The sequence below is a fragment of the Schistocerca cancellata genome, chromosome 11 (assembly GCF_023864275.1).
Source record: "Schistocerca cancellata isolate TAMUIC-IGC-003103 chromosome 11, iqSchCanc2.1, whole genome shotgun sequence".
NCBI lineage: Eukaryota > Metazoa > Arthropoda > Insecta > Orthoptera > Acrididae > Schistocerca > Schistocerca cancellata.
Genome location: NC_064636.1, coordinates 107,795,809 through 107,917,704, shown reverse-complemented (window position 1 = coordinate 107,917,704; position 121,896 = coordinate 107,795,809). Strand labels below are relative to the sequence as shown.

Here is a 121,896-nt window from a genome sequence, read left to right as displayed (position 1 = left end):
AAACAGTTATACTTACTTCTGTAACCGAATTATCACAGATACTTTCCAAAATGTAATATGAATCTGACTTTAAAGGCATCACTTTCAACACTTTAATTTACGTGATACTCTATTTCAAGTGTAAAAAACATATAAAAGTCACTTCAGCAGATTTCAATAAACGCATCTCCACTATCATAGAAATACTTACAAGTGAAATGTAATGCCATTTCCCCGGACAAAAGGCTGAGTACAGCCATAAGAGCAACACGAAACAACCATGTTTTGCCAACATTCACGTGACTTTAGCCCAGAGATGTTGGAGCCACGAAAATGACGTCAGGTCCAGTCTATTATATTTATGGTCGAAGGAACACTCCAATACAAGCTAATGCATGTCCGGCGGTGATCGCAGCGAACACAGTATCGGTGTCCGTCACATGTGGCGAGGGTGAGTCACTGCTGGGTCACCGTGACTCGGTGACTCAGTGCAGTGTCCCGGTGTGAATGCTCCAATTCAAACGAAGGTATCTCTATCAGTGACCGTCACCGGTGACCGTCACAAGTGTCCCAGTGTGAAACGAGCCTACGTAGCACGTAACCTCAAACACGTTACACGTGACATTATTGTGTGAGACTGCAGCCAGTACGGGATTCTCATTTGTGGTGTGTGTCTCTCTGTAATCGTGCAGCTTGTGGAAGCCAGTGCAGTAACACCCAAGATTGAAACGAATGTTTACACATTGAAGCAGTGTGCGATTTGTGCTTTTACCAGTGGGAGGGGGGGGGGGGATGTCTTAGGGGGTTAGTGTAATTATATATGTTACTAGCTTGGACCGTGGCGTTACCCATGCTTAAACAGTTATTTATAAATAGACGTTAATGCCGAAACTCACTATTCACGCGTATGCACTATCAGAAAAGCCACTTTGTGAGATGTTTTAGTAAACCTTCAAATTTAGATCTCTCCTGAGTTGATCAGGAACCATCATGTCTCAGCTTTTCAAAGAGATGGACAAGAGAACTGTGACTTTCAAGAAAAGCTCCAAAAGCATTAAATGAGGAAGCAACCCAACGTACGCGAAAAATATAGCTGCGAGGATAATTCTTGTGAAACACTTTGTAGTAGTCTGATTTTTGGGACTTCGAGAAAAGACAGAATATAAGGAATCTAAAAACACCTTTATATGGTATACATCTGCTACATCATTCGTAACATCGTGGACAGCTAATTTCATTTTGTGGCTCATACAATGAACGACAGTTAAATCCTTATGTAAATGACTACGCAGTAGAGCGGCTCGCCTTCGTAAGGTGCAAGCATTGTTGAGCCACCATCTGTTGCGACACCTACAAGGTGGTTTTTTAGTTCATCATTTGTAATGCCATACTTTTCAAGAGCTGCTAACAGTGTGCTGAAAATGCATTCTCCTGTACCACTTTCTCATTCAACAATGTCAAAAAAATAATCGCAAGCAACTCCCTCAAAGGACAAACGTATATATATATATTGTTAAACAAGTTTTATTGGAAACCGTTGTACTTTCGTCCATCATGATACAAGCTCGCAAGTAAACGGACGACGCACCTTAGACGAAAGCAACAATGACAACATGTTAAAGATGATTTAGTTCTAAACGTTTGAAATGCTTAACTACTACATGCATGGAGAGCTGCATCAAATCAGTCTCTGGACTGAAGACAACAACAATAACTACTAGATAACACTTTTTCAAAATTAATAACCAAACATATTAATAGTATTAATAGTAAGACTGTATTAAAAACTTTCAGTGTTCGGCTCCACAAATTTAAATTATATGTAAAATTTCACTCCAGTGCGTGGGAAACAAACATCCCAGGTTGGTATGCATAAACTAAAACCAGAGGAGGGGATGGTCTGATGCAGATGCAGTGAGCAAATCGCACACTGCATTGAAGGAAAGGGATGGTCTAAAAAGCCAAGTATGGAGTACATTTCTGTTGGTTGTAGACGAAAACAGTGCGTCTACTGGGTACGTATCGTGCATAAACTGCTCCACATTATTGATTTTCCAGTCGGGAACCACTCATTTAAAGAAACACAGTTGCAGGAAACTTCACAAAGATACAGCTCCTTCGGGGATACCGGCAATAATAGAAAATAATATTACAGCAAAGTGTGTTGCAACGTGTGCTAAAGATGTGAGACTTGTTAATGCTGTTTCCGGTAAAGGAACTAGGTCAAGAATTAATACATCTAGGTGCGCATTATGGAAAAGTTAACGTGGCAGATGTCATGCCACATCCCTCTACTATAAGCAGACATGTCAAAGAACAAGGTGATGCAATGCGAAGCAGCATAAAGCCTTCTGTTATTGCAGAAGTTATTAATAAAATAAGTGCTGCGACAGTTGATATTTGGACTGAGGTGCACTATTTGACGCTTACAACACATTACATTAACACTGAGTGGTCTCTTGTGAACAATGTTTTATTTACAACAAAATTCCCTGACGTTAAGAAGACGGGAGTAAATATTATGAAAGAAATTGAAGAGAGGATCGCTGATTGGGACATTTCGCCGCACATGTTGCACAGTTTTGTTTTTGTCTCCGACCAGGTTGCTAATGTAATGAAGGCTTTGGAAAATCACGAAAGGATTCCTTGTGCTGCTCATTGTATAAACACAGCACTTAGCCATACTTTAGATGAAGATAACTTCTTGTTAAATCATGCCACGAACATCGCATCGACAATAAATACTGCAAAATGCATTGTAAGGTACATTAAGAAAAGAGGGCTATGCTCGTCTTTGAAATTATCGTTGAAACAAGAGGTGTGCACACGCTGGAACAGCTTGTACACTATGCTGCAGTCCTTACACACTCAGTATAACGAAGTTGCTGCTTTGCTGACGGAAGACTCCGCTTACAGATTGCGAGCATATGATAATGAGCTTGCAGGAAAATTTGCGCATATTCTGAGACCATTTAAAGAGGCCACAGATGAATTAGAAGGGGAAAAAGAAACGGCAATCCAGTTAGTTCTTCTTTGGTTTCACAAACTGCAACAAATGTGCAGTGTCAGTGACACTGACTGTCAGGTGAGTAATTACTGCAGATAAAGGCACTGTTTCATAATGATACGCTTTAGATTTATAATTAAGTAGCGTAATTGATGTGTACTAACGGATATGTATTTTTTAACAGGAGGTACAAACGATTAAAGATCATGACTTGACTTTCGTTTGTGAGAAGATACAAAATTGCTACGTCTCCTATCTGCGATTGTATTGAAATATCATTTTACTTTCCAAGTGCTTTATGAATTTATCTGTGTCACGTACTCGTTCTTGGAAACGTTACTTTTGTATTAAAAGAGAGAGAGACACAGATAAATACAGTGTGTGTGTGTGTGAGAGAGAGAGAGAGAGAGAGAGATAGACAGAGAGGCGTTGGATTCGTACAGTACAGAGCAGCGAGCCGTGGCGAGCGAGGTGAGGCGTCAGCGGTCATGCTCGGTCATGCTCGGTTATCCGCGTGTCCGGAATCCGGATAACAGACATGGGGCGAGTACGTGGCCGAGCCGAGTCGAATGGGGCCGGACACGAGCGGCTCGGTCCCCACGTCAACAGGCGAGCCGCGACCTGTCAAACATTGCGTGTTGCAGCACTCTAATCCTGACCCAGGTGGTGTATACGAGGTGCATTCAAGTTCTAAGGCCTCCGACTTTTTTTCTAATTAACTACTCACAAGAAATTGATGAAACTGGCGTTACTTCTCGACGTAATCGCCCTGCAGACGTACACATTTTTCACAACGCTGACGCCATGATTCCATGGCAGCGGCGAGGGATTCTTTAGGAGTCTGTTTTGACCACTGGAAAATCGCTGAGGCAATAGCAGCACGGCTGGTGAATGTGCGGCAACGGAGAGTGTCTTTCGTTGTTGGAAAAAGCCAAAAGTCACTAGGAGCCAGGTCAGGTGAGTAGGGAGCACGAGGAATCGCTTCAAAGTTGTTATCACGAAGAAACTGTTGCGTAACGTTAGCTCGATGTGCGGTGCGATGTCTCGGTGAAACAGTACACGCGCAGCCCTTCCCGGACGTTTTTGTTGCAGTGCAGGAAGGAATTTGTTCTTCGAAACATTTTCGTAGGATTCACCTGTTACCGTAGTGCCCTTTGGAACGCAATGGGTAAGGATTACGCCCTCGCTGTCCCAGAACATGGACACCATCATTTTTTTGGTGGCAGTGAATCTGTGTGCTTCCATTGAGCTGACTGGCGCTTTGTTTCTGGATTGAAAAATGGCATCCACGTCTCATCCATTGTCACAACCGACGAAAAGAAAGTCCCATTCGTGCTGTCGTTGCGTGTCAACATTGCTCGGCAACACGCCACACGGGCAGCCGTGTGGTCATCTGTCAGCGTTCGTGGCACCCACCTGGATGACACTTTTCGCATTTTCAGTCGTCGTGCAGGATTGTGTGCACAGAACCCACAGAAATGCCAACTCTGGAGGCGATCTGTTCGACAGTCATTCGGCGATCCCCCAAAACAATTCTCTCCACTTCCTCGATCGTGTCGTCTGACCGGCTTGAGCGAGCCCGAGGTTGTTTCGGTTTGTTGTTACACGATGTTCTGCCTTCATTAAACTGTCGCACCCACGAACGCACTTTCGACACATCCGTAACTCCATCACCACATGTCTCCTTCAACTGTCGATGAATTTCAATTGGTTTCACACCACGCAAATTCAGAAAACGAATGACTGCACGCTGTTCAAGTAAGGAAAACGTCGCCGTTTTAAGTATTTAAAAAAGTTCTCATTCTCGCCGCTGGCGGTAAAATTCCATCTGCCATACAGTGCTGCCATCTCTGGGACGTATTGACAATGAAAACAATGCGCATGTTTCTATCTATTTCCAGTCCGGAGAAAAAAAATCGGAGGCCTAAGAGCTTGAATGCACCTCGTAAAAGCATACGATCATCATTTTTTGACCGTTCTTTGATACTCATTTCAGCCAGATTGATTCACACTCGGAATTCCTCAGGAATATGGATTTGGCGCCCCCCTGAAATTGCCACCAGAGGCAGATACCGTGCCGGGCAGATTTGTGCCGGAGACCAGGTGCTCCTTCCCGCCCGGGAAGCCATGCATTAGATCGCACGGCTAACTGGGTGGGCAAATGTTATGGTACTTTGAGCTGTAGGGTCTACTTTCGAAGTGAATAATAAACCAAGAACTGCTTCCTTGTTTGCATTCCTTATCTGGGCAGAAATGATAAAACAGCTGCTCCAGTTACAACTCCCTAGGTCCTCTCAACAACATGCTGCAGGGCTGCATATGGTCACGTGATGCCCGGCCACGCACGAAATTCCACACAAAAATGCGACGGAAAGCGTGAAGCCTAGTTTACACGTCGACATTGGGTTGCGCCACTCGTTGCGTGCAATGAGTTGCACGCAAATGGTTTTATATTTGACTGTAGACACGGAGAAACCAGTATGCACTTCAGTTTCGTCGGTTTGTCGGTCCCTGAGTCGTGTCTGAAATAAAAGTTTTTGCAGCTGCACGTCACACGAGTTGTGATGGAGTTAAAGCTTGTTGCGTGGAATCGCTGCGTAAGATAAAGATAAGAAATGTGTTTGGATTCGTGAGAGGATGAAGAAAATACGTGAGCTCGGTTGCTCAGCATCCTTGCTGAAATAATTTGTAATGGAAGACCCAAGAAGTTCTTTTAATTATCTTAGAATGTCACCAGAACTGTTAAAGTTTCTTCTAAATAGAGTTAATTACGTGATGAGGAATAAAGATATTGTAATGCATGAATCACTGTCGCCAGAACTGATATTAGATATCATATTGCGTGCATTACAGTCGGGAACACTCGACATGTTATAAGATGCGGCTTCAGTTTGTGATGACGCTTTTTCATTAACAGTAACAATTATTAACATTAACAGCTGTAATTATTCGAACAAGCCTTATTAAGAAGAGAATGGTTCACAAACTACTCTCTTGAAGATCTGCCCAGTCGCAATAATTCAAAATTCAAACTCATGTGAGTGGTGAGCACTGAAGCGACGTCTTGAGTAGATGAATATTGAATAAACGATGCAGCTTCTTCAGTTTGTATAGCCTTCCCTCCTGTCAACAATATTCCTTAAGAAAAAAAAAAAGAGTGGGCCAACTCGAACGATGGGATTTTAGTCTAGTACACGAGAGCATTACCACAGCTAGAATTACACTTGTTTGTATTTTTCTTAATTCAGCTGTATATGTGCCCCTAACTCAATAAATTTTGCCCTGCAGCTCAGATATCGTCAAAACGTCTATGTTCTGATCGCACATGACGGTCCCAGCGGCAGCAATATGTTGCTTATTTCTGTAATCGGCATCACTGAAATCACACAAACAGCTATGCAAAGCATAGAACTCCAAAAAGCGAACATTATTCTTCGTTCCCCACTTCATATTTCAGTTTGTCTACATTCTACAAATACACATAACCTCAAAACTCATGCAAATAGTGTCACCAAATTTGGAACACGCCGAAACTGTTTACTTTCACAGACGAGTTTGCCTGCTGTAGGCTGAAGAGCAGACCAAGCACCAAGCACGGACTGCCTATGTCGTCTTAAGCTGGGTTTACACTAGCAAGTCGCTTGCAGAAGTTACTGCTGCAAGTTATTGCTATCAGCTTGCAGCTGTGTTTACACAGCAGCGCAAGAATTAAGCAAGACTCTTCTGCAAGTTCTTTGGCCAGAAACTTGCGTCAACAACTTGCTGATACTGTTTACATATGCTTTCAGTATGCTTCAGCCGAAGTGTAAAATGACAAGTAGGCAGGTGAGATATGCTGCAGCTCTTGTAATTGTAATGCAAGACGTGAAAAAGGAAAAGAGAAGTATAGGGGTTAGAGAGTAAATAATGAGAAGATCGCAAAATGGTGCCTGTAATAGCCTTTTGCAAGAACTTAGTATCGAGAGCATGGATACTTTTGAAAACCTTTGCAGAATGTCCTCAAATTATTCTGAGTGTTTGTTGATGTTAATAGCGCCCATCATATCAAAACGAGACACAAACTTTGGTACTGCCATTTTAGCAAAGGAACGTGTGCTAGTCACTCTATGATTTATAGCTACCGGTGAGCTACGAATAAAATAGGCATTTCATTTATTTATGTGAAACATACAACCAAAAAAGTTTGAATTTTGAAATCTGTTCTTTGTAGGAGGACTCATACAAGTCCCTAATGTACTTGTTTCATACTCCCGTCAGCACGAATTCTCTGATCGTACCCGATGTATGTAGAGCGTTTTTTAATGTCTTGAAAAGGGAAAATTATTTGAAGGTATGTGAAAACACAACAATGAAATTAAATTTTTATTGAAATAAACAGAATTTTACAGAATGATATGCTTATAAATTTTTTTTTCTAATGCTCATAAAATGGAAAGTGACAAGCTAAGTAAATAGAACATGTAATAATTATACATCCTCTTTTTCTAGACTCCTAAAACAACAAGCGAGTGGATGCAGGTGGCAAAGGGGTTGTGTCTTCAAGTTATGCTACTTTCTATGTACTTCTTTTATAGATGAGTCGAATATCGACGAGATTTCATTTAATGCGCTCATCTTCTTCACTCTATCCTTAAAGTATCGGTTATGCAAGTTCCGTATTTCGGGGTAGCTCTCCACGGCTTCTGAAATTTGTTTGCATATAATACGTAAGATGGTTGCATAAAATTAAGTCACCAAATTAAGTAAAATGTTAAATATGAGAGTTATACAGACGACATACTTACTATAACTTGCGCTTCCTACTTGCAGGAAATAGAAATAAATACTAAAAGCTCCAAGTTACTTGCAAATACTTCTCGCGTGGTGTTCACACTGGAAGCGGAAAACGTGCAGCAAGTCACTTCCGCAATGAATTGCTACGGTCGCAAGTCGACTTGGCGATATCTTTACACTGGCAAATCGCGCGGCAAGTTCCTCCGCGCAAGTAAATTGCTGCAATAACTCGCTAGTGTAAACCGAGCATTAGCTGCGCATGTGCAGTACGGCGTGTTGTCTGGCGCTCTCTGACAACTGCTCAAACAAACCTCGGTAGTGGGTGGGGGAGAGGGCGATGCAGCGAGAGCTGACAACGTAGCGCAGCGGCATGTGACGTCACGCAACACACGTTGGCCTCGTGCGGCCGCTAGCGCAGTTACGGCCCAGCCGTGGACTCTCACTGCAGTTGCTAGCGAGAGGTACAGCTGTGCAGCGGAAGCATGTGCGCGGAGCCAGCTGAGCGGAAGGCGGAAGGTGAGTGCTCACAGCGGCAGCCTTTTAACAACACCTGTCCGGAAAACTCCCGGAGCATCAGGGGCGTAACTTTCATATAACTATAGGACCTTACACGTGCGCCAAGCGATTGACGGACCAATTTCGTGTGCCGCCTACACGTGTCCCGAAGCGAATGCACTCTGCGATTACAGCACCACACTCACAAAAGACGTACTTTTATCGGGAATCTGCATGCAGGTAAAAAATAAATAAATAAATAAATAAGGGAGGCGCCCTATAGACTTCTCAGACCCGCGTAAACGATCAAACGTTTTGACAAAACAGCTCTTGTCTAGTATCAACGAAAGAAAAACGAGGATAATGGAATGTAGTCAAATGAAATCAGCTGATTCTGAGGGAATTAGATTAGGATATGAGGCACTTAAAGTAGTAGATGAGTTTATAGAACGAAATTTTCACTCGACAGCGGAGTGTGCGCTGATATGAAACTTCCTGGCAGATCAAAACTGTGTGCCGGACCGAGACTCGAACTCGGGACCTTTGCCTTTCGCGAGCAAGTGCTCTACCAACTGAGCTACCCAAGCACGACTCACGCCCCGTCCTCACAGCTTTACTTCTGCCAGTACCTCGTCTCCTACCTTTCAAACTTTACAGAAGCTCTCCTGTGATAGAACACTCGCCGCGAAAGGCAAAGGTCCCGAGTTCGAGTCTCGGTCCGGCACACAGTTTTCATCTGCCAGCAAGTTTCATATCAGCGCACACTCCGCTGTAGAATTAAAATTTCATTCTATAAACATCCCCCCAGGCTGTTGCTAAACCATGTCTCCGCAATATCCTTTCTTTCAGGAGTGCTAGTTCTGCAGGGTTCGCAGGAGAGCTTCTGTAAAGTTTGGAAGGTAGGAGACGAGGTACTGGCAGAACTGAAGCTGTGAGGACGGGGCGTGAGTCGTGCTTGGGTAGCTCAGTTGGTAGTGCACTTGCCCGCGAAAGGCAAAGGTTCCGAGTTCGAGTCTCGGTCCGGCACACAGTTTTGATCTGCCAGGAAGTTTCATAGTAGATGAGTTTTCCTATTTGGGGAGCAAAATAACTGATGGTCAAGGTAGGGAGGATATAAAATGTAGATGGCAAATGGCGAGGAAAGCGTTTCTCCAGAAGAGAAATTTGTTAATATCGAGTATAGATATAAGTGTCAGGAAGTCTTTTTCTCAAAGTAATTGTATGGAGTGTAACCACGTATGGATGTGAAACGTGGACGATAAAGAGTTTGGACAAGAAGAGAATAGAAGCTATCGAAATGTGCTACAGAAGAAAGCTGAAGATTACATGGGTAGATCACGTAACTGAGCTACTGAATAGAATTGCAGAGAAGAGGAATTTGTGGCACAACTTGTCTACATGAAGGGATCAGTTAGTTGGACATGTCCTGAGGCATCAAGGGATCACCATTTTAGTATTGGAGGGCAGCGCGGAGGGTAAAAATCGCAGAGGGAGACCAAGAGATGAATACACTAAGCAGATTCACAAGCATGTAGGCTGCAGTACGTACTGGGAGATGGACTGAGTAGCATGGAGAGCTGCATCAAACCAGTCTCTGGACTGAAGACCACAACAACTAGCCACGGATTTTTCGAGCAGTGTTTGTCAGTTTAAGCTCTCTTTCAAGCAGACGCTATTCGTGTTCGTGTGTGTTTAGTGTAGTGAGCCGCGGCCACAAATGTAAACAAAGCAGTTCGCCATCGACTATGCCACTGTGTCTAAGAAGGAGAAAAAAACTAAGTTCTTATATAGGGAATAGCTTAAAATGAGAGACGTACTCATGAAAATGTGCTAAAGGAAATATTATTCTCAGATCCCGATGATTACAAGTTTCTTCGAATGGACAATCAAACTTTTTAAAACTTATCAAGTCCCTCCTAAGAGAGCAAACTTGTCTGTTAAGTTCGTTATTGTCTCGGCGCGAATTTGTTAAACAAGACCGTACACGTACTAAGAAAGCTTGTCGGTTTAACCTTGCTTTTGAAGCAGACACTTTTCGTGTATGTTGTATTTTGGCACCAGTAGGAATGGCTACAAATGCAGATAAAGAATTTCTAACGTTTGAATGGTGGGCTCCGTGTGGTTCCCAAGTCGTACAGCGAACGTACACCATAAAATTACCAAATATGCAGCAACCAGTCGCAAAATTGTTTTATTTATTCACTTTTGCAAATCGATTTCAAGTGATTAACAGCCATCATCGGTGCTTTCAACCAATAAGTGCCCTGAGTAGTAATACTGTCTTAAGCAGAGGTCAAACAAAGTGATGGCTGTTTATCACTTGAAATCGATTTGCGAAAGTGAATAAATAAAACATAAATTTGCGACTGATTGCTGCATATTTGGTAATTTTATTTCTGACGTTGTCTCTGGGACTGTGTTTAAAGAAAATAAGACGCTGGTCTAGGGTATGGTTCTAAATGAGAAATATGCAACTCGAAAAATGTTAATACAAATGTTTAACCCAGAACCTGATGATTACATCAACTTTGTGCAGATACACACTGAAACGTTTTATAACTTTTTAGCATTACTGTAGCGTGACACTGAAAAAGACACAAGTATGCGAAAATTTATTCTACTTGGTCCTCTAATGACAGGTCATTACAATACCGCAAAGTGGGAACAAATAGCCCACATCTTCCGCAGAATAACCGAAGAATTTAGATTCATTTCATTCCGCTCCACTTGTATGTCGCTCTATGCGTAAAATATTGATATCGTTCGTAACCTCTTCATGCCTAATATTTGGCTGGGAAAGACGTGGTACCTCTACCATTTCGGCAATTGTCAGTGGTATTTTGTTTTCATCCTTGATCGTTATTTCCATAGTAGTGGAAACTCACGATACAGTAAGATAAATAGTAATAAAACAGTTTTTCACCAAACATGTGCGGCGAAAAGTAGACACACACAACGTTCGCCATGTTGTCAAACTTTGTCAATCAAAATTTCTCTCAAACTCGCCAGACACGATCTATGCTTGACAAACACGTCAAACTGCACCGTACACGGGCAAATATTTGGCAAGTATAGTCAAGTTGGAGAAAACGTTTGGTCGTGAACGGGGCGCTTTATGCCGTACATCGTTTTCAAGCCAGATTGGCGGGGCCTCATACCGTCTTAAATAGCCCAAAACATAAGCAAATTACTGTTTACGATTCCTTGCTATTCATTCTATCTGTCGTGCGCGCGCTACAGGTGTTTCAAATACTAAAAATTACTGAGCTCACGTGAATAACATAGTGCGAGGAAGAAAATTGCGAACGTTTTTCAGTTCTTAAATACCTATTTCCTCTAGTAAAGGCCTCCGCGAACGGTCACATTTTGTCAAATTCAACTATGCTTGCCGAACATTTGACGGTGTACGCTGCTGTTTGGCTGCTTTCCAAGCATAGAACGTGTTTGACGGGAAGGTTCACAGGTTTGCAGACGTTGTTTGTGTTGATGATTCGCCGCATACGTTTAGTGAAAAACTAATAAGTTTATTTCACTGTTTCGTCTACGCAAATTACCATCAAGGATAAAAACAAAACATTACTGACAATTACCAAACTGATAGAGGTGTCATGTCTTTCCCAGACCTATATTACGCAAGAAGGGATTTAGAAGAAAAATAATTATTTTACGCCTAACATACAAACGGGTTGTTGTTGTTGTTGTTGTTGTGGTCTTCAGTCCTGAGACTGGTTTGATGCAGCTCTCCACGCTACTCTATCCTGTGCAAGCTTCTTCATCTCCCAGTACCTACTGCAACCTACATCCTTCTGAATCTGCTTAGTGTATTCATCTCTTGGTCTCCCTCTACGATTTTTACCCTCCACGTTGCCCTCCAATACTAAATTGGTGATCCCTTGATGATGCCTCAGTACATGTCCTACCAACCGGTTCCTTCTTCTTGTCAAGTTGTGCAACAAACTCCTCTTCTCCCCAATCCTATTCAGTACCTCCTCATTAATTATGTGATCTACCCATCTAATCTTCAGCATTCTTCTGTATCACCACATTTCGAAAGCTTCTATTCTCTTCTTGTCCAAACTATTTATCGTCCATGTCTCACTTCCATAAATGGCTACACTCCATACAAATACTTTCCTTTACTGCTTGCTCAGTATACCGATTGAATAACCTCTGGGATAGGCTACAACCCTGTCTTACTCCCTTGCCAACCACTGCTTCCCTTTCATGCCCCTCAACTCTTTATAACTACCATCTGGTTTCTGTACAAATTGTAACTAGCCTTTCACTCCCTGTATTTTGCAACTGCCACCTTCAGAAGTTGAAAGAGAGTATTCCAGTCGACATTGTGATAAGCTTTCTCTAAGTCTACAAATGCTAGAAACGTAGGTTTGCCTTTCCTGAATATTTCTTCTAAGATAACTCATAATGTCAGTATCGAATCACTTGTTCAAACATTTCTACGGAATCCAAATTGATCTTTCCCTAGCTCGGCTTCTACCAGTTTTTCAATTTGTCTGTAAAGAATTCGCGTTAGTATTTTGCAGCTGTGACTTATTAAACTGATAGTTCCGTAATTTGCAAAAATTGTTCAAATGGCTCTGAGCACTATGGGACTTAACTTCTCAGGTCATCAGTCCCCTAGAACTTAGAACTACTTAAACCTAACTAGCCTAAGGATATCACACACATCCATGCCCGAGGCAGGATTCGAACCTGCGACCGTAGCAGTCGCTCGGTTCCGGACTGTAACGCCTAGAACCGCTCGGCCACTCCGGCCGGCGGTAATTATCACATCTGTCAACACCTGCTTTCTTTGGGAACGGAATTATTATATTCTTCTTGAAGTCTGAGGGTATTTCGCCTGTCTCATACATCTTGCTCACCAGATGGTAAGAGTTTTGACAGGACTGGCTCTCCCAAGCCTGTCAGTAGTTCTAATGGAATGTTGTCTACTCCCGTAGCCTTGTTTCGACTTTGGTCTTTCAGTGCTCTATCAAACTCTTCACACAGTATCATATCTCCCATTTCATCTTCATCTTCATCTACATCTTCTTTCCCTTCTATGACGGTGCCCTCAAGTACATCGCCTTTGTATAGTCCCTCTATATCCTCCTTCCACCTTTCTGCTTTCCCTTCTTTGCTAAGAACTGGTTTTCCATCTGAGCTCTTGATATTCATACAAGTGGTTCTCTTTTCTCCAAAAGTCTCTTTAATTTACCTGTAGGCACTATCTTACCCCTAGTGAGATAAGCCTCTACATCCTTACATTTGTCCTCTAGCCATCCCTGATTAGCCATTTTGCACTTCCTGTCGATCTCATTTTTGAGACATTTGTATTCCTTTTTGCCTGCTTCATTTACTGCGTTTTCATATTTTCTCCTTTCATCAATTAAATTCAATATTTCTTCTGTTACCCAAGGATTTCTATTAGCCCGCGTCTTTTTACCTACTTGCTCGTCTGCTGCCTTCACCACTTCATCCCTCAGAGCTACCCATTCTTCTTCTACTGTATTTCTTTCCCCCATTCCTGTCAATTGTTCCCTTATGCTCTCCATGAAACTCTGTACAACCTCTGGTTTAGACAGTTTATCCAGGTCCCATCTCCTTAAATCCCCACCTTTTTGCAGTTTCTTCAGTTTTAATCTACAGTTCATAACCAATAGATTGTGCTCAGAGTCCACATCTGCCCCTGGAAATGTCTTACAATTTAAAACTTGGTTCCTAAATCTCTGTCTTACCATTGTATAATCTGTCTGATACCTTCTAGTATCTCCAGGAGTGCAATGAAATAAAAGAAATTGAAATACTCCGGTTCTTCCGTGGACGATATGGGCTAAATGTTTCTACGTTGTGGTATTTTAAGAAAATGTCGTCAAAGGAGCGAATAGAAGAGAATACATTTTCGCGTTCATGAGTCATGTTTTTCAATGTGAGGACGAAGTAATGCTAAACAAGTTATTGAACGTTTCCCTGCCCCAACCGCAGAGAGTTACGTAATCATCAGGTTCTGAGTGTAACATTTCCGTTATGTTTTCATGTGTGCATTTTTCTCTCATGTTAAAACAGTTCCTTGGCCCAGCGATTTGTATTTTTTCTTTTTTGTTTAGAAATGCTGAATCTCCATTTGTAGCCATTCTCACTGGTGCCAAAATACATTATGGGCGTAAACAAAAAGCGTCTGCTTAAAGTGTGTTCAAGTTGACAATCTTTCTTCTACGAGCTTGTTCGCCACATCTGTGGCGATATAGTAAGCGAATTTGACACAGAAGTTTCCTCTTTTACATGGGCTCCAAAAAGTTTTAAAGTTTAATTGCCCATTCGAAGAAAGATGATGCAATCACCGGGTTTTCTGAGTAAAATTTCCTTTGGCAGATTTTCGTGGGTAAATCTCTCATTTTAAGCCATGCCGTAGACCAGCGTCTTGAAACAGTACTAAAGTCAGTATCAGGCCTGCTTTGTCCGTATTCGTGGCCGTTCCCACTGCTGTCAGAATAACAAACACAAACAGCGCCTGTTTCAACGTGAGGTTCAAATGACAAACTTTATTTGTATGTGTACGGATTTTTCATAGATTCGCGCTTAGACAAGAACGCATTTGACAAAAAAATTCGTTCCTTTACAAAAGCAAAACGAGGGTAATGGAAAGTAGTCGAATGAAGTCGGGTGATGCTGCGGGAATTAGATTAGGAAATGAGACACTTAAAGTAGTAAAGGAGTTTTGCTACTTGGGGAGCAAAATAACTGATGATGGTCGAAGTAGAGAGGATATAAAATGTAGACTGGCAATGGCAAGGAAAGCGTTTCTGAAGAAGAGAAATTTGTTAACATCGAGTATAGATTTAAGTGTCAGGAAGTCTGTTCTGAAAGTATTTGTATGGAGTGTAGCCATGTATGGGAGTGAAACATGGACGATAACTAGATCGGACAAGAAGAGAATAGAAGCTTTCGAAATGTGGTGTTACAGAAGAATGCTGAAGATCAGATGGATAGATCACATAACTAATGAGGAGGTATCGAATAGAATTGGGGAGGAGTTTGTGGCACAACTTGACAAGAAGGGAACGGTTGGTAGGACATGTTCTGAGGCATCAAGGGATCACAAGTTTAGCATTGGAGGGCATCCTGGAGGTTAAAAATCGTAGAGGGAGACCAAGAGATGAATACACTAAACAGATTCAGAAGGATGTAGGTTGCAGTAGGTACTGGGAGATGAAGAGGCTTGCACAGGATAGAGTAGCATGGAGAGCTGCATCAAACCAGTCTCAGGACTGAAGACCACAACAACAACAACGTTGCCCTCAATACGACGCACGTGGGCTCCTTAATGTAACCTGCTTTTTGTTGACAACTCGAATAAGCGGGAGGAGAGGGAAGATGTGAAAAACGTGGTTTCTATATCCTCTTAATTCCAATTTTACTGTGTTTGTGTCGATAGCAAATGGAGCTGGAACTTTAAAACCAGTGCTTGTTTGCTTATAGGTTTTGGTACTGCTTCTTGTTCGTCACAGCTTTCAACTCGTACGCACAGAATTTGTATCTTGCGGATATCAATAAAGTGAATGATTATTGAAATGTCAAACAGAACGGCATAGAGCTATACCACCACAGCCGGCCGGGGTGTCCGAGCATTCTAGGCGCTACAGTCTGGAACCGCGCGACCGCTACGGTCGCAGGTTCGAATCCTGCCTCGGGCATGGATGTGTGTGATGTCCTTAGGTTAGTTAGGTTTAAGGGGGGGGGGGGTAGGACGTCAAACGGGCTGACTTGGAGCAGGAGAGGCACCACAGGACATTTTAATTTTCACTGTCTATACTTTTACAAATAAATTCATAAAACTTTGTCAGCATGACCAGGAAGGATTCAGGATTCACACTCATTGCAGTGGAAGTTCGAAAACATAACAATTTTTTTTTACGTGTGAAATTTCATCATTTTTCCACTTACTAATGGCTGCATTTGTTGCTATAGGTACACATTTCTTCATAAGTTAGAGAGATTCTTCGATGAATTTTGCACAGCATACATACCATACTTACAGGTGTATGAAACTCTAGAATTTATTTAATTTATGAAAAAACGAATGATCTGTTGTATTTTAAACTTAAAGATTTGGAAAATTCTAGAGTTTCATACACCTTTAAGTATGGTTTGTACACTGTGCAAAATTCATCGAACCATCTCTCTTACGAAGAAAAGTGTACCTATAGCAACAAATGCTGTCATTAGTAAGTGAAAAAAATGATGAAATTTCACATGTAACAAATAGTTACTTCGTTATGTTTTCGAACTTCCACTGCTATGAGTGTGAATTCTGAATCCTTCCTGGTGATGCTCACAGTTTTATGAATTTATTTGTAAAAGTATAGACAGTGGAAATTAAGATGTCCTGTGGTGCCTCTCCTGCTCCAAGTCGGCCCGTTTGACGTCCTACCCACCTTAAACCTAACTAACGTAAGAACATTACACACATCCATGCCCGAGGCAGGATTCGAATCTGCGACTGTAGCGGTCGCGCGGTTCCAGACTGTAGCGGCTAGAACCGCTCGGCCACCACGGCCGGCAGGGATATTGTTCCGTAATTTTGTGGGTCCGTTCTTTTACCCTTCTTACTTACTGGAGTCACCTGCGCTTTTTTCCAGTCGCTTAGGACTTCGTGCTGGGCGAGAGGTTCACGATAAATGCAGGCTAGGTAAGGGGCCAGTGCCGTAAAATAAGGTTTGTAAAATCGAATTAGGATTCCACGCGGACCTAGTGATCTATTTGCTTTCACATCTGTTTTTTCTACGATGCATCCTACTGTGTCGTCCATACGGGAGTCTGTGCGATAGTCAAATGACGGTACGTTTGTACGTTTCCGATGCGAGAAAGTGAAACATCTCTGTGAAGTCGTTTCATAAGACGCTTGTCCGTACAACTTACTCACTTCACTATCTGAGTTTAGCTCAATTCATGAACTCTTCCAGAAAGACTGAGCACTCAAATAAGGCCTGTTGAATATTATATGTGTGTTTTAATGTGGGGTTTCGGTTTTGTTTTGTGGTAAACGCTGAGTTGGTCATCGTCTGCTGGGAGCAGACGATGTTGCTTCTCGTTCGAAGGAGAGCACAGGATGGCCAACTTAGGTTCCCAGTACCCGAACAGAGAGGTTTACCCATCTAAGTCGAAGGCTGTTTTTGTGTGTGAGGTTGGTGACGGAGGGCTGCCCCCCTGGTAGCTTCCGCTGCACGGGGAGCTAGGTAATCTCGAAAGAGAACGCGGCACTCTTCGGTGAACGCCTGGTGAGTACAGGGGTTTCAGGTGATAGGAAGCGGGTGGAGTTAGGGCTTCGTTATACATTCCTGGAAATGGAAAAAAGAACACATTGACACCGGTGTGTCAGACCCACCATACTTGCTCCGGACACTGCGAGAGGGCTGTACAAGCAATGATCACACGCACGGCACAGCGGACACACCAGGAACCGCGGTGTTGGCCGTCGAATGGCGCTAGCTGCGCAGCATTTGTGCACCGCCGCCGTCAGTGTCAGCCAGTTTGCCGTGGCATACGGAGCTCCATCGCAGTCTTTAACACTGGTAGCATGCCGCGACAGCGTGGACGTGAACCGTATGTGCAGTTGACGGACTTTGAGCGAGGGCGTATAGTGGGCATGCGGGAGGCCGGGTGGACGTACCGCCGAATTGCTCAACACGTGGGGCGTGAGGTCTCCACAGTACATCGATGTTGTCGCCAGTGGTCGGCGGAAGGTGCACGTGCCCGTCGACCTGGGACCGGACCGCAGCGACGCACGGATGCACGCCAAGACCGTAGGATCCTACGCAGTGCCGTAGGGGACCGCACCGCCACTTCCCAGCAAATTAGGGACACTGTTGCTCCTGGGGTATCGGCGAGGACCATTCGCAACCGTCTCCATGAAGCTGGGCTACGGTCCCGCACACCGTTAGGCCGTCTTCCGCTCACGCCCCAACATCGTGCAGCCCGCCTCCAGTGGTGTCGCGACAGGCGTGAATGGAGGGACGAATGGAGACGTGTCGTCTTCAGCGATGAGAGTCGCTTCTGCCTTGGTGCCAATGATGGTCGTATGCGTGTTTGGCGCCGTGCAGGTGAGCGCCACAATCAGGATTGCATACGACCGAGGCACACAGGGCCAACACCCGGCATCATGGCGTGGGGAGCGATCTCCTACACTGGCCGCACACCACTGGTGATCGTCGAGAGGACACTGAATAGTGCACGGTACATCCAAACCGTCATCGAACCCATCGTTCTACCATTCCTAGACCGGCAAGGGAACTTGCTGTTCCAACAGGACAATGCACGTCCGCATGTATCCCGTGCCACCCAACGTGCTCTAGAAGGTGTAAGTCAACTACCCTGGCCAGCAAGATCTCCGGATCTGTCCCCCATTGAGGATGTTTGGGACTGGATGAAGCGTCGTCTCACGCGGTCTGCACGAACGCTGGTCCAACTGAGGCGCCAGGTGGAAATGGCATGGCAAGCCGTTCCACAGGACCATCCAGCATCTCTACGATCGTCTCCATGGGAGAATAGCAGCCTGCATTGCTGCGAAAGGTGGATATACGCTGTACTAGTGCCGACATTGTGGATGCTCTGTTGCCTGTGTCTATGTGCCTGTGATTCTGTCAGTGTGATCATGTGATGTATGTGACCCCAGGAATGTGTCAATAAAGTTTCCCCTTCCTGGGACAATGAATTCACGGTGTTCTTATTTCAATTTCCAGGAGTGTATTTTACACCTTGTTTTTAACGCACTTCCACCTCACTACGTTAATTTAAATTACTGCTGTCACTGAGTTGGCGCTTTGCCTGACCGTGACCGGCGTTAGCAGCGCGTATCGATATATCCGCTCTCGTAGTATCTTTGTTCGACTACTATTACTTACCGGTTATTGTCTGTTGTGGGCAGTTCGGTTTGAGAGTTGGGGGTTCCGACTTCGGGTCCGTGTTGGTGTCGCTCGGTGAGGCCTGGCAGCAATACGTTCCAAAACATCCCAAAGTTGTTCTATAGGATTCAGGTCAGGACTCTGTGCAGGCCGGTCCATTACAGGGACGTTGTTGTCGTGTAACCACCCAGCCACAGGCCGTGCATTATGAACAGTTGCTTGATCGTGTCAAAAGATGCAATCGCCTTCCCCAAATTGGTCTTCGACAGTGGGACACAAGAAGGTGGCTTGGCTCTGAGCACTATGGGACTTAACAGCTGTGGTCATCAGTCCCCTAGAACTTAGAACTACTTAAACCTAACTAACCTAAGGACATCACACACATCCATGCCCGAGGCAGGATTCGAACCTGCGGCCGTAGCAGCCGCGCTGTTTCGGACTGCGCGCCTAGAACCGCTAGACCACCGCGGCCGGCAAACAAGAAGGTGCTTAAAGCATCAGTGTAGGCCTGTGCTGTGATAGTATCACGCAAATCAACAAGGGATGCAAGCCCCCGCCATGAAAAACACGACCACACCACACCACAACACCACCGCCTCCGGATTTTGCCGTCGGCACTACACACGGTGGCAGATGACGTTCACCGAGCATTCGCCACACCCACATCCTGTCATCATATCGCCACATTGTGTACCGTGATTCGTCACGCCACATGTTTTTCTAGTGTTCACTCATCCAATGTTTACGCTCCTTACACCGAGCGAGGGGTCGTTTGGCATTTACCGGCGTGATGTGTGGCTTATGAGCAGCCGCTAGGCCATGAAATCCAAGTTTTCTCACCTCCCGCCTAACTGTCGCAGTACTTGCAGGGGACGCAGTTTGCAATTCCTGTGTGTTGGTCTAGATAGGTTTCTGCCTATTAAACATAAAACCCCCGTCAACTGTTGGCGGTCTCTGTCAGTGAACAGACAGGGTCGGTCTGTACGCTTTCATGCCTAAAGCTGTCGGCACACGGACCGTGCTGTCGAACGTTAACGTTTAGCGTGCCCAGTTCATCGTGCTGCTGAACACTCAGGAACGATGCGACTTGTGCATACGGTACGTGCTCCCCAACATGTTATACGCAATCGCAACGCACTTCAGCGGCAGTTGAGGGATGTTTCTAGTTCGTAAATCACACTGTTTACCCAAGGGGCGCCCGTAAAATTCCCACGTTAGCTCTGTTAAAACGCACATTTCTTCCATCGTCCACGAAAAGGGAAGTACCATGTCCATTCACTAAGGACACGGGCCTATAAAAGTTCCATAAAAAACAGTGCGTTACAAATTTGGAACACTTCTCCGCATAAGATAAACATTATTTCATCATTACCACATTTTAGTAAAACCCCAAGGTCAGTCTTACTTGATCACTGTTCATACCCAGTAGCAAAATATCTATATACAAGTAGCGCAAGCTGTCCTTTAGATTAAGCCAATCGAACAGCCACTCCTCAAAAAAAGGTGAAATTGTATTTACATAACATCAAATACACTCCTGGAAATTGAAATAAGAACACCGTGAATTCATTGTCCCAGGAAGGGGAAACTTTATTGACACATTCCTGGGGTCAGATACATCACATGATCACACTGACAGAACCACAGGCACATAGACACAGGCAACAGAGCATGCACAATGTCGGCACTAGTACAGTGTATATCCACCTTTCGCAGCAATGCAGGCTGCTATTCTCCCATGGAGACGATCGTAGAGATGCTGGATGTAGTCCTGAGGAACGGCTTGCCATGCCATTTCCACCTGGCGCCTCAGTTGGACCAGCGTTCGTGCTGGACGTGCAGACCTCGTGAGACGACGCTTCATCCAGTCCCAAACATGCTCAATGGGGGACAGATCTGGAGATCTTGCTGGCCAGGGTAGTTGACTTACACCTTCTAGAGCACGTTGGGTGGCACGGGATACATGCGGACGTGCATTGTCCTGTTGGAACAGCAAGTTCCCTTGCCGGTCTAGGAATGGTAGAACGATGGGTTCGATGACGGTTTGGATGTACCGTGCACTATTCAGTGTCCCCTCGACGATCACCAGTGGTGTACGGCCAGTGTAGGAGATCGCTCCCCACACCATGATGCCGGGTGTTTGCCCTGTGTGCCTCGGTCGTATGCAGTCCTGATTGTGGAGCTCACCTGCACGGCGCCAAACACGCATACGACCATCATTGGTACCAAGGCAGAAGCGACTCTCATCGCTGAAGACGACACGTCTCCATTCGTCCCTCCATTCACGCCTGTCGCGACACCACTGGAGGCGGGCTGCACGATGTTGGGGCGTGAGCGGAAGACGGCCTAACGGTGTGCGGGACCGTAGCCCAGCTTCATGCAGACGGTTGCGAATGGTCCTCGCCGATACCCCAGGAGCAACAGTGTCCCTAATTTGCTGGGAAGTGGCGGTGCGGTCCCTTACGGTACTGCGTAGGATCCTACGGTCTTGGCGTGCATCCGTGCGTCGCTGCGGTCCGGTCCCACGTCGACGGGTACGTGCACCTTCCGCCGACCACTGGCGACAACATCGATGTACTGCGGAGACCTCACGCCCCACGTGTTGAGCAATTCGGCGGTACGTCCACCCGGCGTCCCGCATGCCCACTATACGCCCTCGCTCAAAGTCCGTCAACTGCACATACGGTTCACGTCCACGCTGTCGCGGCATGCTACCAGTGTTAAAGACTGCGATGGAGCTCCGTATGCCACGGCAAACTGGCTGACACTGACGGCGGCGGTGCACAAATGCTGCGCAGCTAGCGCCATTCGACGGCCAACACCGCGGTTCCTGGTGTGTCCGCTGTGCCGTGCGTGTGATCATTGCTTGTACAGCCCTCTCGCAGTGTTCGGAGCAAGTATGGTGCGTCTGACACACCGGTGTCAATGTGTTCTTTTTTCCATTTCCAGGAGTGTATATCTGGTACATAAGCAGGACGCACTTGCAAGAGCGCAACACCAGTGTACGTGTGCTACGGCTTCTGACCAATCATCGCGCCTGTGTTTGTTTACATCAGGTTTATTCTTATTATGAACGGAGTAGAGATGGGCAAACTGAAACACGTAACTGTTTCGAAACAAATGAAACAGTACAATGTAATGATTCGAGACGCTGTTTCGAAACAGATAAACAGTTTGTTTTGTAATTTAATAAACCTACACGTTTTATCTTGAATGTCTGCTCAGTAGAATCTACTGTATAAGTATGTCCATATAAACAGAAATGAAGTGCGAGAGCGCAGAAACTATGAAACTATCACTTAGGCGTCTCGGCAGTTTCGTATTTCCTGCAGCAAATGCGCTGCTTTCGTGTCGTGTGACTTTCATACTTTTCAATTGGCCGAGGACAGCCATAGCTGAAGACAGAAGAACCACCACGAACGGAACTGGAGGTGGGAGCAAATTGCAGAAACAACGGATATGCTACTGGGATTCTCGTATTCTGATAGTATGGGTAATATACCCATCCTGCTAATTTCCATGCACACAAAGGGAATCATTGTGGATAATAGGCACAGTGACTATAGACTCACAAATAATTCGAATAAATAACAAAATATAACAGAAAAAAAATTTTTGTCTTTCAAGGCATTTCGAACCGTTACTATAAATTCACCATGCTTCCCAGCCCTTCCCGTTCACCATTACACTATCAGTAATATGTGAAACAGATTGCTTCCAATTATACCTACATCAAATTTGTATATATATCTAATTGTCACTCTACGCCTTTTTTTTATTCAAAATGTTGTAGCCTTACTTGCGTTTCTTAATATGATTACTGTACATGAACAGAGAAGCGTATGTTATAAAAAAGTGTAATTTCACTGAATGATTTTCACATATTTATTATTTTGAATGTGAATAGTATGCGTTGTTTTGTTGTTTGGTTAGTGTTTATGAAGCAGATGTTACGCCATTTCGGAATAGGACAGTCAGCTAGAAACGAAGCTTTATTTTCGGATATCTTAAACTTCATGCTATTGCTTGTAAAAAAGACTTCACACTCTTGAAAGTGTTTCATGAAATGGTATGTTGTGTGAGCCCGAATCTCGTCCGACACAGAGAGGAATGAAACATCACTGTTTCGATACAATTAGTCCGTTCCAAGCACAGGTGGACTGAAACAGCCTTATTTTGAAACAACTATACAGTTTCTGTGTCTGGCGTGAGATCGAATCTCGAGACAGGGGCGGAATGAAACACCACTGTTTAGAAACAGTAAAACACAGCCGTTCCGAAACACTGAAACAGTTCCACGTATCGATACACTGTATCGAAACATAGGAACAGTGGCCAAGTCTAGAACGGAGTATAGCGGTTATTCCTCTCCAGGTGACGATGCTATCGCCTGGATGAGTTTATATCAGTAGTAGGTCAATGGCTGATGAGTGTAAAAAGAATTCCGTTTTTACAGATAGAGGGTCGGAACCCTAAAAATAAGAGATACATTAGAAGACTTAACAGACTCTTTTTACAGTAAACTACATTCCCATAATAGCTTTGTTTATAAATAACTCATCTGCTACTACTCACGATTTTATTTTTCGCACGACGTGTTTCCGGAAATTATTCCCATTTGCAAGTGCGTTTTTTGTGTCTGTTATGCCATTTCTATGTGATGTTGTCGATGTGTGCGAGTCTGCTTCATTTCGTTGACTAAGATTCCTCATGGTCCACTTGCGCAGAGTCTGTCTCTCTCTCTCTCTCTCTCTCTCTCTCTCTCTCTCTCTCTCTCTCTCTCACTCTCTCTCTCACACACACACACACACACACACACACACAACTTGCTGTACACTGTTAAACATCAAAAACATTTTAAACATTTTGTAGTTACAACTGTTTTGTTTACGTAAAATGTTTTCCGTGATTAAAAGTGTACAAGAAGTTGTGTGTGATGTTTAGTGCGTGTGAGACTGCACAAATGGACCATAAGCAAACGTAAAGTCAACGAAATGAAGCAGACTCTCACACATCGACAACGTCACATAGAAATGGCATGACAGACCCAAAAAATCGCAATAAAGTCATGAGATGTTCAATTGACTCCTTTATTAGACATGTTACGAGTTTCGGGATTACACCCATCTTCAGACATCACAAACTTCAACTCCTTCCCAACCAACCAGGCGTACAGCCTTGACAACTCAGTGTCGAATAACATATAACTGCGACAAGCAGTCTTGAAGCAGAGCGTTTGTCGCAGTTAGTCATATGTTATTCGACACAAAAAACACACTTGAAAATGGAAATCATTTCCCGAAACGCGTCGTGATAAAAATAAAGAAAATCGTGACTGGTAGCAGATGAGTTATTTATAAACAAACGTATTATTTTCACAGTCGCAGGCTTTCAGAACCGTTTATAATGGATCAAATCAGATACTCCTGTAAGATTCAGATGTACACTACTGACCATTAAAATTGCTACACCACGAAGATTAGATGCTCGGACGCGAAATTTAACCGACAGGAAGAAGATGCTGTGATATGCAAATGATTAGCTTTTCTGAGCATTCAGACAAGGTTGGCGCTGGTGGCGACACCTACAACTTCCTGACATGAGGAAAGTTTCCAATCGATTTCTCATACGCAAACAGCATTTGACCGGTGTTGCCTGGTGAAACGTTGTGATGCCTCGTGTAAGGAGGAGAAATGCGTACCATCACCTTTCCGACATTCATAAAGGTCGGATCGTAGCCTTTTGCGATTGCAGTTTATCGTATCGCGACATTGCTGCTCGCGTCGGTCGAGATCCAATGACTGTTAGGAGAATATGGAATCGATGGGTTCAGGAGGGTAATACGGAACGCCGTGCTGGGTCCCAACGGCCTCGTATCACTAGCAGTCGAGGTGACAGGCATCTTATCCACACGGCTGTAATGGCTCGTGCAGCCACGTCTCGATCCCTGAGTCAACAGATGGGGACGTTTGCAACAGAACAACCATCTCCACGAACAGTTCGACGACGTTTGCAGCAGCAAGGAGTACGAGCTCGGAGACCGTGGCTGCGGTTACCCTTGACGCTGCATCACAGACACGAGCGCCTGCGATGGTGTACTCGATGAGGAACCTGGGTGCACGAATGGCAAAACGTCATTTTTTCGGATGAATCCAAGTTCGGTTTACAGCATCACGATGGTGCCATCCGTGTTTGGCGATATCGCGGTGAACGCACATTGGAAGCGTGTATTCGTCATCCCCATACTGGCATATCAGCCGGCGTGATGGTATAGGGTGCCATTGGTTACACGTACTCGGTCACCTCTTGTTCGCACTGACGGCACTTTGAACAGTGGACGTTACATTTGAGATGTGTTACGACCCGTGGCTCTACCCTTCATTCGACCCTGCGAGACGCTACAGTTCAGCAGGATAATGCACGACCGCATGTTGCAGGTCCTGTACTGGCCTTTCTGGATACAGAAAATGTTCGACTGCTGCCGTGGCCAGCACATTCTCCAGACCTCTCACCAACTGAAAACGTCTGGTCAATGGTGGCAGAGCAACTGGCTCGTCACAGTACGCCAGTCACTACTCTCGATCAACTTGGTATCGTGTTGAAGCTGCACGGGCAGCTGTGCCTGTACACGCCATCCAAGCTCTGTTTGACTCAATGCCCAGGAGTATCGAGGCCGTTATTACAGCCAGAGGTGGTTGTTCTGGGTACTGATTTCTCAGGGTGTATGCACCCAAATTGCGTGGAAATGTAATCACATGTGAGTTCTAGTATAATATATTTGTCCAATGAATACCCGTTTATCATCTGCAATTTCTTCTTAGAGTAGCAATTTTAATGGCCGGTAGTGTAGTAACGCTCTGGTAACGTTTCAGAGTCAGCCAACACGCCACCTGCTACCGTACACCAGAAGACGCTGGCAGCGGACCTGGGCGCGCTTCTTCAGTCTGGACATTCCGCTGACGTCACCATAACGGTGGGGGACAGCACGCTGAGGGCGCACAGGGCTATCCTGGTGGCCAGGAGTCCCGTGTTCGCGGCCATGATGGCCCTCGACTGCCTGGAATCCAGCAGTGGCCACATTTCCATCACCGACATCGAGCCGGAGGTGCTGAGCCAGCTGCTGGTGTTCTTGTACACGAACGAGGCTCAGTTGGACCCCCGACTGGTCCTGAAACTCCTAGTAGCCGCCGACAAGTACCAGGTGCACACTTTGAAGGAACAGTGCGAGTACGTAGTCTCCCGGAGCCTGCGCGTGGAGAATGCGGTGGCGTGTGCGGTGCTCGCCATACAGCACTCCTGCTCGTGTCTCACGGAATCCTCTGCGCGCTTCATTGCGGCCCACCTCAAGCAGGTGATGGCCACCGAGGGGTGGGCCACGGCTGTGCGGAGGCACCCGGAGCGCATGGTGGAGGTCAGTCGCCTGGTTGCCGCAGTTTCCTCAGATACCAGGTGTGTACTCCTCTCTTCTTCACCTTCGTATTGTGCCTTTCCTAAGAGATGTTAGACATACACTACTGGCCATTAAAATTGCTACCCCAAGAAGAAATGCAGATGATAAACGGGAATTCATTGGGCAAATAAATTACATTTTCACGCAATCTGGGTGCGTAGATCCTGAAAATCAGTACCCAGAACAACCACCTCTGGCCGTAACAACGGCCTTGATACGCCTGGGCGTTGAGTCAGACTCGGATGGCGTGTACAGGTACAGCTGCCCGTGCAGCTTCAACACGATATCACAGTTGATCGAGAGTAGTGACTGGCGTATTGTGACGAGCCAGTTGCTCGGCCACCATTGACCAGACGTTTTCAATTGGTGACAGATCTGGAGGATGTGCTGGCCAGGGCAGCACTCGAACATTTCCTGTATCCTGAAAGGCCCGTACAGCACCTGCAACATGCGGGCGTCCATTATCCAGCTGAAATGTAGGGTTCCGCAGGGATCGAATGAAGGGTAGAGCCACGGCTTGTAACATAACTGATATGTAACGTCCACTGTTCAAAGTGCCGTCAATGTGAACGAGAGGTGACCGAGACGTGTAACCAATGGCACCCCATACCATCACGCCGGGTGATACGCCACTATGGCGATGACGAATACACGCTTCCAATGTGCGTTCAACTCCGATGTCGCCAAACACGGATGCGACCGTCATGATGCTGTAAACAGAACCTGGATTCATCCGAAAAACTGACGTTTTGCCATTCGTGCACCCAGGTTCGTCGTCGAGTACACCATCGCAGGCGCTCCTGTCTGTGATGCAGCGTCAAGGGTAACCGCAGCCACAGTCTCCGAGCTGATAGTCCGTGCTGCTGCAAACGTCGTCGAATTGTTCGTGCATATGGTTGTTGTCTTGCAAACCTCCCCATCTGTTGACTCAGGGATCGAGACGTGGCTGCACGATCCGTTACAGCAGTGCGGATAAGATGCCTGTCATCTCGAATGCTAGTGATACGAGGTCGTTGGTTTCCAGCACGGCGTTCCGTATTTCCCTCATGAACCCACCGATTCCATATTCTGCTAACAGTCCTTGGATCTCGACCGAGGCGAGCAGAAATGTCGCGATACGATAAACCGCAATCGCGGACGTTATGGTACGCATTTCTCCTCCTTACACGAGACATCACAACAACGTTTCACCACGCAACGCCGGTCAACTGCTGTTTGTGTATGAGAAATCGGTTGGAAACTTTCCTCATTTTAGCACGTTGTAGGTGTCGCCAACCTTGTGTGAATGCTCTGAAAAGCTAATCATTTGCATATCAGAGCATCTTCTTCCTGTCGATTAAATTTCGCGTCTGTAGCACGTCATCTTCGTGGTGTAGCAATTTTAATGGCCTGTTGTGTACATACGCAGGCATTTTCTAAAACTACTAGCTTGCTTACTCACAATCCGTCATAATTTCAAAATCATTTATAAGTGGGCGAAGCAGTGGCTAACAGCCAGTAACTTTAAAAGCTGAATTTTACATTCCCATTTATAATGGAATGTAGTCGAATTAAGTCGGGTGATGCTGAGGGAATTAGATTAGGAAATGAGACACTTAAAGTAGTAAAGGAGTTTTGCTATTTGGGGAGCAAAATAACTGATGATGGTCGAAGTAGAGAGTATATAAAATGTAGACTGGCAATGACAAGGAAAGCGTTTCTGAAGAAGAGAAATTTGTTAACATCGAGTATAGATGTGTCAGGAAGTCATTTCTAAAACTATTTGTATGGAGTGTAGCCATGCATGGAAGTGAAACATGGACGGTAAATAGTTTGGACAAGAAGAGAATAGAAGCTTTCGAAATGTGGTGCTACAGAAGAATGCTGAAGATTAGATGGGTAGGTCACATAACTAATGAGGAAGTATTGAATAGGATTGGGGAGAAGAGAAGTTTGTGGCACAACTTGACCAGAAGAAGGGATCGGTTAGTAGGACATGTTCTGAGGCATGAAGGGATCACCAATTTAGTATTGGAGGGTAGCGTGGAGGGTAAAAATCGTAGGGGGAGACCAAGAGATGAATACGCTAAGCAGATTCAGAAGGATGTAGGTTGCAGTAGGTACTGGGAGATGAAGAAGCTTGCACAGGATAGAGTAGCATGGAGAGCTGCATCAAACCAGTCTCAGGACTGAAGACCACAACAATTATGTAGAAGGAGAAGCAGGTCTCCGCCGGTCGCCAGTAAATTGCTGGTCATATTCAGGACTTTGTGTAGAATTTTGGCAAAGTGATGCAGTGCAGTTCAGTTACCATACGGTTCAACGATGCGCAGCTGGACAGCAGATCACATCAGTCAACAGTAAAATTACGTCTTGATGTATCCTAAGGCCGTGATGCGGATTCGTCGGCAAACGTTACGAATCAAATGTCCGAAATCCGTACAGGAGCCTCGCTGATATGTTCCTTCTTGGAAGTGTGCCGTTTGTAAAGAGCCAACGAAACTGGTACACCTGTCTAATACCGTGTAGGGCCGCCGCGAGCACGCAGAAGTGCCGCAACACCACGTGGCATGGACCCGACTAACGTCTGAAACAGTGCTGGAGGGAGTTCACGGCTTGAATCCTCCAGGGCTGTCCGTAAATCCGTATGAACCGGTGAATTTTTACTTTCAAAATCTTTTCCTAAAGAATTTACTTTATTTACTGGCGATTCATTAAGAACATTGACACATTTAATCACACTAGGTGAGCGTGGAAGTAATTGCCAGCAAGTAACTGATGGAAAATGTGAATTTATTCCTAAAAGCCTTTTCAAAACAGATTTGAAATTACAAGCAGAAAGCACACTCGAAACATGGAGTCACAATTGAAACATCCCCTTAGAAAATTTATGAATGCGCTGAAACCTCTTACGTTATTTGATTTTCAAACAGTTGAGCAGAACTGAACGTTCTCAGACATTTCTCACTCTACTTATTCTGATCATCACTAAATTGACACACAATATTTTTAGCGCAACGCAATCTGACTTTCAATAATAAAAAAAAATGGCTCTGAGCACTATGGGACTTAACATCTATGGTCATCAGTCCCCTAGAAAGTAGAACTACTTCAACCTAACTAACCTAAGGACAGCACACAACACCCAGTCATCACGAGGCAGAGAAAATCCCTGACCCCGCCGGGAATCGAACCCGGGAACCCGGGCGTGGGAAGCGAGAACGCTACCGCAAATCCCTACAAAAGAATGGCCCTGACTAACAATAACCTGTACCTTTCACGAGTCACTTACCTCACAAAAATCTTCGTTATCAGAAATACTGCGATACAGCGAGCGCCAATACTGCCGCAATCTCTCTCCCCACATCCACCTCTGCTGGCGGCTCACCTCCAACTGCGCAACGCTACGCGCTGTTCACATCCAGCTGCCGCTGCCCAACACTACAATAGCGAATATTCCAACAATGCCAACCAGCCACAGGCAGCACACAGCACGGTCAGTGATTTTCATACAGAGCGCTACGTGGCATTACCAGTAAAAAAACCTAAACAGTCTACTTACACAATTTAACAAATGTGAATTTTATTCCTAAAAGCCATTTCAAAACAGATTTAAAATTATAGGCAGAAAAGCACACTCGAAATATCAAGTTACAGTTTTATTTAGAGGCAAGAACAATATTAGCAGTAGGAGCCTTCGGGCTGTGAACCTTGCCTGCTCCCTTTCAACACAGCCGTACTCATGGCCACTCACAACAACCTCTGAAAGACTACACTGGTGCAAATCTGCAACACACCAGATTACTTTGAACAAAAAAATTTTAACGACTCACACAAACATGAAACAATGCACCCCGTAAGAGGAATGGAAATGGTACAACCCTCAAATTAAACTCCTGGAAATTGAAACAAGAACACCGTGAATTCATTGTCCCAGGAAGGTGAAACTTTATTGACATATTCCTGGGGTCAGATACATCACATGATCACACTGACAAAACCACAGGCACATAGACACAGGCAACAGAGCATGCACAATGTCGGCACTAGTACAGTGTATATCCACCTTTCGCAGCAATGCAGGCTGCTGTTCTCCCATGGAGACGATCGTAGAGATGCTGGATGTAGTCCTGTGGAACGGCTTGCCATGCCATTTCCACCTGGCGCCTCAGTTGGACCAGCGTTCGTGCTGGACGTGCAGACCGCGTGAGACGACGCTTCATCCAGTCCCAAACATGCTCAATGGGGGACAGATCCGGAGATCTTGCTGGCCAGGGTAGTTGACTTACACCTTCTAGAGCACGTTGGGTGGCACGGGATACATGTGGACGTGCATTGTCCTGTTGGAACAGCAAGTTCCCTTGCCGGTCTAGGAATGGTAGAACGATGGGTTCGATGGCGGTTTGGATGTACTGTGCACTATTCAGTGTCCCCTCGACGATCACCAGTGGTGTACGGCCAGTGTAGGAGATCGCTCCCCACACCATGATGCCGGGTGTTGGCCCTGTGTGCCTCGGTCGTATGCAGTCCTGATTGTGGCGCTCACCTGCACGGCGCCAAACACGCATACGACCATCATTGTTACCATAGGTCACCGTAACAGTGCGAGGGGGTGGAGGCATCCCAGATATGTCCAATAATGTTCTTGTCTGGGGTTTGGTGGCCAGCGGAGCTGTATAATCTGTCGTCCCTCATTAGTCTAGGATAATATATGGTTTAGCGTTATGAATTAACAGGGACAGTAAGTGGAGTTGGTCCGAGAACATTTTTCCACACAAGCATCATATCATTTGCAATCCCTCTTCCATCCAGTCCCCCGTCCCCCTCGTACGTTAGCTCCTTGGGCTCTCGGTAAGATCTACAGAAGCCGACCCGGTTGGCCGTGCGGTCTAACGGACGGCTTTCCGGGCGGGAAAGAGCGCCTGGTTCTTGGCACGAATCCGCCGGGCGGATTAGCGTAGAGGTCCGGTGAGCCGGCCATTCTGCGGATGGTTTTCAAGCGGTTTTCTATCTGCCTCGGCGAATGCGGGCTGGTTCCCCTTATTCCGCCTCAGTTACACTATGTCGGCGATTGCTGCTCAAACAAGTTCTCCACATACGCGTGCACCACCATTACTCTACCACGCAAACTAGTCTGGTGTGAGACGTTCCCTGGGGCGCCACTGGGGGCCGAACCGCACAATAACCCTGGGTTCGGTGTGGGGCGGCGAAGGGGTGGAGTGCACTGCGGTGGGAGTACGCATTAGGAGTGATTTAAAATGGAATGATCATATAAAGTTGATTGTCGGTAAAGCAGATGCCAGACAGATTCATTGGAAGAATCCTAAGGAAATGCAATCCGAAAACAAAGGAAGTAGGTTACAGTACGCTTATTCGCCCACTGCTAGAATGCTGCTCAGCAGTGTGGGATCCGTACCAGATAGGGTTGATACAAGACATAGAGAAGATCCAACGGAGAGCAGCGCGCTTCGTTACAGGATCATTTAGTAATCGCGAAAGCGTTACGGAGATGATAGATAAACTCCAGTGGAAGACTCTGCAGGAGAGACACTCAGTAGCTCGGTACGGGCTTTTGTCAAAGTTTCGAGAACATACCTTCACCGAAGAGTCAAGCAGTATATTGCTCCCTCCTACGTATATCTCGCGAAGAGACCATGAGTATAAAATCAGAGAGATTAGAGCCCACACAGAGGCATACCGACAATCCTTCTTTCCACGAACAATACGAGACTGGAATAGAAGGGAGAACCGATAGAGGTACTGAAGGTACCCTCCGCCACACACCGTCAGGTGGCTTGCGGAGTATGGATGTAGATGTAGATGTAGATGTAGATGTAGATCACTGCGGCAGCGGCGGGGACGGAGCCTCTTCGTAGTTTCTAGGTTCCCGGTTAACATACAATACAGATCTGCAGAAACGAATTTCATCTGGTGAGCGTGGAAATGAGTTTCTTCGCTACTAATTATCATACATCCCAGGTGCAGATTTTGCAATAGGAGCACCACAAGCGGTCGATTGTATCACTCGACCTTACGCCAGCCCTGTGAGAACAACATGGAGGATAACCAGTACTACAGCAGCGACTGAGCAGTGCTGCTGCATACCAGTAGCAGGCAGCAGCAGCAGCAGCAGCAGCAGCGAGGGTGGGGCGCAAGCAAGCACTGCTGCTTCAATACTGGTCATTCTTCGTGTTTTACAGTCCCTGTTAATAATTACGAGGGTTGGAACTTCAATAGTGGCAACTACTTATTCACAACCGATACAAGAGAGTTACATGTTTGCACCTGTTACTGTCCTTCAAAGTAGTCACCATCGTCTACATCTACGTTTATACTCCACAAACCACCCAGCGGTGTGTGGTGGAGGGCACTTTACGTGCCACTGTCATTACCTCCCTTTCCTGTTCCAGTCGCGTACGGTTCGCGGGAAGAACGACTGCCGGAAAGCCTCCGTGCGCGCTCGAATCTCTCTAATTTTACATTCGTGATCTCCTCGGGAGGTATAAGTAGGGCGAAGCAATATATTCGATGCCTCATCCAGAAACGCACCCTCTCGAAACCTGGACAGCGAGCTAGACCGCGATGCAGAGCGCCTCTCTTGCAGAGTCTGCCACTCGAGTTTGCTACGCATCTCCGTAATGCTATCACGCTTACCAGATAACCCTGTGACGAAACGCGCCACTCTTCTTTGGATCTCCTCTGTCAACCCGACCTGGTACGGATCCCACAGTGATGAGCAATGCTCAAGTATAGGTCGACTGAGTGTTTTGTAAGCTACGTCCTTTGTTGATGGACTACATTTTCTAAGGACTCTCCCAATGAATTTCAACCTGGCACCTGCCTTACCAACAATTAATTTTATATGATCATTCCAAAAATGGCTCTGACCACTATGGGACTGAGCACTAGCGCCTAGAACCGCTCGATCACCGCGGCCGGCTGATCATTCCACTTCAAATCGTTCCGTACGCATACTCTCAGATATTTTACAGAAGTAACTGCTACCAATGTTTGTTCCATCATAATATAATTATACAATAAAGAATCCTTTCTATGGACTCGCAATACATTACATTTGTCTATGTTAAGGGTCAGTTGCCACTCCCAATCCGCTACAGATCTTCCTGCATTTTGCTGCAATTTTCTAATGCTGCAACTTCTCTGTATACTACAGCATCATCCGCGAAAAGCCGCATGGAACTTCCGACACTATCTATTAGGTCATTTATACACTGCTGGCCACCGTAAATGCAACACCCTGAAGGAAGCATCCGAATCAAGTGAAATTTACACCTTGAGTTTGCAGCGATGAGATATGCAACTGATTATAATTTCAGCGCAGACGCACATCACGCGCGCCTGTGGCGCCACCTCATAGAACCATTTAAGGCTTGGCGATTTCGACGAGTGTACGTTCGGCACGTGTGTTTACCTTGTGCTTGTTTCACAAGACGATCAGTTATGCCTCGTAGACAACAGCGAACATCTTTTGATCAAGTATCCGACAGAGGAAGGATAGTGGCTTACCGAGATTGTGGATTATCATACAGAGAAATCGCTAGTCGTGTTGGACGAAACCAAACAACTGTAATGCGGATATGTGACCGTTGGATGCGGGAGGGTACGACGGACCGACGTGGTCGATCGCATTCACCTCGGTGCACCACTGCACGTGCTGACAGGCAAATTGTGCGCATGGCAGTGACGGATCGCTCAGTGACATCCCGAACCGTAGCACAGCACATTGCGTCTGTAACGCATCATCGAGTGTCTGCGCGTACCATTCGGCGCCGTTTACAGCAGAGTGGTCTGTCCGCAAGACGTCCATTGCTTCGTCTACCATTGACGCTGAACCACAGACGTCTCCGTCGCCAATGGTATGATGACAGACGGATGTGGGCGGCAGAATGGAATTGACGAGGCACGCTTCTGTCTGCAGCACCACGATGGTCGGATTCGAGTGTGGAGACACCGTGGAGAGAGGATGCTGGACAGCTGCATTATGCACCGCCACACTGGTCTTGCACCGGGTATTATGGTATGGGCCGGTATTGGATATTACTCTCGCACGCCTCTAGTACGCATTGCCGGTACTTTAAATAGCCGGCGCTACATATCCGAGGTGCTGGAGCCAGTTGTCCTTCATTACCTTCAGGGCTCGGCCACAGCCATATTTCAACAGGATAATGCGCGACCACACCTCGCACGCATTGTCCAAAGGTTCTTCGTCAATAACCAGATTGAATTGCTTCCCTGGCCGGCTCGCGCTCCGGATCTTTCGCCGATAGAAAACATGTGGTCCATGGTTGCTCAACGAGTGACCCAGATTACATCCCCAGCTGCCACACCAGATGATCTTTGGCAACGTGTGGAAGCTGCTTGGGCTGCTGTACCCCAGGAACACGTCCAACGTCTCTTTGACTCAATGCCGAGACGTGTGGCAGCGGTGATCTCCAACAATGGCGGCTACTCTGGCTACTGATTCTGGCAGGAACCACATGTCACAGACGTCTGTAAACGTAATCATTTGATACTTAGTCAACATGTTATCTACAAAATAAATTTTGTTGTGCTACCTCTTGTCTTTCTTGGTGTTGCATTTACGGTGGCCAGCAGTGTATACACTCCTGGAAATGGAAAAAAGAACACATTGACACCGGTGTATCAGACCCACCATACTTGCTCCGGACACTGCGAGAGGGCTGTACAAGCAATGATCACACGCACGGCACAGCGGACACACCAGGAACCGCGGTGTTGGCCGTCGAATGGCGCTAGCTGCGCAGCATTTGTGCACCGCCACCGTCAGTGTCAGCCAGTTTGCCGTGGCATACGGAGCTCCATCGCAGTCTTTAACACTGGTAGCATGCCGCGACAGCGTGGACGTGAACCGTATGTGCAGTTGACGGACTTTGAGCGAGGGCGTATAGTGGGCATGCGGGAGGCCGGGTGGACGTACCGCCGAATTGCTCAACACGTGGGGCGTGAGGTCTCCACAGCACATCGATGTTGTCGCCAGTGGTCGGCGGAAGGTGCACGTGCCCGTCGACCTGGGACCGGACCGCAGCGACGCACGGATGCACGCCTAGACCGTAGGATCCTACGCAGTGCCGTAGGGGACCGCACCGCCACTTCCCAGCAAATTAGGGACACTGTTGCTCCTGGGGTATCGGCGAGGACCATTCGCAACCGTCTCCATGAAGCTGGGCTACGGTCCCGCACACCGTTAGGCCGTCTTCCGCTCACGCCCCAACATCGTGCAGCCCGTCTCCAGTGGTGTCGCGACAGGCGTGAATGGAGGGACGAATGCAGACGTGTCGTCTTCAGCGATGAGAGTCGCTTCTGCCTTGGTGCCAATGATGGTCGTATGCGTGTTTGGAGCCGTGCAGGTGAGCGCCACAATCAGGACTGCATACGACTGAGGCACACAGGGCCAACACCCGGCATCATGGTGTGGGGAGCGATCTCCTACACTGGCCGTACACCACTGGTGATCGTCGAGGGGACACTGAATAGTGCACGGTACATCCAAACCGTCATCGAACCCATCGTTCTACCATTCCTAGACCGGCAAGGGAACTTGCTGTTCCAACAGGACAATGCACGTCCGCATGTATCCCGTGCCACCCAACGTGCTCTAGAAGGTGTAAGTCAACTACCCTGGCCAGCAAGATCTCCGGATCTGTCCCCCATTGAGCATGTTTGGGACTGGATGAAGCGTCGTCTCACGCGGTCTGCACGTCCAGCACGAACGCTGGTCCAACTGAGGCGCCAGGTGGAAATGGCATGGCAAGCCGTTCCACAGGACTACATCCAGCATCTCTATGATCGTCTCCATGGGAGAATAGCAGCCTGCATTGCTGCGAAAGGTGGATATACACTGTACTAGTGCCGACATTGTGCATGCTCTGTTGCCTGTGTCTATGTGCCTGTGGTTCTGTCAGTGTGATCGACCCCAGGAATGTGTCAATAAAGTTTCCCCTTCCTGGGACAATGAATTCACGGTGTTCTTATTTCAATTTCCAGGAGTGTATATTGTATGTATTTGCGTAGAACCCGTTACCAGCGATGTGGAAGGCGTAGCATACCGTTAGCAGAGCCTGTACTGTTGATGGTGCGAATGGAGCGGTCTAAAGTTATGGTGATTCTCGTGTACGACTATACAAGTGGTTCAAATGGCTCTGAGCACTATAGGACTTAACATCTGAGGTCATCAGTCTCCTAGAACATACAATTACTTAAACCTAACTAAACTAACGACATCATACACATCCATGTCCGAGGCAGGATTCGAACCTGCGACCATAGCGGTCGCGCGGTTCCAGACTGAAGCGCCTAGAACCGCTTGCCACACCGTCCGGCTGGACAGCTGTGATGGTGTTATCCTGACGGATTACGTTCCAACACGGGAGACTGTCAGTGCACAGTATTGCTGTTCCGGTACGCGTGGCCCCTCCTGCCGGAGGTTCGAGTCCTCCCTCGCGCATGGGTGTGTGTGGTGTTCTTAGCCAGCCGATGTGGGCGAGCGGTCCTAGGCGCTTCAGTCTGGAACCGCACGCCCGCTACGGTCGCACGTTCTAACCCTGCCTCGGCCATTGATGTGTGTGATGTCGTTAGGTTAGGTAGGTTTAAGTAGTTCTAAGTTCTAGGGGACTGATGACCTCAGAGGTTAAGTCCCATAGTGCTGAGAGCCATTTTGTTGTTCTTAGCATAAGTTAGTTCAGATTAGTTTAAGTAGTGTGTAAGTCTAGGGACCGATGACCTAAGCAGTTTGTGTCCCTTAGGAATTGACACACATCTGAACATTTGAATGCGCGGGCACATACAGCGCAAGCTGTGGCTGATCAGTTCGGTCGATGGGACTGGGAAGTACTGTACCAGTCATCACACCGCCCGGACTTAGGTCCTTGTGACTTTGAATCGATTCCGAAGATGAAGGAACCACTTCGTAGCATTCGCTTGAGAACTGTTCCAGAGACTCGACAGGCAGTAGACCGCTCCATTTGCACCATCAACAGAACAGGCTCTGCTAACGGTATACTACACCTTCCACATCGCTGGCAACAGATTCTACACAAAGCTGGTGACTACTATGAAGGACAGTAAAAGATGCAAACATGTAACTCGTTTGTGTCGGTTGTGAATAAACAGTTGCCACTATTTAAGATCCAACACTCGTACCTGTATAAGGAACATCACACTTGACTAATTTGGGACCGTTTCGTCGAAAGGACACGTAATATTCCGCTTTAAAATCTTTTTGTTTTCGACAAGAAACAAAAGAACTGCATTCCGTAGAGAGTGGTCGTCACATGAAATACACTCCCGGAAATTGAAATAAGAACACCGTGAATTCATTGTCCCAGGAAGGGGAAACTTTATTGACACATTCCTGGGGTCAGATACATCACTTGATCACACTGACAGAACCACAGGCACATAGACACAGGCAACAGAGCATGCACAATGTCGGCACTAGTACAGTGTATATCCACCTTTCGCAGCAATGCAGGCTGCTATTCTCCCATGGAGACGATCGTAGAGATGCTGGATGTAGTCCTGTGGAACGGCTTGCCATGCCGTTTCCACCTGGCGCCTCAGTTGGACCAGCGTTCGTGCTGGACGTGCAGACCGCGTGAGACGACGCTTCATCCAGTCCCAAACATGCTCAATGGGGGACAGATCCGGAGATCTTGCTGGCCAGTGTAGTTGACTTACACCTTCTAGAGCACGTTGGGTGGCACGGGATACATGCGGACGTGCATTGTCCTGTCGGAACAGCAAGTTCCCTTGTCGGTCTAGGAATGGTAGAACGATGGGTTCGATGACGGTTTGGATGTACCGTGCACTGTTCAGTGTACCCTCGACGATCACCAGTGGTGTACGGCTAGTGTAGGAGATCGCTCCCCACACCATGATGCCGGGTGTTGGCCCTGTGTGCCTCGGTCGTATGCAGTCCTGATTGTGGCGCTCACCTGCACGGCGCCAAACACGCATACGACCATCATTGGCACCAAGGCATCGCTGAAGACGACACGTCTCCATTCGTCCCTCCATTCACGCCTGTCGCGATACCACTGGAGGCGGGCTGCACGATGTTGGGGCGTGAGCGGAAGACGGCCTAACGGTGTGCGGGACCGTAGCCCAGCTTCATGGAGACGGTTGCGAATGGTCCTCGCCGATACCCCAGGAGCAACAGTGTCCCTAATTTGCTGGGAAGCGGCGGTGCGGTCCCCTACGGCACTGCGTAGGATCCTACGGTCTTGGCGTGCATCCGTGCGTCGCTGCGGTCCGGTCCCAGGTCGACGGGCACGTGCACCTTCCGCCGACCACTGGCGACAACATCGATGTACTGTGAAGACCTCACGCCCCACGTGTTGAGCAATTCGGCGGTACGTCCACCCGGCCTCCCGCATGCCCACTATACGCCCTCGCTCAAAGTCCGTCAACTGCACATACGGTTCACGTCCACGCTGTCGCGGCATGCTACCAGTGTTAAAGACTGCGATGGAGCTCCGTATGCCACGGCAAACTGGCTGACACTGACGGCGGCGGTGCACAAATGCTGCGCAGCTAGCGCCATTCGACGGCCAACACCGCAGTTCCTGGTGTGTCCGCTGTGCCGTGCGTGTGATCATTGCTTGTGCAGCCCTCTCGCAGTGTCCGGAGCAAGTATGGTGGGTCTGACACACCGGTGTCCATGTGTTCTTTTTTCCATTTCCAGGAGTGTATATGATTAGCAATATTTCTTTGGGATGACTCCAGCTACAGATTACAAAAGTAGAATTCGCAGTATTTCCCGAAACTCCAGAGAAAATACACCTGATGAATGCTATGAGAGACACCTATTATACAGACAGAGATGACGAAAGTCATGGGATACCTCGTAATATCGTGTCGGACCTACTTTTGCCCAGTGGACTGCAGTAACTCGACGTGCCATGAACTCAACAAGTCGTAGGAATCCTCCACATATACACTGAGCCATACTGCCTCTATAGCCACCCATAATTATGAAAGTGTTGCTGGTGCAGGATTTTGTGCATTAACTGACCGCTCGATTATGTACCCTAAATGATCAGTGGGATGCATGTCGAATTGCCCAGAATGTTCTTAAAACCAATAACAAACAACTGTAACAGTCACTATTAAAAGCAGTTTTGATTCCAAATTTGTTTGTTCTAGTAACCGGTTTCGACCACGCCTGTGGTCATCTTCATACTTGACAAATACAAAATCTGACCAGAGGGGGTAGTTACATTAAAGAAAATTACATACAACTACAAAGTTATAAAACTATCAATTACCTAAGTGCTGTATGAGCAGGAGCCTCCTTCTTGTGGTAAATCACTGCTAGAAAGAGCATTTTAACAAAGGATGGGGCCCCTCCACGTCCACACCAACGTGGTGACCAAACCAAAAGTTCTACTGTCACCTCTGCATAACACGTTAGTTTTTGAATCAGGAGTCATTATGTTATCCATGCGTCTGGGTAAGGTTACTCATTAAAATGGTCCATCAGGAGATAGAAAGTGGACGAATGCGATCGAAGGGTAGCGGTTGTAAGGGCAGAGGGGAAAAAAGTGCTAAGGCAAGCGCCAAGGGAAAGAAAACCTCTGCGACAGTAGCTCGGGTAGTAAGGGCGGTAGCGGCTCGCTATCTGCGACAGTGCATGCAAGGTGTGGTTATGTTAGTGCGAGGTATCGTCCATCGTTACCTTTGTCGTTGCGGAAGCTCGTTGTGGAGCTTGCTGCAGTTGCTGCGTCCCTGTAACAGTTAAAGGTCGTCATACATTAGTGGGCGATCGGTCATAGATTGGCTCACAGTGTAGGAGGTGTGTGTGGCTGGTTTGCTTGCTGTGTGCAGTACGGTTTCCCTGCGGTTGCCTGTTTTTCGGCGGGTCGAGTATCTGGGGTTACCAGTAGTAGCTGTGTTGCAGGGGTTCGCCGGTATTGTCGTGTTAGCGTGCTATGGACCATAGATGTTTAGTTCCTTGCCAATAGGATCTTTGGTCTATTATGTTTCCATCCATGGAGGAGGAGGATATTGGTGTTTAACGTCCCGTCGACAACAAGGTCATTAGAGACGGAGCACATGCTAGGATTAGGGTTGGATGGGGAAGGAAGTCGGCCGTGCCCTTTAAAAGGAACTATCCCGGCATTTGCGTGGAGTTATCTAGGAAAATCACGGAAAACCTAAATCAGGATGGCCGGACGCGGGATTGAACCGTCGTCCTCCCGAATACGAGTCTAGTGTTTTCCATCTATGGTTGTGGTCGTAGTTACCCAGAGAAAGGATAAACGGGTTGCGCGAGTGTCTCGTGTTATTGTACAGTCGTGTGGAGAGTTTTTGGAATACCTGCAAGATGGTACCTAGCCGGTATTCCCGGTGAAGGTCCGCGATGCGTGTGTAGCGCGGAGCGTTGCTTATGATTTTGAGTACTTTGTTCTGTATGAGCTGCAGACGGCGCCGGCGAGTTGGCGCAGCGTATCCCCAGACAGGAGCTGCGTACGTCATCAGGGGTCGGATAAGTGTCATGTACATGGATCTAGACACCCTCCTGTTCAGTGTGCTACGCCTGTTAAGCATAGGGTAGAGTTGTTTGAGCCTCGCCTTAGCTTTGTTGGTCACGTGTTGGTCATATATATATTACAAATTTTACATGTGACAATATTAAACGCCATTGCTATGTTTTATTTTAGATGAGTCTTATAAACAAAAATATAAAGTATAAAAATAGTACTAAAAGACTAAGAATAAAACAGTGACAGTGTAAGGTATGGAATTAACAGGTACCTGTGACATACACTGAAGCACGTGACATGCATTATTGGTCAATAAAATATATGCACAACATTATGTACATACTAACAGTTTATATTAACTTTTGTTTCTTCATAAAATGTAAAGGAAAAGGAAAAACTGAAGTGGCTAAAACTTACGAGACAGACTGTTACTGTAGAAGATCACTTACACATAAGCATATAAAAACTGTTTATGAAATAAATATAGAAACATAAATCTTGTATATACCGTTAGTCAGAAAGTAGAGGGAATTTAAAATACAATACTACAAGCTGTAGTATCAGAATATTACAAGGATTTGAATTTGCACTATGCAGTCTTAAAGCAAGACAGAAGTAAACATTCTAGAAACAGATTGTCAGTCATAAAATAATATTTGGCAAAATAATAAAGGTTACAAAGTATAACATGTTCCCCAGGGAAGCGTACTGGGACCTCTGCTGTTCCTGATCTATATAAATGATCTGGGTGACAATCTGAGCAGTTCTCTTAGGTTGTTCGCAGATGCTGCTGCAATTTACCGTCTGATAAGGTCATCCGAAGACCAGTACCAGTTGCAAAGCGATTTAGAAAAGATTGGTGTATGGTGTGGCAGGTGGCAGTTGACGCTAAATAACGAAAAGTGCGAGGTGATCCACACGAGTTCCAAAAGAAATCCGTTGGAATTCGATTACTCGATAAATAGTACAATTCTCAAGGCTGTCAATTCAACTAAGTACCTGGGTGTTAATATCACGAACAACTTCAGTTGGAAAGACCACATAGATAATATTGTGGGAAAGGCGAGCCAAAGGTTGCGTTTCATTGGCAGGACACTTAGAAGATGCAACAAGTCCACTAAAGAGACAGCTTACACTACACTCGTTCGTCCTCTGTTAGAATATTGCTGAACGGTCTGGCATCCTTACCAGGTGGGATTGACGGAGGACATCGAAAGGGTGCAAAAAAGGGCAGCTCGTTTTGTATTATCACGTAATAGGGGAGAGAGTGTGGCAGATACGATACGCGAGTTGGGATGGAAGTCATTAAAGCAAAGACTTTTTTCGTCGCGGCGAGATCTATTTACGAAATTTCAGTCACCGACTTTCTCTTCCGAATGCGAAAATATTTTGTTGAGCCCAACCTACATAGGTAGGAATGATCACGAAAATAAAATAAGAGAAATCAGAGCTGGAACAGAAAGGTTTAGGTGTTCGTTTTTCCCGCGCGCTGTTCGGGAGTGGAATGGTAGCGAGATAGTATGATTGTGGTTCGATGAACCCTCTGCCAAGCACTTAAATGTGAATTGCAGAGTGATCATGTAAATGTAGACGGTCGCAGGTTCGAATCCTGCCTCGGGCATGGATGTGTGTGATGTGCTTAGGGTAGTTAGGTTTAAGTAGTTCTAAGTTCTAGGGGACTGATGACCCCAGAAGTTAAGTCCCATAGTGCTCGGAGCCATTTGAACCATTTGACCTTTCGGAAGTAGCAGTAGAAGCACTGTGGCGCTTTTCTGACTTTAGATGCACTTGCAAGTGGAAGTTGTGCTGGGGGTGGAAGGGCTCTACTGGGTGGTGACAAACCTAGGGGGGATTTTCGAGCTGAGGGCTCCCTGATTGCACTCGCCTCTGCGGTCTTTAAGAGCGCTACTGCCGACCCTCCTAGTTGAGGGACAGCTCTCGCTCTCGCTCAGAGATGCGGCAGCCGGCTACTCTCCAGCGAGATAGTTCTAATATCGATACGTACCATGAACAGCAGCATGTTGTTACGAAACGATAGACGCTCTAGCAGGGAGCATTCCATGAAGGAGGCTGCAAAAATCGTTAACTGGCGTGTTGCAGTAACTGCTGCACAGATACAATTTAACAAGAAACATCCATTTGTATAGATTATTTGATAGATAATAATTAGTTCTTGCAGATGAAAACTGAGAAAGAACGTAATCGAGAGCGCACGGCGCTTGTGCATATTCTTAAAATACTGCCTACGACGCTCCTATATGTATTACAAATGTTACATGTGACAATATTAAAGGCCATTCCTATGTTCTGTTTTACATGACAGTCTTATAAACAAAAATATAGTTAAAGTCAAAAAATTGTACTAGAAGACTAAGAATAAAACAGTGACAGTGTAAGGTACGGATTTAACAGGTACCTGTGACAAACACTGAAGCACGTGACATGCATTATTGCTCAATAAAATATATGCACAACATTATATACATACTAACAGTTTATATTAACTTTTGTTTCTTCATAAAATGTAAAGGGAAAGGAAAAACTGAAGTGGCTAAAACTTATGAGACAGACTGTTATCATAGAATAAGACCACTTGCACATAAGTATATAAAAACTATTTATGAAACAAATATAGAAACATAAATAGTGTATATACCGTTAGTCAGAAAGTAGAGGGAATTTAAAATACAATATTACGAGCCGTCGTATCAAAATATTAAAAGGATTTGAATTTGCATTATGCAGTCTTAAAGCAAGACAGAAGTAAACATTCTAAAAACACATTGTCAGTCATAAAATAATATCTGGCAAAATAATAAAGGTTACAAAGTGTAAAATGTTTTATGAAGGTTTCAAGAATTTATTAACAAATGAGAGACAGAAGAGTGAGCATTCTAAAGCAAATCGTCAAAAAAGCTCAAAGGAATGTTTGTCTTTGAATTCAAGCTGCTCACTTAAAACAGATAACGGTTTACTTTAATAAAGTGAATATATTTCAGTTTCTTCTTAAGTATTTAGCAGAAGCCCTTTTGGTACATTATGTAATATTTTCAAATTGTTTGAAATGTAACCCTCAGAGTGTATCACGTGCACTGCTCTATCGAGAAGTGATTTGCCACCAGAAGGAGACTCCTGCTCATATGGCATTTCCGTAATTCATCGTTTTATGACTTTGTAGTTCTATACAATTTTCTGTAATGTATATAGCCCTCTGATCAGATTTTCTATTTGACTTGTAGGTCTGAAGTTCACCACAGGCGTGGTCGAACCCGGTTACCAGAATAAGTAAGTTTGTGGTCAAGACTGTTTTTAATACTAACTATTAGTAATAACATTGATCATTGTCTGCTCTCACAATGTATTCAAAAGTGACAAACAACTGTGATCCAGTGACATAGCGCATTGTCATCCATAAAATTCCATCTTTTTTTTTGTGAACATGAACTCTGGCTGAAAATTACACTCCTGGAAATGGAAAAAAGAACACATTGACACCGGTGTGTCAGACACACCATACTTGCTCCGGACACTGCGAGAGGGCTGTACAAGCAATGATCACACGCACGGCACAGCGGACACACCAGGAACCGCGGTGTTGGCCGTCGAATGGCGCTAGCTGCGCAGCATTTGTGCACCGCCGCCGTCAGTGTCAGCCGGTTTGCCGTGGCATACGGAGCTCCATCGCAGTCTTTAACACTGGTAGCATGCCGCGACAGCGTGGACGTGAACCGTATGTGCAGTTGACGGACTTTGAGCGAGGGCGTATAGTGGGCATGCGGGAGGCCGGGTGGACGTACCGCCGAATTGCTCAACACGTGGGGCGTGAGGTCTCCACAGTACATCGATGTTGTCGCCAGTGGTCGGCGGAAGGTGCACGTGCCCGTCGACCTGGGACCGGACCGCAGCAATGCACGGATGCACGCCAAGACCGTAGGATCCTACGCAGTGCCGTAGGGGACCGCACCGCCACTTCCCAGCAAATTAGGGACACCGTTGCTCTTGGGGTATCGGCGAGGACCATTCGCAACCGTCTCCATGAAGCTGGGCTACGGTCCCGCACACCATTAGGCCGTCTTTCGCTCACGCCCCAACATCGTGCAGCCCGCCTCCAGTGGTGTCGCGACAGGCGTGAATGGAGGGACGAATGGAGACGTGTCGTCTTCAGCGATGAGAGTCGCTTCTGCCTTGGTGCCAATGATGGTCGTATGCGTGTTTGGCGCCGTGCAGGTGAGCGCCACAATCAGGACTGCATACGACTGAGGCACACAGGGCCAACACCCGGCATCCTGGTGTGGGGAGCGATCTCCTACACTGGCCGTACACCACTGGTGATCGTCGAGGGGACACTGAATAGTGCACGGTACATCCAAACCGTCATCGAACCCATCGTTCTACCATTCCTAGACCGGCAAGGGAACTTACTGTTCCAGCAGGACAATGCACGTCCGCATGTATCCCGTGCCACCCAACGTGCTCTAGAAGGTGTAAGTCAACTACCCTGGCCAGCAAGATCTCCGGATCTGTCCCCCATTGAGCATGTTTGGGACTGGATGAAGCGTCGTCTCACGCGGTCTGCACGTCCAGCACGAACGCTGGTCCAACTGAGGCGCCAGGTGGAAATGGAATGGCAAGCCGTTCCACAGGACTACATCCAGCATCTCTACGATCGTCTCCACGGGAGAATAGCAGCCTGCATTGCTGCGAAAGGTGGATATACACTGTACTAGTGCCGACATTGTGCATGCTCTGTTGCCTGTGTCTATGTGCCTGTGGTTCTGTCATTGTGATCATGTGATGTATCTGACCCCAGGAATGTGTCAATAAAGTTTCCCCTTCCTGGGACAATGAATTCACGGTGTTCTTATTTCAATTTCCAGGAGTGTATATAGCCCTCTGATCAGATTTTCTGTTTGACTTGTAGGTCTGAAGATCACAGGCTTGGTCGAACCCGGTTACCAGAATAAGTAAGTTTGTGGTCAAGACTGTTTTTAATAGTAACTATTAGTAATAACATTGATCATTGTCTGCTCTCACAATGTATTCAAAAGTGACAAACAACTGTGATGCAGTGACATAGCGCATTGTCATCCATAAAAATTCCATCTTTTTTTTTTGTGAACATGAACTCTGGCTGAAAATGATCTCCAGGTAGCTGAACACAACCATTTTCAATCAATGCTGGTTCATTTGAACCAGAGGACCCAGTCCATTCCATTGTGGAGCCACCACCAGCTTACACAGTGTCTTGTTGACAACTAGGATCCACGGCTTCATAGGATCTGCGCCACATTTGAACCCTACCAAATGAAACAGGGACTCATCTGAGCAGGCCACGTTCCTCCAGCCATCTAGGATACAACTGATTTGGTCACGAGCCCAGGAGAGGTGCTGTAGGCGACGTCGTGCTGTTGGCAAAGGCACTCGCGTCCGTCGTCTGCTGCCACAGCCCATAAACCCAAATTTTGCTGCATTGACCTACTGGATATGTTGGTCATACATCCCTCACTGATTTCTGCAGTTATTTCATGCAGTATTGCGTGTATTTCAGCACTGACAACTATGATAACGCTGATAGTCTCGGTAATTAAGTGAAGGACATCGGCCAGAACTTTGTCCGCGGTGAGAGGCAATACCTGAAATTTGGTCTCCTCAACACGCTCTCAATAATGTGGCTCTCATAATATTGACTTCCTAACACTTTCCACTGTCACTAGGAGGTAAGTTGATACTGCCTACAGAAAACTAGAGACCTTTGGAGAAAACAGAACCACTTGTATGAATATCAAGAGCTCAGATGGAAAACCAGTCCGAAGCAAAGAAGGGAAAGCAGAAAGGTCGAACTATACAAGGCCAATGTACTTGAGGATAATATTATGGAAATGGAAGAGGACGTAGGTGAAGATGAAATGGTTGATAAGATACTGTGTGAAGAGTTTGACAGCGCTGAAAGACCTAAGTCGAAACAAGGCCTCAGGAGTAAACAACATTCCCTTGGAACTACTGGGAGATCCAGCCCTGACAAAACTCTACCATCTAGTGAGGAATATGCATGAGACAGGCGATATACTTCCATACTTCAAGAACAATATAATAATTCGAATCCCTAAGAAAGCAGGTGTTGACAGCTGCGAGAAATACCAAACTATCAGGTTAATAAGTCACGGCCACAAAATAATAAAACGAATTCTTTACGGACGAATGGAAAAACTGGTAGAAGCCGACCTCAGGGAAGATCAGTTTGATTCTGTAGAAATGTTGAAACACGTGAGGCAATACTGACCCTAAGACGTTTCGTAGAAGATAGATTAAGGAAAGGCAAACCTACGTTTCTAGCATTTGTAGGCCTAGAAAAAGCTTTAGACAATGTTGACTGCAACACACTCCTTCAAATTCTGAAGGTGGCAGGGATGAAATACAGGGAGCGAAAGGCTATTTACAATTTGTACAGAAACAAGATGGCAGTTATGATAGTCGAGGGGTATGAAGGGGAAGCAGTGGTTGGGAAGGGAATGAGACAGGATTGTAGCCTCTTCCCAATGTTATTCAATCTGTGCACTGAGCAAGCAGTAAAGGAAATAAAAGTTCGGAATAGAAATTAAAATCCATGGAGAAGATATGCTAATGACATCGTAATTCTGTCAGAGACAGCAAAGGACGTGGAGGAGAATCTGAACGGAATGGACAGTGTCTTAAAAGGATGATATAAGATCAACATCAACAAAAGCGAAACGAGGATAATGGAATGTAGTCGAATTAAATCGGGTGACGCTGAGGGAATTAGATTAGGAAATGAGACACTTAAAGTAGTAAAGGAGTTTTGCTATTTGGGGAGCAAAATAACTGATGATGGTCGAAGTAGAGGGGATATGAAATGTAGACTCGGTATGGCAAGGAAAGCGTTTCTGCAGAGAAATTTGTTAACATGGAGTATAGATTTAAGTGTCAGGAAGTCGTTTCTGAAAGTATTTGTATGGAGTGTAGCCATGTATGGAAGTGAAACATGGCCGATAAGTAGTTTAGACAAGAGAATAGAAGTTTTCGAAATGTGGTGCTACTCAAGAATGCTGAAGATTAGATGGGTAGATCACGTACCTAATGAGGAGGTACTGAATAGAATTAGGGAGAAGAGGAATTTGTGGCACAACTTGACTAGAAGAATGGATCTGTTGATAGGACATGTTCTAAGGCATCAAAGGATCACCAATTCGTTGTTGGAGGGAAGTGTGGAGGGAAAAAATCGCAGAGGGAGACAGAGATGAATACACTAAGCAGATTCAGAAGGATGTACGTTGCAGTACATACTCGGAGAAGCGGCAGCTTGCACAGGATGGACTAGCATGGAGAGCTGCATCAAACCAGTCTCTGGTCTGAAGACCATAACATCGTCATTTTCCAACATGGAATGTTCCATGCATCTAGCTCAAAGTACCATTCCCTGGTCTTTTCAAAGTCTATTATTTCCCACTGTGCAGCCGTAATCACATTGGAAGCCTTTTCACATGAATTACCTGAGTAAAAATCACAGATCCACCAATGCACTGTTGTTTTGATACATACCTTGTGTATTCATTATTACTGCCATCTTTTTATGTGCTTACTGCTATCTCATCACTTTTGTCACCCAATGTACACTAAAATCTGATGCACATGTACAATTAATAAAAGATATTCCTCACACTGAAAAGTAGAGGGTGTTCAGTAAAGAGTATGTCCTCAAGATATCTCATTAAGCTTGCTTTACAACTTACTTGCCCGATAAGGATTTGTGTAGTGAGTATTGATCTGTAAGAGGATCTGTATGGTTGGCACAAAATTCTTTCTAGTTCAGTTAGTCTCTAATTTAAAATATATTAAAAATTAGGTGCACATGTGGTAAAAAATATTTATCATTTCCAACTAAATATGAAACAAAATAATAAAAAATGATTGCAGTGAAAATTTTAATTCAATGTTACATTTTTTTACCCACGATTAGTGGACTATCAACTGGAAACTCTGCAGGTGACTTAAAGTGAAGGATCATGGTTCTCGCCTGGTGTGGAGCAGTGAGGATCAAAGGAGCCATTGTCATCACCGATGACCATGAGGTTTCCAACAGCAGTGTGACTTGCGTTTGGACAATCAGCCTCCTGACCTGTCTAATGTGGCTCACCATTGTTTCACCACTGTATTCAAGCTCTCCATGTCAGAGTAGCATCTTCACTGTTGACTCTGTGATAGTTTTTTCTTGTAATTCATTATGTACATAACATTATACAGTGCAAAATGAGCTATTTAATTTTATTTTTATCATCACCCTTTTGAATTGTGCAACAGGCTTAATGACTGTTCTTTTTGTTACATTAGAACTAAGCATAAAAATGAACTTACATGTTATGGCTAATGTGATATGTGTGAATTATACAGGGTGTTTTTGTAAGAGCATGCAAAGATGTTGCAGGACAAAGAGAACAGTTTGACGTAGGGAACCTGGGATCAGAGAAGCCAGCTTGCAGAGATGTGGAAGTGACCTTGTCTACCACTTTGTCCAGCATTACTGTTTCCAGATTATTTACAACTAATATGTGTACAAGTTTACACGTACTGTGCTGTTAATTTACTTGAACATTCTTTATTTCTTGCAAGGAAACAAGGACGATGAGCCTGATTGCTAAAAAGTCATGATACTGGTTTGTTTATTTTACTTGCCATAGGTTGGCTCTGTTGTATGGTATGTAAATTGTTCCGTGACAATGTGCTATGAATCAACGACAAACCCATTCATTACTCAGTGCTATGCAGAGACGTACAGAACAATATGATGAAGCAGCAGTGGAGCTCACAGGCATCCATCTTGTCTATGGGAAAGGACATCACAATGCTCTCACTGCTGAGAGGCTGTACAGGGAACGATTTCCTAAAATTTCTTGCTAAAGATACTTGTGTATGAGAAGGAATTAGTTGCTGGAATTGTAGCTGCCTGTGATGTGATTCGAAACACACCAGGGATATTTGTCAGGGTGAGTCACTCTTCTTTGTCGATGTCAGCTTGCATTGAGGTTGATGGCCGTCAGTTTCAGCACATTTTGTAAGATAAAGTACAAATGTTATGTTCATTATGTCAATGATGGTGTTCGCAGTTACCTGTAACTAAAGTAAATAAAAATGGACACAGTAATGTGGTTTTATTCTTCTTATCTTCTTAAGTGAGCCTGATGTCACATGCAGCCAAAGTCTTGCCAACGACGCTCAACAGAAGGCTATATGGAAAGCTGAATTGCGTAATAGGAGATGAACAATTTGGTTTCAGGCAAGGAGTGGGAACTAGATACCATTGGGCGACTGAGAGTGATAAGGGAGAGAGGTACGTGGAGAAGAAAAGGAAGGTGTATGTTGTGTTCGTTGATCTTGAGGAGGATTTTGACTGTCAGATGGGACAAACTGATGGAAATCTTAAGGAAACATGGAGTTGACTGGAGGGATAGACGGCTAATTAGAAATTTATATTTCAACCATACAGCAAGAGTAAGAATAGGTGGTGTGACGAGTGAAGAAATTGAACTGGGAAGAGGTGTAAGACAAGGTTTTGTTTATCACCAACACTGTTCAATACCTATCTGGAGGAAATTATTAATGAAAGTTTTGATGGAAGGAGAGGAGTTTGTACAGGGAGTCAGAGTGTGGAGTGTACAAGATTTGCAGACGACATGGTTGTGATGACAGATAGTGCAAGAGAGATGGAACAAATGTTAGATGATCTAAACACACAATTAGAAGAATACGGAATGAAGATTAACAAGAAGAAAAAGAAAAGCATGGTAACTGGAGGAAACAGGAGAAAATGCTGTATGAAAATATGGGGAGAGGAAATAGAGCAAGTGAGTAACTTCAATTACTTGGGAAGTGTAATAATGGATTATATGTATTGCTCAATAGATATTAGGAAAAGAATTGTAATGGTAGAAGAGGGCTTCAACAGGATACAGAAATTACTTTGTGGACCGCTAAACAAAGATCTGAGGAAAAGACTTGCCAAGTGCTACATCTGGAGCGTTGCACTGTATGGTGTGGAGACCTGGACATTGAGGAAAGAAGATTGGAGGCACTTGAGATGTGGATAAGGAGAAGAATGGAAAAAGCGAAATGGGAAGACCGAGTAAGGAATGAGGAAGTGCTAAGAAGAGCTGGAGAAGAAAGAAACATGCTGAAAGTCATTAGAAAGAGAAAACGGAACTGGATTGTACATTGTTTGAGGAGGGACTGTTTATTGAAGGAAGGAATAGGAGTGGCGGCGGGAAAAAGGGAAGAGGAAAGAGAAGATGCTGGACAATATCAAAGGAGGCAAATATTCAAAAGTGAAAAGACTGGCTATGGACAGACAAAGTGGAAGAGGCTCAACCCATGACAAGACCTGCCCTAAGGCAGAATACCTACTACTACTACTACTACTCTTAAGCCGACTTCTTGGACCCCATGTCCCCTGCCTCAAGTTGCTCAGTGAAGCATCCTCTCTCCTGTTAAATTTTTGCACACTCTTATGGAAACAACCTGGCAGTCAGGGGCAATAGTAATGATATATGTGGCTTGGATTTCAATAGATTTTGTGAAAAAATAACTTTTTCCACTCTTGAGTATTTCATGTTGCTTGGCTTTAAATATTTAAACACCTTTCCACAGATGCCGTTTTTACCCCCCCCCCCCCCATCCCCCCGCCATGGCGCTTAAAAGTGCTTCTATTGCAGGCCCACGTAATCCTTGTATCAAAATTGTTGTTGTATGTTAGAGACTGCCTTCTGCTGCAATCTTCAAAAGCTGTACTAAAGGTGTGTTTACATCTGTGTGCCTTACAGCTAGTCACCGTGTGACTGCAGCCTGCCCCCACATGGAACCAGAAGCGCCCAGTGTGAACACAGGTGTGAATGGAATCACCCGCACCCCCAGATGTTGAGGAACAGGCATGGACCTACATGCATGCCTCTGCTTGTGTGTCAGGCAAGCACAGGCACACGGCGACTAGGCGCGAGTCGCACAGGTGTAAACACACCCTAAGGGTGAAGCTCACAGTGTGAATGCCTAAAGGCAAACCTCAAAAGGTTTCCACAACAGTTGAACCGGTGTTTATTTCAATCTAATGTACAAAGGCTACTTAGGGAAGTGATGCGCCAAATGCTCCAGAATTTGAAACTGTGTACTGGACCAGGTGTACAGCCCAGAATCTGTTTTGCAGAGGTCTTGCATTCGAGTCTCTGCCAAGCACTCAGCTTTAACCCACCAGAAAGTTTCAAATCAACACTCCACTGCAGATCTAAAATACATTCTGGAAAGTCTGGTAGCACTTCTCAGATCAGTTAGATGTTGTCATGTCGATGTTAATGGGTATTAAAAGGATTTATAGTCAGACTGAAAGCAATAACTGCAAAATAGACAGATGAGGTAAAGCAACTATTAAGCAAGCTGAAGCATTTAATAAGCGTGCTGAAGGGGTTAACAAGCAGCTTTAGACAGTAATAAGAGATACTAGTGGGTAATGTGTAATTAAATCTGGCAGAAACTAATTTTGCTTTTCTGACCTATCAGCTGGGGACAGTACATGGTCAGCTAACAGACTGAGGTGGTGCAGTTAAAATCCTATGAGACTTACCAACAGTGTGGGCAACCAGCTTGCATCGAAAAATGTAGACTGAAAACTTAATAAAAACTAAGCTCAAAAAACCACAAATTACAGGAAACCAAGACACACACTGAGATTTGATAACAAAATAACCCACAACCAGAGAATGCGAGGAAGACATGTGGCATACAGAATAAAACATACACCACAGAAAAGATTAAAAATATCCAACATACCATACAAGATATCAACAAAGCAGGCATATACCAGTTAATTTGCATAGATTGTGATTCAGTATATATATGGGACAGATAGGTAAAAATTTCAGAACAAGACACATTTAAGAGTAGGTATAGGTCATAGTTAAAGGCTCTGAGGTGGAGTTGCCCCAAAATTTACATTTCTCAGTAATGACTTACAGAATTTAAATTTTCACATGTAACAACAATCAAAATATTTAAACTGTTGATACTGACTGATGTTTTCTTAACACATTGTAGTTACGACTGCACCGTGAAATGTCGTTAGCTCATGTGGATGAGCTTCTACAGTTCACATGGGCATCTAGAAGGCTCAGCATGAGTACAACTTGCAAGATGCTGTATTGGATTTCGCTCTAATCTGTTGAAGCCCCTATTTGGTGGGTTTTATTCTACTTGACTGGCGAAGTCGTTAATTCAAGTACCCTAGTTCCTCCATCCACCAGTCCTTGCCTATTGTACTGCTCACCTCCTCACCCCTCACCCGCCTCATCTGCCATTTCCCTGCCATTAGTGACCCCTTATCCCCTCCCCTACCTGTCCATCCCCACTCCATCCAACATGGTTAGAAAATATGTTATTTATGTTAAGGTCTTGGTTGTTTTGACATGGCCCACATGTGATGTCAGCTAGTTGACAGTTGCTTGCTTTGTTTGAAAAATAATTTAAAAAATGCATATTGTCTTCCTTTAAAATGATGGCCTTTATATTTAAATGTATCATGGAGTTCCGCTCCTCCATCGTTTTATCACTCTCTGCATGGACTGCGCCATAGGGTGGTGGGGTTTCGGGTTCTGCTGCATAGGTCAGGAGTTCACTACACTCATCTGGCGGCTACACAGGTAGCGGAGGCAATGTGGCGTGGACTGGGCGGTTTTTTAGGTTAGAAGGCCTCGAGAAAGTACGGGATGGGCTGCAATCTCAAAGGGTGCATGGCAAATACAGGACATGCTTGGATCAAGGAACAGTCGGAATTGTAGTAGTAAATTGTTGTAGTTGTGCTGGGAAAGTCCCTGAGCTTCAAGCGCTAGTAGAAAGCACAGAAACTGAAATCGTTATAGGTACAGAAAGCTGGCTAAAGCCTGAAATAAGTTCTGCGGAAATTTTTACAAAGTCTCAGACGGTGTTCAGGAAACATAGATCAGGCAGAATTGGTGGTGGAGTGTTTGGATCTGTCAGTAGTGGTTTATCTTGTAGTGAAGTCGAAGTAGATACTCCGTGCGAATTGGTATGGGTGGAGGTTATACTTAACAGCCGAACTAAGTCAATAACTGGCTCCTTCTACCGACCCCCAGACTCCGATGATATAGTTGCTGAACAGTTCAGAGAAAATTTGAGTCTCGTAACAAATAAATACCGCATTCATACGGTTATAGTTGGTGGGGACTTCAACCTTCCCTCGATATGTTGGCAAAAATACTTGTTCAAAACCGGTGGTAGGCAGAAAACATTTTCCGAGATTGTCCTAAATACTTTCTCTGATAATTATTTCGAGCAGTTAGTCCACGAACCCACGCAAATTGTAAATGGTTGCGAAAACACACTTGACCTCTTAGCCACAAACAATCCAGAGCTAATAGAGAGCATCATGACTGATACAGGGATTAGTGATCACAAGGTCGTTATAGCTAGGCTCAATACCGTTTCTTCCAAATCCACCAGAAACAAACGCAAAATAATTTTATTTAAAAAAGCGGATAAAGTGTCACTAGAAGCCTTCCTAAGAGACAATCTCCATTCCTTCCGAACTGACTATGCAAATGTAGATGAGATGTGGCTCAAATTCAAAGATATGGTAGCAACAGCAATTGAGAGATTCATACCTCATAAATTGGTAAGAGATGGAACTGATCCCCCATGGTACACAAAACAGCTCCGAACGCTGATGCAGAGGCAACGGAAAAAGCATGCGAAGTTCAGAAGAACGCGAAATCCCGAAGATTGGCTAAAATTTACAGACGCGCGAAATTTGGCACGGACTTCAATGCAAGATGCCTTCAGTAGGTTCCACAACGAAATACTGTCTCGAAATTTGGTAAAAAATCCGAAGAAATTCTGCTCGTATGTAAAGTAAACAAGCGGCAAGACGCAGTCAATACCTTCGCCGCACAGTGCCGATGGTACAGTTACCAACGACTGTGCCGCTAAAGTGGAGTTATTGAACAGTTTTCCAAAATTCCTTCACCAGGGAAGACGAATAGAATATTCCAGAATTTGAAACACGAACAGCTGCTAGCATGAGTTTCTTAGAAGTAGATACCTTAGGGGTTGCGAAGCAACTCAAATCGCTTGATACGGGCAAGTCTTCAGGTCCAGATTGTATACCGATTAGGTTCCTTTCAGATTACACTGATAAAATAGCTCCCTACTTAGCAATCATATACAACCACTTGCTCACCGATAGATCTGTACCTGCAGATTGGAAAATTGCGCAGATCGCACCAGTGTTTAAGAAGGGTAGTAGGGGTAATCCATCGAACTACGGACCTATATCATTGACGTCGGTTTGCAGTAGGGTTTTGGAGCATATACTGTATTCAAACATTATGAATCACCTCGAAGGGAACGATCTATTGATACGTAATCAGCATGGTTACAGAAAACATCGTTCTTGTGCAATGCAGCTAGCTCTTTATTCGTGCGAAATAATGGCCGCTATCGACAGGGGATCTCAAGTTGATTCCATATTTCTAGATTTCCGGAAAGCTTTTGACACCGTTCCTCACAAGCGACTTCTGAACAAGCTGCGGGCCTATGGGGTATCGTCTCAGTTGTGCGACTGGATTCGTGATTTCCTGTCAGGAAGGTCGCAGTTCATAGTAATAGACGGCAAATCAAAGAGTAAAACTGAAGTGATATCAGGTGTTCTCCAGGGAAGCGTCCTGGGAACCGCTGCTGTTCCTGATCTATGTAAATGACCTGGGTGATAATCGTAGCAGTTGTCTTAGGTTGCTTGCAGATGATGCTGTAATTTATGGTCTAGTAAGGTCATCCGAAGTCCAGTATCAGTTGCAAAGCGATTTAGAAAAGATTTCTATATGGTGTGGCAAGTGGCAGTTGACGCTAAATAACGGAAAGTGTGAGGTGATCCACACGAGTTCCAAAAGAAATCCGTTGGAATTCGATTACCCGATAAATAGTACAATTCTCAAGGCTGTCAATTCCACTAAGTACCTGGGTGTTAAAATCACGAACAACTTCAGTTGGAAAGACCACATAGATAATATCGTGGGGAAGGCGAGCCAAAGATTGCGTTTCATTGGCAGGACACTTAGAAGATGCAACAAGTCCACTAAAGAGACAGCTTACACTACACTCGTTCGTCCTCTGTTAGAATATTGCTGCGCGGTGTGGGATCCTTACCAGGTGGGATTGATGGAGGACATCGAAAGGGTGCAAAAAAGGGCAGCTCGTTTTGTATTATCACGTAATAGGGGAGAGAGTGTGGCAGATGTGATACGCGAGTTGGGATGGAAGTCATTAAAGCAAAGACGTTTTTCGTCGCGGCGAGATCTATTTAAGAAATTTGTCACCAACATTCTCTTCTGAATGCGAGAATATTTTGTTGAGCCCAACCTAAATAGGTAGGAATGATCATGAAAATAAAATAAGAGAAATCAGAGCTGGAACAGAAAGGTTTAGGTGTTCGTTTTTCCCGCGCGCTGTTCGGGAGTGGAATGGTAGGGAGATAGTATGATTGTGGTTCGATGAACCCTCTGCCAAGCACTTAAATGTGAATTGCAGAGTAATCATGTAGATGTAGATGTAGACTCCACCTAGGCTTTCGAATTTGCTTACCCTCCCTCACCCGCGTTGTGTACCAACTTTCTTCTTCCACCTTGAACACCTCCGAATATCCTACATTACCTGTGAACTCGACACTACCCACCCCTTAGTTTCCTCCCTGCTCACTGCTCCTGGTATACTGTCACACCTTTGCCACCACATTCCCCAATGCTACACCTCCGCACTCTCTATGTCCTCTCCCAATGAAACATTAATCGCCTTCCCTTACTTTACTATGATATCTGCCCTGATATACTGATGTACACCCATCCTACCAGATCGAAAAGAACCTCCCCCCCCTCCCTTCCTCTCCACTCACATCCTAAGCCTTGGTCTGGAACAGCATCCCTCTTCACTCCCCCAAATTCCTCCTCCAAAGATCCGCCCAAACAAACACTCTCTTACACCTTACCTGAACTGCTACATTCCAGTGATACTCCTCTTCCTGGCAGTCTAAGCCCACTCCTCATGTCAGTCATCTGTGTTGCTACCTTTATCAGTCAACACTTTTTTAACTTATGTAGCTGTCCCTCTGTCTTTTATCTTTTGTGAAACATTCATTTGCCATATATTTTAATTGATCAGCAAATCTACCTTTTATGTTTTACATTATGCAAGTGAATATGTCTTTATTATGATAAACATACATTTTGTCAACTTTCATGTCCAATTTTATATTCTGTTTTAAGCGTTTTGCTTCCATATGGCTGAAGAGTGGCGACTTGTATCCGCTGACATCCCACCCCTTGCCTACATGGGAAGAGGGGAATGAAATGAGGGGCTCGGGCATAAAACATCATAACTGACATTTTAGTGCTTTGGAGATATTAGAATATGCAGTTTCATAAAAATACAACTACACATTTTACTATGTTACATCTTTTCTTCAAGTTTTAACTAAGTATTTGAACATTAATGAGGGTAGGACATCAAAGGGGCCGACTTGGAGCAGCAGTTTCCACTGTGTATACTTTTACAAATAAATTCATAAAACTGTCAGAATGACCAAGAAGGATTCTGGATTCACACTAATAGCAGTGTAAGTTTAAAAACATAGCAGAATAATTTTTTTACATGTGAAATTTCATCATTTATTGACTTATTATTGGCTGCATTTGTTGCTATAGGTATACACTTTTGTTCATAAGTAACAGAGATTCTTCGATAATTTTTGCACAGGATGCAAACCATACTTACAGGTGTATGAAACTCTAGAATTTTCCAAGTCTATGTAAAACTGTGGTAAAAATTGAGATAATTAACTACAAAATTAGTTTTTTCTACACATGAAGTTTAACGGCTCATTAATTTTTTCATAAATTAAAGAAGTTGGTCATGCTGACAAAGTTCTATGGATTTGCAAAAGTATAGACATTGGAAATTAAAATGTCCTGTGGTGCCTCTCCTGCTCAAAGTCGGCCCATTTGATGTCCTGCCTCCCTTAACGAATGCACTGTTGAGGTTACAAAATGGAAATAAATCTTTTTAGTTGGAAAAAAGAAACAATACATAACACATTGAGACCAATTATATGGTAGATACCATGTTATCTGTGAATGTAAAATGTAGATACCATGTTATTCATTACGAGGTGCACTCAAGTTCTAAGGCCTCTGATTCTTTTTCTAATTAACTACTCACCCGAAATCGATGAAACTGGCGTTACTTCTCGACGTAATCGCCCTGCAGACGTACACATTTTTCACAACGCTGACGCCATGATTCCGTGGCAGCGGCGAAGGCTTCTTTAGGAGTCTGTTTTGACCACTGGAAAATCGCTGAGGCAATAGCAGCACGGCTGGTGAATGTGCGGCCACGGAGTGTGTCTTTCATTGTTGGAAAAAGCCAAAAGTCACTAGGAGCCAGCTCAGGCGAGTAGGAAGCATGAGGAATCACTTCAAAGTTGTTATCACGAAGAAACTGTTGCGTAACGTTAGCTCGATGTGCGGGTGCGTTGTCTCGTTGAAACAGCACACGCGCAGCCTTTTCCAGACGTTTTTTTTGCAGTGCAAGAAGGAATTTGTTCTTCAAAACATTTTCGTAGGATACATATGTTACCGTAGTGCTCTTTGGAACGCAATGGGTAAGGATTACGCCCTCGCTGTCCCAGAACATGGACACCATCATTTTTTCAGCACCGGCGCTTACCCGAAATTTTTTTGGTGGCGGTGAATCTGTGTGCTTCCATTGAACTGACTGGCGCTTTGTTTCTGGATTGAAAAATGGCATTCACATCTCATCCATTGTCACAACTGACGAAAAGAAAGTCCCATTCGTCCTGTCGTTGCGCGTCAACATTGCTTGGCAACATGCCACACGGGCAGCCGTGTGGTCGTCCGTCAGCATTCGTGGCACCCACCTGGATGATACTTTTCGCATTTTCAGGTCGTCATGCAGGATTGTGTGCACAAAACCCACAGAAATGCCAACTCTGGAGGCAATCTGTTCAACAGTCATTCGGCGATCCCCCAAAACAATTCTCTCCACTTTCTCAATCATGTCGTCAGATCGGCTTGCGCGAGCCTGAGGTTGTTTCAGTTTATTGTCACACGATGTTCTGCCTTCATTAAACTGTCGCACCCACGAACGCACTTTCGACACATCCATAACTCCATCACCACATGTCTCCAACTGTCGATGAATTTCAATTGGTTTCACACCACGCAAATTCAGAAAACGAATGATTGCACGCTGTTCAAGTAAGGAAAACGTCGCCATTTTAAGTATTTAAAACAGTTCTCATTCTCGCCGCTGGCGGTAAAATTCCATCTGCCGTACGGTGCTGCCATCTCTGGGACGTATTGACAATGAACGCGGCCTCATTTTAAAACAATGCGCATGTTTCTATCTCTTTCCAGTCCGGAGAAAAAAAATCGGAGGCCTTAGAACTTGAATGCACCTCGTACATTAAAAATGTTCATTTCCCACAGGCCTTCCAACTCAGCCAGGACTGCCAAGGTATGGCGTCTTGTGTTTGAAAAATATTTTTTTCTAATTAAATGCTTTTACAGTTTTCTCCGAATAAATCCACGTATTGTTTAGAAATTAGGTCGTAAAATATTGCGTGGGTTCTGAGCCTAGCACTTTCGTTTGTGATGTAAATTACAGGCACTTTTTAGCCATATTTAATAATCATGAATTGGGGCCTTGCATATAGCTAGTGTGGTTGCGTGACGTAAATGCTGTTATAAGCAATGACCAAGAAAAAACAATCTCGTGACAGTAAGCATCCGCAACTACGTCTACATAAAATCGTTAATATAATGTAATTAAATTTAAGTTTTAATATCTGAAAACACTAAATAGTGGTATTCAAAGTTCACTGTCACTGCTCTCGTCGTTTGTCTTGGACTGCTCAGCTGTTTTTAATGTCTTCTAATAAGCATGATGTACTTCTGGCATGTATGGTAAACAAGATGGAACTTTTATTTTTTCAGGTTCCTGCCTTGACAACTCCATCTTCACAACATTTCTAATTCCAAACTTTTCGCCAGAACCTGTTTTACTGGCTGTCTAATAAAATTCCCAGGGCTGCAATGTGAACCAGTTCCAGACGTACAGCTGAGCGTTGTCGTCCGAGGTGAATCATTTGCCCCTCAGAACCTTCTTAAGGAGACCAAAAATGGCGTGATCACAGGGAGAGAGGTGGGACTGCATGGAGGGTGGCCGAGAGCCTCCCATTTGAATTTCTGCAGGAGTGCCATGAGTGTGTTAGCCGTATGAGGCTCTGCATTGTCGTGGAGCATAATGACCCCGCGGGTGACGCTGCCTGGTCGTTTCGATTTGATCGCTTGCCGAATGGTGGTCGAGTAATGCTGGGCATTAGCTGATGTCCCATGCTGCAGGAAGTGAATCGGAAGGGGGCCATCCTGCTCAAAGAAAAACGTGAGCCTAGGGGCAAATGATTCACCTCAGACGACGACGTCCAGCTGTACGTGAGGAACTGGTTAACACCGCAGCCCCGGGAATTTTATGAGACAGCCATTCACAGTCACAGTGGGACAAGTGTCTCAAGAGCCAGGGTCAATACTTCTAACATACAGATAGTGGTTTCTGTAATCACGCCTCCGGCTCGTTTCTTTTCGAATGCCACTTATACTTTGGAAGTTTCTCGTCTGCAGCTCATTGGGAAGTAAGTATAAGACAGACAAGAAAGCGACCTAATAAAAACGTGTTAAAAAAGAGAAAAAGATCTTCACAGGTCTCGAGGAGGGGGAGTGGGTGTGGTTCGATCCACACATCGTCCCCCATGCCTACACCCCTGTACACACAGTACCAACAGTGTGGTCACTCATTCCATGTCTGCCACTTCCTGCTTTGTCATGAACTCTGCCAGTATAATTTTTGGTGGATGTACGCGAAGTTGGAATACTTTGAGAGAAAAAAATAAAAACCCTTATTATGTCCAAAGTTTTCAAAGTAAAGTAACTTAATTTGGCACAGTTGTTAGGGAATATTAGATGGATAAACACATACGTTTTCATGATTGTTGAAGTTATTCGTTTTCAATAATAAATAACTTAAATTTATTCAACAAGGTGAGTACAAATTTTCCTTTTTTGAAAAATCTGTGAGGACAAAGTAAATGCAATTTCGTACTAGGTTTGACATACCATTATTACAATTATCTGTGGAACAGAATATTGATATTTTCTTTTGCTGGATTTTTACACCTCTCCAAATTTCTGTGGAAAAAATATACCAAATCTTATGGCTTTTCTCTTGCATAAAAGCCTTACTATTGCAGTAAATGAAAATTCCTTTTGCAGAATATTTGACTATAGTATTGACTAATTGCTGCCAAATTTAAGTACTAAATAGTACATAAATTTGCCAAAATGTAAGTTAAGGAATCCTGAATCAAAGATTTGACAGTGTTTGTATTAGACCTTACCTGGGTGCACTAGTGCAAACCATATCCATTCTCCTCTTCATACTCGAGCAGTCTTTGCTTTACTTGTCCTCTTAGGTTAACCTGATTTTCAAATTTAGTAACAATAATGTCAGCTGCATCAATTCTCCTGTTAGCGACTCCCTTCAATACCGACAGTGTGAAAGGTCCTGGATCAAATTCTAGCATCTGTAGCAACTGAGCAAGCATCATATGCTGCAACTTTATCAGAGTTCTGGGAACAACTGTTGTCTGGGGGCACGGTTTTTCTATCAGGGAGTTATAACTTCCATTAGGATTTTGAGTTTTTCGATGCACACACTTTTGTTGAGTTCTGAATTCGCTAAACAATTAAACATTCCCCTCATCGCGACTGCATAAAACTGGAAGAAAACGTCAGAGGAATAAATAAAATGAGAAACCAAAAATAAGAACAGTGGCGGATGGCCCAGTTCAAGCAGTTGTTAATTAACGTTTTTATCAGACTTAGGGATGAAATTGGAAAGTAATATTCAGGAATTAAAATTTCAGTAGCATGTGGGAACTGAAGAGCCAATAAAATTTCGGGCGCCTTCACGTAATCCCCCTTAACTCTTTCATAGCATCCTCTGATGCCCTTCACATCTGGTGGATCCTGACCATAGGCGCTGTAAGAGGCGACCGCGTTTCAGAAACCACAAAACACATCGAACACTCTCCTGCATATACACCACTGTGACAGCAACTCTGCTGGAGAGAGAAAGGAAACCAGATGCTGTCAAGAGGAGACACAGAAGTACATCAATATAAACTACATGAGGTAAGCTATCACTTGTAACAAACTGCACGCCAGTTGAAACGTCTCTGTGAAGTCGTTTCATAAAACGCTTGTCGGATTCGGTACAATGTATTCACTTTACTATCTAACTTTAGCTCAATTCATGAACTATTCCAGAAAGACTGAGCACTCAAATAAGGCCTATTGAATATTGTATGTGTTTAATGTGGGGTTTTCGATTTTGTTTTGTGGGAGTCGCTGAGATGGTCATCGTCTGCTGTGGGCAGACGATGTTGCTTCTCGTTCGAAGGAGAGCACAGGATGACCAACTTAGGTTTCCAATACCTCAACATAGAGGTTTACCCATCCAAGTCGAAGGCTGTTTTTGTGTGTGAGGTTGGTGACGGAGGGCTACCCCTCTGGTAACTTGACGCTGCACGGGGAGCTAGGTAATCTCGAGAGAGAAAGCGGCACTCTTCGATGAACGCCTGGTGAGTACGGGGGGTTTCAGGTAATAGGAAGCAGGTGGAGTTAGGGCTTCGTTATACACTCCTGGAAATTGAAATAAGAACACCGTGAATTCATTGTCCCAGGAAGGGGAAACTTTATTGACACATTCCTGGGGTCAGATACATCACATGATCACACTGACAGAACCACAGGCACATAGACACAGGCAACAGAGCATGCACAATGTCGGCACTAGTACAGTGTATATCCACCTTTCGCAGCAATGCAGGCTGCTATTCTCCCATGGAGACGATCGTAGAGATGCTGGATGTAGTCCTGTGGAACGGCTTGCCATGCCATTTCCACCTGGCGCCTCAGTTGGACCAGCGTTCGTGCTGGACGTGCAGACCGCGTGAGACGACGCTTCATCCAGTCCCAAACATGCTCAATGGGGGACAGATCCGGAGATCTTGCTGGCCAGGGTAGATGACTTACACCTTCTAGAGCACGTTGGGTGGCACGGGATACATGCGGACGTGCATTGTCCTGTTGGAACAGCAAGTTCCCTTGCCGGTCTAGGAATGGTAGAACGATGGGTTCGATGACGGTTTGGATGTACCGTGCACTATTCAGTGGCCCCTCGACGATCACCAGTGGTGTACGGCCAGTGTAGGAGATCGCTCCCCACACCATGATGCCGGGTGTTGGCCCTGTGTGCTTCGGTCGTATCCAGTCCTGATTGTGGCGCTCACCTGCACGGCGCCAAACACGCATACGACCATCATTGGCACCAAGGCAGAAGCGACTCTCATCGCTGAAGACGACACGTCTCCATTCGTCCCTCCATTCACGCCTGTCGCGACACCACTGGAGGCGGGCTGCACGATGTTGGGGCGTGAGCGGAAGACGGCCTAACGGTGTGCGGGACCGTAGCCCAGCTTCATGGAGACGGTTGCGAATGGTCCTCGCCGATACCCCAGGAGCAACAGTGTCCCTAATATGCTGGGAGGTGGCGGTGCGGTCCCCTACGGCACTGCGTAGGATCCTACGGTCTTGGCGTGCATCCGTGCGTCGCTGCGGTCCGGTCCCAGGTCGACGGGCACGTGCACCTTCCGCCGACCACTGGCGACAACATCGATGTACTGTGGAGACCTCACGCCCCACGTGTTGAGCAATTCGGCGGTACGTCCACCCGGCCTCCCGCATGCCCACTATACGCCCTCGCTCAAAGTCCGTCAACTGCACATACGGTTCACGTCCACGCTGTCGCGGCATGCTACCAGTGTTAAAGACTGCGATGGAGCTCCGTATGCCACGGCAAACTGGCTGACACTGACGGCGGCGGTGCACAAATGCTGCGCAGCTAGCGCCATTCGACGGCCAACACCGCGGTTCCTGGTGTGTCCGCTGTGCCGTGCGTGTGATCATTGCTTGTACAGCCCTCTCGCAGTGTCCGGAGCAAGTATGGTGGTGACACACCGGTGTCAATGTGTTCTTTTTTCCATTTCCAGGAGTGTATTTAACTGGTGAAATACTTAAGAACTTCAGCGTATCTGAAGCGTGTGAAGCGAGTTATTTTTTTAAATGATTTTTATTCTTATATTTTGTGGAAATTGCTTTTGTCTTTGTGTGTCGATTTTGTGCCTCGTGTTTGGTAATCAAAGACCCTTCTGGTCCACCACGGCACCGCAATAGGCTTTGTTTTAAACAGTTTGCTTGTTTAATGAGCTACAATTTCTGCAAGAATGTCTATTGTTTGGTGCGCTGTCTACAAAGCAGCACAACAGCTTGAGTCAGAATGCACCACGTGCTCTAGTTCGGCCTTTTGCAAGCAGCAGACACCGTATGCTGAATAATTACGCACAACCTCGTGCATTGGTTAAACCTCTGTCCAGAATAGTGCACGTGTAGAATCGTAATGCGATTCTCACTGAGATATTTTTATGCTACTAATGCAAAGTAGATGATAGTATCATTGTCTCCCACCCCCGTCTTCTGTGTTTCTTCTTGCTGTAGTTAAATTGTGCTCTGTTTCATTCTCACGTAATTCTTACTTAAATATATCGAGTCAGGCACCAGTTATGTGTAGTTAGGATGTGCAACCAAATATTTAGTTACAATAAATAATCTACGTGAAAGATAAACTCTTTGGTGTCGATCTTCCCCCCTTACTCTGATTTCCAATCCTGAATTAATCAAGTTGCTTCATGCACGACATGGGGTGCCATTTATCTGGCTACTTAAATCAATTTGCGTACTTGTAATTAAATTATTGAAGTATTTAAACTAATAATTTTCGAGCTCCGTTTTTTCTAAATGATTACGAATGGCTTGGGCTGGTGGCGACCCTGAATTTCTGAATTTTTATCATTATTTGTGTGAGAGAAGCAGCTAGAAATGCGAGATAACGTATATGGCTCGATGAGCAATGCTGTAAACATAAAATACCTTACACAGTATACAGGGTGTTACAAAAAGATACGGCCAAACTTTCAGGAAACATTTCCCACACACAAAGAAAGAAAATATGTTACATGGACATGTGTCCGGAAATGCTTACTTTCCATGTTAGAGCTCATTTTATTACTTCTCTTTAAATCACATTAATCATGGAATGGAAACACACAGCAACAGAACGTACCAGCGTGACTTCAAACACTTTGTTACAGGAAATGTTCAAAATGTCCTCCGTTAGCGAGGATACATGCATCCACCCTGCGTCGCACGGAATCCCTGATGCGCTGATGCAGCCCTGGAGAATGGCGTATTGTATCATAGCCGTCCACAATACGAGCACGAAGAGTCTCTACATTTGGTACCGGGGTTGCGTTGACGAGAGCTTTCAAATGCCCCTATAAATGAAAGTGGAGAGGGTTGAGGTCAGGAGAGCGTGGAGTCCCATGCAATTGGTACGCCTTTACCAATCCGTCGGTCACCGAATCTGTTTTTGAGAAGCGTACGAACACTTCGACTGAAATGTGCAGGAGCTCCATCGTGCACGAACCACATGTTGTGTCGTACTTGTAAAGGCACATGTTCTAGCAGCACAGGTAGAGTATCCCGTATGAAATCGTGATAACGTGCTCCATTGAGAGCAGTTCGAAGAACATACTGACGAAACTAAAATGAGCTCTAACATGGAAATTAAGCGTTTCCGGACACATGTCCACATAACATCTTTTCTTTATTTGTGTGTGAAGAATGTTTCCTGAAAGTTTGGCCGTACCTTTTTGTAACACCCTGTATACAACAGTTGCACAGCGACAAACTTTTGTATTTATAGTAAGTATGCTCACCCTTTTTGTTTATTTCATCACAGACAAAATTAATATTAGCGGAGACAAATACGTGCTTAAATTCAAGGAATTGTATTCGCTCTATGCAACTAAATGAAGGGCCTGTTTGTTTATTACCATATGCGTTTCGCTTCTTTTACTTGTGAAGCATCTTCAGTAGCCTGTAACACGTTTCTTTTTATACATTTAATAAATGTATTAGTGAAAGTTACAATATGTTACCCTTACATTTTGCCATGTTTTCTCTTGTTTTTCAGATTAGAACCAACTTTTGCAACACAAATTTCGTGAGGCGAAATTATCGTTTGGTGTTACTTGCGATTTCCAGCACTGTTAGCCCATGCGTGTGATCCTGGGGATGTGTTCATTAGTTTCCGTGCACCAACTGGCCGATTTCCTGCGTTATTTAACACACGTTTTTTACAATACATCACTTGCACTTTAAATTTTCTGATCAACATGTATATGTTTATGGTGTTTAGTGTCACCAACTGTTGCTGTGTGCTTATATCTTTCGTCTTTTGTTTGTGTTGTGTGTGTGGTTTGATATTTTTCATTTGTTTTGTTTTTGTTTTGTATGTATGTGTATATCTTGCGTGCGTGCGTGTGTGTTTGTGTGTGTGTGTGTGTGTGTGTGTGTGTAAATGCGTCGTTCTTTATGAGAGTGCGTGTATGCGTGCGTATATCCTCTTCCCCCTTCTCTCTCTCTCTCTCTCTCTCTCTCTCTCTCTCTCACACACACACACACACACACACACACACACACCAAATCAAAAGTATCACACTACACACACAACACATACAAAATAGGTAAGATAAAGATAAATATGTAGCGACAGTTGGCAACACTAAACGCTTGTAAGCACATAAATGTTGATCAGAAAATTTAAAATACTAGTGATGTAAGTGATGTGTTGTAACAAATGTGTGTGAAAGAACGCCGGAAATCGGCCAGTTGGAGCATGGAGACTAATGAACATATCTCCAGAACCACACACATGTTATAACAGCCCTGGAAATCGAAACACCGAACAATAATTTTACCTCACGAAATTTGTGCTACAAAAGTTGATTCTAATCTGAAAAACTAGAGAAAAACGTGACAAAATATAACATAGTAACATATTGTAATTACCACAACATATATTTATTATATGTATAAAAGAAACATGTATTACAGGCTACTGAAGATGCTTCACAAATACAAGTAGCGAACCGTGTACGGGAATAAACAAACTGCCCTTCATTTAGTCGCATAGACTGAGCGTACCTCTATGAATTTTGAAGCAACTCAGTAACGACTAGAAAAAGACAAAATGACGTGTGTAAATGCTGCGCAAAGACAGAGGTTGCTATGGATATACGCCTTTATTATCCAAGTCCGTGACAATGATCCCGAAGGTTTTAAAAATTATTTACCGCTGCACAGTGCCACATTTTCAATGTTGTTAGAGTACTGACAACGAAACAAGATACTGTTGTGTGAGAGTGCGAACCTCCAGGCGAACGACTCGTTACCTGGCAAACGGACGGCCACCTCAATTCTTTTAGTTCTCTGCGTCAACACCCAGGGCGCCCTTGTGTTGTATTATACCAAAAACACGCTGCGCAATTTGCATCGCACTGAAGGAAGAGTTTTTAATGGTAAGTAGGCACACGTATTTGCAATAACTCTATATACAATAAAATTATATAAATGCGAGTGATACAGACTGGCGTTCACAGAAAAATATCCAAGGGGGAATGATTAATATAGGGTAATTTTTAAGTAGGTTAGATCAGATACAGTTTTTGCTCCATAGGTCCGTAGTGAGAAGATCCCTTAGGATATACAAGAAGTCATAAAACCAGAATACGTAAGACATAATTATATGAATAGACATTACTTCCACAAGTCTTCAGTGACATGTTCCTCATGAATGTGGAACAAGTTAAAATACCTTAAGCATATTTTTACTAGAGAGGTACTAACAAACATGCCACGGAACATGTACATGAATAATGTACTGCGCATAAGACAAGCTGTTGTAACCACCATCATCACACAGGAAATCAGTTTAAAGCACTTATTTGTGTTGATCATTTACTGCGCTGAAGTTGAGCAGAAGTCAGATTTGTCATGATGTACATGTCATTTGGCATTACTGATAACGTGTAGAACGATTGATTCTGGTAAGAAATTAGTCAGTGGAGGAGGAACTGGCCACCAAAAAAATCGTTCAGGTTCCTTGTAAACTGTGATTGACTGGTAGCTGTACAGGGTACCCTCCGCCACTCACCGTGCAGTGGTTAGTGGAGTACTGATGTAGATGGGTAGAAAAGCAACTGAAATTTTTCGACAGAAGAGAGGTAACTTGACTTGGCAGAATACCAATTCGATCCTACGCAGAGCATATGAAATAACTTGCCTGTCTTCTAGCAGTCTACCAGCGGTCTCTGAAGGAGCAAAGTGTTCCTGACGATTCGAAAAAAGCTGAGGTCATTCCCATCCTCGATCGCGGGGTCCCGGGTTCGATTCCCGGCCTGGTTGGGGATTCTCTCTGCCCGTCTGGGTGTTTGTGTTGTCCTCATCATTTCATCTTCATCATCATCATTATTCATGACAGTGGCTGGATTGGATTGTGTAAAAAAAACTGGACTGTGTGAAAACTGGGACTTTGTATGGGCGCTGATGACGGCGCAGTTGAGTGCCCCACAAACCAAACACAGTCACTCCCGTTCTTGAGAAGGGTCGTCGAACAGACGCACAAAATTATAGGTCTACATCTCTGACATCGGTCTGTTGTAGAATTTTGGAACATGTTTTGCAGCCATGTATTATGACATTTCTGGATACGGAATACCTCCTTTTTAGGACAAAAAAATGGGAATTGGAGGGGATGAAGGAATGATGAGCTTTATGGCTACTGTACGGAGGCAAACCTACGTTTTTAGCATTTGTAGACTTAGAGAAAGCTTTTGACAATGTTAACTGGAATACTCTATTTCAAATTCTGAAGGTGGCAGGAGTAAAATACAGGGAGCGAAAGGCTATTTACAGTTTGTACAGAAAGCAGATGACAGTTATAAGAGTCGAGGGGCATGAAAGGGAAGCAGTGGTTGGGAAAGGAGTAAGACAGGGTTGTAGCCTCTCCCCGATGTTATTCAATCTGTATATTGAGCAAGCAGTAAAGGAAACAAAAGAAAAATTCGGAGTAGGTATTAAAATTCATGGAGAAGAAGTAAAAACTTTGAGGTTCGCCGATGACATTGTAATTCTGTCAGAGACAGCAAAGGACTTGGAAGAGCAGTTGAACGGAATGGACAGTGTCTTGAAAGGAGGATATAAGATGAACATCAACAAAAGCAAAACGAGGATAATGGAATGTAGTCAAATTAAGTCGGGTGATGCTGAGGGAATTAGATTAGGAAATGAGACACTTAAAGTAGTAAAGGAGTTTTGGTATTTAGGGAGTAAAATAACCGATGATGGTCGAAGTAGAGAGGATATAAAATGTAGACTGGCAATGGCAAGGAAAGCGTTTCTCAAGAAGAGGAATTTGTTAACATCGAGTATAGATTTAAGTGTCAGGAAGTCGTTTCTGAAAGTATTTGTATGGTGTGTAGCCATGTATGGAAGTGAAACATGGACGGTAAATAGTTTGGAGAAGAAGAGAATAGAAGCTTTCGAAATGTGGTGCTACAGAAGAATGCTGAAGATAAGGTGGGTAGATCACGTAACTTATGAGGTGGTATTGAATAGGATTGGGGAGAAGAGAAGTTTGTGGCACAACTTGACTAGAAGAAGGGATCGGTTGGTAGGACATGTTTTGAGGCATCAAGGGATCACAAATTTAGCATTGGAGGGCAGTGTGGAGGGTAAAAATCGTAGAGGGAGACCAAGAGATGAATACACTAAGCAGATTCAGAAGGATGTAGGTTGCAGTAGATACTGGGAGATGAAGAAGCTTGCACAGGATAGAGTAGCATGGAGAGCTGCATCAAACCAGTCTCAGAACTGAAGACCACAACAACAACAACAACGGAGGATCAACATCTACGTCGATACTCCGCAATCCACGGTACGGTATGTGGCGGAGGGTACCACGTACCAGAACTAGTTATTCACTCCCATGTTCCGCTCTGAAATGGAGTGAGGGATCTATTTATATACCTCCATATGAGCCCTAATTTCTCGTATCTTATCTTTGTAGTCCATACACACAATGCATGTTGTTGGCAGTGGAATCGACCAGCGCTCAGCTTCAGATGCCGGTTCTCTAAATTTTCTCAATAGTGTTACTAGAAAAGAACGTCACCTCTCCTCCAGGGATTCCCATTTGAGCTCCTGAAGCAGCTCCGTAACAGTTAGATGTTATTGGAACATACCGGTGACAAATCTAGCAGCCAGCCTCTAAATTCCTTCGATATCTTCCTTCAATCTGACCTGGTACAGATCCCAAACAGTCGAGCAGAACTCAAGAATAGATCACACCAATTTCCGATATGCGATCTCTTTTACATCTGAACCACATTCTCCTCAAATTCTCCCAATAAACTGAAGTCAACCATTTGCCTTCTCTACAACACTTCTGACATGTGGTGAAGTTTACACAGTTGTGTAGACTGAGATGGGCTGGACACGTAATACGACTTGATGAGACAGATCCTGTAAGGGAAGCCTGCTGTAGTGAACCTGGAGGAAGAGGAGCAAGAGGACGACTGAGGCTGAGACGGAGTGACGATGCTGGAGAAGGCACAGCCCATGCAGGATGCCATAACTGGTGGTCTACAGTAGAGTCCCGAGATGAGTCCAAGTTCCATTCTGGGATGTTCTGCCAATGGAAGAAGAAGAAGAAGAACAAACACACTCCTGGAAATGGAAAAAAGAACACATTGACACCGGTGTGTCAGACCCACCATACTTGCTCCGGACACTGCGAGAGGGCTGTACAAGCAATGATCACACGCACGGCACAGCGGACACACCAGGAACCGCGGTGTTGGCCGTCGAATGGCGCTAGCTGCGCAGCATTTGTGCACCGCCGCCGTCAGTGTCAGCCAGTTTGCCGTGGCATACGGAGCTCCATCGCAGTCTTTAACACTGGTAGCATGCCGCGACAGCGTGGACGTGAACCGTATGTGCAGTTGACGGACTTTGAGCGAGGGCGTATAGTGGGCATGCGGGAGGCCGGGTGGACGTACCGCCGAATTGCTCAACACGTGGGGCGTGAGGTCTCCACAGTACATCGATGTTGTCGCCAGTGGTCGGCGGAAGGTGCACGTGCCCGTCGACCTGGGACCGGACCGCAGCGACGCACGGATGCACGCCAAGACCGTAGGATCCTATGCAGTGCCGTAGGGGACCGCACCGCCACTTCCCAGCAAATTAGGGACACTGTTGCTCCTGGGGTATCGGCGAGGACCATTCGCAACCGTCTCCATGAAGCTGGGCTACGGTCCCGCACACCGTTAGGCCGTCTTCCGCTCACGCCCCAACATCGTGCAGCCCGCCTCCAGTGGTGTCGCGACAGGCGTCAATGGAGGGACGAATGGAGACGTGTCGTCTTCAGCCATGAGAGTCGCTTCTGCCTTGGTGCCAATGATGGTCGTATGCGTGTTTGGCGCCGTGCAGGTGAGCGCCACAATCAGGACTGCATACGACCGAGGCACACAGGGCCAACACCCGGCATCATGGTGTGGGGAGCGATCTCCTACACTGGCCGTACACCACTGGTGATCGTCGAGGGGACACTGAATAGTGCACGGTACATCCAAACCGTCATCGAACCCATCGTTCTACCATTCCTAGACCGGCAAGGGAACTTGCTGTTCCAACAGGACAATGCACGTCCGCATGTATCCCGTGCCACCCAAAGTGCTCTAGAAGGTGTAAGTCAACTACCCTGGCCAGCAAGATCTCCGGATCTGTCCCCCATTGAGCATGTTTGGGACTGGATGAAGCGTCGTCTCATGCGGTCTGCACGTCCAGCACGAACGCTGGTCCAACTGAGGCGCCAGGTGGAAATGGCATGGCAAGCCGTTCCACAGGACTACATCCAGCATCTCTACGATCGTCTCCATGGGAGAATAGCAGCCTGCATTGCTGCGAAAGGTGGATATACACTGTACTAGTGCCGACATTGTGCATGCTCTGTTGCCTGTGTCTATGTGCCTGTGGTTCTGTCAGTGTGATCATGTGATATATCTGACCCCAGGAATGTGTCAATAAAGTTTCCCCTTCCTGGGACAATGAATTCACGGTGTTCTTATTTCAATTTCCAGGAGTGTACAAAAGAAAGAAAACAAAAGGATCGTGTGAAACCCACCTCATTCTGTTAATCCACGACAACCAAAATGCATGTCCCCAGGTTGACCCAGTGCTGCTTGACTTCCATAAACTGTTCGACACAGTTCTGCACTTCCTCCTAATAAAAGTATGAGTGTCCAGAATATCAGAACGGCTGTGTGATCGTACTGAAGAGTTTCCAGCCAACAGAACACAGCATTCTCAATGGAGAGTTGTGTTGCGACGATAAAGTTAGTTTGGGTGTGTTCAAAGTGTTATAAAACCATTACATTCACAACAGGGATGGTGGCAAGGGGGGGGGGCGCCATGGGGGCTATAGCCCCTTCCCGCATGGAGTATCATATTACGCTGGATAAAATGACTTCAGAAATAAGCGAATGTATTACTCCGACAGATTCAATCATCATTTTCATAATTATGTAGCAATATAGGTTGCAGTGTATTCCAGACACATTTTAACAAAAGAATAAGAGTGGCAAATAGCTTACTACCTAAACCAATAAAATTATTTAACTTAAAACAGGCGTCTTATTATTTACTAATAAACATTTTTTATCCTGAACTCCAAAGCAGTTACCAAAAACTACTTTCAGCAACACCAGTTTTCCAATTTGTCGGTAGAAGACCCCAACTCTCCTTTTGTTAAGCCATATTCCATTCCCCCAGACCCCCTCCCTCCCCACCCCCCCCTTTATCGACGCAGGTTCGAATCCTGCCTCAGGTATGGATATGTGTGATGTCCGTAGGTTAGTTAGGTTTAAGTAGTTCTAAGTTCTAGGCGACTGATGACCTCAGAAGTTAAGTCCCATAGTGCTCAGAGCCAGCCCTTGATCGACTTCTAGAATCGCCCCTAGTTCACAATACACATGGTGTTCCCGTTTCAAACTTCTAGGACATGTAGAGGGGAGCGAGTGCATAATATTCTTAATAGGAATCCATGTCTGAAAACTTATCGTTTCCACTGTATGATGGTTTCAGTTCAGATGTGTAACGCATCCACGTCTGCTGAGAGAAAGAGAAAAGTCTCAGAGTTGCTCGTCCTGGTATGCAACAGGGTAGACACTACGTGAGACGGCCCCTAAACGTCCATCACGAAATACGGTTTCAGCTTGATGGTGCACCATCTCACTTCTCTCGTGCGGTCCGTAGACATCCCAGCTGGTAGACCGAGGTGGTCCAAACACGTGGCTGTCCCAAGAGCCAGATTTAACCCCTGTGGACTACTTCTTGTGGGGTCGCATGCAATGTTCAATTTACAAGACTCTTGTAGCGATCGAGGAAGATTTGCTAGCACTAGTTCCGGCACCAGATGGGATGGAGAGCATGTACCAGGACATGCTTCGTATGTACCAATGTCTGTAACAACGCTGGGTGTCGAAACATAGAGCCACTGTTGTAACACATCGGTACTGTTCTGTATGTACAGTATGCTGGCTTCTTTTTTGCTGTGGAATAATACACTATGTGATCAAAAGTATCAGGACACTTGGGTGAAAAGGACTTACAAATTCGTGACGCCCGCCATCGGTAATCCTGGAATTCAATAACGTATTGGCCCAACCTTAGCCTTGATGACAGCTTCCACTCTCGCAGGCATACGTTCAATCAGGTTTTGGAAGGTTTCTTGGGGAATGGCAGCCCATTCTTCACGTAGTGCTGCAGTCAGGACAAGTATCAATGTCGGTCGGTGAGGCCTGGCACGAAGTCGGCGTTCCAAAACATCCCAAAAGTGTTCTATAGGATTCAGGTCAGGACACTGTACCGGCCAGTCCATTACAGGGATGTTATTGTCGTATAACCACTCCTCCCAAAGGTGATGCATTATGAACAGGTGCTCAATCATGTTGAAAGACGCTATCGCCATCCCCGAATTGCTCTTCAACAATGGAATGCAAGAAGGTGCTTAAAACATCAATGTAGGCCTGTGCTGTGATAGTTCCACACAGAACAAAATGAAAAACACAACCACACCATAACACCACCGCCTCCTAATTTTATTGTTGGCACTACACACGCTGGCAGATGACGTTCTCCGGGCATTCGCCATACCCACACCCTGCCATCGGATCGCCACATTGTGTACCATAATTTCTCACTGCACACAACGTTTTTCCACTGTTCAATCGTGCAATGTTTACGCTCCTTACAGCAAGCGAGGCGACGTTTGGCATTTACCGGCGTGATGTGTGGTTTATGAGGAGCCGCTCCCACCTAACTCACAGTACTTGCAGTGGATCCTGATGCAGTTTGGAATTCCTGTGTCATGGTCTGCATACATGTCTGCCTACTAGATATTACGACCCTCTTCAACTGCCGGCGGTCTCTGTCAGTCAACAGACGAGGTCGGCCTGTGCGCTTTTGTGCTGTACGTGTCCCTCCACGTTTCCACTTCACTATCACATCGGAAACAGTGGACCTAGGGATGTTTAGGAGTATGGAAATCTCCCCCCCCCCCCATGAACCATGGAGCTTGCCGTTGGTTGGGAGGCTTGCGTGCCTCAGCGATACAGATAGCTGTAGCGTAGGTGCAACCACAACAGAGGGGTATCTGTTGCGAGGCCAGACAAATGTGTGGTTCCTGAAGAGGGGCAGCGGCCTTTTCAGTAGTTGCAAGGGCAACAGTCTGGATGATTGACTGATCTGGCCTTGTAACACTAACCAAAACGGCCTTGCTGTGCTGGTACTGCGAACGGCTGAAAGCAAGGGGAAACTACAGCAGTAATTTTTCCTGAGGGCATGCAGCTTTACTGTATGGTTAAATGATGATGGCGTCATCTTGGGTAAAATATTCCGGAGGTAAAATAGTCCCCCACTCGGATCTCCGGGCGGGGACTACTCGAGAGGATGTAATTATCAGGAGAAAGAAAACTGGCGTTCTATGGATCGGAGCGTGGAATGTCAGATCCCTTAATCGGGGAGGTAGGTTAGAAAATTTAAAAATGGAAATCGATAGGTTAAAGTTACATATAGTGGGTATTAGTGAAGTATGGTGGCAGGAGGAACAAGATATCTGGTCAGGTAACTACAGGGTTATAAACACAAAATCAATTGGGGTAATGCAGGAGTAGGTTTAATAATGAATAGGAAAATAGGAATGCCGGTAAGCTACTACAAACAGCATAGTGAACGCATTATTGTGGCCAAGATAGATACGAAGCCCACGCCTACCACAGTAGTACAAGTTTATATGCCGACTAGCTCTGCAGATGATGAAGAAATTGAAGAAATGTACGATGAAATAAAAGAAATTATTCAGATAGTGAAGGGAGACGAAAATTTAATAGTCATTGGTGACTGGAATTCATCAGTAGGAAAAGGGAGAGAAAGAGACGTAGTAGGTGAATATGGATTGGAGCTAAGAAATGAAAGAGGAAGCCATCTGGTAGAATTTTGCACAGAGCACAACTTAATCATAGCTAACACTTGGTTCAAGAATCATAAAAGAAGGTTGTATACTTGGAAGAATCCTGGAGATACTGACAGGTTTCAGATAGATTATATAATGGTAAGACAGAGATTTAGGAACCAGGTTTTAAATTGTAAGACATTTCCAGGGGCAGATGTGGACTCTGACCACAATCTATTGGTTATAACCTGTAGATTAAAACTGAAGAAACTGCAAAAAGGTGGGAATTTAACGAGAAAGGACCTGGACAAACTGAAAGAACCAGAGGTTGTACAGAGTTTCAGGGAGAGCATGATGGGAACAATTGACAAGGAGGGGGGAAAGAAATACAGTAGAAGAAGAATGGGTAGCTTTGAGGGATGAAGTAGTGAAGGCAGCAGAGGATCAAGTAGGTAAAAAGACGAGGGCTAGTAGAAATCCTTGGGTAACAGAAGAAATATTGAATTTAATTGATGAAAGGAGAAAATTTAAAAATGTAGTAAATGAAGCAGGCAAAAACGAATACAAACGTCTCAAAAATGAGATCAACAGGAAGTGCAAAATGGCTAAGCAGGGATGGATAGAGGACAAATGTAAAGATGTAGAGGCTTATCTCACTAGGGGTAAGATAGATACTGCCTACAGGAAAATTAAAGAGACCTTTGGAGAAAAGAGAACCATTTGTATGAATATCAAGAGCTTTGATGGAAACCCAGTTCTAAGCAAAGAAGGGACAGCAGAAAGGTGGAGATGTACTTGAGGACAATATTATGGAAATGGAAGAGGATGTAGATGAAGATGAAATGGGAGATACGATACTGCGTGAAGAGTTTGACAGAGCACTGAAAGACCTGAGTCAAAACAAGACCCCGGGAGTAGACAACATTCCATTAGAACTACTGACGGCCTTGGGAGAGCCAGTCCTGACAAAACTCTACCATTTGGTGAGCAAGATGTATGAGACAGGCGAAATACCCTCTGACTTCAAGAGGAATATAATAATTCCAATCCCAAAGAAAGCAGGTGTTGACAGATGTGAAAATAACCGAGCTATCAGTTTAATAAGTCACGGCTGCAAAATACTAACGCGAATTCTTTACAGGCGAATCGAAAAACTGGTAGAAGCTGACCTCGGGGAAGATCAGTTTGGATTCCGTAGAAATGTTGGAACACGCGAGGCAATACTGACCCTACGACTTATCTTAGAAGATAGCTTAAGGAAAGGCAAACCTACGTTTCCAGCATTTGTAGACTTAGAGAAAGCTTTTGACAATGTTGACTGGAATACTCTCTTTCAAATTCTGAAGGTGGTAGGGGTAAAATACAGGGAGCGAAAGGCTATTTACAATTTGTACAGAAACCAGATGGCAGTTATAAGAGTCGAGGGACATGAAAGGGAAGCAGCGGTGGGGAAGGGCGTAAGACAGGGTTGTAGCCTCTCCCCGATGTTATTCAGTCTGTATATTGAGCAAGCAGTAAAGGAAACAAAAGAAAATTTCGGAGTAGGTATTAAAATCCATGGAGAAGAAATAAAAACTTTGAGGTTCGCCGATGACATTGTAATTCTGTCAGAGACAGCAAAGGACTTGGAAGAGCAGTTGAACGGAATGGACAGTGTCTTGAAAGGAGGGTTTAAGATGAACGTCAACAAAAACAAAACAAGGATAATGGAATGTAGTCGAATTAAGTCGGGTGATGCTGAGGGAATTAGATTAGGAAATGAGACACTTAAAGAAGTAAAGGAGATTTGGTATTTGGGGAGCAAAATAACTGATGATGGTCGAAGTAGGGAGGATATAAAATGTAGACTGGCAATAGCAAGGAAAGCGTTTCTGAAGAAGAGAAATTTGTTAACATCGAGTACAGATTTGTGTCAGGAAGTCGTTTCTGAAAGTATTTGTATGGAGTGTAGCCATGTATGGAAGTGAAACATGGATGATAAATAGTTTGGACAAGAAGAGAATAGAAGCTTTCGAAATGTGGTGCTACAGAAGACTGCTTAAGATTAGATGGGTAGATCACGTAACTAATGAGGAAGCACTGAATAGGATTGGGAAGAAGAGAAGTTTGTGGCACAACTTGACTAGAAGAAGGGATTGGTTGGTAGCACATGTTCTGAGGCATCAAGGTATTGTTGGAGAGCAGCGTGGAGGGCAAAAATCGTAGAGGAAGACCAAGAGATGGATACACTAAGCAGATTCAGAAGGATGTAGGTTGCAGTGGGTACTGGGAGATGAAGAAGCTTGCACAGGATAGAGTAGCATGGAGGGCTGCATCAAACCAGTCTCTGGACTGAAGACCACAACAACAACAACAACAATCTCGCGTTCAGACGTACGACACAAGTCACACCCAATCACCTGACCACGTTCGAAGTCCTCCGCGGAGCGCCGCATTCTGCTCTCTCACGATGTCTAATGATTACTGAGGTCGCTGATACGGAGTACCTGGCAGTAGGTGGCAGCACAATGCACCTAATGTGAAAAAAGTTTGTTGTGGGGGGGGGGGGGGGGTACTTTTGATCACATAGTGTATAGACACTGTTACGCTGTATTTATTTATAGTTGTGCAGACGTACATCAATTAACCTTCGATGACTGTCACTTAACGCGCAAGTAAAAGAAAAGCATAAAGCGTAGTCATAAGATACACTCTAAAAACCTAACGCAGTTGAAAGTCGAAATTGATACCGTACACCACTTTCGTATACCACTTAATATTAACAGAATCACTACCAAAATTGGCACAATACGTCAGTAAGCAGTAATAATAATTTGTAGACAGGTAATGTCGTCTTACCACGAAAAGGTTCCAGTGCGTTAGCTGTAAGGATTTAAGATACACAACCCTATTCACTTGAACAAATTATTTTGCCTACTTGAGATTTCGAATAAACCTGCGTTTTCAATCCATACATTCCAAACTACATCCAGATTATGATGTTTTTATCTTCAGGATGCCACAAAGTGATTCTTTCTTAGACTAAACCTATGTGTGTCTCACGCTCCATATTTCGTGTGCGAGAACGTCGGTCAATTTGACTTGAACAAATTATTTAGCCTACTTGAGATTTCGAATAAACCTGCGTTTTCAGTCCATACATTCCAAACTACATCCAGATTATGATGTTTTTATCTTCAGGATGCCACAAAGTGATTCTTTCTTAGACTAAACCCATGTGTGTCTCACGCTCCATATTTCGTGTGCGAGAACGTCGGTCAATTTGACTTGAACAAATTATTTTGCCTACTTGAGATTTCGAATAAACCTGCGTTTTCAGTCCATACATTCCAAACTACATCCAGATTATGATGTTTTTATCTTCAGGATGCCACAAAGTGATTCTTTCTTAGACTAAACCTATGTGTGTCTCACGCTCCATATTTCGTGTGCGAGAACGTCGGTCAATTTGACTTGAACAAATTATTTTGCCTACTTGAGATTTCGAATAAACCTGCGTTTTCAGTCCATACATTCCAAACTACATCCAGATTATGATGTTTTTATCTTCAGGATGCCACAAAGTGATTCTTTCTTAGACTAAACCTATGTGTGTCTCACGCTCCATATTTCGTGTGCGAGAATGTCGGTCAATTTGACCGAAGAAAACTAATTTGAATTTCACGGATTATCGTCCAAAGTCTGTCGGGCGATAAGATAGGCTATAGTGTGACCAGGCACATAGTCGCTTACTGATGTGAAAAGATCGCTGTCTCCGGCCGATGGTCGTCGGCGAAATCCACCGATATCGGAGCTACTGTGATCCCAGCCTAAGGTAACGAGTTTTATTTTTATTTTATTTACACGTCCAGTTCTGTACGACCAAACTGAGGAGCAAATTTCCAAGGTCATAAAACGTGTCATTACATTAAGCATAAAAGTAATAACAGCTTACAGAAAATACTTATGAAACCAAAAAAAGTCAAGCCATAAGTTTAAGTAAAAGCATTCAACACTGTAACATAAGAATTACCTTAATTTTTCAAGTATCTCCTCAACAAAATAGAAGGAGTGACCCACGAGGAAACTTTACACTTTAGATTTGAAAGCGCGAGAATTACTGCTAAGATTTTTTTTAATACTTGTGGTTGTTGTTGTTGTTGTTGTCGTGGTCTCCAGTCCAGAGACTGGTTTGATGCAGCTCTCCATGCTACTCTATCCTGTTCAAGCTTCTTCATCTCCCAGTACTTACTGCAACCTACATCCTTCTGTTCAAAATGTTCAGTGTGTGTGAAATCTTATGGGACTTAACTGCTAAGGTCATCAGTCCCTAAGCTTACACACTACTTAACGTAAATTATCCCAAGGACAAACACACACACACCCATGCCCGACGTAGGACTCGAACCTCCGCCGAGATCAGCCGCACAGTCCATGACTGCAGCGCCTAAGACCGCTCGGCTAATGCCGCGCGGCTTATCCTTCTGAATGTGCTTGGTGTATTCATCTCTTTATACAAGTTTTACCCTCCTCCAATACTAAATTGATTATCCTTTGATGCCTCAGGACGTGTCCTACCAACCGATCCCTTCTTCTAGTCAAGTCTTGCCACAAATTCCTCTTCTCCCCAATTCTATTCAGTACGTCCTCATTAGTTATGTGATCTATCCATCTAAATTTGAGCATTCTTCTGTAGCACCACATTTCGAAAGCTTCTATTATCTTCTAGTCCAAAATATTTATCGTCCACGTTTCATTTCCATACATGGCTACACTCCATACAAATACTTTCAGAAACGACTTCCTGACATTTAAATCTATACTCGATGTTAACAAATTTCTCTTCTTCAGAAGCGATTTCCTTGCCATTGCCAGTCTACATTTTATATCCTCCCTACTTCGACCATCATCAGTAGTTTTGCTTTCCATATACACTCCTGGAAATTGAAATAAGAACACCGTGAATTCATTGTCCCAGGAAGGGGAAACTTTATTTGCTCAGTCGAAGACGGCAGAATACTTCGTATATCGCAGTGAGCGGCAGCACCAAAGACAGCTGATCTCTGCAGTTCCATCAGCTAAGGCGCTGCCGCCGGGCAGGGTGGCCCTTCTGTCACCGTGACTCTGACACATGTGAGGCAATACTCAGGGTGGTCCATTGATTGCGACCGGGCCAAATATCTCGCGAAGTAAGCGTCAAAAGAAAAAACTACAAAGAACGAGGCTCGTCTACACTCCTGGAAATTGAAACAAGAACACCGTGAATTCATTGTCCCAGGAAGGGGAAACTTTGACACATTCCTGGGGTCAGATACATCACATGATCACACTGACAGAACCACAGGCACATAGACACAGGCAACAGAGCATGCACAATGTCGGCACTAGTACAGTGTAATCCACCTTTCGCAGCAATGCAGACTGCTGTTCTCCCATGGAGACGATCGTAGAGATGCTGGATGTAGTCCTGTGGAACGGCTTGCCATGCCATTTCCACCTGGCGCCTCAGTTGGACCAGCGTTCGTGCTGGACGTGCAGACCGCGTGAGACGACGCTTCATCCAGTCGCAAACATGCTCAATGGGGGACAGATCCGGAGATCTTGCTGGCCAGGGTAGTTGACTTACACCTTCTAGAGCACGTTGGGTGGCACGGGATACATGCGGACGTGCATTGTCCTGTTGGAACAGCAAGTTCCCTTGCCGGTCTAGGAATGGTAGAACGATGGGTTCGATGACGCTTTGGATGTACCGTGCACTATTCAGTGTCCCCTCGACGATCACCAGTGGTGTACGGCCAGTGTAGGAGATCGCTCCCCACACCATGATGCCGGGTGTTGGCCCTGTGTGCCTTGGTCGTATGCAGTCCTGATTGTGGCGCTCAACTGCACGGCGCCAAACACGCATACGACCATCATTGGCACCAAGGCAGAAGCGACTCTCATCGCTGAAGACGACACGTCTCCGTTCGTCCCTCCATTCACGCCTGTCGCGACGCCACTGGAGGCGGGCTGCACGATGTTGGGGCGTGAGCGGAAGACGGCCTAACGGTGTGCGGGACCGTAGCCCAGCTTCGTGGAGACGGTTGCGAATGGTCCTCACCGATACCCCAGGAGCAACAGTGTCCCTAATTTGCTGGGAAGTGGCGGTGCGGTCCCCTACGGCACTGCGTAGGATCCTACGGTCTTGGCGTGCATCCGTGCGTCGCTGCGGTCCGGTCCCAGGTCGACGGGCACGTGCACCTTCCGCCGACCACTGGCGACAACATCGATGTACTGTGGAGACCTCACGCCCCACGTGTTGAGCAATTCGGCGGTACGTCCACCCGGCCTCCCGCATGCCCACTATACGCCCTCGCTCAAAGTCCGTCAACTGCACATACGGTTCACGTCCACACTGTCGCGGCATGCTACCAGTGTTAAAGACTGCGATGGAGCTCCGTATGCCACGGCAAACTGGCTGACACTGACGGCGGCGGTGCACAAATGCTGCGCAGCTAGCGCCATTCGACGGCCAACACCGCGGTTCCTGGTGTGTCCGCTGTGCCGTGCGTGTGATCATTGCTTGTACAGCCCTCTCGCAGTGTCCGGAGCAAGTATGGTGGGTCTGACACACCGGTGTCAATGTGTTCTTTTTTCCATTTCCAGGAGTGTATTTACCTTAATAGTGTTCAAAAGTCATAATATATATAGCAGTTCATGACATCCAGTCTTACAAATTTACTGTCTCTGATGGACAGACGTCCAGATCATCCCCTCTCAAAATTCCGCCATCTATCTCCCCACATCCACCACTGCTGGCGGCTCACCTCCAACTGCGCAACGCTACGCGCTGTTCACATCCAGCTGCCGCTGCCCAACACTACAATGGCAGACAACAATGCAAACTAGCCACAGACTGCACACAGCACAGCCAGTGATTTTCATACAGAGCGCTACGTGGCATTACCAACATAAAAATCTAAACAGCCTACTTACACAATTTGCGGCCAGAGGCCTTTTCAAGTCTCGAACATCTATGATGTATATATACAGACCAAAGCGACAAATGAAAATTTGTGCCTAGGCAGGATCCGAAACCGAGTCACCTTCTCACTAGGCAGATGCGCTAACCACTACACCACCCTGGCACAGTGGTTTTGCAGGACTGCACTAGCACACCTTCTACCTTAGTCCACCTTTCTATTCACACCTCAGCTCACTTGGTATTCCCCTTAAGCTCAAAGAGCAATGCAAAGGCTCACCAACGGTATTGGAATAACACCTTAGCACTGAACAAAACAAGGGATCCTGCCTGTACCACGATTATTTGATATGTATGCTCATTTTACACCCTCACTGTGTAATAGCATCTCTTCAAGCTGATAACACTGATAACAAACAATGGTTGAAAGGAACAGGTTTAAGATATTTGGGGAAAAGTTGCTGAAATGAAATCATTTTGGGGAATTTTATCGCCTGCTATGGGGAACATCGAAAACTCAATCTGGTAACATTGTGCGAGTTGCAGTAATTTCAATGTGTATAAACTGAAGAGCCAGAAAAAATGGTACACCCGCCTAATATCGTGTAGGGCCCCCGCGACAACGCAGAAGTGCCGCAACACGACGTGGCACGGACTCGACTAATGACTGAAGTAGTGCTGGAGGGAACTGACACCATGAATCCTCTAGGGCTGTCCATAAATCCGTAAGGGCGTGAGGGGGGTGGAAATCTCTTCTGAACAGCACGTTGCAAGGCATCCCACATATGCTCAATAACGTTCATCTCTGGGAAGTTTGGTGGGCAGCGGAAGCGTTTAAACTCAGAAGAGTGTTCCTTGAGCCCCTCTGTAGCAATACTGGACGTATGGGGTGTCGCATTGTCCTGCTGGAATTGCTCAAGTCCGTCGGAATGCAGAATGCACACTAATGGATGCAGGTGATCAGACAGGATGCTTACGTACGTGTCACCTGTCAACATCTACATCTACATCCATACTCCGCAAGCAACCTGACGGTGTGTGGCGGAGGGTACCTTGAGTACCTCTATCGGTTCTCCCTTCTATTCCAGTCTCGTATTGTTCGTGGAAAGAAGGATTGTCGGTATGCCTCTGTGTGGGCTCTAATCTCTCTGATTTTACCCTCATGGTCTCTTCGCGAGATATACGTAGGAGGGAGCAATATACTGCTTGCCTCTTCGGTGAAGGCATGTTCTCGAAACTTCAACAAAAGCCCGTACCGAGCTACTGAGCGTCTCTCCTGCAGAGTCTGCCACTGGAGTTTGTCTATCATCTCCGTAACACTTTCGCGATTACTAAATGATCCTGTAACGAAGCGCGCTGCTCTCCGTCGGATCTTCTCTATCTCTTCTATCAACCCTATCTGGTACGGATCCCACACTGCTGAGCAGTGTTCAAGCAGTGGGCGAACAAGCGTACTGTAACCTACTTCCTTTGTTTTCGGATTGCATTTCCTTAGGATTCTTCCAACGAATCTGTCTGGCATCTGCTTTACCGACGATCAACTTTATATGATCACTCCATTTTAAATCACTCCTAATGCGTACTCCCAGATAATTTATGGAGTTAACTGCTTCCAGTTGCTGACCTGCTATATTGTAGCTAAATGATAAGGGCTCTATCTTTCTGTGTATTCGCAGCACATTACACTTGTCTACATTGAGATTTAATTGCCATTCGCTGTACCATGCGTCAATTCGCTGCAGATCCTCCTGCATTTCAGTGCAATTTTCCATTGTTTCAACCTCTCGATATACCGCAGCATCATCCGCAAAAAGCCTCGGTGAACTTCCGATGTCATCCACAAGGTCATTTACGTATATCATGAATAGCAACGGTCCTACGACGCTCCCCTGTGGCACACCTGAAATCACTCTTACTTCGGAAGACTTCTCTCCATTGAGAACGACATGCTGCGTTCTGTTATCTAGGAACTCTTCAATCAAATCACACAATTGGTCTGATAGTCCAGATGTTCTTACTTTGTTCATTAAACGACTGTGGGGAACTGTATCGAAAGTCTTGCGGAAGTCAAGAAATACGGCATCTACCTGTGAACCCGTGTCTATGGCCCTCTGAGTCTCGTGGACGAATAGCGCGATCTGGGTTTCACACGACCGTCTTTCTCGAAACCCATACTGATTCCTATAGATTAGATTTCTAGTCTCCACAAAAGATATTATACTCGAACATAATACGTGTTCCAAAATTCTACAACTGATCGACGTTAGAGATATAGGTCTATAGTTCTGCACATCTGTTCGACGTCCCTTCTTGAAAACGGGGATGACCTGTGCCCTTTTCCAATCCAATCCAAGAGTCGTATCTAGACGTATCATGGCTCCCGTATCACTTCAACTGCATGTGACCCACACCATTAGAGAGCCTCCACCAGCTTAAACACTTCCCTGCTGACACGCAGGACCCATGCATTCATGAGGTTGTCTCCATACCCGTACACGTCCATCCGCTCGATGCAATTTGAAACGAGACTCGTCCGACCAGGCAACATTTTTCCAGTCATCGACAGTCCAATGTCGGTGTTGATGGGCCTAGGTGAGGCGTATTATTTTTTTTTTTTTTGGTCATCAGTCTACTGACTGGTTTGATGCGGCCCGCCACGAATTCCTTTCCTGTGCTAACCTCTTCATCTCAGAGTAGCACTTGCAACCTACGTCCCCAATTATTTGCTTGACGTATTCCAATCTCTGTCTTCCTCTACAGTTTTTGCCCTCTACAGCTCCCTCTAGTACCATGGACGTCATTCCCTCATGTCTTAGCAGATGTCCTATCATCCTGTCCCTTCTCCTTATCAGTGTTTTCCACATATTCCTTTCCTCTCCGATTCTGCGTAGAACCTCCTCATTCCTTACCTTATCAGTCCACCTAAATTTCAACATTCGTCTATAGCACCACATCTCAATGCTTCGATCCTCTTCTGTTCCGGTTTTCCCACAGTCCATGTTTCACTACCATACAATGCTGTACTCCAGACGTACATCCTCAGAAATTTCTTCCTCAAATTAAGGCCGGTATTTGATATTAGTAGACTTCTCTTGGCCAGAAATGCCTTTTTTGCCATAGCGAGTCTGCTTTTGATGTCCTCCTTGCTCCGTCCGTCATTGGTTATTTTACTGCCTAGGCAGCAGAATTCCTTAACTTCATTGACTTCGTGACCATCAATCCTGATGTTAAGTTTCTCGCTGTTCTCATACTGTGTACTCATTAGACTGTTCATTCCGTTCAGCAGATCATTTAATTCTTCTTCACTTTCACTCAGGATAGCAATGTCATCAGCGAATCGTATCATTGATATCCTTTCACCTTGTATTTTTATTCCACTCCTGAACTTTTCTTTTATTTCCATCATTGCTTCCTCGATGTACAGATTGAAGAGTAGAGACGAAAGGCTACAGCCTTGTCTTACACCCTTCTTAATACGAACACTTCGTTCTTGATCGTCCACTCTTATTATTACCTCTTGGTTGTTGTACATATTGTATATGACCCGTCTCTCCCTATAGCTTACCCCTACTTTTTTCAGAATCTCGAACAGCTTGTACCATTTTATATTGTCGAATGCTTTTTCCAGGTCGACAAATCCTATGAAAGTGTCTTGATTTTTCTTTAGCCTTGCTTCCATTATTAGCCGTAACGTCAGAATTGCCTCTCTCGTCCCTTTACTTTCCTAATGCCAAACTGATCGTCACCCAGCGCATTCTCAATTTTCTTTTCCATTCTTCTGTATATTATTTTTGTACGCAGCTTCGATGCATGAGCTGTTAAGCTGATTGTGCGATAATTCTCGCACTTGTCAGCTCTTGCCGTCTTCGGAATTGTGTGGATGATGCTTTTCCGAAAGTCAGATGGTATATCGCCAGACTCATATATTCTACACACCAACGTGAATAGTCGTTTTGTTGCCACTTCCCCCAGTGATTTTAGAAATTCTGATGGAATGTTATCTATCCCTTCTGCCTTATTTGGCCATAAGTCCTCCAAAGCTCTTTTAAATTCCGATTCTAATACTGGATCCCCTATCCCTTCTAAATCGACTCCGTTTCTTCTTCTATCACATCAGACAAATCTTCACCCTGATAGAGGCTTTCAATGTATTCTTTCCACCTATCTGCTCTCTCTTCTGCATTTAACAGTGGAATTCCCGTTGCACTCTTAATGTTACCACCGTTGCTTTTAATGTCACCAACGGTTGTTTTGACTTTCCTGTATGCTGAGTCTGTCCTTCCGACAATCATATCTTTTTCGATGTCTTCACATTTTTCCTGCAGCCATTTCGTCTTAGCTTCCCTGCACTTCCTATTTATTTCATTCCTCAGCGACTTGTATTTCTGTATTCCTGATTTTCCCGGAACATGTGATTCTTGAGTTTCTCCCGGCGTATTTGATAATCAAAATATCCACGGGTATGCTGCCGGTCTATAGTGTCCAACGGGCACAATATTTCGGCGATCAAACATGTCGCCATCATCAGGTGAACTGACGGACTGAGCTCCTGTGAACGTGCCGGCACGGAGATCCGTACGCTATGGCTGCTCAGAGGGAACTGGGTTCGGTCGCGGCGGCGGCCGATTTAAATACCCTCCGCCCGCGGCGCGCTCCCTCCGACGTCCGCGCCCAGCGCCACGGTCGCGCGGTGGAACAGATTGCGACGGCGTCTGAGATGACGTCGGTGTGATGGCTCTGTCCGCCGTGGTCGTCACAACTATACGTCTGCTCGATTTACTCTTGATTAACCCGATCGCTGGTTCCCAAGTCTTGCTAAGATTATAGCCACAGTCCCGGTTTATGAGGTCGTCATTGGTGCGAATTTCGATGGCCTCTCTAACAACGCTGTCCCAGTATCTCGACGTCTGTACCAGAATCCTCGTGCGGTCATACTCCATGGCGTGATTTTCCGACAAACAATGTTCAGCGACCGCCGACTTGCTCGGATACATCAGTCGAGTGTGCCTCTGGTGTTCACGGCATCGATCCTCGACGGTACGCATCGTCTGACCAATATACGACTTGCCACATTGACACGGAATCTGGTACACGCCGGCCTTCCTCAAACCGAGGTCATCTTTGGCGCTCCCCACTAGTGCACGAGTTTTATTTGGAGGACAAAACACAGTTCCGACCCGGTGTTTCTTCAGAATGCGGGCGATTTTCCCCGAGAGTGCGCCTGTGTATGGAATAAATGCAGTCTCGGGGAAAATCGCCCGCATTCTGAAGAAACACCGGGTCGGAACTGTGTTTTGTCCTCCAAATAAAACTCGTGCACTAGTGGGGAGCGCCAAAGATGACCTCGGTTTGAGGAAGGCCGGCGTGTACCAGATTCCGTGTCAATGTGGCAAGTCGTATATTGGTCAGACGATGCGTACCGTCGAGGATCGATGCCGTGAACACCAGAGGCACACTCGACTGATGTATCCGAGCAAGTCGGCGGTCGCTGAACATTGTTTGTCGGAAAATCACGCCATGGAGTATGACCGCACGAGGATTCTGGTACAGACGTCGAGATACTGGGACAGCGTTGTTAGAGAGGCCATCGAAATTCGCACCAATGACGACCTCATAAACCGGGACTGTGGCTATAATCTTAGCAAGACTTGGGAACCAGCGATCGGGTTAATCAAGAGTAAATCGAGCAGACGTATAGTTGTGACGACCACGGCGGACAGAGCCATCACACCGACGTCATCTCAGACGCCGTCGCAATCTGTTCCACCGCGCGACCGTGGCGCTGGGCGCGGACGGCGGAGGGAGCGCGCCGCGGGCGGAGGGTATTTAAATCGGCCGCCGCCGCGACCGAACCCAGTTCCCTCTGAGCAGCCATAGCGTACGGATCTCCGTGCCGGCACGTTCACAGGAGCTCAGTCCGTCAGTTCACCTGATGATGGCGACATGTTTGATCGCCGAAATATTGTGCCCGTTGGACACTATAGACCGGCAGCATACCCGTGGATATTTTGATTCCCGGAACATGTTTGTACTTCCTCCTTTCATCAATCAACTGAAGTATTTCTTCTGTTACCCATGGTTTCTTCGCAGCTACCTTCTTTGTACCTATGTTTTCCTTCCCAACTTCTGTAATGGCCCTTTTTAGAGATGTCCATTCCTCTTCAACTGTACTGCCTACTGCGCTATTCCTTATTGCTGTATCTATAGCGTTAGAGAACTTGAAACGTATCTCGTCATTCCTTAGTACTTCCGTATCCCACTTCTTTGCGTATTGATTCTTCCTGACTAATGTCTTGAACTTCAGCCTACTCTTCATCACTACTATGAAGAGGCGTATTGTGTTGTGCAGTCATCTAGGGTACACGAGTGGTTCGCACGCTGACACTTGTTGATGGTCCAGCATTGAAATCTGCAGTAAATTGCGGAAGGGTTGCAATTCTGTCACGTTGAACGATTCTCTTCGGTCGACGTTGGTCCTTTTCTTGCAGGATCTTTTTCCTGCCACAGCAGTGCCGGAGATTTGATGTTTTCGAGGATTCCTGATATTCACGGTTGTTGTTGTTGTTGTTGTTGTTGTTGTTATTGTTGTTGTTGTTGTGATCTTCAGTCCTGAGACTGGTTTGATGCAGCTCTCCATGCTACTCTATTCTGTGCAAATTTATTCATCTCCCAGTACTTACTGCAACCTACATCCTTCTGAATCTGCTTAGTGTATTCATCTCTTGGGCTCCCTTTACGATTTTTACCCTCCACGCTGCCCTCCAATGCTAAATTTGTGATCCCTTGATGTCTCAGAACATGTCCTACCAACCGGTCCCTTCTTCTTGTCAAGTTGTGGCACAAACTCCTCCTCTCCCCAATTCTGTTCAGTACCTCATCATTAGTTATGTGATCTACCCATCTAATCTTCAGCATCCTTCTGTAGCACCACATTTCGAAAGCTTCTATTGTCTTCTTGTCTAAACTATTTATCGTCCACGTTTCACTTCCATACATGGCTACACTCCATACAAATACTTTCAGAAACGACTTCCTGACACTTAAATCTATACTCGATGTTAACAAATTTCTCTTCTTCAGAAACGCTTTCCTTGTCATTGCCAGTCTACGTTTTATATGTTCTCTACTTCAACCATTATCAGTTACTTGGCTCCCCAAATAGCAAAACTCTTTTACTACTTTAAGTGTCTCATTTCCTAATCTAATTCCCTCAGCATCACCCGGCTTAATTCGACTACATTGCATTATCCTCGTTTTGCTTTTGCTGATGTTCATCTTATATCCTCCTTTCAAGACACTGTCCATTCCGTTCAACTGCTCTTACAAGTGCTTTGCTGTCTCTGACAGAATTACAATGTCATCGGCGAACCTCAAAGTTTTTATTTCTTCTCCACGGATTTTAATACCTACTCCGAACTTTTCTTTTGTTTCCTTTACTGCTTGCTCAATATACAGATTGAATAACATCGGGGAGAGGCTACAACCCTGTCTCACTCCCTTCCCAACCACTGCTTCTCTTTCATACCCCTCGACTCTTAGAATTGCCACCTGGATTCTGTACAAATTGTAAATAGCCTTTCGCTCCCTGTATTTTACCCCTGCCACCTTCAGAATTTGAAAGAGAGTATTCCAATCAACATTGTCAAAAGCTTTCTCTAAGTCTACAAATGCTGGAAACGTAGGTTTGCCTTTCCTTAATCTTTTTCTAAGATAAGTCGTAGGGTCAGTATTGCCTCACGTGTTCCAGTATTTCTACGGAATCCAAACTGATCTTCCCCGAGGTCGGCTTCTACCAGTTTTTCCATTCGTCTGTAAAGAATTCGCGTTAGTATTTTGCAGCTGTGACTTATTAAACTGATAGTTCGGTAATTTTCACATCTGTCAACACCTGCTTTCTTTGGAATTGGAATTCACGGTACACACGAGAAATGGTCTTACGGGAAAATCCCTATTTCAGTGCTACCGCGGAGATGCTGTGCCCCATCATTCGTATTATGTAGACGTAAATGTTCACGGGAAATTATGACAATCATAGGCGTCCGAGGACGGTGCATAGGGGGGGGGGGGGGAGCAAGAGGGACACTTGATCCCCCCCGCTCCCCGTGCAATCTGGACATCTCGCTCACTTGTAGGAGCAATTTCTCTTATACCACGAAACGTTTCATTTAGCTAGTTGTAGCTGTATGTGGCTGATCACAGTGACATAATGCTGTGGAATTACCATCTTCTCTTTAGAAAGTGTTCAAACTAGATATTCGATTCTGGAGCACTAGCTTCATTCGTTTGTAATTCGCTCTGCTTCCCGTAACAATGGCCACACTGCTATTTTTGCGGATCAAAATAAGGTGGTAAAAAGCTGCTCATGTGTGTTGACACTACCTTTCTCGAAACATTGTTGTCAGTTATAGAATCAGAATCCTTATCACAGTCTTCGTAGAGCTAGCGCGCATGGATGATTTTTGTCACCGTGATAAATAGGTTTCTGTCACCTGCCACAAGAGTGGAGCGCGCTCACTGAGGATGACAGTCACTAAACTTTTTTTTTTTTTGAAAGTCAATCGTCATTTGTCTATAGGGATTTTGAAAGTGATGGTGATTATTTGCGAACTCATGAAACGTAGAAGAAAATATCATAAAAAAGAGTAGTGGGTACAACTCCCTTGCAGTGACACTCTAATAAGCGAAAAGTTTTACACAATTTTTCATAAACTGTTACAACATCGACACAATTTTTTTTTTCAAAATATTCGAATGAGTGTTGAGGAATTACTTCGCATTCTACTTGCATTAACGTACAAAAATACTGTCCCAACTAAACAAAAATTGTCCCAAGCACTTGAAAATATTATTCGACTGATTTCCATCCATCCCGTAATCTTCAAAGTTATGTCTGAATAGCCATTCAAATTTTCGTCGAAAAGTACTAATATTTTTTTTCCAATTCTTCTATAAGAATATCATTAGCAATATCGTCTTGGTGCACAGCCACGTTGTACCAAGACGTTGATGCCACGATTGTGTGTCACTTTGCTGTTAATGGGAAAACAAATGGGTACCGGAGAATGCATGTAGAGTGACGATTCTGTCACTCGTGTGCGCGCAGCAATAAAAACCTAGCGACCCGTAACAGCTTTGTCACGGGCTTGATCGCAGGTCAGCGGACAAACATGACATCCTGTTGTCACGTCGTAAATTCCTAACGTGCGCCCATCTACCTACTTATATACCCACAGAATAGACAGGCACTATTGCCAACACTTGATTATTTTTCCCGTCAAACTAACACCGAAAAATCCGTCAAAATGAAATGTTTCCATATTTTCTTGCAAAAATTAAGAAAAAATAAAACTTATTTTAAAACATTACACTCATTACTTTGTTTGCACATCAAGCAAAGATTTAAAAATCCGCAAAAATCCGTCAAGATCATATATCTCCGTATTTTCTTGCAAATAAAAAGACGAAATTAAAATTTATTTTCATCATTATACTCAGTGAGACAGGGTTGTAGCCTGTCTCCGATGTTATCCAATCTGTATGTGGAGCAACCAGTAAAGGAAGCAAAAGACAAATTTGGAGTAGGAATTGAAATCCATGGAGAAGAAATAAAAACTTTGAGGTTTGCCGACGACATTTTAATTGTGTCAGAGACAGAAAAGGAGCTGGAAGAGCAGTTGAACGAAATGTACAGCGTCTTGAAAGGAGGGTATAAGATGAACATCAACAAAAGCAAAAGGAGCATAATGGAATGCAGTTGAATTAAATAAGGTGATACTGAAGGAATTAGATTAGGAAATGAGATACTTAAAGTGGTAGATGAATTTTCCTATTTGGGGAGCAAAATAACTGATGATGGTCGAAGTAGAGCGGATATAAAATGTAGACTGGCAATGGAAAGGAAAGAGTTTCTGAAGAAGAGAAATCTGTTAACGGAATGAGATTTTCACTCTACAGCGGAGTGTGCACTGATATGAAACTTCCTGGCAGATTAAAACTGTGTGCCGGACGAGATACTGCTGGCAGAAGTAAAGCTGTGAGGACGGGGCGTGAGTCGTGCTTGGGTAGCTCAGTTGGCAGAGCACTTGCCTGCGAAAGGCAATGGTCCCGAGTTCGAGTCTCGGTCCGGCACACAATTTTAATCTGGCAGGAAGCTTCAGAAATCTGTTAAAACTGAATACAAATTTAAGGGTCAGAAAGTCTTTTCTGAAAGTATTTGTAAAGAGTGTAGCTATGTATGGAAATGGAACATGGACGTTAAATAGTTTAGACAAGAAGAGAATAGAAGTTTTCGGAATGTGGTGCTACACAAGAATGCTGAAGATTAGATGGGTAGACCACGTAACTAATGAGGAGGTACTGAACAGAAATGGAGAGGAGTTTGTGGCACAACTTGACTAGAAGAAGGGATCACTTGGTACAACACGTCCTGAGGCATCTAAGGCATCACCAATTTACTATTGCAGGGAAGCGCGGAGGGTCAAAATCGTATAGGGAGACCAAGGCATGAATACACTAAACACATTCAGAAGGCTGTAGGTTGCAGTAGTTACTCGGAGATGAAGAAGTTTGCACAGAATAGAGTAGCACGGAGAGCTGCATCAATACAGTCTCAGGACTGAAGACCACAACAACAATGCATACCTAGTTTGTGAGACGGATACACATTCAAAAATCCGCCGATCTCGGCCAAAATATAAAGTATGTATTATTATACACTCCTGGAAATTGAAATAAGAACACCGTGAATTCATTGTCCCAGGAAGGGGAAACTTTATTGACACATTCCTGGGGTCAGATACATCACATGATCACACTGACAGAACCACTGGCAGATAGACACAGGCAACAGAGCATGCACAATGTCGGCACTAGTACAGTGTATATCCACCTTTCGCAGCAATGCAGGCTGCTATTCTCCCATGGAGACGATCGTAGAGATGCTGGATGTAGTCCTGTGGAACGGCTTGCCATGCCATTTCCACCTGGCGCCTCAGTTGGACCAGCGTTCGTGCTGGACGTGCAGACCGCGTGAGACGACGCTTCATCCAGTCCCAAACATGCTCAATGGGGGACAGATCCGGAGATCTTGCTGGCCAGGGCAGTTGACTTACACCTTCTAGAGCACGTTGGGTGGCACGGGATACATGCGGACGTGCATTGTCCTGTTGGAACAGCAAGTTCCCTTGCCGGTCTAGGAATGGTAGAACGATGGGTTCGATGACGGTTTGGATGTACCGTGCACTATTCAGTGTCCCCTCGACGATCACCAGTGGTGTACGGCCAGTGTAGGAGATCGCTCCCCACACCATGATGCCGGGTGTTGGCCCTGTGTGCCTCGGTCGTATGCAGTCCTGATTGTGGCGCTCACCTGCACGGCGCCAAACACGCATACGACCATCATTGGCACCAAGGCAGAAGCGACTCTCATCGCTGAAGACGACACGTCTCCATTCGTCCCTCCATTCACGCCTGTCGCGACACCACTGGAGGCGGGCTGCACGATGTTGGGGCGTGAGCGGAAGACGGCCTAACGGTGTGCGGGACCGTAGCCCAGCTTCAAGGAGACGGTTGCGAATGGTCCTCGCCGATACCCCAGGAGCAACAGTGTCCCTAATTTGCTGGGAAGTGGCGGTGCGGTCCCCTACGGCACTGCGTAGGATCCTACGGTCTTGGCGTGCATCCGTGCGTCGCTGTGGTCCGGTCCCAGGTCGACGGGCACGTGCACCTTCCGCCGACCACTGGCGACAACATCGATGTACTGTGGAGACCTCACGCCCCACGTGTTGAGCAATTCGGCGGTACGTCCACCCGGCCTCCCGCATGCCCACTATACGCCCTCGCTCAAAGTCCGTCAACTGCACATACGGTTCACGTCCACGCTGTCGCGGCATGCTACCAGTGTTAAAGACTGCGATGGAGCTCCGTATGCCACGGCAAACTGGCTGACACTGACGGCGGCGGTGCACAAATGCTGCGCAGCTAGCGCCATTCGACGGCCAACACCGCGGTTCCTGGTGTGTCCGCTGTGCCGTGCGTGTTATCATTGCTTGTACAGCCCTCTCGCAGTGTCCGGAGCAAGTATGGTGGGTCTGACACACCGGTGTCAATGTGTTCTTTTTTCCATTTCCAGGAGTGTATAACAACATCACATTTTAATGGAACAGTAACAAGCAAATTTAAATACGCTCCAATTTCTGCAGTCGCGCGCATTCAGCTTCTACTTCTAGAATTTCGGCTCTATAACGTCCAGTCATCTTCAGAATGAGCCGATAGAAACAGGGCTGGACAGTATACAGCCGAAATATTAGAAGAGAGCAGTCATTGCGCCACGAAAACGTGAAAATACACAAATTTAAAGATATTTACTCAGCTTAACAGCTCATCCACATCGTCCTCTGCCTCTTCTTCAGTTGACGTGCTGCATTTTTGGTCTCTTCGGTACGCAGCCACCTTGCCAATTTGTTTCAAAGCATGCTCTGGTAAGACGTAATTATGACAGAACTTGTTCACAAGCCTAAGTCCGGCCCGCAAAGTTAGAATTGCGTTTACCATATTGGTTATAAGTCTATTTCTGAGGGAGGTTTTCACACTGCTGGGCATGCTAAAATGCTCTTTCGACTTCAGCATCTGGTAACACCAAAAGCATCATTGCTAAACCTGAGAACTCCTGAAATGAAATTGGGGAACTAGCGTCTTTATATGATGCGATCTCTTCCCAAAGTTCTACTGGATTGTCGACGTTTTTCCATTGACAGTAGTTAATTTTGACCACTGAAAGTCAATTTATGTTATTTCTGTGTCAGGTAATTGAAATCCCTGAGCTAGCGGGATTGTACTTTCTTTCACCTCCCTGAAACACTGTTTTGGAGCAATTAGGCACACTTTTTGCAAAGCCTTGACGTTATTTGGCAGTCGCCTGTAGAGCTTCTCTGCTAAGCAAAGCAGAAAATTTTGTCATCTACTGCAAAAAAATTTTTCGCTTTCTGCATTAGTTTTATTTTCTTTCATCATATTTACCAATGAAACCTCTACTTCATGTCCATGATAAATATTAGGTAATTTGTATTTTCTAACGTCTGCTGTTGCCAAATCCCCTTTATAATCGAAGAACAACAATCCATCTCGTTAAGACAGACAATGGAAGAACAAAGTCTGGCAGAAGCTTTCAACTGTCTGCTGTACTTGATTGGAATGATTTATTGACCTTTTGGCATTCTTCTAGAGTTGGTCTGAGGAACATATAAGATAAAGCTTATTGATGGCATCAGAATACAAACTACATAATACACACATCAAAAAAAAGTTTTGCATCATCCCGGTTCCCAGAACTCCTGAAGATAGACGTTGACTGTGGATGTTGTATCACAGACACAGTCCCTTTGACTGCTCAGAGATTTCACTAAACCTGCCCAAAGATGTAGACAACGATGGATGAAGAGCGTTATTAGACGGAGGGGGTCTGACAGCCGATCAGTTCCAATCATTCCACCAGGAAGGAGGTACACGACTCATATTGTCTGTAGTTCTACCGTGCCTAGACCGTCAATACCGCGATTCGATCGCGTCCGCATTGTTACTTTGTGCCAGGAAGGGCTCTCAACAAGAGAAGTGTCCAGGTGTCTCGGAGTGAACCCAAGCGATGTTGTTCGGACATGGAGGAGATACAAGAGAGAGGAACTGTCAATGACATGCCTCGCTCAGGCCGCCCAAGGGCTACTACTGCAGTGGATGACCGCTACCTACGGATTATGCCTCGAACTGTGTGCAATAGGCGGTATGATGTGCAACTTCACTGCTGATGTCCATGGCGAGGTCCAACTTTGCAAACACGACAGCATGCGGCGCGGTACAGGTGGGCCCAAAAACATGCCGAATCGACCGCTCGGGATTGGCATCACATTCTCCTCGCAAATGAGTGTCGCATATGCCTTCAACCAGACAATCGTCGGAGACGTGTTTGGAAGCAACCCGGTCAGACTGAACGCCTTAGACACACTGTCCAGCGAGTGCAGCAAGATGGAGGTTTCCTGCTGTTTTGGGGTGGCATTATGTGGGGCCGACGTACGCTGCTGGTGGTCATGGAAGGCGCCGTAACGGCTGTACAAAACGTGAATGATAACTCGACTAGAGTGGCCAGAATGTTCTCCAGTCATGAACCCTATCGAACATGCCTGGGATACATTGAAAAGGGCTGTTTTTGGACGACGTGACCCACCAACATCTCTGAGGGAGCTACACCGAATCGCCGTTGAGGAGTGGGATAATCTGGACCAACAGTGCCTTGATGAACTTGTGGATAGTATGACACGACGAATACAGGCATGCATCCACGCAAGAGGACGTGCTACTGGGTATTAGATGTACCAGTGTGTACAGAAATCTGGACCGCCACCTCTGAAGGTCTCGCTGTATGGTGGTACAACATGCAATGTGTGGTTTTCATGAGCAATAAAAAGGGCGGAAATGATGTTTATGTTGATCTCTGTTCCAATTTTCTGTAGAGGTTGCGGAACTCTCGGAATCGAGGTGATGTAAAACTTTTTTTGACATGTGTAGTTCAGCTGTATAGCGCTTAAGTCTGAGTCTGGATATGTCAAAATGTGTCTGTAGTTCAAGCCACTGACTTACGTGCGAATAACAGTATCTTTGATTGATAGCCACCTTGCGTCTGATTAGTGAATAATTTCAAGGGGTACGGCTCCATCATATATGGCTTTAAACAACTCCCTGTACATGGCTTGTCGAGAAGAAGATTTAGAAAACCAAGGATAAATTCCACAAATTAAGAACTCAATATTCCTTGGTAGCATATGGGCAGCAGAGGACCCTGCTAACTCAACTGAATGGCAAATACAGGCGAGCAATATAAGATTAGGGACCTCACATTTCAGTTTCTGGTAAACCCCATGGTTATTACCCATCCTCTCATTTGTTTAATGTCTAGGCCACAATCTGAAAGTAATCACTTTACTGCAGTAACAATAGATTCAGCATTGCCCTGTTCTAGTTCAACAATTCCTAAAAAGGTGGAAATACCTCTGCTTTGTTGTTTTGAAAAATATGCAATGCACACAGCCAACAATTTGGTAACAGAAACGTCTGTAGATTCATCTATAAAAAGGCTGAAACGTCAATTAGCAACATCGTTCTGTAGTTCTGATTTAAAGTGTTGGAAGAGAGTGTTCCTGATCAAAGCACTGCTCTACATACGGTGTAGCCATAAAAGAGATGCATGGTCAGCACTTTGACAAAAATTTCTTGGTTAAATCTGAAAGATGATCAACGGATCCAACTGCACAATCTTTAAACACAAACAAGGTTAAGAGCGGCTTATGTATGTTTGGTAGACCGTAATGGCAATTTTGTCTGTTTGTGAAGATGAAAAAGGTTCAGCTGCGTTTAAATGTTTCTCATTTTTTCCATGCTGAAGTAAATCTGACAAATGCACAGTCAGGTTGCATTGGAAATACAGAGTGTACATAAAGTTCAGAAACACTTTCAATTATTTATTGCACAAGAATCAAACATTGTACAGATATCACACATATGTCATTTTGAACAGAAACCCTGGAAGTTTTTTTCGTATGTACCGACAGAGCGTAGTTTGGTAATTTGCCAATAGTCAGCGCTAGTCGCAAACGTGGCGAGTTCAGGTATGGAGCGAGCTTTCTGTGTGTTGGAGTTCCACTAAAGCAAGTGTGCTACAGCTGTTCAACGAATGTTTAGAACCAAGTACGGTAAGCAGCAACCAACAAGGAAGGCCTTTTACCACTGGCGCAACAAATTCGTTACGCCGGGTTGCCTGTGCCCGGGAAAGAGAAGCGGACGTCCCAGTGTGCGTGAAGTGAATGTGGAGAGCGTACGAGAGACATTCATAAGCAGTCCAAAGAAATCTGTGCGTCGTGCATCCCGTGAACTATAAATGGCTCCAATGACAGTGTGGAAAGTCCTGCGACGTAAGCTGTCTATGAAACCATTCAAATTGGAGCTGGTGCAGAAGCTCAATGACGACGACAAAGTCAAGCTTTTGGAATTTTGTTCGCAGTTGCAGCAACTGAATGAGGATGGGGACGGCATTGGCGGCAGCGACGAAGATATTTTTCACGCTAATGGGAAAGTGAACAGTCATAATTGTCGAATCAGGGGTAGAAAGTGTTTTTTGTGCCTCGTAACGTCGAAAACTGTACGGGTTATTCTTCTCCGCCTAGAGCACTGTCACTGGATATTCCTACTTGGACGTATTGCAGCAATGGCTGATGCCTCAAATGCAATCGGACTCTCGGTTCTTCTTTCAGCAGAATGGGGCTCCGCCCCCCCCCCCCCCAAAAAAAAACATGTTTCAAATGGCTCTGAGCACTATGGGACATAACGTCTGAGGTCATTAGTCCCCTAGAACTTAGAACCACTTAAACCTAACTAACCTAAGGACAACACACGCATCCATACCCGAGGCAGGATTCGAACCTGCGACCGTAGCAGTCGCGCGGTTCCGGACTGAAGCGCCTAGAACCGCTCGGCCATGACGGCCGGCCCGCCCCATTTTCATCGTTTAGTTCGCGGGAACACAGACCTGCCGCATCGATGGATTGGCCGTGCTACAGAAGGGGACAGCTCTTTCACGGAATGGCCTCCCCGATCACCAGATCTCACTCCGTGTGATATTTTTCCGCGGGGACACATCAAAGATCTGGTGAGTGTACCGCCTCTACCACGTGATGTAGCAGAGCTCCGGGAGAGAAGACGGGAAGCGACTGCCACAGTCGACGATGCCATGCTGGGACGGGTATGACGAGAATTCGATTACCGTATTCACGTCTGCCAGGTCACTCGTGGTTCGCATATCGAATGTTTGGAAACAAGATTCAGAGTTTCTCTTCAAAATGAAATATCTATGACATCTGCACAATGTTTAGTTCTTGTGCAATAAATAACTGAAAGTGTTGGCGGACTTTATGTACACCCTGTATTTACACCGCGCACCACTAGGTTCCCCGGGTATCTCTAACAACCAGTCCTTTAATTGTTTCTCACTTAACCACACTTTTCTAAAACGTCGTACATACCGCTTGACATTATTTTCAGGCATGTTCAGTCTTATCTTAGAAGAAAGATTAAGGAAAGGCAAACCTACGTTTCTAGCATTAGTAGACTTAGAGAAAGCTTTTGACAATGTTGACTGGAATACTCTCTTTCAAATTCTAAAGGTGGCAGGGGTAAAATACAGGGAGCGAAAGGCTATTTACAATTTGTACAGAAACCAGATGGCAGATATAAGAGTCGAGGGACATGAAAGGGAAGCAGTGGTTGGGAAGGGAGTGAGACAGGGTTGTAGCCTCTCCCCGATGTTATTCAATCTGTATATTGAGCAAGCAGTAAAGTAAACAAAAGAAAAATTCGGAGTAGGTATTAAAATCCATGGAGAAGAAGTAAAAACCTTGAGGTTTGCCAATGACATTGTAATTCTGTCAGAGACAGCAAAGGACCTGGAAGAGCAGTTGAACGGAATGGACAGTGTCTTGAAAGGAGGATATAAGATGAACATCAACAAAAGCAAAACGAGGATAATGGAATGTAGTCGAATTAAGTCGGGTGATGCTGAGGGAATTAGATTAGGAAATGAGACACTTAAAGTAGTAAAGGAGTTTTGTTATTTGGGGAGCAAAATAACTGATGATGGTTGAAGTAGAGAGGATATAAAATGTAGACTGGCAATGGCAAGGAAAGCGTTTCTGAAGAAGAGAAATTTGTTAACATCGAGTATAGATTTAAGTGTCAGGAAATCATTTCTGAAAGTATTTGTATGGAGTGTAGACATGTATGGAAGTGAAACATGGACGGTAAATAGTTTGGACAAGAAGAGAATAGAAGCTTTCGAAATGTGGTGCTACAGAAGAATGCTGAAGATTAGATGGGTAGATCACATAACTAATGAGGAAGTATTGAATAGGATTGGGGAGAAGAAAGTTTGTGGCACACCTTGACCAGAAGAAGGGATCGGTTGGTAGGACATGTTCTGAGGCATCAAGGGATCACCAATTTAGTATTGGAGGGCAGCGTGGAGGGTAAAAATCGTAGGGGGAGACCAAGAGATGAATACACTAAGCAGATTCAGAAGGATGTAGGTTGCAGTAGGTACTGGGAGATGAAGAAGCTTGCACAGGATAGAGTAGCATGGAAAGCTGCATCAAACCTGTCTCAGGACTGAAGACCACAACAACAACAACATGTTCAGTCAGCGGTAGCAGCCGGGAAAATTAGTGCCGTAGCGATTTGCAGACGATAGTTCCCAACGGCGCAGCGTTGACTTCACTGTCGTTTTCTGAGCTGTCTGTCTTTTTTGCGCTATAATTCAGTGTGATTTTTACGAAAATTAGTGATGATGCGCTTGCTGGTGTTGTGTTGGCAGAAGAGCCAACCCCGTGTTACTAGTGGAGGCCGAAATGCACACGTTTTAGCTCACGCAGGCTGGCGTGGGGAGGAACATAACAAGGAATTAGAATTCGGAAACAGACGTAATTAGTTTGATACTTAACTTTAATACATTAATGATGAACGTCGCTCTTGACGGTTCATGATTCACGATATTATCTGTTCAGAATACATTCATAGTAACTGAATATGGCGCCTTGCTAGGTCGTAGCAAATGACGTAGCTGAAGGCTATGCTAAACTGTCGTCTCGGCTAATGAGAACGGACGTAGTCAGTGAACCATCGCTAGCAAAGTCGGCTGTACAACTGCGCGAGTGCTAGTAATTCAGAATAAACGGGTTCTGCGAATGTCTGGAGTTTCTGTATAGTCTTGTGGTGAGTTTGTGGATTACCTCCGTGAGAGTCTCAAGTCGGTATTCCCAGTGAAGGTCCGCGATGCGTGTGTATCGTGGAGCATTGCTTATGATTTTGAGTACTTTGTTGTGTATGAGCTGCAGACGGCGCAGGCGTGTAGGCGCAGCGTATCCCCAGACAGGAGCTGCGTACGTCATCAGGGGTCGGATAAGTGTCATGTACATGGACCTCGACACCCTTCTGTTCAGTGTGCTACGCCTGTTGAGCATAGGGTAGAGCTGTTTGAGCCTCGCGCTAGCTCGGTTGGTCATGTGTTGTATGTGGTCCCCCCAGAGTAATTTTCGGTCCAGCCAGACACTGAGGTATTTGACTTTCTCGCGGAAACGTATTGGACGTGCATGTAGAGTTATTGGTCTGCAGTAGCGGTGTTTGCACAGTTGCTTCGGTCTTTTAGAGCCAACACCGTGTTATTAGAGGAAGCCGAAAGGCACGCGTTTTAGCTCACGCAGGCTGGCGTGAGGTCAGGAACAGGACACGGAAATGAGACTAGTAAAAAACGTACGTAGCTTCTGGAATACTTAACTTTGATCCATTAATGATGAGCGTCGCTCTTGACTGTACAAGATTCACAATATCAATAGTAGCTAAACATGGCGCCTTGCTAGGTCGTAGCAAATGACGTAGCTGAAGGCTATGCTAACTATCGTCTCGGCAAATGAGAGCGTATTTTGTCAGTGAACCATCGCTAGCAAAGTCGGCTGTACAACTGGGGCGAGTGCTAGGAAGTCTCTCTTGACTAGACCTGCCGTGTGGCGGCGCTCGGTCTGCAATCACTGATAGTGGCGACACGCGGGTCCGACGTATACTAACGGACCGCGGCCGATTTAAAGGCTACCACCTAGCAAGTGTGGTGCCTGGCGGTGACACCACAGCTGGTTCATCACGGGGGCTATTTTCCATTCCATTTCGAAAAAGAAAACCGGCTGTCAGGAGCTCATGGAAGCTCGCTCGATACACAACTTTCTGTTGCCTGCACTCGGTGCTTGCAATACATGGAGGCGGAATTCGTTCTCGCTCCCCCCCCCCCCCCCCCCCCGTGCGACCCACCACGCAGCATAGTTTGTCAGCTCTCCCCTCTGTCCGCAAATCCGCATGACAAATGCCAGCCGGCCTATGACCGAGCGGTTCTAGGCGCTTCAGTCCGGAACCGCGCGACTGCTACGGTTGCAGGTTCGAATCCTGCCTCGGGCACGGATGTGTGTGATGTTGTTCTAGGGGACTGATGACCTCAGATGATACGTCCCACAATGCTCAGAGCCATTTTTGACAGATGCCAAGTTACAATTCACGAGAAGTAGCGTACACTAATTAATGCATTCTGCTCACTATCCAGAATTCGCGGCATTATACAGCAACGTATATTTCTGTTAGTGTGCTGCTAGTGCTAGAGGCACGTATTGTACACTATGTGATCAAAAATATTCGGACACCTGGCTGAAAAGACTTACAAGTTCGTGACGCCCTCCATCGGTAATTCTGGAATTCAGTATGGTGTTGGCCCTCCGTTAGCCTTGATGACAGCTCCCACTCTCGCAGACGTACGTTCAGTGACGTGCTGGAAGGTTTCTTGGGGAATGGCAGCCCATTCTTCAGGGAGTGCTGCACTGAGGAGAGGTATGAATCTCAGTCGGTGAGGCCTGGCACGAAGTCAGCGTTCCAAAACATCCCAAAGGTGTTCTGTAGGATTCAGGTCAGGACTGTGTCCAGGCCAGTCCATTACAGGGATGTTATTGTCGCCACAGGCTGTGCATTATGGTGCTCGATCATGTTGAAAGATGCAATCGCCATCCCCGAATTGCTCTTCAACAGTGGGAAGCCAGAAGGTGCTGAAAACATCAATGTAGGCCTGAGCTGTGATAGTGCCACGCAAAACAACAAGGAGTGTAAGCCACCTCCATGAAAACCACGACCACACCATAACACCACCGCCTCCGAATTTTACTGTTGGCACTACACACACTGGCAGATGACGTTCACCGGGCATTCGCCATACCCACACCCTGCCGTGGCTCGCCACATTATGTACTGTGATTTGTCACTCCACACTAGACTTGGCCACTGTTTCTATGTTTCGATACAGTGTATCGATACGTGGAACTGTGTCAGCGTTTCGGAACGGCTGTGGTTCACTGTTTCGAAACAATGGTGTTTCATTTCGCCCCTGTCTCGGACAACCGGACCAGATTCGATCTCGAGCAAGACACAGAAACTGTATCGTTGTTTCAAAATAAGGCTGTTTCAGTCCACTTGTGCTTGGAACGGACTAATTGTATCGAAACAGTGATGTTTCATTCCGCTCTTTGTCGGACGAGATTCGGGCTCGGCACAGGTACTGAAACACAACACAACACTTCAAGAAACACTTTCAAGAGTGTCGAAATCTTTTTGACAAGCAATAGCATGAAGCTTAAGATATCCAAAAATAAAGCGTCGTTTCTAGCTAACTGTCCTATTACGAAATGGCGTAACATCTGCTTTATAAACACTAACCAAACAATAGAACAACGCATACTATTCACATTCCAAATAATAAATATGTGAAAATCATTCAGTTAAATTACACTTTTTTATAACATACGCCTCTGTTCATGTACAGTAATAACATTAAGAAACGCAAGTAAGCCTACAACATTTTGAATAAAAAAAGGCGTAGAGTGACAGTTATTAGACATATACATAAATTTGATGTAGGTATAATTGCAAGCAATCTGTTTGACGTATCACTGATAGTGTAATGGTGAACGGGAAGGGCTGGGAAGCATAGTAACGGTTCGAAACACCTTGAAAGACAAAAAAATTTTCTGTTATATTTTGTTATTTATTCGAATTATTTGGCTTTATTTGTGAGTCTATAGTCACTGTGCCTATTATCCACAATGATTCCCTTTGTGTGAATGAGAATTAGCAGGATGGGTATATTACTCGTACTAACAGAATATGGGAATCCCAGTAGCATATCCGTTGTTTCTGCAGTTTGCTCCCACCTCCAGTTCCGTTCGTGGTGGTTCTTCTGTCGTATGAAAGTCACACGACACGAAAGCAGCGCATTTGCTGCAGGAAATACGAAACTGCCAAGACGCCTAAGTGATAGTTTCATGCTTTCTGCGATATGATTAGCACTCTCGCACCTAATTTGTGTTTATATGGACATACTTATAGAGTAGACATTCAAGATGATAAAATATGTAGGTTTATTAGATTACAAAACAAACTGTTTCACTGTTTCGAAACAGCGTATCGAAACATTACATTGTACTGTTTCATTTGTTTCGAAACAGTTACTTGTTTCAGTTTGCCCATCTCTACTCCACACAACGTTTTCCCATTGTTGAATCGTCCAATGTTTACGCTCCTTACACCAAGCGAGGCGTAGTTTGAATTTACTGGCGTGATGTGTGGCTTATGAGCAGCCACTCGACCACGAAATCCAAGTTTTCTCACCTCCCGCCCAACTGTCATAGTACTTGCAGTGGATAGTGATGCAGTTTGTAACTGCTGTGTGACGGTCTGGATAGATGTCTGCCTATTACACTTTACGACCCTCTTCAACTGTCGGCGGTCTCTGTCAGTCAACAGACGAGGTCGGCCTGTACGCTTTTGTGCTGTACGTGTCCCTTCACGTATCCACTTCACTATCACATCGGAAACGCTGGACCTAGGGATGTTTAGGGGTGTGGAAATCTCGCGTACAGACGTACGACACAAGTGACACCCAATCACCTGACCACGTTCGAAGTCCGTGAGTTCCGCAGAGCGCCCCATTGTGCTCTCTCACGATGTCTAATGACTACTGAGGTCGCTGATATGGAGTATCTGGCAGCAGGTTGCAGCACAATGCACCTAATATGAAAACCATTTGCTTTTGGCGGTGTCCGGACACTGTTGGTCACATAGGGTATCCTGGTGGTGGTGGATGCTACTTTCGCTACCAGTATTTGGCTAGCCAGGGGTGGGGATATGGTAGTTTAAACCTCCTGATCGCCAGTTTTAGCGCCAGTGTCCTGGATTAAGTTCCGAACCTCTCCACGATGTCTCTTGAAGAGAGGATATGCGACACAGTTGACGGCGATTCGTCCGGCGGATTTGGATGTTAAGCTCGGCAGCCTCCTTCATACTTCTCGAGAGGATTACACTACGTGCCAGCACCGAGTGTCAACCTCTCCCTCCTCATCCATAAAAACACAAACACAACTCCACCCAGTACCAGAAGCCATCACTGTCATCCCCTATGTACAAAAACACACTCGACACTTAGTAACAGGTCGGAGGAGGGCGATGGAAAAACCTCCTCCACTCGCACCCTTCCCAGGATAGCGGTTCAGGATTCCTGCTTCTGCTCCTTAAGCTCAGTTCCTGAGTATGGGACTCTTACTACACTACTGGCCATTAAAATTGCTACACCACGAATACGACGTGCTACAGACGCGAAATGTAACCGACAGGAAGAAGATGCTGTGATGTGCAAATGATTAGCTTTTCAGAGCATTCACACAAGGTTGGCGACGGTGGCGACACCTACAACGTGCTGACATGAGGAAAGTTTCCCACCGATTTCTCGTACACAAACAGCAGTTGACCGGCGTTGCCTCCTGAAACGTTGTTGTGATGCCTCGTGTAAGGAGGAGAAATGCGTACCATGACGTTTCCGACTTCGATAAAGGTCGGATTGTAGCCTATCGCGATTGCGGTTTATCGTATCGCGACATTGCTGCTCGCGTTGGTCGAGATCCAATCAAAATCGGTGGGTTCAGGAGGGTAATACAGAACGCCGTGCTGGATCCCAACGGCCCCGTATCACTAGCAGTCGAGATGACTGGCATCTTATCTGCACGGCTGTAACGGATCGTGCAGCCACGTCTCGATCCCTGAGTCAACAGATGGGGACGTTTGCAAGACAACAACCATCTGCAGGGACAGTTCGACGACGTTTGCAGCAGCATGGACTATCAGTTCGGAGACCGTGGCTGCGGTTACCCTCGACGCTGCATCACAGACAGGAAAGCCTGCGATGGTGTACTCGACGACGAACCTGGGTGCACGAATGGCAAAACGTCATTTTTTCGGATGAATCCAGGTTGTGTTTACAGCATCATGATGGTCGCATCCGTGTTTGGCTACATCGCGGTGAACGCACATTGGAAGCGTGTCTTCGTCATCGCCATACTGCCGTATCACCCCGCTTGATGGTATTGGGTGCCATTGGTTACACGTCACGGTCACCTCTTGTTCGCATTGACGGCACTTTCAACAGTGGACGTTACATTTCAGATGTGTTACGACCCGTGGCTCTACCCTTCATTCGATCCCTGCAAAACCCTACATTTCAGCAGGACAATGCACGACCGCATGTTGCAGGTCCTGTACGGTCCTTTCTGAATACAGAAAATGTTCGACTGCTGCCCTGGCCAGCACATTCTCCAGATTTGTCACCAACTGAAAACGTCTGGTCAATGGTGGCCGAGCAACTGGCTCGTCACAATACGCCAGTCACTACTCTTGATGAACTGTGGTATCGTGTTGAAGCTGCATGGGCAGCTGTACCTGTACACGCCATCCGAGCTCTGTTTGACTCAAAGCCCATGCGTATCAAGGCTGTTATTACGGATAGAGGTGCCTGTTCTGAGTACTGATTTCTCAGGATCTATGCACCCAAATTGCGTGAAAATGTAATCGCATGTCATTTCTAGTATAATATATTTGTCTAATGAATACCGGTTTATCACGTGCCTTTCTTCTTGGTGTAGCAATTTTAATGGCCAGTAGTGTATTGTATCTTCGTTTAGAACAGAAACTAGAGCCATTTGCCACCGTATTATGTTTGCCAGTCATCAGAGGTGTTTGATACTGTTAGCTAAAAAATAGCGATGTGCATTGCTCAATAGGAAGGAAAGCTAAGGATTTAATTTCCATTCAGTTTTCGTATATATCCCACAGGTATTTAATTCGAATGAAAAGATCAGAAATACAGCCCGTTTTTGGAACACACTGAGTGAAACTTAGAGTTTCAGTGCAATCCATTCATGGCACTGTCTTGCAGGTGTACAAAGATTTGCATTTATCATTGTTTTATCAAAGAAATTTTTTTTTAAACTTAAATGAAACCAGAAAAACCTGTCATAAAAAGGCCCCGGTTTAACCCTTACCTCACGAGGTGTGGTCTCTCAGACCGCGCGAAAATTTTCGAACTCGCTCTCCAAGGCCAGTTGTGGTGGAATGCTTCTATACCCCCCCCCCCTTACCCTCCTTAAATTACCAAGCTTACGATTTCTTTTCTTTAGTCGGTTGCGTTATCGCTATCTGCGTTTATTATTGGCACGTGTTACTGGTAGGTTTTGGAGTCTCGTAGACCGCCCCTCGTGTACTACGTACCTGTTATCCTCCAGTACATTACCTATAGCTCAAAATGTGTTGGCACGAATGTGTCATTTTTAACTTTCCCGACTTTGATGAAATTGTTAGTCGGTCTGTGGAGGGAGGTGTCATTGAAATAGATCAAGAAATAAACGAAAAAGGCGACGATTTTTCATTAACCAGTGGTAACACTTCTGATATGGAACTAGAGTATCATTCAGAGGAAGAACTTCAGGAAAGTTGTGATGGGTATCTGTCTGTTTCTTCAATGAAATACGGCATGTTCAAAAATCTCTCCGCAGTGCCGTATGATTGTTAGCCGTTCACCTGCTTGGGTTACTTCCCTGCAGGTGGACTCTCCCAACATTCCACTGTTTCGTTTATGTCGGCCAGCTTCAGTTGTATCATTGTTGTGTGTCGTTACGTGTTGGCGAGAACGTTAAAGTTTAGTTCCTTTGTTCGTTTGTTTCGCTTTTGTCACGTTAAAATGCTAACCATTGAAGAACGTGTGTTTTTAGTGGAACAAGTGTTCAAAGCTGGCGGTAAATACACAGTTTCAATTCGTCAGACATTTAATTCAATTTGCCCGGAGATAACACTCCCACATCTCGATAATGTGCGAGATTTGATTAACAAATTTCGAAGTACGGGTTCAGTGACAGATGCACCGAGAAGTGGTCGTCCTAGCGTTTTGTCTGAGGATAAACTACTCGATATTTCCGATAAAATGTCCGCGAGTCCGAACAAGTCAGTAAGAAAGCTTGCCCAGGAAATCGACGTTAGTGTCGGAACGGCCCACACAGCTGTAAGGAAAAAATTACAACTTTTCCCATTCAACACGACAGTCGAGCAAGAACTGAAAATACGGATCATGGCAAGCGACTGCATTATTGTCAATGGTTCAAAAATTCCGTTCAACGAAATGGAAGGGATATTCTTAATGAAACGTTTTTCTCTGATGAGGCGAGCTTTCATTTATCCGGGTACATGAACTCGCAAAATTCTCGTATGTGGAGTACTGCAAATCCATTGTGTATTCATGAGGAACCACTTCATTGTGTGAAAATAAAATTGCAATTTCTAGACGTCCGATTGTGGGTCTCATATTTTTCAACGAAACAATAAACGCACAAAGATACTGCAGTGATATTCTGTAGCCATTCATAGGAGAACTTGTGTTTAGTGAAATACTGAACGGTTATTTTCAATAAGATGGTGCAACCACGCATACGGCTCGCTTTTCAATGTCACTGCTTGCTGATGTTTTTGGTGATCGCAAGGTTTCACAGGGACTTTGGCCTCCACGATCGCCTGCCCTAACACCACCTGACTTTTTCTTCTGGGGTGCAGCGAAAGCAACTGTCTATAAAAACCGTCCAAAATCCATCGATGAATTGAACTGCAATATCCATTTTCACTGCTTCTGTTACGGAATAAATGTTACAGCTTGTGTTTGGAAACATGATTAGACGAATTGAATTGTGTATTCAACAAAAGGGGGGGGGGGGGGGGGGACACTTTCAACATTTAATGTGAAAGTTTGTAAGTGAAAGTGAATATTCAATAAATTAATAACTTGTGTTTCACTGAGTTTCATTTCGGTACATTCACTGCGGCATACGGCACGCGCGGCTATCATACGGCACTGCGGAGAGACTTTTTGAACACCCCGTACGTAAAGCGTCTGTTAAAATCGAATGTGTTCTGCGTGGTGATAAAAATGTACACTCCTGGAAATTGAAATAAGAACACCGTGAATTCATTGTCCCAGGTAGGGGAAACTATTGACACATTCCTGGGGTCAGATACATCACATGATCACACTGACAGAACCACAGGCACATAGACACAGGCAACAGAGCATGCACAATGTCGGCACTAGTACAGTGTATATCCACCTTTCGCAGCAATGCAGGCTGCTATTCTCCCATGGAGACGATCGTAGAGATGCTGGATGTAGTCCTGTGGAACGGCTTGCCATGCCATTTCCACCTGGCGCCTCAGTTGGACCAGCGTTCGTGCTGGACGTGCAGACCGCGTGAGACGACGCTTCATCCAGTCCCAAACATGCTCAATGGGGGACAGATCCGGAGATCTTGCTGGCCAGGGTAGTTGACTTACACCTTCTAGAGCACGTTGGGTGGCACGGGATACATGCGGACGTGCATTGTCCTGTTGGAACAGCAAGTTCCCTTGCCGGTCTAGGAATGGTAGAACGATGGGTTCGATGACGCTTTGGATGTACCGTGCACTATTCAGTGTCCCCTCGACGATCACCAGTGGTGTACGGCCAGTGTAGGAGATCGCTCCCCACACCATGATGCCGGGTGTTGGCCCTGTGTGCCTCGGTCGTATGCAGTCCTGATTGTGGCGCTCACCTGCACGGCGCCAAACACGCATACGACCATCATTGGCACCAAGGCAGAAGCTACTCTCATCGCTGAAGACGACACGTCTCCATTCGTCCCTCCATTCACGCCTGTCGCGACACCACTGGAGGCGGGCTGCACGATGCTGGGGCGTGAGCGGAAGACGGCCTAACGGTGTGCGGGACCGTAGCCCAGCTTCATGGAGACGGTTTCGAATGGTCCTCGCCGATACCCCAGGAGCAACAGTGTCCCTAATTTGCTGGGAAGTGGCGGTGCGGTCCCCTACGGCACTGCGTAGGATCCTACGGTCTTGGCGTGCATCCGTGCGTCGCTGCGGTCCGGTCCCAGGTCGACGGGCACGTGCACCTTCCGCCGACCACTGGCGACAACATCGATGTACTGTGGAGACCTCACGCCCCACGTGTTGAGCAATTCGGCGGTACGTCCACCCGGCCTCCCGCATGCCCACTATACGCCCTCGCTCAAAGTCCGTCAACTGCACATACGATTCACGTCCACGCTGTCGCGGCATGCTACCAGTGTTAAAGACAGCGATGGAGCTCCGTATGCCACGGCAAACTGGCTGACACTGACGGCGGCGGTGCACAAATGCTGCGCAGGTAGCGCCATTCGACGGCCAACACCGCGGTTCCTGGTGTGTCCGCTGTGCCGTGCGTGTGATCATTGCTTGTACAGCCCTCTCGCAGTGTCCGGAGCAAGTATGGTGGGTCTGACACACCGGTGTCAATGTGTTCTTTTTTCCATTTCCTGGAGTGTAGTTCCCAGCAATGAATGTCAGTTTGACAGACTTCCTTTTTGTATCAGGTTACCTCCCATTAGAAAAGTGGATGCACTCAGCGACTGTTACGTAATTTATAAATGATAGAGCGCAGCAATCAGTCGTCTTTTTTTTTTTTTTAATACTACTCAGTAGACTTGGCCAATGTTTCTATGTTTCGATACAGTGTATCGATACGTGGAACTGTTTCAGTGTTTCGGAACGGCTGTGGTTCACTGTTTCGAAACAGTGGTGTTTCATTCCGCCCCTGTCTCGGATAACCGGACCAGATTCGATCTCGAGCCAGACACAGAAACTGTATCGTTGTTTCAAAAGAAGGCTGTTTCAGTCCACCTGTGCTTGGAACGGACTAATTGTATCGAAACAGGGATGTTTCATTCCGCTCTGTGTCGGACGAGATTCGGGCTCGTCACAGGTACTGAAACACAACGTAACACTTCGTGAAACACTTTCAAGAGTTTTGACAACAAATAGCATGAAGCTCAAGATATCCAAAAATAAAGCTTCGTTTCTAGCTGACTGTCCTATTCCGAAATGGCGTAACATCTGCTTTAGAAACACTAACAAAACAATAAACCAACGCATACTATTCACATGGAAAATAACAAATATTTGAAAATCATTTAGTTAAATTACACTTTTCTTATAATATGCGCTTCTCTGATCATGTGCAATAATCATATTAAGAAACGCAAGTAAGCCTACAACATTTTGAATAAAAAAGGCGTAGAGTGACAGTTATTAGATATATACATAAATTTGATGTAGGTATAATTGCAAGCAATCTGTTTGACACATCACTGATAGTGTAATGGTGAACGGGAAGGGTTGGGAAGCATGGTGAATTTATAGTAACGGTTCGAAACACCTTGAAAGACAAAATTTTTTTGTTATATTTTGTTATTTATTCGAAGTATTTGGCGTTGTTTGTGAGTCTATAGTCACTGTGCCTATTATCCACAATGATTCCCTTTGTGTGCATGTAAATTAGCAGGATGGGTATATTACCCATACTAACGGAATGTGGGAATCCCAGTAGCATATCCGTAGTTTCTGCAGTTCGCTCCCACCTCCAGTTCCGTTCGTGATGGTTCTTCTGTCTTCAGCTATGGCTGTCCTCAGCCAATTGAAAAGTATGAAAGTCACACGACACGAAAGCAGTGCATTTGCTGCAGGAAATACGAAACTGCCAAGACGGCCAAGTGATAGTTTCATACTTCCTGCTATATGATTAGCGCTCTCGCACCTCATTTGTGTTTATATGGACATACTTATACAGTAGACATTCAAGATGATAAATTGTGTAAGTTTATTAGATTACAAAACACAAATTCTTTCACTGTTTCGAAACAACGTATCGAAACATTACATTGTACTGTTTCATTTGTTTCGAAACAGTTACATGACCATCTCTACTACTCAGTAGTAGTAGTAGTAGTAGTAGTAGTACTATTTAGTAGCAGTAGTAGTATTCAAAGAACTGTGACTGACGCCCGAACAACAGGGAACTAACATGCATCGAGTTTAAAAAATAGCGCATTGATAATAGCTAGGCACAAGCCGAACTCTGGATTTGCGTAATAAAACCTGCAACAAGAAAGGACGACTGTTTGCTACGCTCTGTCATTTATAAATTTTGTTTTCGTACCTGTCGGGTGAAATTTTTGTGTGCTAATTTAAACCCTGGAATTAAGTTTTATTTGGAAACTTATTTGCTACAAAGATTGTATAATTTTTCAGAATGTAAAATTCAGTGCTCTGACAGTCTATTTATGTGTACTATTTAAAAGAACCACACTAATTTATGTGCTTTTGTGTGATAAATATTTAAATGATGCAGGCTTTGTTTCGTGCTATAAAGATAAACTAGAAGCATTTAAACAACACTTAAATAATTGTAAAAATAAATGTTATATAGAATAAATTTAAAAATACAAATGATTTTTGCCTTAAATCTCGGTTTAAGCATAGGGGTCCCATAGACCCCACCTCACGGTATACGTTAGAGAAAAGTCACCTGCCGAGTTGAGGGTTAATAATATCAGTAAAAATATCCGTCAACCTTCAAAATTCAGTGCTCTGACAGTCTATTTATGTGTACTATTTAAAAGAACCACACTAATTTATGTGCTTTTGTGTGATAAATATTTAAATGATGCAGGCTTTGTTTCGTGCTATAAAGATAAACTAGAAGCATTTAAACAACACTTAAATAATTGTAAAAATAAATGTTATATAGAATAAATTTAAAAATACAAATGATTTTTGCCTTAAATCTCGGTTTAAGCATAGGGGTCCCATAGACCCCACCTCACGGTATACGTTAGAGAAAAGTCACCTGCCGAGTTGAGGGTTAATAATATCAGTAAAAATATCCGTCAACCTTCAAAACTAAATTTTAACCGCCAAACAACATGAAATTCCGTCAAATTTGACGGGAAATCCGTAAAGTTGGCAACAGACAAGAGTGACGAAACAGTCACGCTCACGAATGTAATCAACAATGGCTGGACGCTGCGCTTCCTGAAGCATTGTTTCAGTTGGCAGAATGCCATATGCTGACTGTACTGTACTTCGAGGCGCAGGAACACCTCAGTACGGTTCTGAATGAGGAACGAAACACGGAAGGCAGCTGATGTACGTGTGTGTTCATCGCCCTTCGACATTCTCAGCTCGTTCAGTAAGTGAAAATGTAACTGGTAAGAAATTTATAGAATATGTAACTACAAACAATATGGAATTCAGTTACATCCTAGTTAGGAGCATTAATTACCTACACTAATAAGTCTAAAAGTCGACGCGATTACGTTTTAAATTCGCGTGAGTATTCGTAAGAAACACAAAATTCTCCGTTCGTATGTTCTTATTAAGTCCATAAAAGAGCTCTTTTTGTATTAAGGATTTTTTGCAAACGAGTTAATGAGTCATAGATGTCAGTATGACTAACGAAGAATCCAGTTTTATTTTCTGCAAAATGTTTCTTATTACCAGCCAGAAGTTAGCACCCTATGAACAGAACAGCACTTCAGTGTGAAGCTGCACCAGTGTACCAATGTTGTTCGCAGTATAAGAAAATATTTCCCTGATGACTGAAAATCTACGTCCTCTTTTGTGTCTCGACCTTTAGGTCCTTTTCGAGCCGAGTTTTTAACCCTTTGTTGCCTGACGGTACTTAAAAGTACCAGTAAGTTTTGACTCCCATTATTTTCTCGTGGTGCAGTTTCGTGATCTGAGAGCCTGTCGGTACGTAACAGTAACTCTGCTCTACTGTTTCATAGATGTTATTGTGCAATACATAGATCTCTCTGGCGGTAGGAGCTTGAAATTGTTTTTCGCGCGCTGCTGTGAAAACAGAAGATTGTATGTGCTTGTTTCCATGGTGTTGCCTGAATTTGTGCGCAATTTATTGAAACTTCCGTTGAGTTTTCCATTGCACGTACTTATCTTCTTTGTTTTTTTTTATAACAGTTTGAAGCATTACGTTACATGTGAATGAGATAAAGTGGAAAATATAAGGCGGACTTATTAGTACCGTCAGGTTGTGTGAACACTTTATTTTAGCAACAATGCGTTACCTCTCACTAGTTGTTCTGTCCACTTTTTCTCACATAGAAATCGGTAAATACATTTGCCTGTGGAGCAATTAGAACAAACAGGAAAGGTTTGCCAGGCAATTTACCTAAAGAAAAATGTCTAAATCAAATCACAGAGAGTCATCTTTAGACCTAACAGTATTTCAATGGAAGGAAAATAAAGTAGTGTATTTTGCGTCAAACTTCCATGGCACTGAACAGAGCGTAGTGACAAGAAAACAGAAAGATGGAACTAGTATGACTATACCATGTCCAGTTATTGTATGTGATTACAATAAAAACATGGGTGGTGTGGATCATGCAGACAGATTACGTTCAACTTATGGTCTTGACAAGCGATCAAAGAAATGGTGGCACCGTCTCTTCTGGGGAGCAATAGAAATTGCTTTTGTCAATGCTTACGTCATTTTCAGTGATCTACATGGGGTACTGCCACTGCTTGAATTCAGGCGTGCTGTGGCACTAGGGCTAATGAATGAACAGCAAGTGCCAAATCTCAAAAAGAGAAACTCTGTTAAAGATGAAATAACTCTCCCAAAGAGAAGGAAGGATAACTTTTCTGTTCCGAAGGATGTACGTCTTGGCAACAGAGGAAACCATTTTGTAGTGTTCAGTTGTAAAAGAGGACGATGCGAAATTTGTGCGAAAAATAAAATTCAGTCGAGAGCACATTCACAATGTGGTACATGTAAAGTGTATTTGTGCTGCAATGAGAAAAAGAACAGTTTCCTACAATTTCTTGAGGTATCACTAAATATGTGATACGTATATACTGTCAAAAATGTATAGCTAAGTTACTATGTATTGCGAAGTTGCTCTAGATTAAATCTATGTGAAATTTAAAAAAAATTCAGAAATATCATATTTCTGTTAATTAATTTTCTAATGTTAAAATATTTAATATTTATGTGGAATAAAGTACAACTTACAAAAATTGGAGCATTTTTCTGCGCATGTTGTGATTCTGTCCATGGAGTCTGACGGTACTTATGATTACCACGAGAGATAAAAGTTGTGAAAAATAAAATAAAATTTTACAAAAAATCCTACCGTCATCTGAGGCCACAATAGCATAAATTCTGCAAAGAAAATGTTAAAAAGTACATTTTTCTCATGTCAGGAAACAAAGGGTTAAACCTCCAATGCGTAAGTCCCGATTTTCTGCAAATTGGGTCTGCCAACACAGGGCTTCGACTGTTACGTAGTACAGTGCGATTTCCGGATGTACAGTGCTGGTAATTTGTTTACCCGAAAAGTTCCGGTTAATTAGCGTGGTCAACTTGACCATAGTAAGTCCATGATGGCAATAATGACACAAAAGAGCGACCTTCCGACGTCTTTCTTGTTGTCCAATACAGTCGCGAATTCAAAAATTGGAAGGCGGAATGACTCACCCAGAAACCGCTGTACATAATCGAAAACGTTGTTTTACTCGTTCCCACGTCGTTCTAAGATAGAGTATGGTATTCTCCACGATCAGTGCCTTGTATTCAAACTTTACAAAAGTGTAACAAGTATGAAATTTGCGAGCAGTTGCACCGTGACATTTAGTCCAACGCACCAATTCGTTACGTCAAACCTGAGCATATTGAACCCCCCCCCCCCCCCCCCCGTCAAATTTTCTTTACACCAAGCCCTGTCTCCCTAACCTGAACTTTTCCCACTTCTCTTACATTTCCGAATATGATTTTATTCATTTATTTATTTTTGAGGTTTCTAGAACAAGAATTAAGGGGAAAGACCTAAAAGAACAAGAAGATCGGTTTTCGAGTTTATAATCCGATGAATGGGAGGTACATATTGTAATTACATTGCAGAATAAACTTTCGATTGTTTAAAAATTTATGGCAGCGGTGGGATTCGAACCCACGCCCTTTCGGACTGGTGCCTAAAACCAGCGCCTTAGACCGCTCGGCCACGCTACCTTCACGAAGGTTGCTGAATTATGAAGCATGATATTATTAGGGCTCACTGTTCCTTCACATAAACTACAATTTTACCATACAAACGTTTCCGTCTGTGTTTCCGTTCATCTGCACTTAGCGAGCAGGACCTAAGGACAGTGCTGGTAAGTGTGTGTAACACTCAAGAGGTATAATCTTTGCGCAACAGTAATCTGGACAACGTTTTATATCTGTGGATTTCCCGTTAATTTTACACACTCAGTGTTGGAAAAATGTTTTAATCTTTGCTATAGTACTTGTTGAAGCCTAATTTTGTTGTAATGGCATCTGCAGAACTATTTCAGAAGGCCTAATTGTTACGATGTATTTCTACAGGTTCCCAATTTTTATTTTCATTGTGGCAGGATATTTCCAGCTAAAATATTTTAGCTGCACGCACCTTTGCGAGTCGGTTTAATCGTGACATAATTGAGAAAGCAGAAAAAGATTTTTAGTTACAATATATTTATTTCGTTAATCGGATCTACGTGTTTCGGTATCGTCAGCTCTGAAACTGACTGTGGAGTTTATGAATAACGTGTGAAACTTGTTTCATTCGAGCCCGATGAATGATATTGTAACTGAAACTACAATAAGCAGTTTTTCTAGTATCTCGATTGTAAAAATAAGCCTTACTTGTTTGCCGACAGTATACATCATTTGCGATTGTGTGTTGTTCGCAATTCCTTAATGCAGCAGATGACGCGGACTGGTGTGGGAGTTTAGCAGTTTACATACTAACATTTACTGTCGCATGTATTCGATTATACCTGTCGTGTAATAAAACACATTCCATTTCGTGCACCCAGCTAGAAAAAGTATCCCGAGCAGGTTTAAGGCTTAAATATCTGATGTAAGGTGTGCTCCCCGTTGCCATAGTTACGGCAGCTCTCCCTCTGACAGTGCCACCTAGCGCTGAAATGTCGGAACTAGTCGTAGGGATGCAGTGGCGTATCAGCTGTCAAACGGATGGCCGTCATATGTAAATATTAGGACCAGTTTAACTGTGTTACACTTCACATCATGTGGGTCAACTGAGCATCTGGAGTCGAAACAGAAGAATGGCGCCATCACATGACAGTACGCTGCGGAAGATGGGTGAAATGTGGATTAAAGACTCGGGTCAGCTTTTGTCCAGCGAGTAAAATACTGCATTCCAAGTAACATGGTAAGTTTGTAAAAAAAACAAGTACGATTCTTATTATTTAAATAAGATAGCATGCTTGTATAACTAATGCATTACTCGCATAACCAGGTAAAGCTCGCCGGTTGTGCTTATTTTCGTTTGCACTAATTAAATGCATTCGAACGCTTGTAGAATTTAAATATTTATTTCATGAGCGATGTCGTCTGTCAGTCAAAAGGAAAAAAATACACACAACACATTGTGAGATTTGCGTGCCTCGTTTACCGCTTCATGTTGCATTTTCCTATCTTTTCCCATAACTGTGTGGAGCTACATTGTTTCAGATGAATGGGTTAATTTGCATTATGTTTAAATGTATTACATTTTATTTTTTCTGAGTACTGTGCACCGTTTTTAAAATTAATTCATTTGTACGACAGTGATTATAAAATTAATAAAGTAAGTGTATAGGATTGAACATCACTGTTTTTCTTGCACAATGAATTTTCAGGTTTGCGATTAAGAATCAACGCTGAAGAAACGGGCGAAAAAGAAGTAAAAATGAGTGAACGATAGTGTGGATCTAGTTAAAAATAATTGCGTATCTATCACCACTTTTGCTGCACATAGGTACACAAAACTACTTAAATACAGATATCTGTTTATAGTAACGTTGCAGTGGGTACGATAAATAAGACTGGCTACTCCAGTGTGTAGAGATGTTTTTAACAGAGTTTATTTTGTACTGCATCAGTTGCAACTACAATAGAAAAGACCTCAGGTTGTTGTCTTCACTGTATAACTCAATCGTCCATGACAGTCGTTAAGGTGACGTAGTAGCTGTGTACAAATTCGTCAAAAATTAACTTAAATGCCGTAAATATGCAGCTAAGTTCGTTTCAGTATTAGTGCAATATTTGATATCGCTTCTGTTCAGAAAGCTACAGTCAATTTGTTTACTGTTGTTTGCAACACATCACAACATTATATTCCTATGTAATCTGTAATTTTATTTCACAGGTGAGTGTGGAAATAAAATGTTTCCAGTGTCTGCTGACTGTCATCAGTATTTTCGTAGTTGTATGGATCTTGTAACAGTAGTAAACGTTTTTCATTGTTCACATTTTTGCACCAAGAGTGACTAGTGCGCATCTGCACTGCTGAGAGAAGTTTGTCACACTTTGTGTAATCTGGCTGGATGTTTGACACTACAACTTACTTAATAACGGAGTTAACCTCTATGTCTTTGTTGTGAAATTCGTCAGCTGGATCCCATGCAACTTTTTGAACGTTCAGTGTTTGTGCCAGTACTTGTATAAAATATGATTAATAGTTTATTCCTTGTAGCAAGACATAATTGTTTTGCTACAAGGTGGATCTAGCTAAGCAGATACTGCCAACTGCTCCATTTGTTTAGTTTGTGGAAAGCAGACAGTTGCAAACTTACCGGTCCATCCAAGCATGACGATGTTGCAACGATGGGTTTTTGATGACTCGTTCGACTTAGACACATTCAGTAATGCCCTATTTTGGTGGAATAATGGTTTACACCCTCCAAATATAAAAAAAAAATGAACAGTGAATCAGAAAACCCCACTCACTGTGATGCTTGTAGATACTGAACTACAGTGGATTCACTATATTGATATTTCACACAGGGAACTAAAAAAAAAAAAAAAAAAAATAAAAGCTAGTCAGTTTGAATATTTTCATTTATCCTTCTATTAGTGTAATATGTGATTTTATGGAGTGACTGATGGGGATTTGGTTACACTAGTGAACTGTGAATATCGTTCACCACAGAATTGATGACAATGTAAAATAATCTTTTTTTTTCCATCTTGTACAAGCTATGCCTGCAACAAAGATTTAATCATTTTGGATAAAATGAATGGTAATGTACTTCCAGTTCAATATGCATAAATAATTTTCAGAGAGACCCTATATCCCTTAACTTATTTCACAAAAGTTCTACATTACTCCACAGTAGTCTTCAACAAACAGGTGTCACAGAGTTCGTAACACTTTCAATAGTCGGAGGGACCTTTTAGCATCTGTTTATCACACTATTCAAATGTTTGAAACTTTATCGGCCATCCGTATAAGAATACCCGCAGTAAGATAAGAGGAGTAACTGAAGCGTATGATAATCACTTTGTCAACACTCAACCAGACTGTCACCATCCAACCCAGTCTTGACCTTGGGATATACCACAGATACACAGTGTGTCACCACAGTCTACATTCGAAAAAGATGCACTTGTATGATGACGCACACCATATCATTACATTAAGAGACGAAGCTGGTGTCTGGTATCGGTAGGTTCAGTTGACCCTGAACTCTCGGTCATATTAATGTGCTGATCTGTAGCATAAGCTGAACTGTAGATTATATGGAAAGCTTTTGTCAGAGTGAAGGACAAGTATGAAATTAATAAATTGATCTGTAGCTTAGCCCATTATCCAAGTTTACTCCATATACAATCCACTTTTCAATATAAATAACTAGAAGTGCAATGTAAATTAATAAAAGAGCTGTTGTGCATACTTTACACATGTGAACTATAAAAATAGAAATGAAATCAGGTAACACCTTAAGGTGCTGTTCAGTTTATTCTGTATTGTGCGACTGTTTTCTTCCAAGGACCATTATCCAGCACCATTGTACACATCATGGATGAAAGAAAATTTCATGTGTAAAGTATGTTTGGAAATTGTAATAAAAATACAAGCAATACTTAGATTTTTGTTAACAGTTAGGGTTATGTACAGGGTGTTTCACAATTCACGTGACACACGTAGGGAGGTTGCAGAGGGGACTTAAATAAAGTTTTACGTAGGAACCCATGTCTGGTCCGTGTCACTCGTTGACACTACAAAACGTCAGAGTTATAGGTACTGGCACCTGTAAATGTGTGTGTATGTAGGGTGATTTGAAGCATGATGAAGATGGATAAATGTTTCAATCTGATGTAGGGGTACCTGGTTCAGGAATGAATGAGCAGAAAGTTACAAGCAGAAATCATTCTGATATCTCTGACAGTGGAATACATGTACTGGTGCTGTTGTTTCTAGGAATGTTCAGTATGCAACTTGTAGGGGTGGTAGCATGGACCAGTACAAGAAAAAAGTCTTGTAAATATGGTCTCTAAAATATATTTCTTAACAGTTATCAGTACTACTTCAATAGAGAAGATGTGTTTCACAGTAGTGAAGATGAAGATGAAGTGCTTGTAGCTCCTCAGCTATGCATTGTAGTGCCCATGCTTAATAGACAAGCTAGTCGATATGAGCTCTAAAATGCATGCCTCAAGAGCTAGGAGCACTTGTTCATATTTGATACTGTGAAACATCTCTTCTACTGAACAAGTACCCATAGCTAAAGTATGCATCAACATTATTTCTTGTTCTGGTGTAAGGACCTGTCCCCACCACAAACTATCATCTTCACATAGTACACCCCCCCCCCCTCCCCCCCTATGCATGCGTCCCATGCATCGATGACTGTAAAATTGAGGTGTATGCTTAAAAATGCCTTCTGCAAGTTGTACGTAGTCCTTGCTACAGACTAGAAATTGATTCGTTATTTGTTTTGCAACAATAAACGGAACTAATTGATAGCACAGCACAACAGTAACGTTGTAATGGACATTACAGTGGTACAGGCAGTACACTTGTCGTATTTTTTTCCCTCCTGTAACAACTTATGTCTTCTTCCTTTTCTCCTTTGTTTCCAGAGATTTTTCATTATTCCCCTATGCTGTTCTTGTCTTTCTGCTGTCCATTTTGCACCCATCCTTTTGTTTTCTTTGGGAAGGCCTTGAAACTTTTTACTTTTGCTCTGAACTTTTCTCTTTCTCCTATTTCTTCCTCCATTATTTCCATTTCTGTCAGGTCTGCTGAAACTTCTGTGATCTACCTCATAATTGTTTTTGGTTTCTGTCAAAGTTCAAAATTCATTTTTTTTGTGTTTTTTTCTTTTTTCTGCCTTTTTTGTTGCTGGTAGAATACAACTCTTCTCCTCCTGATTGTGTTTAATATATCTAAAAACAAAGATGATGTGACTTACCAAACGAAAGTGCTGGCAGGTCGATAGACACACAAACATACACACAAAATTCAAGCTTTTGCAACAAAAGGTTGCTTCATCAGGAAAGA

The 121,896-nt window shown here is 44.7% G+C and overlaps 2 protein-coding genes and 1 non-coding gene across 7 annotated transcripts in view; 2 read left to right on the top strand and 1 right to left on the bottom strand.

The window, feature by feature from the left end:
• The first annotated feature begins 8,241 nt into the window (after positions 1-8,241).
• Positions 8,242-61,177, top strand: LOC126108292 (speckle-type POZ protein-like). The gene is made up of 3 exons (XM_049913515.1): positions 8,242-8,275; positions 26,028-26,604; positions 60,183-61,177. Exons 1-3 carry the CDS (start codon positions 8,242-8,244, stop codon positions 60,193-60,195), a joined length of 624 nt encoding a protein of 207 aa, XP_049769472.1. The 3' UTR covers positions 60,196-61,177.
• A 55,337-nt stretch (positions 61,178-116,514) lies between these two features.
• Trnal-uag (transfer RNA leucine (anticodon UAG)) lies at positions 116,515-116,594 on the bottom strand. Its single transcript has one exon. It is a non-coding gene; the product is annotated as a tRNA-Leu (tRNA).
• Positions 116,595-117,326: 732 nt separating this feature from the next.
• Positions 117,327-121,896, top strand: part of LOC126108581 (sorting nexin-13-like) — a 417,686-nt gene continuing 413,116 nt past the window's right edge. For 4 of the 5 annotated variants that reach the window (XM_049913874.1, XM_049913875.1, XM_049913873.1 and 1 more), the window contains exon 1: positions 117,327-117,780. In XM_049913874.1, coding sequence (XP_049769831.1) covers positions 117,778-117,780 — 3 coding nt within the window. In that variant the 5' untranslated portion in view covers positions 117,327-117,777. The remainder of the gene's footprint in view (positions 117,781-121,896) is intronic. The other variant, XM_049913876.1, reaches the window with a different exon arrangement.

What these genes read in the sequence shown, in the direction of transcription:
- LOC126108292 (XM_049913515.1), top strand. Translation starts at nt 8,242, where the DNA reads ATGTGCGCGGAGCCAGCTGAGCGGAAGGCGGAAG. An exon ending in AGCTGAGCGGAAGGCGGAAG is followed by an intron (nt 8,276 to 26,027) that starts GTGAGTGCTCAC and finishes GTAACGTTTCAG; the next exon opens with AGTCAGCCAACACGCCACCT.